The sequence below is a fragment of the Enoplosus armatus genome, chromosome 2, assembly GCF_043641665.1.
Source record: "Enoplosus armatus isolate fEnoArm2 chromosome 2, fEnoArm2.hap1, whole genome shotgun sequence".
Classification (NCBI taxonomy): domain Eukaryota; kingdom Metazoa; phylum Chordata; class Actinopteri; order Centrarchiformes; family Enoplosidae; genus Enoplosus; species Enoplosus armatus.
In genome coordinates, this window is record NC_092181.1 from 598,101 (window position 1) to 717,388 (window position 119,288).

Here is a 119,288-nt window from a genome sequence, read left to right on the forward strand (position 1 = left end):
CATCATCCATTGATTAAAGTGAAAGTAATTGTTAAATTGAAGCACTCTCAGCAATTTACTTACTTACTCATTGGTTTTATGACAAAATAAGAAATAAATTTAATTGATTTCAAAAGATGTTCTGCCAGTTCAAAAATGTAGTCAATATCCACAGGGGGAAATTAGCCATTAAATCAATCAGCCAATCAATAGCAGGACACATGAAACATGAGTATTACAACTACAGAAATGAGTCACAGCAGCAGCAAGAACAAGGTGCAACAGGAAGCGACGAGGGTTAAAAATAACAGTGCTTGCTTTAACCACATATCTCAGTTTAACAGTACAACATGACATCATCAACAAAAATCAGATCAATCAATCTTATGGAATCCTGGGACAAAACCTTTAGGGGGTCTATTAACTTAATCTGAAAAATGTTGTGGACTGTGAGGAGATGGACCAACAAACCTGGAAGTACAAGCCTGTTTTGACAGCACTGATTGGAGGGATTTTGAGGCTGAAGCCACATACCTGGATGAACTCTCTGACACTGTGACATCTTACATCAGTTTTTGTGAGGACTTATGTGTGCCGACTAAAACCTCCTGCACATACAACATCAATGCAAATGCAAAGCAAAACTCAGGCAGCTTCATGAGGCCAAGGAGGAGGCCTGCAAGAGTGGGGACAGATTCCGGCACAACCAGGCCAGAAACACAGCAGCAAAGAGGAGCTACACTGAAAAGTTGAAAAACAGCTTTTCAGCCAACGACCCGTCATCAGTGTGGACGTGACATCACAAACTACAGGAGAACCCCCCCCCGTGAAGAATCACCAACTGGCTAATGACCTGAATGTGTTACTGTAGGTTTGATGAGCCTACATTCACACCTCTCACCCGCTCCGACATCAAACAACCACCTACACCCCCTGCCACCCTGTCACCACTCCCCACTGACTCCCCAGATCTGCGAAGAGGATGTGTGTCAGCTCTCTCACAGACAGAAGATCAGGAAGGCACCAAGACTAGACTATCTGAAGGTCTGTGCTGACCAGCTGGCCCCCTTCTTTACACAGCTCTCCAATAGTTCACTGGAGCTGTGTGAAGTCCCCCCCCTGCTTCAAACGCTCCACAATCATCCTGGTCCCCCAAAAACCCTCCATCACAGGATTAAATGACTACAGGCCCCTCTCGCCCTGACCTCTGTAGTCATTCGAAAAGACTGGTGTTGGCCCACCTGAAGGACATCACAGGCCCCCTGCTGGACCGTCTCCAGTTGTGATTTTATGTATGGTGTTATAATGATAAGGATGATTAATGTTATATCAGTAGCAGTAGTTATAGCCAACCTTCTTGAGCTTGACAGGAAGTGAAAAGCAGCACAGCGCTGAGGTGTTGAGATGTCGCGGGCCCTTTAAGACATGTTTTGACTCCGCACGTGCTTGCCTTATATGGAGCAGCATCAAACGGTGACCGTTAGTTACCTCTGCTGTCGCCGCTGCCGCTCCGCTCCGCATCGAGCAGCGCTATAAAAGCCTGCTGGAGGGGGGGCAAACACTGTGTTGTCAGACAGTGAGACGCAGGACAGCTGAGGACAGTAACTGTAGAGGAGTACAGTTTGTTTACTATTCATAAGTTGGTCTGGACGACGGATTTCACTTTATGAAAAGACAAAGAGTGGATATTCACACCGTTCAGGATCAAGGTCGGTGAGTTTGGAGATTTGTGGGGGAGTTTTGGGGGATTTGTGAGTTTCTTTGTTGGATCAACAAAGGGATGTATGCCACCGTGTCACACAAACTATATTTTCATACCACCATTTATCCATATACTGTCAGCTTAATGTTCTCTTTTTGGCTTTCGCTAATTAAACGTCAAAAACAAACATTGTGTTGGCCTTGAATGCTAATTGATGCTCGATAATTGGTATCGGAGTTTTTTTTCAATTTAACGTCGCAAAGTTAAACAAGAATTGCAATGGACTGAAAGGACGTTGTATGTTTGAGGCAATACATTTGTTTAGGTAAAATGACAAGTGTTGTCCTTGCTGTTGTTTCGCTCTTTTATCGTGTATGTCAGTATCCTCTTCCACTGTCTGTGAACAGGACCAGTGTCAAGTCAGCCACAGTGAAACACAGGGCTTCTGGTGAGCTGTTCCAAAATTAAAGCCTCTTTGTGGCAACTTCTTTATTTGATGCTAAATCTAAACGTTAATGTTATACAATATTATTATATATTAATACATTTATGATATATATCTTTTGAGGTTACAGAAGGGGAGAGCAGTACCTAAAGGCAAGTATTTTCGAGTCACATTTGTTGCAGTTTAATGCTGAAAGCCCATTCATCTCACCTGTAGTCTCACTGTGGCTGGCTTGCCGATGCTTAGGGTCAGCATCGCGAAGCCGAATGACCGACAGTAACCTCATTTTAACAATGAGACTCAAGTACAGAAGTCAGTCAGTCACATTATGAATTTTGACAGTCATAATGTCACAATGATGACATTGAGTCGGAGTGAAAAAGATGCCCCTTTATGTTTTTTTATTCCTTTCATTTATCAATGTTTTTTTTTCACACACTGTTTGCGGGGTCAGCACAGTAATGTATTGTTTTTAGAGTTTTTATTTATTTTCGTGGCTGCAGTGATGGTGCAACGTCGACGAAAAGCATTTGCTTTCTGTGGTTTGAAGAAGCAAATATGTCTCTTTCATGCATCGACGGTCTTACATCGTCTTCTTTGTCATGGCAAAAATGAATTGTCTTTTTTAAATTAGTTTTCCATTTTTAATAATCTGTCAGGTGTGCTCGGAAAACAACGAAGACAATGGAGTTGAGGGGGAGGGAAAAAACCCTGTATGAATGTGTTATAACACGTGAGTGAGGATTGATGGTAAACAAGTATAAAAATGGAGATTTTTGTGTGTGCCACTAGAGGCGCCCTGGCTCTGCACCATTTGGGCTGATCAACACTGAGCAGAGAGCCCCTCTTATCTCTCTGCATACGATGTGTTTTCACCACAGTGTTTTCAAAATCAGACTAATCATGGAGGGTAAACTCGTCGAAAACGACTGAAGATACTCAGTTAGTATAATTACAGAAAACGTCAGTAGAATCAAGCTGATGCAAGTTAGATGAAAATCATGTATTTTAAGGGGTAATAAACATGTAAACATGGTGTTCTGTTAAGGTATCAATCCCCAAATGAAGGTGGGGGAGTTGTACAGACACAATCTCTTTCAGTAATCAAAATTGATAGCCAAAAATCAGGATATAATTAGGAGGAAAGAAGAAAAAGAAATCCATTCAATGTGTGCCAAATGTGGCGATGGTGGAAATTGTGTACATTGTTGTCCACCCACACATACAACAACATTGCAGACCACAATATGGGAATGTAGGTGGTGTTTTTTCTCCTGATTCATTTGATAGGATTTGTGCAGTAGAGGAGTGCAAAAGCAATGGAAATGTTAATTTGTGATTAAAAAGGAGCCTCTGCTGATGATGTTTTTGTTTGTAAGCCCACAGCAATATAGGCATTAGTGTTGTTTCTATGGTCGTTCAACGGTTTCATAATGTGTTAAAACACCTGATCTGTTGATCTGCTTTTGCAATTATTTATTTAATCAAATGGTCAGTTGTGTTGCCGGTGAATATCTTTTTGTTGTAATTATGTCCTTCAGTAAGTCTGTAGGAGGTATTTGACATTGCTTCTCAATGAAACGGTTAAATATGTGCCTTGTCTCATCGAGGAAACAGATGTATCAGTGCAGCAGATTTTGTACACGGGTCACTGTGTTATTTGTTGATCCCAAAGTTCCTGTTTGTTTTTATTGCGACATTTCATACATTCCAGTGGATGTACGTAATACGGCCAATTGAATGTAACTGTGGAAATGTTTTCGATACGGCAGAGTTACTGCTATAAAAAGTTAAATGTTGTTAACACCTGTATTGTCTTGCATAAATAAAGACAGCGATGTTATAAACAAGTTTCACCCTGCAAGTGAGTGGAGGCTGCTCGGCAAGTGGTTAGATGTGACTACAGTGTCAATGTGGTGTAAAACCATAGAAAACTGAATAAATGATTTGATTAGAGCAAGGCTTTTTCTGCCCGTGAGCGAATGATCAATGAAGGCATCATGTTTGAACATCACCGTGTCCTTGACAATGTTGTGCTGTCGTTCTGCTTCCTATGAAATCCAATCAGCTTTATTCTGTATAAGGGGCATTCAACAAAATACACATAGCCTTGATCCTTTATCAAAACTTCAACTCCAAGTTAACCATCAAACTTGAAGTAACAGCCACAGAAATGAGGCAACAGCATTATTGATAGTAATACTAATATTGTATGTATTGTATCTTAATTAGCTCTTTTTGAATATTAAATTGACTTCTCTTCTTTAGATTACATAAATGCTGCACATATAAGGCCTGACCTATATGTTCCTCATGAGCTGTAAACCATGATGGCCTTAATAAAGGAGTTAAGGGTCTCAGTCTTGAGTGGCTGATCTGATTTTAGCTCTTGATGTCTAGGTGTCAGTCTCAGAAAACATGATTACAAAATAAGTTGGATAACTTCTGATAACTCAGTTTCTGATTTGTGGGGCTTCAGGATTTTAATTAGTTAAAAAAAGAAACACAAAATCACCAAACTACAATCATTGTTTTGTGTCATTTTTGGGAGTTCTGACCTGGTGTCTGAACAGGGCCTAAATGACTTGGTGGTCTGATCCAAGCGCGTTGCATAAAGCCAGTCTTATCACAAATCCAAGGACTTTTGAATCCGCAAATAGAGCAAACAAATAGGAATGAAGAAGTGTGCGTCCCACGCATGTTTACATACGGGATGAATCACACGCGATTTCGTAAATCTGACAAAGCCCAGTGTTTTGCAAAAAATAAGTGTAAAAGTGTATCAGTTTATTGAATTACTTTGAGTAAACCCGCTAATGATGTTTAATTAGTGGGTTGTTTGGTTTAGATTGATCAAAGGGGACGACGTGGGGCAGAAGTGATTACCAACAACTTTCACCACATGAAAACTGACCACCACCCACTCATCCTCCCAGTTTAACTGTAGCTTGACCTTTGGACAGACGAATCTACATCAAGTGGGTCTGAATCTGCAGTGGTGAGCAGCCTTCTTCAGTCATCAGTCGACTTCATTTGCTGAGTGTTGCTGGACTTTAGGCCGGTCTGCGTGTCAGTTTTGTTCAATAGGTGAATCCCTTGTCAGTAATGATTCTTTGTTTCTTATGGCAATTTACTGTGTTTTAGTTTTAACAGTTATTTAGAAAATGATGATAATAAGCAGCCAGCTTTGTTGTGTTCCTGTTCGCCTGTTTTCCTTGATGATTTCTGTTATGTTTTTTTAACGAAAAGTTCTCTTTCTGACTCTACATTGCTTTTCATGCCCTATTGTGGCACGATCAATTGGGCATTACAGCCATATTTGGTACAGTTGCATGCCCTTGGTTATGGTTTGTTGATGTAACGACTTTCTGTTCTGTTTTCACATCAGTGTTGTGCGTCAATGTCTGCGGGATTTACAATTATTTTTCCACAGGAACAAATTTGGACTGTTGAGGGTTAGGTAGCTGACTGTGTTTAATCTGTGGCCTTCTCACAGTGAGGAAGGTGTTTCCTGTTGTACATGTACAAGTTTGCTGTAGTTGACCCTCTCCCGTTGTCTTTTTTGGGTTCACAGTGAGGAGCTGGAGCGTGCTCGGTGAGGTTGGGAAGACGTCAACATGGCAGTCTCCACTCAACTGGGTTTACTGCTTTGGAAGAACTTCACCTACCGACGGAGACAGACTGTAAGTAGGAGTGCTTCAAATTACTGACTCATAATAATAATGGATTGGATGAGTATGCAGTAAATTATTTATATGGTTATTTGTTTTGTTTATTTATTGTTTTTTTATTCCTTTAAAAAAATAAGTTTTCCATTCCTTAAAAACATATAGTCACACACAGTATTCAGTTATGTGTGTTTCTAGGCACAATCATGAGCTTATTTTGCATTGTCTTCTTGTTGGAAGGTAGCTTTGCTAATAATGCAATCAAGTCCACAAAATAAAGTCTAAAGATGTAAAAGATAAAATGGAGGGGTATCTTTTCTTTTGTGTAATTTTCCCTGAATGATTTGTCTCAGTCACATTTTTGGATCAACTTTGAATCAGAGTTGATTTTCCCAGTTCCACACAACTAGTTACAAAGGCTTTCTAGCTTCTAGCTTTGTATCTGGTTCCAATGCGTCTGCAGCCGACAACAATGGACATGATGTAATTCTCCTCCGAGCCACTTGGACTGAAAAGCATTACAGTTTACAGATTACTGTGAGTCAGTCAAAGATGTGATGATGACACATTTACATGTCAGGTCCATTGTCCAGTTTACTGTCTTGTGCTGGTTGATGCCCACACACTCAAAGTTATGTAAATGAAATTCAGTTCCAAGCTGCAGCACAGTGCTTCTTTACATGTGAAGAGGCTCATCTGCATACAATCAAGCCGTTTGACCATCAAGCAGAAACCTCTCCTCAAAGTGACGGCTGTGGCTGCTTGACATTCAGTCCAATTATTTCCAACAAAGGGATACAGTGCAGTGTCTTTTTTCTTCATCCACGCGCTGCTTGTCTGCCATGCTGGTTAAGGCTGAAACGCAGGCAGCTGAAGTGGAGAGGCCATATGGACCAGATGGACAAACTCATGGTCCGCTAAACCCTGCAGACCTCTCTCTGTCTCGCTCTATCTCCCCTTATTAACCCATATACTTTACCCAGACTCATGGTGGGATTACTGTTTACAAAGGACAACAGCTGACAGCCCCCTCCACACACACACACACACACACACACACTCATGATGTTTTTCTTCTTGTGAAGCAGTAGAGATTACCTTAGTTGAACTGAAAATACACAAATACTGCAAAGCACAAAGGAAAACTTGGCACTGTTTTGGGATGATTAACTTGGCACTTTGTTTCTTGAGTTTTTATGTCCCAAGAGTGTGAAGCTTTTTTCATTTGCTTAATTAACTTCTGTCATCTTCCTTTTTGTCTTCCTTTCTTAGATCCAGCTTCTGATTGAGATCATCTGGCCCCTTTTCATCTTCTTCATCCTGATCTCAGTCCGAATGCATTATCCACCCTATGAGCAACATGAATGTAAGCAGACAGGGAGAGTGTGAGAGAGGGAGGGTAGATGGGTGGTACAAAAAACATGTTTCATCTTTTATCTGACACAAGAATCCAGTTTCATTGCTTTTTGAGACATTTCAACTAGCTGAGGCTTAAAAGAAATTACATTGGCAGAAAGCTGAGCATTGAATTCCTTAAAATAATAAAATTATGTACAAGAAAAGAGGAGTTACTTATTTTTCATGCTAAAAGTTGAGAATTGTTAATTTATTGCCATAATATAGTTATCTCTAACATAATGGAGTATTTATTTTTTAATTGCTACTGATTATTTTTACTCTGTGATTGTATTGTTCTTAGTAAGATCAAAATGTTAGTCATCCAAGGTTTCCATGTTATTGACACAGAAGGTTGGATTTGTCAATATTTGTTTGCACTGCGTGAACATGTGACCTTTAGCTCCTGGAAAAGGGAATTGCAATGTAATTTGTCAGCAGAGCTAGTTTCACAACTTTTTACCACGTTTCAAATCAATAAGATTATCCCTGCAAGAAAGCACTTTTAGGAAGGAAAACAGTTCCTTGCAACATTTTTGTGTTTGTGTATTGAGTATTTGGTGAAATCCTACAGGTATCTTCACGTGTAGTTAATTTATTCAGATGGTTTTTACGTGTGATTTCAGGGTTCACCAAACCAGTTCCCCTATAAAACATTGATACCAAATGACAGTGTATCACAATTCAGTCTGAACCCAGTTAACCCAGTGAACTGTGGGGCAACCTCCTGACCCCCCTCTCGCCCTCTATACTTATCTTTACAGTATAATTGCTAGTTAACCGCAGCAGTAGCCGTTTAGTTAGCTGATAAGAGTACAAACATGGTAATGTAAGTAAAGATAATGTCAGTGCTTTTCAAAGCTGGTTCCAAAGGCAGTAGTCGCAGTGGACTATATGTTATAGTTTGCGTGGGTTATAATTAGTTTAATAAATCCTGTTCTCTAACGACTATTTTGGATGGTTCCCAGTTCCGCAAAAATGTTTTACACATTTAATTTCAGTTTTAAAACCAACACTGGATTAAGAGATACTAACGATAGGCCTTTGGGCCTCTTGACCTGGGTAATTATTTACACACAGTGGAATACTTTTAGGGGTGTAGGTTTGTTTGGTGGAGAGTAAAGTGGAGTAACTAGTTACTGAGACACACTGGAAGGATTCACCTGATTTGTGAGAATGACAAATATCCCACTGATTATCAATATTCTCAACTGAGGCCTAAAGATGCCTCTAAATGTTTCTGTTTTACTCATATTTAAGCCCAAATTTAAAACTAATTATAAAAATTGTATGATTCCCCTTCCTTTCCAGGCCATTTCCCTAACAAGGCCATGCCCTCAGCGGGAACCCTCCCCTGGGTACAAGGCATCATCTGTAACGCCAACAACCCCTGCTTCCGTAATCCCACCCCTGGCGAGAGTCCCGGGGTGGTGGGAAACTTCAACGATTCCATGTGAGTAACACAGCCTTCTTGCTGATTCATAGTAATATCAACGCTCTGCTTCAGCTGATTCAAAGTATTCACTTAGCGCAAAGAAAATCAGTTTTGAGAAAATTTGCATCAATATTATTCAGTCTTTCATCAACATAACAATTTTGATTCAGTCACAAAATGTATTCTTTTACAAAATTGACAAGAGAAACAGTGTGCCTAATTTTGTCTCTTTCTTATCTGTCTGCGAACATCACCAGAATCTCCCGTCTGTTCACTGACGCCAAGAAGATCCTGCTGTACACTCAGAACGATAAAAGCTACGAGGGCTACAAGGGACTGTTGAGGGCCCTCAGGAAGCTGCAGAAGAACACTGCTCGTAAGGACATACCTTTGATTTATTCTGTGTTGTATTAAGCTTTTGAATGACCAACTGATCGATCAGTTCAACCGCCCATTCACATTGATCACCCATTCATCCGAAGCCACACTCCTACACATGCAGATATGATTCAACTGCCAGTGACTCACACCTACAACTTATTCACACATTGCTGTAAATGCTTCTGAGCTTCAACTCGGGGAAATATTAAGGTTCATGAAAACATGTTTCCCGAAAAAGCAAGAAGTAGTTTTTGTCAAGATGTTTATTATGACTATCTGTTAATCCTCTATTGAAAACAAAGTAGATTATAGTTTGTTCAGTCTACAAACAATTCAGCTCCCTGAAATGGTGGTCTCACAAAATGAAGGTCCTCTCTCTGTTGTCATGTGAAAGATTCACGTTTCCAATGTAGTTGTAATCTTTTTGGATTTAGATGAAAATTAAACTCAATTAGTATGTGAATTAAGCTTGAATCATTGCAGATCAATAAATTAAGAAAAAACAGATTAGCAACATGTTAAAACTAGATAAAGTGACTTCTCAAGGTCACTTTGGCAGTGTAGCAGCTCAAAGTCCTCAGAGTCTTCCTTATCACTATTTGCCCACCTCCCAGAGGCCAGTGGGTGTTGCACTTCTCTGTTATTGCGTGCCATCGGGGTGGCACAAGACAGGAAACACAGAAAATTGCCCACCACCCTGACAATCATTGTACAATCACTGTACTGATCTGGTAGAAAAGGCGGCGCTGATCCGGCTGGAATGTTGCCTGTCTGTGAGGACCAGGCCACAGACCTGATAAAGTCAAGCTGTGATGCCGTCTGTGCTGTCAGTGTCACCAACGCATTGAATCATTGTCTTAAATTTTAGTGGTTTGCAGAGCAACATTTTGAAAAAGAAAAAGGGAGAGATCATTATGACCTTGGCTGTTCTCTCAATCTCTCTAAAATAACATCTTGTTGATGACTCCACTGTCAAAACACCCTGAAAAAAGGCAAGGGGGGCTGTGTTGAACTCTGCACTTACTTTATTTCACTTGAATAGAAGTCACACAAACACATTAACTTTTGCACAGTGAAAAATATATATTTTTTCCACTTCAATTCAATACCCATTACTCTGAAAAACATGTGGGGACAGTATGGAAAAAACATTAATATTGTATAAAATGGGGGATAATAACAGAAGGAATGGCATTACAGGACAGAGTGCAGGAACAGTAAGCAGCAGTGATGTAACTACTGACCTGAAAATGAAATGAAACTGAAATAAAGGGGTCTAATTAGTGGGTGTCATTTTCGTTTGTTCCATTAGTGTTGCCTTGCTACAGCAATATTTCTCTGATACACATGTGGTAATCAGTCCATCTAGTTTCTATAAATAAAGGGGTTTTAGCTCGGTTTCAAGTCAGACCATAATGTAAGAGTAAAGTGAGCAGAGTGTACCATCAGAAATTATGCAACAAAGCGGGAACAATCACAGTTCTTGTTGTTTTGGCTACCGTCCGTTCTGCGAGCCCAGAGGTACAGTACGTTATGCAATGGCCCTACAAAGCATAGCATGGCCTGAAAAAGGAGAGAGATTACAAGTCAGAGCAAATGAAAAGAAGATATGTTCTGTTCATTGTTAATTGTAAAAATTCCCAAGTTTGCACGTCTCTCAGTTTAATTTTGTGTGTACAGGATGTCCTCTTCTCTGTTTGTGTCTTTCCTGTCCATCTTGTTAGCAGTATACATTAGAGCCCAGTAATAGATCTCCATCTTATCTACTTTCTGTGACTTCATTACATTTTAACTGGAAGGAACAGAGCCAGGGGTCTGCATTGGTTGTTTTTTTTGTTTTCAGTGCATCTGTGCACTTCATCACAATTGATTTCTAAATGCGCACTGGTCTGATAGTGCTTGATCCCATATCTCGCTCTGTATTCGCGTTTAATCCACGTGAGGGAATGCGCAGATGTAGCATGCGGACAGTCATGGATGATTCAGGAGAAAGCAAACAGAGCACTGCTGCTGCAGAGCGATGCTATAGGAATAACAGCATGGATCAAAGAGCTGAGAGTGGAGCCCCTCACGTGTCGGTTAATAATTCAGCAACGGCTGGGGTCAGCGAATGGGATTTACACTGACAGGGAAGGGGGACCATGAAGGGATGAGCTCCCCCACCCCGTAGGATAACAAAATAAATCACTCAGGACATACTTTTGATCAGGTCTAATGCGTTTCTGCTGTATGAGACAGTTCAGAATGGCATGGCAGATAGATGAAAGGAAGAAAGTCAACAGATCCTTTGAACATAGAGTCAAGCAGCATTTTTGAGATGAAGGTTTTCTTAATATCAAGTAGATAAATGGATGAGAGATGGATATGGTCTGATCGTCAGTGTTGAGCTTTTCATTGCCCACGGCTCTTTTTCTTATCTGCCCACCTGTCTTCACAAAAGTGGAGCGGAAAGTGGATTTGCATAATAGAAGAGAGCATCTTACTCTCTTAGCCTTTCACCTCCTTCTCCATTTGATTAAAATGCTTGATGTGTCTGAGCCTGATCTTTTAAAATGGAGACTTCTGAATTTAACTGTGCTTCATTTTGTCTTGAATGTACACATTACTCAAGTTTGCATACACACACGCACAGATCCTTGTACGCCTGTCTTTATAAGTAGCCTCAAGGACTACATTCATTCCTTATCACCTTAACCATAAACATCAGCCCAACATGTTTACCCCAAGCCTTACTTTAACCTTAACCTTATTTGTTGAACCTGAGTGGTAAAACCTTGTCCTACATTTAAAATAGCTCCTTGGGGAAGTGAGAACCAATCAAAATAGCTTCTCAGAGAAATGTCCTGATTTAGATGGTCTAAAACTCTGATAGGCTCTCACAGACAGCTCACACACAGTCAGACGTGCTCAGATACAAGCCAACAAGTTATTTTTTTCTCCAGCTCTCTACATCAAAACAGTACTTAACAGTCCACCCATTACACGGCCATTTTGTGGTTTGATTTCACTGCTGTCAGAATCCGTGCAGCGGCCATCTTTTGTTGATCAGACAAAGACACGGGGCACTCAGGGATGCTACTTTATGCTTGTTAGCCAAGTTGTGGAAGATTAGAGAATATGTGGTTCCACAGAGATCACAGCCTGTTCATGGACTAGTTTGGCCAGTGAGGACACTGGTTGTTTAGGATGTGATGTCAGTATTGTCTAATTTAAAACAGGGTAGGCGCCACCAGGACCATGTGCAGACTTGTAAGTGTTAATGTAGGACTCGCCCTTGTATGCAGCTGGCTCCAACATAGGAAAAGCACACACAAACAAACACAAATAAGGTTTGTCACTTCTTACGTTGTATTTACTTCACAGAACCTCTCTGTTACTGATAACTCAGGGGATTTAGACCACTTAGGCAGTGTAAATAAAGACAAACACACACAGATAAGATAAAGCAAGGAATGAAATACACACATACAAAGACACCTTTGCAGTACCTTTGCTGACTACACAAAGCACTGCTAGACTTTCCATTTTAACAAGGTTGCACCATCCAGTCTGGTTTGTCCTCTAGGGCCTTTGGATGCAATGCACCATGGGAGCTGCAACTTCCTACTGGGACACTGATTAGACCTTATTAGCACTCCCTGGTTGTTCACCCCTGAGAGTGTCGGTCACACACATGCATACACAGGCACAGGTGCACGATTACACACACACACACACACACAAGCACAGAATCCCATGGAGAGCAGGAATGGCAACACACCTCAAACTCAAATCGCACAAACTCTGGTACACAGCCATGGAGGCAGTAAGGGAGAGTGACACCACATATGTGCCCCCTCAACGCACAGAAACACACTGTTCTCTTTTACTTCCTCCCAAGGGATGTTCAGTTCAGTTTAAGCAAAGTGTTTCCTGTTTGTGATAATTGTAAAAGACAGTGAGTAGAAAAAGATTTGCTGGAGATGAAGGGAAGGCATGACGTTATTTTAAAATAAGCCATCAAAATTCACTTATTGTGTTATTAAGTTGAGAACAGACTAGAGGAGAGCAGAGCAGTAATCATTCATTCTTTGTAAAATGTAGTCATCTTAATATTCCAGGGCAGGAGAAGAAATAATCAGTTAAGTTTGATGCATCAAGCCTAACATGAAAGTAAGCAACCGATATAGACAGTGCGGTTAATAACCAAAATAACAGTCTGCTGTGCAGCGGCAGCTATTCCTGCTTTCTCTGCATGATTTCTCTTAACTAGTTTAGCACAAAGTCTAGAACAGCTTCTAGTACAACTCGTGAGTGGATGGAGAGAAAATTGACAAAAAGGGGTGAGGGTACAAAAAAATAGGTGAAAGGTCGAGACGGTGAAATCTAGGTAGGAAGAGAGAGTGAGAGAGAGGAACTGAACAGGCAGTAACTGGAACACCCTGTAGTAACCTCGGCTGAGTACAAAACTCAGAGCTGAGGACGAGAGCAGTGTGTGTGTGTGTGTGTGTGTGTGTGTGTGTGAGGGTGCATGTGACCACACAGCTGACTCAGGCCAGTTTCAGAAATGGTTTGACTTCTTTGGAATGCAGTAAAAGTACAAAAAGCTCTCCGAGTACAGAGAGGACAGTGTGTGTCGGTGTCAAGTTATCAGTATTCAAATACATCATTTGATATGGATTTGATATGGACTCCATCATTTATTCAGTGATGTATTTTTGTGTTCTCTCTTTGACTCCTCTAGTTATTGATGTATTACATATTGTGGTTATCAGTGAGCATTAAATCATGGATCATACAATTTCTGGAAGATAAGGGAGTTTTAAGAGGTATACTGTGGACAAGGAAAGTCTGGGAATTTGATAGGCTTATTTGGATAAGAATATTGAGGAATTTTATAAGCAATCACTTTGGATATATTCTATTACTTGTTTCACATGGTCACTGCTTTTTCTTTTATCAAAGAGGGCTTTGTGTCTCACGGTTGGTTGACTCAATGCTTCTGTTTTTTTTTCTAGGTTTCAAGCTGAAGGATTTTCTGCGAGACAATGAGACCCTTTCCCACTTCCTGCACCACAATGCCTCACTTCCTCGTCACGCACTGAAGCAGATAGTGGAGGCTGACGTCAATCTGGAGAAGGTAGAATATTACAATCTTTAAGGACATTTCCCTTTTTTCTTTACTGAAATGCCCTTCTTAAAAGCACATGCTCCAAACTTCAACATTTTCCCTTCAGTGAATAATAATAACTCAATGATTGGTTTGAGATTTTTCTAACTTGTGAATTGCTGTAAATTATCAAAGTACATGTTACAGGCCTCCATCAGTCTCAGCTGCCAAAGCATGAAGCACTACAGTATCATTTTGTGTACAGTCTTTTTGTTTGGTCCTTTTCACATACGAGATTATCACACTCCCCTGGCCACAATGCTCGTGCATAAATCCATGACCTTGGCTTGACAGTATCTGGTGGGCCACAGGATTCTGCTGTGGCACAGCTAAGCCCTTAATACCCGGCAGAAAAATCACTGTGGGTGAGGGGTAGGTGGGTAGAGGCTGTCAGGCACCAAAAGCCACCCTCACGTCCGTCTCTCTCCCTTATATTCTTTTCTCAGACAAAAAGAAAATCAAATTTTCTTTGGGATATAATTTTCCTATTTTCCTTTCAACTCTACAACTTGATTCATTTTTCTCGTCTCTTCCCATCTTTTCTTCATTTTTCTGGTTCCCATATTTCTCATTTCGCTTTCTGAGTTGATAGTATCTCCTTCGCTCTTAATTTCATTCCTCTCTTCCTGTGCGTCATTTTTTTTTCAAGCTGATGATCGATTTCAAAGCAACCCCCTAACATTTGTTAAAGCGTATACACACATAAACACACACATCCTCCTCCTCTCCCATTCAAATCCAGTTTATTTGTATAATCCAGTATCACTTACATACATACAGTACATTGACTGATTCAGCTACCGAGTTCCACCTCAACAACAGCTCCCTAACCAACCCACTACATCATCCCTGCTTTGCAATTGGAGGGCTGGTGTCACATGACCACTACTCTTCCCTCTACCCCCCCACACACACACACACATTTCCCCTCACGTGCAGAGACAGAGGTTCAAAGACAAATTCACGTTACACCACCTGATTCAACCTTCCCGTTCTCCCAGACATCTATTGATCAGAGAGGATGACTATTCACTTGTCAAGGAAGGTCATTAGGAAGAGGAGTGAAAATGAAGGGAAGCTTATTGGTGAGCTCCTGTGCTCTCCATTATTATTTTGTTGTTGTTCGACAATTACTTTGCAGTAATGAGATGCAGGAGAGCAAACACACAAATGAATGAATATAAAAAATCTCTCAAGGGAAAAATTTGTGTGGAGTTCTCTATCGGACGATTGGTGTGATTCCCAATCCTCCAAACTCTCTGCTGTAAGCCCTGATGTTTTTCCACTGAAAAGATTACCAGCTGTGACTGTGTGTGTGTGTGCAGTTTGAAGCCTGATAGACATGAGGGCATAACACAGACAAGGACATTTAGATGATAAGTCAGTGTGCTCCGCTCTGCCTCTCTCTATCTCGCTCACACACACACACACACACACACACACACACACACACACACACTCCTATACGTCTTTCAATGCTCTGATGTCCCAGAAAAGGACATCTTGTTACTCCGTCTGTGCACAGACGCAGCTGTGCTTCCTCTTCCAAATAATGTGTTTAACCATTTTTGAAAAATGAGGGGAGAAAAGTGTTTTTTTAAATGACAAAAGTTATTTTACATCTAAAAAATTATCACCAGATGAGTCTCTCCAAGTAGAGTTTTATTTGGTGAACATTTCGTGTCAAAAACCTCTACTGAAGATATCCTTGGCATTGACGTTCTTGACATTTCTTTCCCTCTCGGTTGCTCAGAATCAGAAATACTTAATTGATCCCCGAGGGGAAATTGTACAAAACTAACAGGAGCAACTGTAACAGGCTGCATGCACGGTCGGCGCTTGCGCACATATTGAAGAAGCCCCATTTGCAGATCTCAGCGATATCTTTCTGCGAGCAGCATCATTGTTTTGTTCTCATGGTCAGATTTTAGGAATGTAACTTTTTTAGACTGATACATACTGATTTTTAAAGAGTCAAGAAAAACTACCAAGGGAACTCTGTGATGTAACACAAACAGTCTTACTCATCACACATTAATGCAACGTTACTGCGCATCCAGAAGGGAAATAGAGATTAATGACTGGTCTATACTAATAATATTTATTGGCAGGACACTCTTTTGTTGTTTGTTGTATGTTTCAGTTATTGTGTAGTATTTATTTAAACTGAATATAATAAACTGCATATAATGAATCCAACATGACGGGGTGGATGTTGTCACATAGTGTGTAGCGAACATGTGCTCATGTCATAATAGTCTACTCTTCTCTGCCCAGGTGCTGACTAAAGGTTTCGGCTTCCATCTCCGAGACCTCTGTAACACCACGCCCCTGGAGGAGTTTGTTCACATTGCCGACCGCAACGTGTCGCATCTGACTCAAGAAATTATCTGCAAGTCCTCCAGTGATTGGCTAAACAAGGCGCAGAGCCACTTCTTGTCCAACTTGGACTTCTTCAAACCCATTCGGGTGAGTTTATCCGTTGAGTCAAACACATCAACCAACCAAAACCCAGCTACTAACTTAAAAGATAATGAAATATTCTTAATAACGTGGATCTTATTTTCATAGTTTGCCGTGTCGCTTCACCGCTAGATAGTTGGTTGTCCTCCAGCATAAGCAAGATTAGGTTGTATGAGTAAAGATATTCCCAGAAAATGCAATATTCTTCAGTCAACTGGGAGTCATATATTGTTTGGAAACAACAGATTGTCTCTTCCGTTTTACAAGCAGAAATAATTGGAAGCTATTGCTGTTGTTTTTGACTGTTTACAGAATATGAGCTGGGACATCATGAACAGCTCTATACACACACAAATAGATTCACAAGAAAAAATGCAAACATGGATGGTTGCCTCTACACTTCAGAGACTTATTCTAATTGCCTTTTAAGGTCATTTTACTGTGACTGCTAAATGGGAGCCATTGACTGTGACGCTAATATTATGTGACAAGAGGAATCACTGTTTGTACAGGTCTGGCATGAAATCACCAATCAAAGCCAGGCCCTTGTATTCACCCATTTAAAGTAAATCCCTGATCCCTTGTCTTTTCTGCTTATTATGAAACTTTGTGTTTTTTGTGTTCCCTTGTTTTCCTCTCATCCTATGATCTTCCCTGAACAGCCTGCCCCCTTCCCATAAAACCCGTGACTTAAATGTGAGTCACAGTGGTGAAAGATGGCAAGAGGTGAAACAAACATTTTGTTCTGTAGTACTAATCTCTACTGGGAGAAACAGACAAAGGATGACAGAGGAAAAGTCATCTCTGCTTTAGAAATAAATCAAGTCAGCAATAATCAATGCTATCCTAGAGCCTTGCTGTGCTGTCAAAGAGACTAGAAAAGTTTTTCTCTTGTCTCTTGATCTGAGAATGAAATCTGGTTTACTGTGGACCTGCTTCATCCAAAAACACATGTTGTGTCCAAACGTTGACAAACTTTGATGCAAGAATGGAAAATCCTTAACCAAAAGCAACAACATTGTGTAAAAAGTGAGGCCAAGAAGTCTTATCTCATAACTCAACTTTCTCCCATTAGTTACTTTGTGTGTGGGCATATGTGTGTAAGAGAGAGAGAGATCGTTAGGTAAAGAGAGCATGAGATAGAGGTCTTCAGCGACACCTGTGCTTTATCGAGTGTCAGGCGTTCCAGCAGCTGACAGCTTAATGTGATAGACGAGAACACACACACACACACACACAGCAGTTTGACTGACAGGAACATAGGAGGTCAAAGCCACGCTGACCTGTTGTTCTTTCTCGGCTCCCCTCTTCCCTCACCTTTGACCCCAGTGTTTTTCCTCTTCTCTCTCGGCCACCTCTCCTTTACCACAGTTTGTTTCCCTTTGTCACCTTCCTCTGCCTCTGTGATGTGAGCCTCCATTATACTGTATCATGCCATATGAGAGAAAACATGAAGGAAAACTGTGATGATACCTGATAATAACCAAAAATAATAATATATCAGTTGAAGGCAATAGGCACATAACAAGTAACTGTTGCAAATTAAACATTGTTTAGTTACATTTATATATTTCTATATGTGATTGAATTTACCTTCCCTGCACCTCAGTTTAGTTTTATTGTATGTTTTGTTGTAAAATCTCTGCAACACAGTAGCGATGCCATTTCTCTCCAACAGAAGGACGTGAAGTCGGACCCCAAAGTCGTTCAGGAAGTCTCAGCTGCAACCGACAATCTTCTGGAGAGCCTGGGAGCGCTGGCCGTGGAGGTAGATACACCTCATGCACACACACACACACACACGTTACAACAGTTACAAACAGGACTACTGAAGTATTTGTTTCCAAAGTTCAGTCTTCAGTAGTAATGTTCAATCAATTATTTCCAAGAATCAGCTCTCGGTTCAGTTATTGTACACACAGGTCACATGCAGTAGTTGGGGGAGTTGGGTCAGGGCCATATTGACAATATTAACACATATAAGTGTACACACACACACACACACACACACACACACACACACACACACACACTGATCTTTCGAAGCACATTCTGATAAAAGCTTGACTTGGGGAGCTATGTGGGTTTAACAGTTGCATGTACAAATGAATAGTGTCAATTAAAAGGAAAAAGAGGTTATTGAGTTGGTTGCATTATTAAAAACATGACTGTACACGTACGTACCAATGTGGGTCTTGTTTTTCAACATTCAACCATGTTAAAAAAGGCCTTTTCACTTTGTTCCACCACAGTGGGCTTTGATTTCCCCCACTTTTGTAAAAGCTTTCTCAAGCTCAGATGAGAACAAAATGGGCTGTGTGAAATCTTCCTGTGGGTGGTGGCACAAGAGCTGTACTCAGCCAACCACCAGGTGCACTGAGACTGTTCACTGTCTCGCATTCACACACACACACACACACACACACACACACAGTGTAGGATCACATGCCCGCACCCTAACACACACTCACATGCCTGGCCTAAGCTAATGTAACCCATTGTGAGCTGTTGGAATGTAGCGAGAAAGAAGAGACGCAGCAGTCGGTGATGAACACACACACACACACACACACACACCCACCCACATACACACACACACACACACACCCACACCCACACACAACACAACCCCCTTTCTCTCAGGCTCCTGCTCTGCTGAGTTGGCAAAACATAAAGACCCAGCTGTGTGTGTACGAGTGCGTGTGTGTACATTTGTGATAGCACTTCCTGTCTGAGCAGCTGTAAGAACATCAGTGTCCTCAACCACTAATGTAGCGGCCTTCATCAATCCTTTTTTATCCCCTTTCCACCGTATCAACTTCTTTTTGGCTTGGCTCCGTGTGAGAACGTACTGAACAAACACGAACTCGTGAAGAATGTAAAAGACGAAAGCAGAAGAATGTTAAACAAAATCATTTTGCACAACTTCCTCACCGGTTGCACCATGTTTTTGATTGTTTCTGAACCACCTCTTGTTGATCTTTTTTATACCCCTGTGGGGACCGTGTGCTTGTTTTAGACTGCCGGTCAACACACAGTGGCACATTCACTGAAAGAGCATCTATTTAATCACTGATAATTTTGTTGCTAACAGAAATCATTCCACTTCACGGTGTATTATTTAGCTTGAAGCAGATTATATGGGTTTGCTTCGCTGGTTGGTAGATGAGAGAGCTATGAGGCTGGCAGAGTGGAGAAATGCACTCACGTAACCTCTCCTCTCTGTAACCAGTAATCATCTGCAGCCTGTGTTTCAATCCAGGGCTTACCACTGTCGGAAGGCAGAAAGAACTACCGTGATAATGGATTTTCAAAACGTCTTTTCAGTAGTCATGAAAAAGCTCATTTTCACATTTTGACAAGCCACATGAAAATTTTATGTATGCAAAAATACAATTTATTTTGAATATTTTGAAAGGGGGCAGAATGAACCAGGATTCATCTACAGTACTAGAACCAAGGAGCTGGTGGTCCAAGAAAGTCTGTAACACGTTCAGTTGCACTTGTGGCAAAAAAGTGGCAGATTTCCCTCCTGGCTGTCGCAAAGATCCTCTCAAACTTATATAATCTTCATTATCAGAATGAGGTAAATTGTGATCAATAATCAGAATCAGAATCAGAAATACTTTATTGATCCCCAGGGGGAAATTGTACAGTACCGGTGCTCCCATTCAAGAGTAGAAAGTAGCATAATTTAGAACTAAAAGTACAAAATATAAAAATAAGAGATACAAAATAAAAAAATATACACATTTACAGTATTTAAGTGAGGTAAAAAATATATACAATAACAATGAATATGTATGTATGTGTTGCACTGAAGTGTATGACTATATATGTATTGCACTTAAACATTTAAGAATAAATAGTGAGGTAGTATATGAACAGGTGAAGTAGATACAGATTTCCAGTGATGGCCACAGGCAGGAATGATTTCCTGTGGCGCTCTGTTGTGCATTTGGGAGGAAATAGAACATCAACAATAGAACATCCTTTGCTCATTTCGCAATTTAAGTCAATAGTATTCAACAGCCTTCCATGTTCTTGATGTATTTTAGTTAAATCCTAAATAGCTGCAGTATTCTCCTTAACTCTTTTCTCTGTTTGTAAGTAGATTATTTTGTTTAGCTCAGGAGGATGGCAGCGCTGAGATTTGAACTCTAATAATCTGGACTCCCACTCATTCCCAGGCTGTTACAACAACTAAAACCTTCATTATGAGTGGGGATAATTAAGGAAAAACAGGTAATTCCTTCCCTCCCCTGACAAGCCTGGCAAATGCATACTTTAAAAAAAATGTAAGTTTAATCAACATGCTTCTCTGAGACATTACTGACATTTATCTTCTTTGTATTGTTTGTCCTAAGTAGCTTAAGCGGTTGCTTAGGGAAGCGGTAGGGAGTGTGTGAATAAACTCGAGTAACCTCTCTGTTCCCAAACCTGATCACTGTCACCATGGAGAAATCTACAACCTGATATCTGGTTCAATCAGAGTCTCTTACAGATATAAAGATATCATTTTAGCCTAATCAGAACCAATCAATTTTTATTTCAATCAATTATTAGGGTTCGTTTTATGTAGGGTTTTACACTGATGCTAATCATCAATATGCTTACATCTACTTGTGTTTTACTGCTTTACATTTAGCAGTGTATTGTTATTCTTTGTTTTGAGGAGGTTTACATTGTTGGAGAGAGCAGGAGTGGACTCTACTAACCTCAAGACAACTAATTCCTCTCTAAGTCTTATAATATTCAGATCACAGCCCGGTTTAGATGTAGTTAAAATGTATGTTCTCATGTTACCAGTTCATTTATGACAGGCCCCTGAGCTGCTCTGGTCGAAATACCTGTGTGCTGGAGTGGAAATTTGAACTTCAGTAACCTCGTACAGGCTCTTCTGCGAGGTTACTCTGGGACAATCCTCTTCTGCTGTCTGCCCGTCTGTGTGTGTGTGTTTCTCACCTAGTCACCCAAGTTAACATGGACATCATCCCTCGGGGGAAATGACACATATACTCAGTCACAAAAAAACGTTTTCAGCACAGGCAAATTAATACTTACTTGCACAGACTCACACACGCTCATACAAATGTTTGGCCGGCAGAGTCAGTTGCACACACACACAAAAAAAACGACATTAGAAGATACTGGTCTGTGTGTGTGTGTGTGTGTGTGTGTGCGAGCATTTGACACCAAAACAGGAGCAAAAAAAACAGTGGTGTAGGTTTCTGTCAGTCATTGCTCTGTTTTTGCAGCCACTGTAGCCTCTGGCAATACAGAGATGATGACACGTATTTACAAGTACATATGTAACCTACTAAAAGGCAAAAATATGCAACACGCACACATTAACACAACCGGTTCTGTACTCAAGCAGGAAAGCATGTGGCAGTTTGATGTGGCTGCAGGCTCAGCTGCAAAGCAACCGCATACAGAACGTCTGTGATCTGAGACGCAGCAGTTCTCTCAGTGTCACTTTCTCTTTGTTGGAAAACAGTGTTGAATATCTTGTTGAGGGGCAGAATAAGAATCACATGCTATAGACAGAGAAAACACTTTTTGTTCTGAAATAGCCATGTATGGCGTGTGAGGATCTTCTGTGTGTTTGTGCCTCGTCTGTCTATGTTCTTCTGCTTGCATTTGTGTTTGTGTGTCAGTGAGTGTGTACTCTGTGTGACAATTGTCAGTATAATAGCGCTCTGCTTGTGGAGCCTGCGGAGGTTTGCCTATTAGGAGAACGACCGATAGTAACCTCTCTTTGTTCTGGCGCCTTCCGCACTCATTTCCACCTCCTACTCTGCTGCAACCAGGCTTTCTTTCTTTGTTTTTTTCTTTCTTTCTTTCTTTCTTTCTTTCTTTCTTTCTCTCAGTTTCTGTCATGTATGTGAGGAGTCACATATTCACCTCAGTAAAAGGTCTGATTTCCTCAGCCTCCATCCATCGCACACAGAGCTCGAGCTTAGCCTAAGCCCAAGTAACCTCCTGTGGCTCACGCTTAGGAAACAAAAGCTTCCCTCTTCTTCCACCCTTTCTTTGTTTTACTTGCACAGAAAGCACAAAACCCCTCCTGTCATTCCTTCCCGATCACGAGTTGGTGACATAATTGCATGTGCCGTCAACCAGTTTGGAGACATTAATGGGGAACTTGTGGCGACTTGTTTCTTGACCTGTAGTTACCCCTATGTGAACCACAGTGAACTCCCTGCTCCCTTCTGCGTGACATAACACAGACTTGGTAGTTAATGTCAATAGAAAATCAAGAACAGTTTCTCTGGAGACAAAGAGCCATATTGTTTTGTAGTTGTGATGAACATAGCCACAGAACTTCATGTTTTATTTTCATTGAGAATGTTTTGACAAAGAAATCCCATGAACATGCATCGTCATAGTTGCTTTTGATGCAAGAAACAGTGTGATAACATGTAATTTATATGTTATCTGACTCTCCTCTAGAGAGAAATGCAAAACAACGCGCACACAGAGGGGGAAGATAGGACTGGCAACAGCAGTTAAATTTATCTTAGTCAGGCAGACGGCTAAGTGCTAAGTGTCTCCACCCCTCAGTGCAACACTTGACTTCCGTGTCTAGAATACCACTCATGGTTCAGATGATAACCTTTAATATCATCAAACCTACAGTGTCACACACACAGGATTCGTATAAGCTGCCTGTGTTGTGACAGATGATAGCCTTTAAAATGTAAACATATTATTTTCTCTTCTCACACTGTGAGCTACAGCATATGAGACATGTGAGATCCCCTGAAGGAAGAAGCATGTGCAGAGCACATTTGAACACAGATGTTGTGACACATGGAGCTGATATGACATGCAGTACAAACCCCTGAACATCACAGAGTGCTTGTTCTGTTCTGTGGCTGGAAGCTGAAGTCATTTAGGACTAATTTCACAGATATCTATCTATATAATTCACAGACTGAAATCATTTTCTGCAGAATTTTCCTTTGTTAAAAAGTACTTTTCATAATCCATATACTTTAAATCACCTTAAAGCATGAGCTCCAGACTCCAGCCGCATATCCCAGAATGAAAGCATTAGTGATCTAAATGTTAGATTGTATAAAGTTTAAAGGCAATATTAATCATTTGAAATGTGCTTTGTAAAGAGACATCAACACCCACACCTGTATGTGTGTGTGTAGCCAACTGATGATGATGACTGTTTGATATTTAGTGTGGCTAACGAACCCATCAAATGCATAAAGAACATTAGTTGTTGATGTAGTTCTTAATCCTATTTTTTTTCTTTTGGTGTGCATGCACATGGAAGATGTCTCTGTGTCTATGTGTCTCCCCTAGCTTATCAAGCTTGGACTTGGAATGACATACTGATGGCCAGCCATTATCATGTTAACATTTCTGTGTGTGTGTGTCTCTCTCTCCCTTCAGCTTTCCAGCATGAATAGTTGGAAGGATATGCGTAAGGAGATCCTGTATCTAACTGCAAATGCCACAGGCTCTCCAAATCAGATGTACCAGGCTGTGTCACGTATCGTCTGCGGACACCCCGAGGGAGGCGGCCTCAAAATCAAGTCTCTCAATTGGTATGAAGACAACAACTACAAAGCCCTGTTTGGAAACCATGGCAACGACAGCGACAGCGAACCTCTCTCCGCTTACGACAACTCTTCCAGTAAGCGTCCAAAGCTACCCTGAAACTACCAGATTTATTCATCCTCATATACCATAGGAGACAGACAAGGTTCAAGACTTAAAATGTCTCTGTGTTTATTTTCCAGCTCCCTATTGTAACAACATGATGCGGAGCCTGGAGTCCAGCCCCATTTCCAGGATGATCTGGAGAGCTCTGAAGCCTCTGCTCATGGGGAAGATCCTGTACACCCCAGATACTCCAGCAACACAGAGAATCATCCACGAGGTACAGCAGGCCCCTCTCATTCCTAAGACCTCCATCAGAATCTTGAGGCCTCATAAAATGAAACTGAGTGTGTTTGTGTGTGTCGCAGGTTAATAAGACCTTCCAGGAGCTCGGCGTGCTGAGGGACCTTGGAGGGATGTGGGAGGAGATGAAGCCCAAACTTTGGAACTTCATGGAGAATGGCGAGGAAATGGACTTGGTCAGGGTACGTGGGATGCACTGACAACACACACACATATGCAGTGTTTAAAGACAGTAATCTTTGCATCTCTGTGACTGAAGTATAATTATGTGTCTGATGTGACTTGCAAAAGGAGGACCACACAGCTTCTGAAGCTTCTGTAGGGGTCACCACCCAGACTACTTCAGTATGGGTATTAACAAAGTCTTACTGACCATTAAAGTCACAGATTTCGTTTATCCTCTTGTGGGTTCTTCCCTGGATGATGAAACTACTTGTAACTGTGGAGAAAGATGACAGGGGCAAAGTGAAGTCAATTTTTCACACTGGCTGGTGTCTTTTGGACAAACATAAGAGATATATAGACAGATAATCCAGCTGAAAGGGACACAGAGTTTAGGTCAACCATAAAACTTGACCAATACCAAAAGTATTAAAATGGCAGCAATCTGAAAACACAAAGCAAAACAATCATTTGAACCATTTGTTCTCAGTGATCACATCAAACAGGGACAAGCAGACAAAGTGATTATTTTCTTGCCCACAGGACTACTTGTTCTGTCTAGATTAATTAATTGGTAATAATTTACAGCCACTCTACAAGAATGAGTAATTTACCATCATGTTCTTAAGAAAAAAGTCTCTATCAGATGGCATATCGTTCATAACAGGGAACTCTTCCTGGCTAGAAATGTGTTGGTTTTCCTTCCTTCTTTTCCTATGTAAATAGCCTAAGCACCACTTCCACCTAGTGGTAAAAGGTGATACTGTGAAATAACTTCACGTTGAAGATATTTGACCATTAGCCATATGTATATGTGTGTGTGTGTATATATATGTATATATACATGTATATATATATAGAGAGAGAGGGAGAGAGAGTCCTGAATCTCTGAATAACAATTAAATGCATTTTGAAAACATGAAAAGAGAAAAAAGCTGAATTATCTGTTTCTGTCAGAGATGAACCACCCTTTAAGACAGTTAAAATTATTTTTTGCAGGGTTCATATGAACTCCATTGTTTGAATTAGTTTTAAATATTGCATTTTAAGCTCTGTTCAGCCACAAGCTACACAAAGAGATGCACAAACACACACAGAGCGCAGCAGTAATAAAGGTCACAAAACCAAACAAGCTTAAAGCCATGTTGCCATCGATGTTGTTTGATATACATTTTACAGCGCCAGTAGAAGAAGGTTAATAAGTCTTGTGGGAGCAAGACTCTGAGACACTAACCGTTGGGTTTTTTACTTTTTCTGTATCCTCTTTGATATTAGGTATTAGGTAACGGTAGATTGACTCTCTATAATAAACAATATAAACCTTCCTTTTTGCAGACCCTGCTCCAGAATAACGCCAGTGCCGCGTTCTTTAATGCCCAGCTCGGTGGGACTGAGTGGCGTGTCTCAGATATGTCGAACTTCCTGTCCAAGGCCTCAGAGGACCAGAGACCTGCAGGATCCGCCTATACCTGGAGAGACGTCTTCAACGAAACCGACCAGGCCATACAGACCATCTCCCGCTTCATGGAGGTGAGTGTGTTAGTGCAGGATGCATCACCAAAAACAGGGTTACAGCACAGCACACACTTATTACATTATTCTCAAACTGTGAGCAATGAAATGTGTACGATGATGATGACTGTTTGTCCAGGAAAACTTATCCAGTACCCTTAATACCAAACCAATTTTGACTTCAAAGGAAAAGAATGTAGAGCGTGTTATTATGTTTTCACATTAGTCTGCATATGCAGACGTGTGAAATTCTATTACTGTGTAGCCATTTTTGTTTTCAGGCACACTGCCAATAAACTCATATTTGTATGGGTCTTAAGTTGTGTCTGCACAATAGCGGCAATCCAATATCTTCCATTTAGGTCAAGATGCAAAGAAAACCCAGTGGGGAAATAGGTTAAATGCTAATTGCCCAAATAGGCCATCGCCTTATAAAATCTTCCTGCATCTTCTATTGTTTTTTAATGCACTTTGAACTGCATTTAGATCCCGGCCCGGCTATTTAAAGTCTTGAAATCAAATGTTCTTTCCCTTTCCTTCCTTTGTCAAATCAAATCGCTGCCATGCTGAGTGTGTCACTGCTCCCTGTCTCTGCGCAGTGGGTCAGTGTGCCAGAGCCAAGCCTTACCAATAAACAAGCACCCCTGCTGCCAAATGTTAATCAATGTTCATGCCCTAGTGAATGGGTGATTGTTGTCTTATGTATCTGTGTCAGGGAATTTCTTGGTTGAGATACATAGTAAGTAAACATCAAGGTTCAGGGGTAACTAACAGCCTTGTGATGTACTTCTGATATATAATGATCGGATTAGCTAAATAAGTAATGGTGTTTTCCATTCCACAGACTGATGACGCAGATTACTAATGATAAACTGATGATTTTGATGTGGGTTTGAATCCACCTCATGACCTTAGACTCTATTTAGTCTCCTCACCCTTCTGACCGCTGTTGATAATGCAGTAAAATGCAATACTAATACTAAGACAATACTAATCATTTAGAAAAAGTGGGGATTTCAAACCCTGATTTGGGGTCAGTTAGTTATCCATGTCAAATAAATATTGAACACATTATTTGACTGATGCAACACTGCAAACAACCCACTGACCTACTGACTGTGTCTCGCCCTTTAAGGAGCTCATATAATGTGTGTGAACTGACATTCCTTACACCAAAAACTATGTCAAGGACTTACACGACCATAAAAGGTCTGTCATGCTCGTAGCATTAGGAGTGCTCATGCTGTATTTTCATTATGCTTTCTGAACTCATTGGCTTCTCACACAGTCTGAGGGGATGAGGTATAAATCAGATTATGTCAACTTTGTACAGTATGTGAGAGGCTAATCTGTAGGAGGTCTCAACAAATCAGCAAAACAACTCTGATGTGGTTACTCAGTGTCCACACACACAAGGCTCACGTTTGTGTAATAGGGTATAGAGTTCATTGTTGTTATCAGCTTCTGAACAATACAGAAGCTTATCATTACGACCACCTCACATTTTAAGTGCTAAGGGAAACTCTTATTCAGAACAACTGAATAAATAGAAAAAACACAAATAAAACAGTAGAGGCATCAATGACAATCAACTGTTGCAGAGTTTGAGAGTCTTTTATTTCTGTCTCTCTTAGGAAAGATGTTATTACATCTATGTTTTCATTTTTCATCCTTCTTTAACTTGGTGACGCAGACATTCACACAACATTTAGACCTCGCAGCACCTCATGCAAATGCGGCTTTGTTCCCAGTCAGACAGTAAAATATGCCATAACCCCACTCTCTTTTCCTCTCAGTGTGTGAACCTGGACAAGCTGGAGCCGGTAGCTAATGAGGAGAGACTGGTCAACAAGTCCATGGGTCTTCTGAACAACCAGAAGTTCTGGGCTGGAATCGTGTTTCCTGACATCGCCCATAGCAACAGCACCGACTTGCCTCCCAACGTCAACTATAAGATCCGCATGGACATTGATAATGTGGAGAGGACGAACAAAATTAAAGATGGGTAAGAGGCCGTGTCCAACTCTTAGTTAGATGCAGATTTTTATGTTCTCATGAGCTTACTGATTTTTATCTTGCTTTGCAGCTATTGGGACCCCGGCCCCAGGGCAGACCCCTTCGAGGACCTTCGGTACATCTGGGGCGGATTTTCTTACCTGCAGGACGTCATCGAGCATGGAATCATCAGAGCCATCACTGGCACTAAGGAGAAGACGGGCATCTACATTCAGCAGATGCCGTACCCCTGCTATGTCGATGACATGTAAGTGACCACTGTGCAAAGTAAGAGACTAATTACACCTTTCCCTGTACAGTTACAGTCAACAATTGTTCTCTCTTTTTTCACAGTTTCCTGCGGGTGATGAGTCGGTCGATGCCTCTCTTCATGACCTTGGCATGGATGTACTCAGTAGCCATCATCATCAAGGGTGTGGTATATGAGAAGGAAGCACGGCTCAAGGAGACCATGAGGATCATGGGACTGAACAACGGCACCCTGTGGCTCAGCTGGTTCATCAGCAGTTTAATCCCGCTCCTGATCAGCGCTGGCTTGTTGGTGATGTTATTGAAGGTTGGTGTTGCCACAGACACGCACACACACACAATGTGTATGTACTTTGTCATCAAGCAGGAATGTCAGCAAATTGCTGATGTTCACACTCAACTTTTAACTTGATAGTCACTGTGTTTGTCCACAACCACAATCACGTCATTGTCAAGAAATGTCATCAAATTGTGGAAAACAAGTGATATCATACTGCTGTAACCAGGAAACTTTCATTTTCTTTCTGTTTTTCTCTTTTTTCCCTGTCACCCTTCTCAGATGGGCAACCTGCTGCCTTACAGTGACCCAGGAGTGGTGTTTCTTTTCCTGGGATCGTTTGGCGTAGTAACCATCATGCAGTGTTTCCTCATCAGCACCCTCTTCTCTCGAGCCAACTTGGCAGCTGCATGCGGTGGCATTATATATTTCACTCTCTACCTTCCCTACGTGCTTTGTGTCGCCTGGCAAGACTATGTGGGCTTTGGAGCAAAAGTTATAGTGGTGAGTGGAAGAAATGGAATAACACACACATGAATACAAGTATTTTGTGGTGCTGAGTTGTTGAAATTTCACCTTCACATCTATGTTTAGAAATCTAATCCCTTCATTGTCAAATAGTGATACAAAATGGTCTCTAGTAATTTTTAAAATCGACCTCATCTCTCTGTTCTTCTCCCAGAGTCTGTTGTCTCCTGTGGCTTTTGGTTTTGGCTGTGAGTACTTTGCCCTGTTTGAGGAGCAAGGAGTGGGCATCCAGTGGTCAAACCTGCTGGCCAGCCCTCTGGAGGAGGACAGCTACAACCTGACCACCTCTATCTGCCTCATGCTGTTTGACGCTGTGCTCTATGGAATAATGACCTGGTACATCGAAGCTGTTTTCCCTGGTGAGTTATGGATAAAGTTTCCGGTATTTTTCCCTTAAATTGTTAAACCAATGATGTACAGTTAAATAGCACAGAATATTATGAGTTCTTTTTGGTTGTTTTGGTGGATAGTAATGAAAACAAAACAATTTACTCTATTCCAGGTCAGTATGGGATCCCCAGGCCTTGGTATTTCCCTTTCACTAAGACGTACTGGTGTGGAGAGAAAGAGAACAAGAACCTCTCCACCCCTCTGTCAAAGAAGGGCAACGCTGAAGGTACAAATCCTAATCATTATTTTAGCTGTTTATTTGTCTTCCTGTCTTTCCAGAACAACTTTCAGATATAAAACCATTAGTGAAATATTATCACAAGTTCAAAATGCAGATAGAAATGTGTCTTTTCAAACCTTAGCTTATGTCATCGCTAAAATTCTGCTGTCTTTGTCTTTATTTCATCCACAGCTGTGTGTATTGAGGAGGAGCCGAGCCACATCGAGCCGGGTGTTTACATCGAGAATCTGGTGAAGGTCTACAGCCATGGAAACAAGCTGGCTGTAGACGGACTGTCCCTGAGGTTCTATAACGGACAGATAACCTCCTTCCTCGGCCACAATGGAGCTGGCAAGACCACAACTATGTAAGATAATACACAGTATTATTATTAGTTATCCACAGTACACCTGGAATACCCCTAGTTTAACTGAGCAGAGAGTCTGAAGCTAGTTTAAACATTTTGAAATCTGCTCAGTTGAGGTGGCGATTGATGGTGACTGTTGCGTTCCTGCCTGCTTTACGATAGGTCAATCCTGACGGGGCTGTTTCCACCCACCTCTGGTACAGCCTACATCCACGGCAAGGACATCCGCTCTGAACTCAGCACCATCCGGCAGAATCTGGGCGTCTGTCCCCAGCACAACGTACTTTTCAGCATGTGCGTATACAGAAACAATAGCTTAGTTAAAAAACTTGTTGCCTCTTGTGTTTTGGTAAATGTGTGATTTGTTGTTTTGCTGTAATTCAGGCTGACAGTGGAGGAACACATCTGGTTCTACGCCCGTCTGAAGGGGCTGACGGAGGAGAAGGTGAAGGCTGAGATGGAACAAATTGTGAACGATGTCGGTCTGCCTCACAAACGACAGGCCCGCGCCAGCACGCTGTCCGGTCAGTTTGACGATTTAAAAGTGTTTTACCTTCTAGTCGTTTCACAACTAATATTGGACATGTTTTTGCGGGGGATTTATGTATACATTAACATATACATATAGATCGTCGTTCTGATTTTTTTCTTCCGTTGTCTTTGTAGGAGGGATGCAGAGGAAGCTTTCAGTGGCCCTGGCTTTTGTTGGTGGCTCAAAGGTTGTGATCCTGGACGAACCCACTGCTGGGGTTGATCCCTACGCTCGCAGGGGCATCTGGGACCTGTTGCTGAAATACAGACAAGGTAAATGCCACTGATAGTTGGTTCTTAGTCATACAGTAGTTATTAATCCTTTTCAATATTTGATGTGTTTAATTCTGTAGTTTGTAAGTTGAATGTGTTTGTTCCTCTGTCAGGCCGCACCATCATCCTGTCCACTCATCACATGGATGAGGCTGACATCCTGGGCGACCGCATCGCCATCATTTCCCACGGCAAGCTGTGCTGCGTAGGCTCCTCGCTCTTCCTGAAGACCCATCTGGGCACGGGCTACTACCTCACTCTGGTCAAGAGAGACTACGACCTGACGCTTCAATCCTGCAGGAATTCTGCCAGCACTGTCTCCTACAGCAAGAAGGCTGAGAAGGTAAGAGAGAAGTAACGGAGATCATGTTTTTAAAAATGTTTTTATTTCAACACTGAAAAAGAGATTTTTATAAATTTGTATAAGCCAGTTAAAGCAGGATAGAAAGGGACTTTGTCTCAGCTAACGAGAGTTCATTATCAGGAAGGAAGGAGATGTTTTGTTTAATCTTGCTTTACTTAACTTTTAACCCACTTTGTCTTTGGTTCAGGAGGACAGCGTATCAGAGAGCAGTTCAGATGCTGGTCTTGGCAGCGAACCAGAGAGTGAAACCACCACTATTGGTAAGAACTGACACTCAATTGGCAACTTTAAAGGTGGACACGTTTATTCCTGTAACATGAACGTTTATCATTCTCTCTTACCAACCTCTATCTCTTTCTGCCGATTTCTTCCCTACAGATGTGTCCCTCATCTCCAACGTGATATTCAAGCATGTCCCAGAGGCTCGCATGGTTGAGGACCTTGGCCACGAACTCACCTACATCTTGCCCTACCAGTCAGCTAAAGACGGAGCCTTTGTAGAGCTCTTCCACGAACTGGATGACCGACTCACCGACCTGGGAATATCCAGCTATGGAATATCTGATACCACCCTGGAGGAGGTAAGGAGCAGCAAAGAGCTTTCAATGAAACTGATAATACACACTAGGTGGATGGATTTTTAAAAATGTTTCTGCCAATGTTTTAATCACGCGTCTTCCAACTCTGCAGATCTTCCTGAAAGTGGCTGAGGACAGTGGAGTGGATTCTGTTGAGCTTTCAGGTGAGATTTATGATGTATTTTTTGGTGCAACAATGATTAAAGTTTCAGAGCATTTACACACCTAACATCTGCATTAAAAATACATGTGTTTTAGACATATATTAGCAGAATCAGTAATTACTTTTAGTTTATTGTGGAGGCCAGTCAAAACAGAAGACTGTAAACTCAGATAGTTTAAACCCTCCTGACCCTCCTGTGGCTGCAGATGGAGTCGTGCCGACCAGGACTCGGCGCCATCATGCGTTTGGAGACCACCAGAGCTGCCTGAAGCCCTTCACTGAGGACGACTTTGATTTCAACGACTCTGAAGGTGACCCAGGTAGAACTGCACTACCCAGCATGCAGTGCAATAATAGGAACAAGACTGTTGCTATCATTGCTTTTACTCTTTGTTTGAACCCAAAGGTGTTTCTCACCATAAGTATACGTAACAAAACAAATGTCACATCTCAGGTTTTAAATGGAGAAAAAGTGCAGCATGTCCATGTTTGAAGAAAACCAGATTTATGTTGCAAAGCAGAGAAGTCAGTCGCTTTATGTCAGTAAAATTGCGATTGCAGACTTTCAGTTCTTACTCACAAGTTCTGGCAATATTACAAAATCAGGACACAGACGTCTGTTGCAAGCTCGCTCATGTGTATCTTGGTGTCTGTGTCCAGAATCCCGTGAGACCGACTGGCTCAGTGGAACAGATGGCAAAGGTTCATATCAGGTCAAAGGCTGGAGTCTGAAGAGACAGCAGTTTGTTGCACTGCTCTGGAAACGATTCCTCTACGCTCGGCGCTCCAGGAAAGGCTTCTTTGCTCAGGTATACTGATGCTGTAGATAACAGGGTATTCATGCCTCTAAGAATGAAGCAATAGCTCTGAGGTGTCATAAATCGTCATGATGTTGTTTTTCAGATTGTTCTTCCGGCAGTGTTTGTGTGTATTGCCCTGGTGTTCAGTCTTATTGTTCCTCCATTTGGAAAGTACCCCAGTTTGGCTCTGGATCCCGGCATGTATGGAGAACAGTTTACCTTTATCAGGTGAGACATCATTCTTTCTGTCTGGAATTGTATCTTGTCAAGAAAAAGCCATTTTGAATGTCAATCTGTTAGTAGAAGTGTCCAGATGACCTTCAGTCTTTCAGTCTTAACATAATGATAGCAGCTGTACATCTTATTGTTCATTTTTTTTATCTTTAAAGACCATTTGTTGGTGATGATTTCCACTTCAAGACAGTTAATAAATCCTATGTATTAAAAAAGTGTATTATATGTAATAATGTATATATTGTTAAAGACAATGGGTTCTCTGTGTCTTTGTAGCAATGACTTACCTGAGGACCCTCACATCAACAAACTACTGGGAGCTCTGACAGAGAAACCGGGATTTGGAACACGCTGCATGGAAGGAGAACCCATACCGTGAGTTTTGAGAAGAAAAGTTAACATACATCCAGGAAACTAAAAATATATAGATCTACAGGAGATCTACATGTGGTTTTAGTCAAAACACAAATATGGTAGTTACACATAAGTGTAAAATGGAGATTTGGAGTTGAGTATAAACTGGTCTATCTCTGTGCTCCAGGGACACTCCCTGTACAGCGCTTGAGGATGAGTGGTCGGTCCCCCAAGTCTCGCAAAGTGTGAAGGACATGTTCGACACAGGCAACTGGTCCATGGAGAATCCCTCTCCCCTGTGTGAGTGCAGCTGTGGAGGACGCAAGAGGATGCTCCCAGAGTGTCCAGCTGGTGCTGGGGGACTTCCACCACCACAGGTTGGTGACACCAAACAATTACCACAAAATAACAAAAGTTAAGATCAAATAACCTCACAACAAGGACACTCTCTTCATTTTTCTCTCATACAGACGTAAATACAAGTCAACTGACAATGAAAAAGACAAATGTTAATTAACTGTTTTGCCTGTGTGTGTATCCAGATGAAGATCAGTGACAAAGACACTCTTCAGAATTTGACTGGCAGAAACGTCTCAGACTATCTGGTTAAAACCTACGCTCAGATTATTGGCAAGAGGTAACCCTCATCTTACACCTTAGTTTGACACACACATATGTTTGTGCTAATTCTTGCTTCATTGTATTATTTCTCAATCAAGGATGCGTTAAGCATTTTTTTGTTCTCCTCTTACAGCCTGAAGAACAAGATTTGGGTCAACGAGTTCAGGTACATTATCAGACACAATCCATCTTGACCTTATTAGTCAATAATATGGGCCCGAGTGCCTCTCTGCTGTGTCCTTTGCCGATATTAAAACGTCTGTGCTCCATACAGATACGGTGGATTCTCGTTGGGCGCCAGGAGCTCTCAGTTACTGTCCCACACAGATGAAATTGACGATGCGATCGCTCAGCTGAGGAGACGCTTCCGTCTGGAGAGAGTAAGAGATTTAATTACATTATTATTTCACATACTGCACTAAACTAATGCACAGGAAAAATGAACTACAGTGGTTTCAATTTATACATTTTCATGTTTTTATAATCACAGCTGTAGTGGAACTAGACTGGACAGACTTGTATTATTGCAGGTCTGAACAGTGTCAGTTTATCAGTGTGCTAAAGAAGACTCACTCCTTCTCTCTCTCTGACCTCTCTCGCCCACCCTCCAGGGAACTGCAGCGGACCGTTTCTTTCACAGTCTCTCCAGTTTTATCCAAGGATTGGACACCAAGAATAATGTCAAGGTTAGCACCCACACACCCACACATACACACACACACACCCACACACACACACACCCACACACACACACACACACACACACTGGTTATACAACAGCATGTGGCTCTGTAGGTTACCGTCAAGCTTTCCTCACCAAATTCCTCCGCAACACCACTGTTACAACGATATGCTTCACTCGCTCTATTCTTATTGTGTAATTTGATTGCATAATGATTGATTTATGATTTGTTGCAGACTAGTGCTTTTGAACTATTCCTGTGAATTCAGGACATAAATAAAAAGAAGGGCTAAAGAGGGAAACATACATTTACTCTATAAGGTCATACTGGAATCTGCACTCTCTTGCAGACTTATGGCCCTCAGCCCTCACAGAGCTGCTAATTTACTTCCAGGCTGCTTTGTATGTCCTCTGAGGTGACAGAAGCTAAAATGCCTCTCTATCTCCAGATCTGGTTCAACAACAAGGGCTGGCACAGCATCGGTTCTTTCCTCAATGTGATGAACAATGGCATCCTCCGGGCAAACCTGCAAGCTGGCAAAGACCCTGCAAAGTTTGGCATCACTGCCCACAATCACCCGCTCAACCTCACCAAGGAGCAGCTGTCACAGGTGGCATTGTGAGTATTACTGTCAGTACGAGGGTACAAGAAGTATAACATCTCTCTGACCTTTTCTAAGAGTCATCACTTCTCATTCTCACTGCTCCCTTGTCTCTCTAGGATGACGACATCAGTAGATGTGCTGGTTTCCATCTGCGTGATCTTCGCCATGTCCTTCGTCCCAGCCAGCTTTGTGGTCTTCCTCATCCAGGAGAGAGTGAACAAGGCCAAACACATGCAGTTCATCAGCGGAGTGCAGCCATTACTCTATTGGCTGGCCAACTTTGTCTGGGATATGGTAAGACATTTCAGTCGAGCTGGGCCCTTGGCCTCAGTGGCTCCTCTCCAAACTATATAAAAAATGATCCAAATGGTCCAAATATATCAGGACATAATGCAGTTATTGGCTTTGTATAATCTTCATAGAAATGCAGCGTGACAAAACTTACTGAAGCCTCTTTTTCACCCTCCTTCTCGTCCTCTCTTGCAGTGTAACTACATCGTCCCAGCCACACTGGTCATCATTATCTTTGTGTGTTTCCAACAAGACGCCTACGTCTCCTCCACCAATCTGCCTGTGCTGGCCCTGCTGCTGCTGCTCTACGGGTACGTTTGACACACGCTCAATTTGCTTGGCTCTTCCTTTCTTTATTTTCTCAATTTCTCTTTAACCTCCTCTCATCTAAAACTGTCTTTGTATCTCTTTGCAGATGGTCGATCACCCCTCTGATGTACCCAGCCTCGTTCTTCTTTAAGATCCCCAGCACTGCCTACGTGGTTCTGACCAGTGTTAACATACTGATAGGAATCAACGGCAGCGTCTCCACATTTGTACTGGAGCTGTTTGGAAGCAATGTAAATAATGTCTCCAAATAATTTTGATTCAGAGAGTTAGAGTAGCAGCAGATTGATGAAATGATTGAGATTGAACGCTCTGCCCCTCACGACTGAATATTGACTCTGAATATCGACTTCATTTCTATTAGGAAATCGGTGGTATCAACGACATCCTGAAGAATGTGTTCCTCATCTTCCCTCACTTTTGTCTGGGCCGAGGACTGATTGACATGGTGAAGAATCAGGCAATGGCCGACGCTTTGGAGAGATTTGGTAATTACAGCGGACCTCTTTTACCAACTACCGCGCATGTATCCTAATTTGTTTTGACAAGGGAAGTAAAGACACATTTCCTTAATCTGTCTGCTCTCTGGTTGTGGTTGTGTCCCTGCAGGTGAAAACCGGTTCCGCTCCCCTCTGGCCTGGGATATGGTGGGAAAGAACCTGTTTGCAATGGCCATAGAGGGCGTGATCTTTTTCTGCATCACTGTCCTCATCCAGTATCACTTCTGCTTCAAGTCCAGGTGGGTGAAACCTTCGATGCATGTGTGATCCGTCAGAATGTGACTCACTGATTGTAACTTAAATGAGACAAAAAAAAACATCTCCATGGTTTTCCTCACAACAGTATCTATTACTAAGACATCAACTAAAGCCTGTCCTATAAGTCTGTTTTGAGTGTGACCTCTTCTACCTGTGATCCTCCAGGTCATCCACCAGTCATCTGAAGCCTATTGGAGAAGAAGATGAGGATGTGGCCAGAGAGCGACAGAGGATCCTGAGCGGAGGAGGACAGTCGGACATCCTGGAGCTCAGACAGCTCACCAAGATTTACAAGCGGAAACAGAAGCCGGCAGTGGACCGGCTGTGTGTCGGCATCCCTCCTGGAGAGGTAAGATATGGGCAGCATACATCTTTTACTGTACACGCACCAGACCACCAGTAAAATACAGGTTTCCTTAGTACAGATAAACAGTTTTTATATCGTTAAAATTATTTTTAAAAGTGATTTAAAGTTTAAAATTATCAGCTGAGACAATGAATGAAGATATAGTTAAGAATCTCTACGTTCCTGTGAAATGAAACATAAGGAGTCCTGAAGCTGACATTGTTTCTCTGTTCCCGCAGTGCTTTGGTTTGCTGGGGGTGAACGGGGCAGGAAAAACCAGCACCTTTAAAATGCTGACGGGAGACTCGGTGGTCACCAGTGGAGAGGCCTACCTGGCTGGCAAGAGGTAAGACACATCATACCTGAAAATATACAATACATCCTGTCACACGATATAATTAAAGGTCCCACTCCTGTTGAGATAATGATTTGAAGCTAATTCTTCAAACCAGCTGATTTGCACTGGAAATTAAATGAGCTTTCATTCATTTGTGATAAAACATTCAATACAAGGCTATTTTGTTTAAAATATAAATAAAAATGTATATTTTGTTTTCTGTGAAACATAATCGTGTTTATCTCACTCCAGTGTAACTACAGAGATAGATGAGGTGCATCAGAACATGGGCTACTGCCCTCAGTTTGATGCCATCAACGACCTGCTGACCGGCAGAGAGCACCTCGAGTTTTACGCCATCCTGAGAGGAGTGCCAGAGAAGGAAGTCTGTGAGGTGAGCGACAAACACATGGACCTACTGTATCTACTATGACATATTGTATTGGACTTACTGCAGTGGTCTTTTATATGTGAATATAATTTTTGGAGTCTTTAGAGACATTACATGGGATATTGACGTATGTGAATAAACAAACATACTATCATTTATCAGTCAAGATGGTTGACACTCATGAAAACTTTATCCTGCCCACTAGGTGGCAGAGTGGGGCATCCGGAAGCTGGGCTTGGTCAAATATGTGGACAAGTCAGCGGGCAGCTACAGTGGAGGAAACATGAGGAAACTGTCTACTGCCATCGCTCTCATAGGAGGACCACCTGTAGTCTTTCTGGTCAGTGGAAAATGTTCAAACATACACAAAAATTTCTGAATTATTTTACGTAAAGCAGCACAGCAGGGTGACCCAAACGTTACTGAAGATGGCAGATTGTGTGTTCAACAGCTGAGTATCTGTTGTTTCCTGTTCACAGGATGAGCCAACAACAGGCATGGACCCTAAAGCACGTCGTGCTCTGTGGAACGCAATCCTGAGCATCATCAAGGAGGGACGATCTGTAGTCCTGACCTCTCACAGGTTAGTCTGGGCATCTGAATTACATCTATTCAGTTAGCTGAACTATATAGTTATATATCAGTGTGCCATGAACATTTTTTCGTTATTAAGTTATGTAGTTACCCCAACATGACTAACCTCATCCTGGTGTGTTTGTTGCAGCATGGAGGAGTGTGAAGCACTGTGCACCAGAATGGCCATCATGGTCAACGGCAGGTTCCGCTGTCTGGGCAGTGTGCAACATCTCAAAAACAGGTGGGAACCAACGCCAGAGCAGCATCTCACAAAAGCTCACACACATGAGAAATGAAAAAATAAGAGTTTTCTTCCGATTATCACTTCAATATTCCGTTGAATGAAATGTGCTTTGTGGTGTTTTTGTCAGGTTTGGTGATGGCTACACCATCATCCTGCGGGTGGCTGGCCCAGACCCAGACCTTCGGCCGGTGATGGAGTTCATCGAGCTCGAGCTGCCTGGCAGCACACTGAAGGAGAAGCACCGTAACATGCTGCAGTACCAGCTGCCCTCCTCCCTCACCTCCCTCGCCCGCATCTTTTCCCTGCTCGCTACAAACAAGGAGGCACTCAGCATAGAGGACTACTCCGTCTCCCAGACAACTCTAGACCAAGTAAGCAAGAACACCCAAGGCTTTGACTTTAACTAGATTGTGACTTTAGTTTAGGCGAAGTCTTAACTCCTCCTTCCTCATCTTTTCCCTCCTGCAGGTGTTTGTAAATTTCGCCAAGGACCAAAGTGATGAGGACCATTTGAAAGACATCCATCTGAACAAGCGGGACGCTGTGGTAGTGGACATTTCCCAGCTAAACTCTTTCCTCACGGACAACAAGACGAGGGAGAGCTGTGTCTGATTCCACAACATACCATCAGTGGGAGTTGCTATGCTTCACCCACCCTCCCCCCAACCCAGGAAATATGGACCACTAACCTGTAGGGGAGACAGACTATGTTCGTTTTTTTATTTCTACTTTTTAGTCTTTTTTAATTGTTATCATTTCTCAGTGGACCTGCACTTCAATGCACAGCCTCTCAAAAAGGCAGAGACTGCAGGTATCGTGACAGACACTGAAACAATGAAAACTCAATGCAAATCAATGCAAGAAATATATATATAAATATATTTAAGATAGGGGCGATATTCCTGTGAGGGTTGGAGACCGGCGCTCCTCCTTCACAGAAAGAAAGAAAAGACTCAGAACGCTTGAAGCGACAGCAGGATTATAATGCTGTGCCCGACTGGAAAGCTTGTAGCCCTGCTACTCACTCAAAGGACGCTGCATCGGGGAAGAAGGAAATATCTCTAGTTTTTAATCCGGTTCCTAAAAGTAGTTAGCAGTAGTCAGTGCGTCTGTGTGTGTGCTACTCTGTATCTTGAAATCACGACAGCGTGAAAACAAAAAAACTAAGTTCTGATCATTCACTGCCAACTGCTAAAAGACAGACTGACTACTTTTTTTATTCAGATTCAAAACCTCTCTCGATCTCTCTTCGTTACCAAGCGTGTTTTATAATGCAAATGTTGGTGAAAAAGCATTTACAGTCCAATTGAGTTCAGTCATGCAACATATTAATTTCAACTAATTCGATTTTTTTAAATTATTTAATTCTAATAGACAAACATAACCTATGGAGTTTTTCTTTTTTTGTTTGCATAACAATTAGTATTGATAACCAAGTTGTCTTTTTTTATTTTTTGTTGTTGTTGGTGTCCTTGACATTGTCCAGCACAGTGCCTATACTGAATCACGGTGGAGAGAGAAATCGGAGCACTCCATTTAAAAACAACAACGTATGAAGGCTGCCAAGGAATGTACAAGACAGATGCCATCACGCATCAAAGCACAAAAAAAATGTGATTTTTTTTGTGAAGATGATGAATGAAACTTTTTTTTTTTTAAATTGTGTCCATTGTCAAAAACAAACAAAAAAAATCTTGTGTTTGCTTGATGTCTGTACATGAGGATGCAGTCTGCTATACTGGCTTGTTTTAACTCGCCCTGCCCTCTTTAAATGGAACTCAAGGCTAATCAGAATGGAAAGATATAACCATCGCAAACTGGCAGTTGTGACTTCTAGAGAAAGCTGAAGAAGAAGAATTCAGACTGGTTGTTGAAACTTCATTGGAAATATATACTGCATGCTTTCCACTGGGCCACACACCTGGACTATCAGCACTTCTGTGTGAGTGTGTGTGTGTGTGCCAGAGCATGCCACCAGATCAGCGTGTAAAGGACTGGAGATGACTGAATTGTGCTTCATTGTTGTTGGATTACTGCCACATATGTATATGTGGAGTCTAAATCTAAATTCTGTTGTAAAAAAAAAAGATGTGATTTTAGCTATAAGATGAATCAGATGGAAATGTTCCTGCAGGTAAACCTGCAGCTTTCATACATGAGAAGACAGTTTCACAGCTACTCTGGTTGTGTGGGATCTAAAGACGGTAACGTTTCCAGGCACATGCTTTTATCACATGCCTGTGTGAGGGCACAATTGGAGCGTTTTAGACCTGAGCCAGTGATGTTGTGGATATTATGTATAGTGGCAATTTTGTGATGTCGAGTCAAAAAAACAAAAAACGATACCAGTGAAGTGAACAAACATTGTCTGTGCCAAACGGACCTGAATATGTATCTTTGATCAACCAGCATAATCTCAAGGAGGCAACTGGTCTGTAAAGTTTAACTTGTGCTTTCATTTGAGTTATTTATCCATCAGCTCACTGACAGAAACCCTCCTCTCTCATTGTCAGCAGCTCCAAACAAAAAGCATTCAGTCTCCATCAGACTGTTTTTTTTCTATCTTGTGGTGATGTTGCCAAATTCTAATCCTTCTGTTTGTCCACATGAATAAGCTGCCGCTTTTCTGTCAGCAATTCAATCTTTAGACATGAGGTGGAGATACTTCACACAAAATGGCATTTCCAGAGCTAGTCAAAAGGCCAGACTACACTTAAACAGGGACCACGAATCGTGCTTGTAATGCTTTATAGTCCAAAAATCCAGGGTTTAAATTGATGACAGACCCGTCATCACTGGTGCTCTGTGTCATATAAAATCTTATCTCGGAAATCTAATCTGCGCTGAGGGGCTTCAGACCCTCAGCTAAATGTGAGCACTTTATAGACTTCATAGCCTGTCGTGTCAAAGACGTAGAGGTAGGGATTTGGGTATGGCAAATTAGACGTTTCAAAACAAAATCTCTGCACTGGAACACAGATATAATTCAGACAAAACAAAGCTACACCACCGCATTAAAACATTTGTCTGACACTTGAAATAGAGAACGAAGGCTTACATGTGATCGAGAGAAATTAGTGAAACGGTGAAAAGACAGTAGTGACATGAAAAGAGAAACACAGGACAGAAGTGAGTTTTCTTTTCTCGTGCTCAATATTATTATTTGTTTACATTTTTAAGTATTAAACAGCTATTTGAGTCTGTTACTCATTGTGTATAGTTACTCTTTGCATTAAGAAATAAAAAATTCATACATTTTGAGAATAAAAGCCTCCTGATTTGATTATTTTGTATTCTTTTGCCATAGCAGTTGTGTATAGTTGTGTGGTAGATACAAAAAAAGCTAATGTGGGCTTGTCACATGGAAGTTTGTAGCTTATGACTGAACAAAAGATGTGTTTACAGTATGTTTGGGCGTGTGTGTGTCGATGTGTGCTGATGACTATAAGTTTCTAGAGTGTGCATGTGTTTGTGTGTGTCTATGTTCACCTGCTGCGTTCCCACGCCCCCCACCCGCCCCACACACACACACACACAATTATATTGCTAGTAAAAACAGACACACACTCAGAGGTTTCTGTCATTCTGAGTTATTCATCCACCAACATCATGACTGGAAGAGTTGTTTTTTTGGGACTCCTGCTCATCTGTGTGGCTGCAGGTAACAAAGAAATAAACTTAATTTGAAGCATTTTTACATTCTAGTTTGAGGGATGTTGCACTTTGTTTTCTGACGATATTATGTCGAAGGAGATTTAATGTGGCTCTTTTGACATTGAACAGAAAAAGACACATTGATCACACAGATCTCTTCAAAGTAATGTTGAGAGAAATATCTAAATATAAAATACTTGTTGAAGGCACTGTACACTACAATCATATGTATGTTAACATAGTAGGAACTCATATACTCTACCTGTATCTATAGTGTAGTAACATTATCAATAACAGGGACTATAATATTGACGTTTCCAATCCCAGCATAAGTTCATGGAATTCCAAGTCACTGGGTTTACAGTCAGTTTTGCATGCTAATGATATTTTTTATGCGGTATGGAGTCAATTCTTTTTTCCTTTATGGTTTTAGAAGTCATCTGATTTCTTTACAGAAGCTGAGGAGAACTCTGGACTCCTGAGAAAGGTGCCACTTCTTTTTAATGGAAACATTTGACTGTGTGTATGTGTGTGTAAGAAGAGTGAATGATTTAAAAAGAAATGTATACATTTTATATACATATGAATATAGAAATTTTAAACATGTATAATGGTGAGTGAGCTTTCGTGTGAGGTAATGAAAGAAAATAAGTCACACCAGATCGTATGTGTTTTGTTGGGGTCTTTTTTCTAGCAGCCTTCCTGTCCTGACATGGAGGAGATCGTGGCATGCCCTCTGAACCTGGCTCCCGTGTGTGGCAGCGATGGAAACACCTACGCCAACGAGTGCACCCTGTGTGCCCACAGACAGTCAGTACACACAGCTGCTCCTCTCCCAGGGCGTTCACACCTTGATTCAACATCACCCAAGTTGACTTCATGGAGGATTAAAAAGTGCCAAAGTCACCCTCTGGTGGTGACTGAATGTAAAAACTGCAGTCACAGTATTGAACTCTGATTGGCTTACAAACAGCAGCTGATTCAAATGACTGGAAGCTCTCCAGTGTATTCTATTATCCATCTATTGGTCTTTACAGGAAATGAGTTAGCGGCTATTAGTCATGAATAGAAAATGATCAGATGAGTGGTTACCAAAAAAGCGAGAGATTCTTTTGCATTAGTGCTTTATTCCAGAGTGACAAAAATACTGGCAAAACAATATTATAGATGTTTCAATTAGATATACCTGGATGGCTTGAAGAGAGCCCAGTCAACTGAACATCTTGCTGCTCCTAACTTCTCCAAATCAAGAAGCTTAACGACAAAATATGTCGTCCTTTTTTGTGGGTGAAGGGACTCTTTTTAGAAAGTGTCTCTGTTTCTATTTCTCTGTTTCTCTTGATACTCTGTCTTCTAACCCTATAACACAGTTTGCTGTATTACAAACCCTCATTGATGGCTTTTAACCCTTTATCTCCAACTATACCTCCACTGTTCAGACACAGTGAGTTTATATGAGGTGGTGATTTCCCAGAAAGATCTCTTGACTGGCCTCATTTTCACTCTGATCACTGACATTGATACAAATGAATCACAGCTGTGTCATGTTGTGATCCTCTCTGCAGAACCACCAAGGCGGACATTATGATTGTCAAAGAAGAGAGCTGCTGACCTGACCTGATCATCAACTCAACATGGAGCTTTGAAATGACAGACGTCGGACTACAACTGTCCTAAATGTTTGTGTCATTGCAATGAGTAATAAATGTCAATCAGCAGTAAACAGCTTTCTGATATTTTCTTTTTTTTATCAATTAAATCCAAATCTCACTAAGTCTAACATTAATAATAAGGATTGTGCATAGAAAAGGTAAAACAGATTCTAGGAATAAAAACAATAAAGAGAGGAAGCTACTAAATGTATTTTTTTGCAATGAAGGTGATACAAAAGAAAGCAAATGGATTTAGGTAACGTAATCTGAAATCATTCCTTTGTAGACGGGAGGTGAATGAACGGTTGGTTATCTCTGTGGCCAAATATTTACACTCCTTATACTGAGTAACACAGTGGTCAATAATGGACAGGTGTGTGTGTGTGTGTGTTAAAGACAAACTGAGAGAGTGTGAGCAAATGAAGAAAGAAAAGAAGTTGACAGAAACACAGAGCAACACACCGCGGGAGAGAGGACCTGAAAAACAGAGAAATAAAGTTGTTGAATCCTGAGGTCAAAGGTCAAATGTGTGAGTCACATGGTTGAAACCAGGAAACGGAGAAGTGGTATCAATCCAGTCGTTTCCTCAAACTTTACTGCTGAGCAGAAACAAAGCTTTTAAGACTTCAGTCGACTGAATTATCAATGATGATAAGAAACCAAGTGGAACATGTGTAAGTACAGACTGCAAATCCTCTGCTCACTGCTGCTAACATCACGATGCTTTGTTACTATCAGCTGCTAGTCAGCTGCTGTTGCGCAGAGTTTAGGGTCAGTTACCTGATTCTAGCCATTTTGAATCAAAGACAGAGCAACAATAAATCTGAACCTGAGCTCATTGATGCATTATGAACTCATATTGAGAAGTTTTAATGATTTTTAACCTTTTCTTAGTTTAGTTTAGTCCATCAGATTCATTTCTGTTCAGTTTAATTTGTTATTCCATCCTGCGTTGTGTCCCCACAGTTCACACCAGGTAAGTGACACTGTGTTACATCCTGTTTTTGTTGTGACTGTTTCTCCAGGGTCTCCACAGTTCAGGACTGTCAAAGCGGGATCTCTGTAGACCTCTTCTTGCACCTCTCACTCCTACCAGCAGTGAGTTGTCCATCTATTTAACCTGGAATTTGAATATATGGCTGGAGTTGACAAACGAATCCGCTTTCTGTAATTTTTGTTTTTATGGTCGCTGTCCTGTGAAAACCATGTATCTCTAAAACATCAACCTTTCACGAGCCAAAATGAACAGCCCTTTTTTCAACTTCGGGACAATGTATTTTTCAGATAAGGCATTTGGCTTTTCAATTAAATGGTTTACTTAATTTAAGGAGAAGGAGAATCTTCTCAACCAGAAACACTTAATTAAAAAAATTCAAAATCACAGAATATGGAGATACATGATTTTTACATGGAAAACAGACATTTAGTAGTACATGCTAATGCAATATGCATCTGTCTTTACAACTCTGGGAAATTGCTTTTTAAGTGTTAACCATATACACAAATGATAGAGGGTGTCATACAGTATACACAATGACACTATACAATCAAGAATTGCAACACAACGCAGCTTGTAGCAGTGTGCATACCTGTAGTACTACATCTACACTGAATGGGCAGGTAGGTACAGCAGGTACATCACAGTTACTTTGATTGGACTCTTGAAAGGCTGGTGATGCAAGTGTATGAGATCTGAATATGAGTGTAAATCAACTCATTTTCTGCTTTCACACAGTTGCAGTGATGCAAACAAAGCATTGTCCCAGTGAGTATTTATGTGTTATGTGTTGATTTCTTGTCTTCCAGGTGCTGATCGCAGGGGTGCTCTCATTCCTCCAGAAAAGAGCCCGGAGACTGGCCATCGACCACAGACTGCCCTTCCTGGGGGGACGTTTTGCCATTGTGGTGTAAGTCAACAGCAGCAACAATAACTATGACTGTCAAGAGAAAAAGTAACTGTAATGTCTGTTTCAATATCACAACTAAACCAAAGCCCTTCAGTATTTGCAGTCCAATCTGAATTCTGTAACATCTATCCATACTCTTTTTTTAATATATATCAGGCTACTTTAAGCAGCCACATTGGCAATATGGCTTTGTTTGTGTTTGTGATATTTTCTCATTACTGTGTCCCAGGCCTTTGGATACTATAGGCAGCCTCAGTAATCGCTGGTCCTATGGGTTCGCATTCGGCGCCGTGTCTGCCAGCGTCCTGCTGCTCTTCTCTGAACGTTATATCCCCTTCACTGTCCCGCCCTGGGCCAAAGGTACCCCCATTGTTTACTATTGTTATCCAGGCTCTGTATTCAACCCTGTTTACCTTGCAGATACAAAAAATAAGCATGTTTACTGATATGACACTTCCTGATTAATCTCCTCAGCTATAATGTATCTGGTTGGAGCTTTAGAGGTGGGCCTGGCCTACTTCCCTTTCTTCGCCTGTCTGTCCACACCTTTCAGAGGGGCTGGGGCGGTGTTGGGAATACTCTACTCTCTGTCCTGGTAAACATTCATTCATGTCATATGTTCAGACATCCAGTATATGTCTCAAAATTATGTGGAATAGTTCAACAAAATGTGCCTTTCACTAGTTTGAGTCTTTTAGACAACATCACACAAAGTTAAAACATTTCCAAAATACATATGGACAGATGAGTGTGTTGATATGTGGATGATCAAATTGTAATAGCCTTAGAAGATGCTTCACATGTATCTGTGCTTGTTTGCAGGATCATCGTTACAGTCTGGGATACATTCACCTGTCCCAATGGTAAGGTAGGTGAGTACTAAACCCATCATGAGGGCTTGTGTAAATGTAATGTGCCTGTCACAGTGTGGCATCCACCCATCTGGGGGTTTTTGCCCACACCTAAATAAATTAGGTTTCACAAAACATTCACTAATAAAGAGTTGCCTGTTGGTATGTAGTTGAAAACTGATGATGAATGAATTACTTTGTGTATATGAAAGATTCTGGGTGAATACCAGAAGATGATTGTCCAGTGGCCCTGCATCCTCTCCCTCATCTTCCTCTTGGGACGATTTGTCTACATGCTGGTTAAGGCTGTTCGAATACATCTGCAACTGGAACAGGAGGTCAGCATGCCTTTTCCTATGGTTAATAAAATATATATATTTTTTGTATTTTATTCTCCCTTTTTGCTTTTCTCTGTTCTCATTTTAAATGATAGATTTAAAACATTTAAGTAATCACTGTAGACTCTGCTGTACAGCAAGATTGGCAGCTTGCTATACAGTAGAGTCTACAGTGATTACTCAAATGTTTTAATCTGAATTCTCTGAAAAATAAACTGTATGACCATGAACCTGCTGAATCTGCTGCCAGGACCCTGAAGAGCTGATTGAGCAGCACCAGGTGCAGCATGTTAAGAGCCTGCTGAGGAAAACACCTGCACACAGGTAGAATACACACTCATGCACGTCTGCGCTAATGCTGCTTTCAAGTGTTCCTTGTACAACTGGGGATTTCCAGATCTATTGCTCGTTAAGGGATCCACTATTTCTGCATGTCTTAACCAGTTTACCAAACACAGTGAGCACTTTAATGTCAACAGATTTGGAAAAAGTAAAACATACACAATACCCATACATATATACACACACAGTGGTTTTGGCCGTCCTCTCTGTGTTGCAGTAAGCCCCTCAGCTGGTTCCAGAGCAGAGTGTATGAGTGGGACCCCTACTTCAAGTTCCCCAACAGGATCATCGGCACTGCCACTATATCCCTTATAGGCCTTTATACAGTACAGCAAGACATCTCTTACCTTTAATTATGTAAAACCAAATGTCTCATCCATACACTTTGTTTTGGAAAAGTGTTACACTTTATCTGCACATCTGCTGTAGGTATTCATTTGTCTTTTTGACATTTCTCCAGATTACCCTGGCAGACTACAGTCTCAGTAATGTGGCTTTTGACCAAGTCGACAGGTGGAAGAATACGTTAAAACAGCTGGTTACTTCTTGTAACCAGACTGAACATATTGGAGCCATGGTACCACAGCTGGAAGAGTTCATCGATGTGGCTAGGAGTGAGTTGGTCTGCACCCCCTAATACTCATTTATTAGCATTTATGGTCTGTGTGATTAATGTGTATGGTGGACATTAGACAAGTTCTGGAAACATTTACACCAAATTTGTCCTTTAACGTTCTTGATTTGAACATTTCCAATCAGAAGCTTAAAGATAACTGTACACTGATACACTGAGGCCTGATAAATCAAACAAATCAAGTTTTTATATATATATATATATATATATATATATATATATATATATATACACACTTTCAACAGAAAGATAATCTCTATGTCAACCTTTACACAAAGTAAAGGACCAGCGATAGACTACACAGCAAAAACATTTGTAGGTGGTTATTTAAAGTTAAGTCAAGTCAAGTGTCGTTATTTCTTTTTTTTTATTCCAGAGTCTTGGCTAGCTACCACCTTCTTCGCTAGTCTCAACTCTGTAGCCTACACCTTCCATGTCTTGGCATGTTACAGGTAAGACAAATATACAAAATGAATTGAAATTTGAACTGAAGAATGTAGATTTAAAATGTTTGGTCGAATGATAAATGTCAAAAAGTCAGTTATGACAAATAAAATAAAACCCATAGATGAGTAACATGGTGTACTGTCGCCATAGAAAACACTTGAAGAGACTGTGGAAAGGGCAGAAGGGTTTTCTTCCTGAGAAGTTTCACAACCCTAGATCTGCTGGCAGCGTCGTAAGTAACACACATCGTGTGTGTGTGTGTGTGTGTGTGTGTGTGTGTGTGTGTGTGTGTGTGTCACAGTGTACGATCTACATATTTTTTGAAAATGTGACCCTCATACTGTGAATCATGAGGACACTGCACCCCACCAACTCTGCACAGACACGTTATAATTATCACAATTTGGTTCTGGCTCTCAGCCGTCCTAACGAGGCTCTCGCAGTGGGGAACAGGTTGTGGCTAATTGTATGTGCAAAAGCAAGAACAGACTCTATCAAACACACATGTTTGCAAGTGAAATATTTCATTGTGCTGGCATGCATATGAGTGTTTCAAATATATGTAGAGCATACTGGTATTTGTTTTATTTGGCCTCTTATTTTATTGCATGCATTTAGTTCACACAGATTTTTTGTCATTGAATTTTCACAGGCTTCCATTGCAAGATACTCTGGTTGGCAAATAGCGTTTACACTGTGGGGTAAGCTGACATGTACTGCATGCTTTCAAAACAAAAACAGCAGCTGAGCAGATGCACTTCAGGATGTCCTGTATGGGACTGAACCCCAAATTAGTTTGTCCTGCTGTTTCTCAAATGACACCATTAAGTAAGTTCAACCCATTTGAGGTAAAACATGTCCCATTATGGTCTAAGTGGTGTTTCTTTTGCTTTTCCACCCTGACAAGAAAACAGTGGTGAAAAAAATCGCAAAATACTTCCTAATTGTTTTGGTTACTCATCATAACATGTGAAATATATCTTAATAATATTATTATTAATATAATAATATAATATTATTAAACGTGTTTGTTGATAGTGTTTAAATCTGTTTCTGCATATTTGTTATTCTTGGATCAGACAGAAAAGAATAGTTGTGAGAATGAAACAGAAAAATAGCAGCAGACAATAACATCAGCATAGTCCCACTACATGAGTAAAATATTAAGATAAGCAACATGAATATAGAGAGAATACACAAGATAACTGGATGTCTCTTCTATTTCCTCTTTAGGCTACCTGATCGTCCATTTTGTCCACTTCCTGTTTGCTCTGCTGTTTGTCTATTTGCTGGTTCTTCCTATACAGCATGGAAAGGCACTGAGCATGCTCACCAACCTGGGAATCATACTGTAAGGCTGCTTTCCCATGTGGTTGTGTGTATATGAATGGATGGTTAGATTGACAGATAGACACATTGGCTGATTTTTTTTACCTTTCTCCTGCGTCTCTCAGTCTGACCATTAGTCTGGTCATCGCCCTGGTGGTTCTTCAGGTATTTGTGGTTCAGATCTTCTTCCTTCAAGACAAATTGTCTCCGACTGATAAAGAAAAACCTCTGGCTCTCAACAACAGGTGGGTATATTTCAATATAGGTATTAAGTGTCACACTAAAACCCAGGTCCTCTATTTGCCAGAAAACGCCGACTGTTGAAAAGGGAAGTGCTGGTGATGAAGGACAAAACTGTCAATTATTAGCTGTGGAACGAGGACAGTTTGAGGACATTATGTGATGTGTGAAGCCATAAAACATGCACTTTATCACTTACCCAATAGTGTAATTTAGCTTCAATGACTTGCTGAAACAAGCAGATACAGACTATATACTGTATGTGATGGTGTTTTAAAGTGTGGAAAATCCCCTTTAATACCCATATGTCAAATGTTAATAGAGCAAATGACTATAAATCAAAGCTTAAAAGATTGAAATCACACTTTCCCCTCCTCCTCTTCAGGAAGGCGTTCCACTGCTTCAACTACTTCTTCTTTTTCTACAACGTGGTGATGGGGATCAGCACCTGCATATTGAGGTTGCTGTGCAGCATTGTGGTGGGAACATGGCTGGTGTCTCGCATAGACCGGACCATTATGCAGAGAGGATATGAAACCATGGATGCCGGTAAGCTTAACTTCAACAGAGACGCATACGTGAGAGAAAAGTGAGATATTGTTTTAAGGAGTTAAGAAGTACTAATTTCCAGATTGACCACCATAAAATATCACAGCCAAACCTAACCTGGTTCATTAGGGTCTTATTATAGATCAAGACTTTCCTTCATCATTGAGGATTCTGGGTCATATCGGTGTTAGCCTGCTTGTGTCCACATCTTCCAGGAGATGGCAGCATTTCACAGAGCATCAGGGGAGTTACTGCGTGTCTTAAGAAAGTGTTATTGCTGAAAAGAATTACCTGCAGATATGGATTTATTTGTGTATTTTAACTGGAATCATATATTTAGAAATATGTTTCTGTTGTGCATATTAATTATTGCCAGTAATACATTTTCAGAAGATATTTTATGAGAGAAAGAAGGAAAAAAGGAAAAGACAGAAATAGAGAAAGCTAGCAAGATGCGTGACAGTTGGGAACAGCTTTATCATCATCCCTCCTGGGCAATAAACTTAGAACTTAAGTAACATATTCTGTCAGAGACCTGTCAGAGAAACGGAAACAGCTTTTATAGCTGTATTGTCATATCATGTTCGTACCAGGACTAGCAACCTTAGTTGCATTTGTTGATCTTGAAGTGTAAGCGTGTGAAGAGCTTTAAGTTGCAGCATCTTATAATTCATACGAACGTGTCAGTTAGCTAACACTTACTGTTAAAAACACTGTAAATGCAGTGTCGTTTCTCATACATGGTGTTTGGATCTAACAGTATTTCTTGCATGTTCCAGGCTACAGTACTTGGGTTGGGATGATCTTTGCCGACCACTATCATAACAATCCAGTCATTGTGTGTTTCTGCCAGCTGATGGTCTCCAACTCGCTGGAGAGACACACTGTGTCTGCATACTCCACATTCAGCAGCACGCCATCTGGTCAGTGTGTGTGTGTGTGTGTTTGTAGCTCTTATATGAACATCCACTAAGTAACTATTGCTTCCACCTGTCTGCTATCGAAGAAGCACCAAGCTTGTGACAAAACTAGTTTCTTCTTTTACCTCTTTTTTTAATAAATTGTTTGTATGTTTGTTTCATCATTCATTATTTTTGTCCTTCATTTCCAGTTTATTAACATTAACGTTTAACATTTTTTCCAGAATCCCCTTTGAAGAGCCGGGCCAGGAGGCGTTGGATGTTGTTTCATACCTTACTGAGGAACCCTCATCTGATCCTGCTCAGAAAGCACCACCTCTCCTCATCTTCATCATTACAGACATCATCGTCTCCCCAGTCAGACACGACGGTGCAGGCTTGGGTCATGGCATCTCAAACACAGAGCCGCCAAGCAGCGTCACCAGAAATCATAATCACACTAGCCGAAGGCTGTTAAAGAAACATTTCCATAGATTCTAATCTTGTTACAAAACATAGGGTTGTGTCCTTTTAGTGGTAGATTGTTTTTGGATGTTGGAGTACAGTGGAGTCTTTTTCAAAGGCTGTCATTTCAAAAAGCGAAAGTCCAGCACTAACATCTGACTGACTAGATATAATCTGGTTAATGTAATCAATTATTAGGTCACCATTCTAACAGCTCAGAGGGAGAGTCCATCCTTAGTAATTAGTAAGTGACTTAAAGAAACTGTGAGAATCTGTTCCACAGATCGATTGTATGCAATTTAAGGTGTTTAGGTATGTTGTTGTCTGGAAAACGTAAGATTTTATTCTTGAGAGTTCAGACGTCAGTTCATCCACTGCCTGTTACTGAATGGTCAGAACCAATAATTTAAGTCAATTTTGAACTGCTGTACAGTATACAGAGACAGTTCAGGTTAACTGTGAACCTTTGTACATTGTCACAATAACCTCTGTAGCATCTATTCTACAAAGAATCATGTAGGCTACACTACACAGCTAATCTGCTTGTCATTCTTGGTTTGTGTTATAAAATCTAACTGGTTATAAATGTTTATGCATAGCTGTTGTACATTCTCAATGATTTAAAGTTCACTGTGATCATGCAACGAATAGAGCTCTGCATACATTAAGTAAAAAAACAACAACAATTGTGTAAGCTTCTACTTTGTATTTGAAAGTTGTAAATATGGCTTTGTTGCACAAGCAAGTGCTTTGGCTGGAAATAAAAACGAATTCACTTTATACTGCAAGGTATTTATGGTGCGCTTCACTTAAAAATAAAAAATTCCGACAGCACTTAAAAGCAGCATATTTTGGTCATATAGAAAAAAACATCCAGGGACAGTTCTCTAAATTAGTGATGCATTTAGTTAGTTAAATGTTTATTAGATAGATTTGAGGAACATATGAGTTCGACATAATACAACCAGCTAAATTCAGACTAAAATAACGAACCAGCAGTGACCTTTTGAACTTGTGGACGTGAACGTGCACGTAATTTTGAAAGCGGCGACAGAAGACTCTACTGTAGTTTGGCTAACCGAGCTAGTTAAATTTACAGGTAATGTAAAAATGGAAACATGTTCATTTGTCATTAAATTTGAGCTAATACAACTACACCTTGCATACACATATTTGTTGTTGGTTTGTAAAAGGAAAATTGTGGGCCGAAATAACAAACTTTGTTTTACAGCTAACGGCTAACGGCTAACTGATCGTTAGCCGTTAGCCGTTCCCAGGCAATTTGAAGCTAGACGTTCTTTGACGTTCGTCTCCGTGGAGACTGAATAGTGTCCGATAATGGATCTCCAAGGTTTCACGCTGCAGTGATAAGGCCAACTTGATACAAAATGGGAAATAGACGCTCAAAACTTTTAGACAGACTAATCTCCGGTGTCTTGCCTTATACTGCCGGAAACCATACATTTGTTGCTTGAGAATCTTTAATTAAGCTTGAGACATAACTAACTGTAGAGGACGTCGTGGCGGTTCGGGTTAACGTTAGCTAGCTAACGTTAGTTTTCCCCCACAGTTTGTTTTGTTAACTTGAAGACGAACTCTGTAATTGATAACGTTAACTACCAAAAGCAAAACAAATAGATGCTACACTCCGTGTATTATGTGCTTTCGCAAATAAAGAAAACATGAACACATTATGTTTCGTTATTTATCATTGTGAAATTCACCAATCGGGATTAGATTAAAATATAATTAGAGACCGTTTTTGAAGAGAGAATAAGGTGAAGCGTGGTTAAGTAGTTTTTCAATAACTAGTATTGAAAACACACGTTTTTGGCCATCACGGCTTGCATTGTGTAATAAATGCTGCCAGATTGCTCCTTTCTATATGCTTTTAAATTGACTAAACAATGTCAAGCTCTCATTTGTATTTACTGAACTCAAAACTGTAAAGTACCCCCACAAACACCCAAAGAATGTGGAAGCACTACACTAGATGTCCTGTTTCTTTTGTCTCTTGGTGTCTTCAAAAGTCAGGAGAATCGTAGCTCTGAAAGGCTGGGCTTAATCAATAACAATAAAACAATGACACTGAGCTTTGGAGACATACTTTTCGGGGGCTAAAAATTATGACACACATCCCCTTGTGATTGATTAAGTCAGTTATTCCCTCAGATGTTTCTAATGTATTTGTGCATTTCTAATCCCACTGATTTACATTTCTGTGTTGTTTCTGTTGCAGTATTTACCAGGATGTCGGATACCGAGTCCATCAAAAAAATGTTGAGATCTGTGCTTCAGTCCAGTAAAGCCGGTGTGTCTATTACCAGCCTCCAATCAGAGTACCGGTCACTGTGCGGAGAGAGCGTCCCGCTGAAGAAGCTGGGCTACTCAAAACTGGAAGACTTCCTCCGGAGCATCCCTTCTGTGGTCCGTCTGGAGTACCGCATGGGTGAGGTAAGGGTTGTTTTAGTTTATTTTGAATTAACTTGGTGTCTGACTTGGTGTGGTCTGTTTTTGCATACCTATACTACTGCCTTAGGCCAGCTAGCATTAGCACATAACTGAGTTTTTGTAGTTCATCAAATTTAGCTAAATCTGTGTGTGCAGACTTACATAGCACTTTGTGAATTTATAAATGAATAAATGATACAATAAATCTGCTCTGCAGTTGAAATGCTTTGCTGCAGTGTGTGAAGAGACAGCCCACATTGCTGAGCTGGTGGCCAAGCAAAAGAGCTCAAAGAAATCTGGTCACTCCCAAGTCGTCAACTGCAGGATGAGATTCAAACCTTCCAACCCATACATGCTCAATGGTAGGAGACACAACATCTTTGTTTCTTACATCAGGGCTCCATCTCTGCAAATCTCTTCATATTAAGAGAGCAGCAACACATTTTAAAGAGTCCCCATCCTAGGATCAAAGTTTGTTTGTTTCCCACTTTATGAAGTCTTTAAAAACTAATTCAAGGTAGTGAAGAGGCATCAGGTTAATTGTGTTATATGAGTGTATGTGTATGGATGAGAGGTGGGGACATAAACCCTCAAAATCCTCATTGATGATTCCTCATCTTTCATTATCTCCCTTTCCATGCTTTTAGTGAGGCCAAGGTCCTCTCTCCGTCAGCCCTCAGCTGGTGGTGCTTCTAACTGGCCAGCAAACCGTGCTCGGACCCACGGGGGCTGCAGAGGCTTCAGCGCCTCAGGAGACTACAGGTAAACAATATCTGCATTACTGTTTCATCAAGAAACGATGACCAGTAGCTGCACATTTAACTGACAACACTATAGAAATACTATCCCAGCCACCACAGTTGTTGTCAGGTTTTTTTTTTTATGTTTTGGTTTTGGTTTGTGTTTGGCTTCTGTAATTTACATTGTCTGTCACTCTTGCTATGAAGAATGTTATGGAATATATTCTTCGGTATGTGCTTCACCTTAAGTAACTTCCAAAACTAATAGACTTGCTTGTGTCCTCCCCAAACATCAGGCAGTCGGACCAAAGGTTGAGCTCCATCACCCCTGTCCAACACAGACAACCGGCTTCTCAACGTGCTGCAAAACAATGTGATGTGCCTGACAGGTGAACATACACATGTGGACCAACCTTATGCAGCTAAACCTGGTTCTTCTATAATTTCTGGCAATCAGACATTTTGAGTGTGTGAATCATAACTCTATAAATATAAAGTTAGCATACTAACACCACTTTGTAATAGTACTTAATTCTGAAATATTGCTCATGGGCAATTATTTTAATGCATTAGCAGTGGTATAGAACTTTCAGTCCTCCTGCCCACTGCTCTCAGTTCGTAGTTTATGTCATGTATGACATAAAACCAGCAGAAAATGTTTTGACATTTTAGCATGGCCCACTAGGACCACTTATTATTGTATTAAGAACTACCGCAGGTTGTTTGTGTTGAATACACATCATGCTTAAACATCTGCCATGTTTCCAACAGGAAAAACAAGTGCTTAGAAAACTGCCAGAAGCCCAGAGGTATGTGGGACCTTCATGGTGTCTATCCTCATCAATTTCACAATATTTAATGGATTCCCTTTCAGTGTTTCACTAAAATCAGGGTTCCAATATTTGGATTATTTATTACTGACCCTCTTCTTGTTTCAGATGTCCATCTTTTTCATCCTTTGAGAATCTTTTTTGTTGGTTGGATGGCAGCAACCAGCACTGAATTCATAACCAACAACTGCATATTAATAAACCACTCAGGCTGCTCTTTGAAATGCATTTCCACACAAAGAAATCTGCCAGTGTTGTGAATCTGGCGACACAGAGTCCCCGTCCAATATTTATTGTGTTATATATTCTTACATAATACAACAGCACAATTCACACATGGGCTAAAGTGGATCTATTTTTAAATTATATTTAAATTAATCCAGAACCATTTAGATAATGTACGTTGAGTACCCCATATGACAATATAGCCAGCGCAGTGGGGTTTTTCAACAGCTGGCGGACCCAGAATCACAATAAACGAAGGATCAGAAATGAATTGTGCTTTATAGAGCTGATAGTGATCAATTTGAAAAATATATATATTGGCTCCAATAATAATCCAGCAGATCAGCTTAGTTGTCATGTCAGGTTTTCCGAAGGGGAGTAAAAGACACAGCTGGGGAAGTAATCGCAGACCAGTGTATAATATCAACATTGCCACAACACTGCCAAAACAAAAATCTGTTAATCCAAACCACATTAACTAACAACATGCCGAATCAGCCTGGTGCAGACTGTTTGCTGATATCAGCACTTGCTAACCTTTCTTTGTTCCTTGGTACAATTTATCACAGAGGAGCCTCGTGAACAGGTCTCCAGACCCAACCGATCCCAGGTACAGAAAAACCTTTCTACTGTCTCTGATTTCTACTCAAATGACTTGACAGCCTGCTTTTGAATTGCATTGCATACTGCTCTGTGTTTATGTATAACAAAGGGAGGAACAGGCTCTACTTGTCACCATTTATATTTAGTCTCTTAAAACACGCTGGTCATTGACGTCACAGCAGTCGTTTTCCGTCAGCTCTTTTAATTTGTTAGTTGATTAGTTTATTTTGCGCTAAGTTTATCTTTGTGTTTTGATTTTATTTATTTGAATTGTGATTTAAAAAAAATTAAACTCGATCAAAAAAGCACAGAGACGTACTTGTGGTGATCAGTCATGTTAAATCTCCCCATGCAGTCTCCTCTCTATGACGTGGAGCTGGTGCAGAGGAGAGTAACTCAGCTCCTGGAGAGATACTGCAGTGGATTGTGGATGTCAAAACTATCAGGGGTCTACAGTCAAATGTTCAGTCAGACGCTCCACCCTCAGGCGCTCATAGATCTGGAAAAGTGGACTCACGTGTGTATGGTGAGTCAGTAACTTTTATAATTTATTATTTGTACGTGTACATACACATACAAATTATACCCCAGATCAAACAATGTAGCTATTGTGAAACCTTACATGTCTAATGTTAAAGGGGGGGAATTATCTGATATTATTTAAATACACAAGTTGATAAAGTTACTTTTAGTTGCAAAAATGTTTTCCAACTACAGTTTTAGGTTCCATCAGAGGTTTTTTTCAATACCTGATATCACCTCAGCCACCAGGTTTATGGTGTTTGTCTCTTTTAAAGAACTTAAATATTTTTACTCTTTTGGTTTTTTATCAGACATTGTACGATGCTTGGAAGTGCGTCTTGCTGCAACTTCCCATGCTACAAGTGAAGCGAATAATACGAAGTCTTTGACTAATAAACTACTACGAAAAGATAAACACTGTAACCTTTTTCCCCCAACAACATTCAGAAATGCAATACTTGAACTAAACAATAATTTTTTTCTTAATGTCTATATATTTATTTATTACAAAAGACAAATCGATTAAATCCATAATTCCTTTTCTGCCTTAACAGATATGGATAGGAGTTCAAATGTCTCTATCTTTTTCATTCTCTCTCTTGTCTTTGGCTCGTCTGGCCTTCACAGGTGGAGAAACCTTCTAGCACCCACCGAGCTGACCGCCTGATCTACCCTCCTCTGCCTCCTAAGTCTTCTATTGTCTTCAGAAGTAGCACCACAAACACCCCTCCAACATCACCCACTTCAAGCCCTATCACCACACCCATTTCTTCATGTCCCTCAACACCTGAACAACCTTCCAGCCCCCTCCCCTCTCCTCCTCCTCCTAAACCTAGAGTTTCCCCCCATAACCCCTTGGCTAAGCCCACCTTCGTTTTCCCTCCACAACCAGTTGCTGCCTATTCAGGCAAGCTGTTGTCTACAGTCACATTGCGCAGCCCTGTCCGCAACCCAACTCCTGCTCCTCAGCTGCCCCCCTGTGTCAATCTTGCAGTTAATGCCAATGGTAGATGTAAGTATAGTCACAACTTGCCTACAACTACCCTCATCCACAACCGAAACACTCAGCCCTCCGTCCCTACGTGGACTTGCCTTGCATCAACCAAAGCTTCTCCATTGGCTCCTGGCATTTTATCCCTTCTCAATGTCACTCCCTCCCCTACCTCCGATTCTGCCCCTTCAAAATCTTCTGCTGCCGTTGTGTCAGCTCAGGTGCGTGAAAGAATAAAGGAGCTTCTGTCCAAGTACAGTCATGGGCTGTGGGCCCATGCCTTGCCCAAACTCTTTATGGACACGTACAAGACGCCATTCCCCGAACATATTCTGGACAACTTGTCTCTTTTGCTGGATATATGTTCTGTGGAGTACCCCATACCACATGACAAAACGAAGGTAAGTGAATGAGATGGCACAGCGTGTACCAGAGTTAATACAATGTACTAGTTAAGTAAGTCGTAGTAGTAGTGTAAAGTTACCATATCCTCACAGTTAATGCTAACTCGCCAGTAACATGCCAGTGACAAGTGAACCTTGTGATAAGAAGTGATGAGTTGGAATGATGAGTGTTGTGCAGAAAACTGGGATTGTTTCCAACAGTTGTAATAATAATTTCTTCTCTCCTGTCACCTTTAATTCTTCAGGGAGCTCAGGGACATCCTTCCTGTTTACCTGTTCGTCTTTAGATATTTATATCCATGTGTTTGTCATTAATGTACTTTCCTTTGGTCAGGCCATCTTGTATAACTCCAGCAGAGCAGGCACAGAAGACACAGTCAGTCAAGAAAGCCAGCAGTGCCGAAGCCTTCCCCTTCCCTCTGGTCTGGAGGTCCTGGGTCCTGTGGTACCTCCCTGTCTGGTTCTTCCCTCGGAGCAGTACCCGTCTGTGCTGATTACTGATGCCAAGAGCAGCAATGCTCTTACTATAAGGTGAGACACACATTGTTCTTGCAGACTTTTACGTAATTAATGGTCTCTGAAGCTAAAAGCAGTATTGTTTTTAACATAGGTACTCACAACAGAGTGGTTCACCTGCCAATGAATAAAAACTTTTAAGAATAATTTAAAGTTTTGTCTGGAAATTTTATGAGTGATGTAAGTGACATGTACATCATGTATTAAACCAATGAGCTTCCTTGAGTGTAGGACCTTTGCTTACGGTTCAGTCACACCATCCTGTGTGAGCGCCGCGTAATGGCTACCTCGCTGAACTGCTGCGTCTCGCAGGCGTGTGGTGTCCACACAGACAGCGTTGCTGCTGCCAGCCCTATGTTTCTGCATTGACTTTGATAATGGCCATCAATAATAGCGTTAAACGTTTCACATCATTTCATTATGAATTGAATCTTTATTTAGTTTAGACAGAAAAAGGTTAAGAGGTGTGTGCGCAGTTGTAAGTGTTGAGTTAAAAAAAAAGTTGTATTGATATGATAATATAATATGATTTGCGTTGTTATTGCAACATTCAGGTTACAGTTTTTGACAACTACCATGCACAGATTGAGAAAAGCTGAAAAAAAGTGTGTCTCTCAGGTATGTAGGTGAGAACTACTCCAATGCCCAGGAGGCCATGGAGGAGGCCATGCGCTCCTTCTACAGCCAAAGCTCCACCCACCGTCCTCTGTCTAACCCTGTAGTTGGTCAGCTGGTTTCAGTCAGAGGGGAGGACGGAGACGAGCTGGCCAGAGCTCAGGTCATGGAGGTTATGGCCCCTAACAAGGTCAAGGTAACTCGTATAGTTAGTTACTTGTAGTTGTCGAGTTGTTTTCACTTTAAAATATTTTATTTTAATTTTAATTTCATTCACTGTAACTCCTGAATTGTAAAACAAAAGTCTTTCAAGGAGTGTGAATACTTGTTTAGCACTTTAGCACTTATGGAGATTTTTAGTTTGTTGGAGGGAGACATTTGGTAGCTACAGAATAGGTCAGTGTTTCTGCAGCAAAAGAGCTTTTGTCTGTTTGTCTGTCTGTTTGCCAGGTATACTATGTGGACTATGGCTTCTCTGTGGAAACCAGTGGGAGTAATCTGCTGGAGCTGCACCAGGACTTCCTCTCTCTGCCGTTCCAGGCTACGAATGTTAGACTTGCAGGTGCATGGAAGATTAGGAAATTACTTTAGGACTTGTTTTTACGTAACTGATGTAGGTGAAAGCACAAAGATAGATGTACAACATAAGTCAGGGGTCACTAAAAGAGTTCTGCAGGCATGATATATTTATGTAGGCCAACCCAGAAGTTAGCATTGCCCTGGTTCCCTCAACAAAAAGCCATTCCTTTGGATTACTGCAGAAAATAAGCTCTGTGGCAAACAAAAGTTTTTGATACTTACATGTTTGGTTCAGCAAGATAATCTTCACAAATGAAAAACACTTGATGTAGTAACAAGTTAACTACATCACGGTCGTATTACTTCATAGTCGCCTAAGCTTCCAACTTGTCAGAGAAAATAGATAGATATAGATATGTACCTAGATATAGAGTATAAAGACAACAAGGCAGTAAAGGCGGACTAGTGAGTAGATGAGTTTCTGTGTTCAACATGAAGACGTTTAATGTCCCAAACAACCTCTGTATTCTCATTTAGCCACTTGTTAGCAAGTGCCTTTTTTAAGACATGTAAAAAGTCTCGGGTGGGCTGTTTACTGACGTATTTTATATCGTAAAACAATGCGTGAAACTATCTTGAGCTTTTTTTAAACACAGACCTTATTTCAGGCATCTAACCAAAACCCCATTGACTTCCTCTCCTTCTTTATCTTCCTTCTCCCAGGTCTAGAAGCATTCAGCTCCCATCCACTGGTGCTGTCCTCCTTGGACAAGTTGGCAGTCGGAAAGATCCTGCTAATGGAGACACTAGAGCCATGTCAACTGAATGAGATGCCTGTGGCAGTGCTGTATGACACTTCGCAGGATGATGACGTCAACATCAACTCCATCTGCGTGAAGGCTCTGCAGGACAAGACCATGAACAACCCTCTGACTGTAAGGATGGTGGTGCTAACTACATGTATAGTGTGACGCATGAGATCAAGGAGAGCCTTCTGTTAGAATAGCAGTTTGTGTGTGTGTATTTAACACACAGCCAATTACAGAGCAGCAGGGCAGTTTCTCATATTTTTCATTTCTCTTGACATCGCAGCTCAGCTCTATTCGTCTGTGTTGTCCAACAGTAGCCAGTTATGTGTTACAGTAAATCAAGAATTTGCAGGGTTTCATTCAGTTTGAATTAAAAGCAGAAGCTTGTCAGCCATGATTGTGAGGTCCTCAGTGTTATCAACCCCCCCTGTGTTATCTAACATGAATATTTCTGTTGCCTGTAGGTAAATGCTACCTATCAGAACGTGTGTGTCACAAATGTGTATGCAGATGGTATCCTCTACTGCCAGCTGCCCTCCAGAGGAACTGCAAGACTCAGCAAGTTACTTGAAGAAACGGAAGGCATCTTCACCTCCCAGGTAGACTTCATGAATACCTCAATTTTCCTTAGCACTTAAAAGTGATAGTATATAGAATACTAGTGTAGTTGTCAGGTGTCTGTTCTGTGTACTGCTTGATGCAGAGAGAAGTTGTTTTAAAGTTTCAATTTACCGCTTGAATTATCATAGCTACAGTAAGTTCACTTAATTATATAGCACTTTTTAAAGCAATAGCTCAAAGAGCTTTATAAAAACAGACCTGTAAGTTGGGATCTACACCAAGCTAGTGCCGATGGAGGCAGGCAAACAAGGTTTTATAGTCATTGAAAGGTGATGTGATAAAAGCAGGGATGACTTTATCCAAATATTTAGAGCAAGAATAAACCCACACTCTCAAACACAATACTGTTTCGAGCTTTCAAGCATGTTGCAATTGATGACACATCCCAATCTGTGATGTCAGAATAGGTGTTTTGCTGTTGATAGCTGATGAAAAGCAGCTGACATCCCTGAGTGTGGCTACATAAGAGTTAAGTAAAGTAAAAATCCCTCTGATTTCTAACGTGTACATGCAAACCTGAATATATTATTTCATTGGCTCCTGGTGTGATACAGAATAGGTTTTAAAATTCTTCTTGTTTATTACTGGTATTCCCTTGTTTAGGGTTTTCTCCGTTTCACAAATGCAGTGTTTCCCACAGCTGCTGGGTTTGATTTCATACATAACTCTGGAAAGGTAGAAGGTCTTTATAGTTGTGTCTTTTGTAATTGTTCCTCCCAGAGGACGTCTGAGTCCCTGGTGTCCAGACCGTTCAGCGGCAAGTTCTGTCTAGCCCGCTACAAAGGAAAGTGGTCCAGAGTGGAGGTAAGAACAGAATCATTCAAATGTATTTTCTTCAAATTAATTAGGATATTGAAAATATTGGGATATCTCATTGTTGATCAGGCAGTTTCAGGTTATATTTCTTTGGCACCCGCTCACGTGTTGCTGCTCATGTTTTCAGGTCACCAACATGTACGCCAACAGAGTGATGGAGATCTTCTTCATTGACTTGGGTGTCCCAGCAACTGTAGAGATCACTGATCTCCGAGAGATGCCCGCTCTTTTCCTCAAAGACTTCACCATCATCCCACCACAGGTCAGTTGTTTGTGTTTGTGCGCCTTTTGTGGAAGTAGATACATACACCATAATTTTCAACTACTCCAATGGCTAGAGAAACACCCTTTCCTCCTGTAGTGCCTGGCAGATTGTCAATGTGCATGTTTATTCAACCTGAATAATTTTGTGAAATTCGGCAGTGATACAATTACACTGATTGACATCAGGTGACACTGTATAAAACCAAGACTAAGGAAGCTAAGGATCGTTGATACACTGTAAATGTGAATTGCTGTTTTGTCAAACAAGTTTATCATTGGCTAGCACATCAACAAACATTGTTTCTAAAAATGTTAATATTGTGAATATATATAAAAGTGGTTGTCTAATAATAATATGTTTGTAGCACATGTAAAGGTGCATAGTTTTTTCTCTCTTCAGGCTATCAAATGTCGCCTGGCTGATGTCACAGTTCCAGAGGGGGACTGGAGCCCAGACGCTGTTCTGTGGGTGAAGGAGGCCGTCCTGGGCTCTGAAGACTGTAAAATGAAGGTAACATACTGTAGCATAACGTTTAACACATATCTAAATTATACAATGATTGCTGCTGCAGGACAAACATGCAATAACTATGGCAGGAAACTACATGACAATGAGTTCAGTGTACTCCAGTGGCCTCCACAGTCACCGGACTCAACCCAGTAGAGCACGGTTGGGATGTGGTGGAACAGGAGTATTAAGTGTCTCATACTATCATGTCAATATGGAGCAGAATTTCAAAGGAATGTTTCCAGCACCTTGTTGAATCCATGCCATGAAGAATTCAGGCTGTGCTGGGGGGCAAAGGGGGTCCTACCCTGTATTAGAAAGGTGTACCTAATAAAATAGCCACTGAGTGTATGTTTATTGTAAAGGCTTGACTGCTTAAAGCTGAGTGTTAGAGGAGTTGTTTTGAACTAGCTCCAAATATTCCAAATATAAACACTGCAAATCAAGCTTACAAGTAAGGCCTAGTTAGAGACAGTGTGAAACAATCACACTGACCTCAAGGTCTTTCTGACTTTGTATATGTGTGTCTTGGTTTTTCTCCCTTTCTTCCCTCATTTTAGATCTTGAAATTAGACCAGCACAAAGGGGACTGGTTGGTCTATATGTACCTCTTCATCGGTGCTGACAGTCAGGAGCTAGACAAGAGCGTCAACCATCAGCTGGCCCAGTCCGAGTTGTGGCAGAAACTCACAACACAGAACAACAACAACAACAACACCATAACCAGCAGTAACAGCATTGTGGATGCAGGTAATATTGCACAAGACAAGACATCAAACACAAAGTCCGTTCTGTGTCTGGGACGGTTCCCACCAACAGCATTTGTATACACCTGGTCAAACTTTGCTCCTTTTGTGAAAGAGTTTCTGTTTGTTCTACGATGTGAAGTCAAGGTATTCGGACAGTAAGACATTTTTAGTTTGTCTTGCATGGACCTGTGTTTTCCACATTTCTAGGTCTCAGTGCTCTAGTGGAGAAGTTGACTTTGAGCAGCCCGGTCCCAAACCCCATTGTCAAGGCCTCAACCCGACCTCTCCACAGAGCAGAGGACTCATCTTTTCCAGATAGGACCACCAAAACTGGGATGCAGCCACTTCCAATGCCTCCCCGACTGGAGCTCCCCCAGGTGTGTGGAGAAGTACAAACCTTCTCTAACGGCTCATCTTATGATTCATCATTTGTTTGTTTTGTTTGTAGATTTCTATTCAAAAAAGGGATCGGTAGATCAATTCTAAATCAGAATCAGAAATACTTAATTGATCCCCGGGGGGATATTTGACATAAGGAAGTTGTTGTATTTCATATATATTTGCATGTCTCCACTATCAAAAGTCCAAACTGGCAATTCATTCAGGCTGTAAGGTATTACAGTTGCTGCTGTATAATGTATAAGCAATATGAAGAACAATTTACTGTTTAAGGGCAAATAAGCCTTGACACAGTTCAATCTGACAGAAAATTGATCACAACCATGACAGTGTCTACTCACTTTTTGACATGTAGTTTGATGGTAGAATAACTGTACCTGCAGAAATAGAAAAAAAAACGAAACTCAGAACTTTATCAGCCAAATAGAAACATATTCAACAAAATCTTGTGGTAATATACACTTCATTCCCCTCCTATTCTTTCAGCCTGGTCAGAATATGGATGTGTTTGTGCCAGTGGCCTGTCACCCTGGTTACTTTGTGCTGCAGCCATGGCAGGACCTGCATAAGCTGGTGGTGTTGATGGGGGAGATGATCCTCTATTATAACCAGACGGGGAAGACCGACACAGCCACACACATCCAGACAGGAGAGGTCTACGCTGCCAAAATAGACAAGAAGTAGGTGGTTAATGTGTTTGCACCTGATGCAAACCTGACAAATATCAAACCATGTTCCTTCATCATGGACAATATTTCATTATATTGTCATCTTTCTGTAAACTCATTATGATGACCATAAGAAGTTAAGAACAACAAATGATCGAAATCTCATAGTGAGCCCACAAAGGCTCCTTAGACAGTAGATTATCTCATTGGATCTTGGCGCACTGCTGTATGAATTTAAATACATGGGAAAATGTTTCTTGAAACAGTATTAATTTCCTAATACTTTAGGATCTGGAGTTGATGTTATTATTATATAGCAGTCCTGTGTTATATGAGGATTAATGAATTATCTTGATTACAGCCCTAGAACTGGTCGTCTATATCTCTGATTATGGGAGATCAGCTGTCATTTTGTTCTGCTGTGAGGATGTGATGAACAAAATGTAAAAACAAGAGGTTACTATTGTCTGATGGTTGATGACTTAACTGATTCCTGCCTCAACCTAGTTGGCACCGCGTGCAGGTGAAGGGGATTCTGGCCAACGGTTTGGTGTCCGTCTATGAGTTGGACCACGGCAAACATGAGCTGGTCCGCACTGCTCTCCTCCGGCCTCTGAAAGAGGAATTCCGACAGCTGCCCTTCCAGGCTATCACTGCACAACTGGCAGGTGAGTTAGAGCATAATTCTCTTTCAGTGGCTTTATTGATTTATATGCATTAAAGCAATGTCATTTCATATGTGACGGGTAGTGTAATGAATTGCTATTTTAAGATTAGCTCAGTTCAGTTTCAGAATTAAGTAATTACTTTTTAGCCCTCAGATTAAAACTTTGGTTACTCCACAATCATTATCCGCCTCACTCAAAGCGTATTGTGTCATTAAATTCTTATTGATTCGTCAGTATTAAACAAGCACTCGCTGGACCCTCCTGTGTTGGTTCCATACTAATTCCAAGCTAGTTGTAATGATACATTGCTACAATGTTGACTAGGGCTGCAATGAACGATTATTGTCATTCTCAATTAATCTGCCGGTTGTTTTCATTAATCGATGGTCCACCTTGATAACACAAGCAGCTTGGGTTATCAGTCTGATTACTGTCGCCTCCTCCCGTTCGTCCTGCAGGCATGACACAGCACCAGTGGTCAGAGGAGGCCTCCATGTTATTCAGGAACCACGTGGAGAATAGAGCGCTGGTAGCCCTGGTGGAGAGCGTGCAGGAGATTAAAGGTGAGCAGTGGGAACACAGGTTGACGGTTTACCTGGTGGACACTGTGTTGGAGGACCGGGACCTTTGGATTCACAGCATCATGGCCGACATCGGCGGTGAGCTGTCTTCGGCTGCCTAGGATGTCTTCTCATGCATGTTGGGAAATTAACCAGCAAGCTGACTGTCACTGCAAGTCTAACTCCTAAAATGTATTTTTGAACCAACAACTGCTCTTTTCCTGGTTCTTTTCATTTTCTAAAGAAAGTGCCAGAAGTCACTTTCTATGCCCTTGGTTCATTTTAAGCATTCTGGATCTTTCTCACAATAAAGGACTTTAAAGAAGCCCTTTTAATTTGTGGGTCATAGTTAAGGGCCATGTCAACTTGAGACTGAAGATGTTTTGTTGAGGTTTATTTTTTTTATTTACAAACTGGAAACTTTTACATTTGTCTCGGAGGCCATCAAATGTTCCTTCAAGTAAAGTCACCTGTGTGTTGCATGGTTTGTTGTGTTATCTATGACTTTATTCCCCCATATAATTAGTTTTTTGTTTGCTGTGTCTTATGCATGCAATGCTGTGGCTCATTTTGCACGTCGTTTTGTGTATATATGTTGTTACATTAATCCAACTTAAAAGACTTAACTGCATTAATCTGTGTAGTTGTTATAACCTCACTGATGAGAGCACCTTGTTTAATATTATTCTTTTGTTACTTGGCTGAAAAGAATAAGTTGTAATATTTCTAGTGTTGATTCAAAATGAAAGGCTGTTCACAAGGATTTGTTCTATTAAAACATGTAGCCAAAGGAGGGTGTACTTTGACTGAAAGCTTTTAAAAAGTTTTATTTGGCAGTGTTCTGGCAATGTGAGCTGCTTTCTCAGGATGAACTGCCAGTAAAATAAAAGAGCTTTTAAGTGTCTTCTACAACCGATTGGTGTGTTCTGTCTGGTGGGTAAAAAAGCATCAAATGGCTGTAGCGTAGTGCTTCTGTCGAGTAGAAGTCGATTCAGTATGACCTACCAGGAGTAAATGTTTTACAACAGTGTAAATGTCCTTAAAATGAAGGTAGATCATTTTACGTTTTCCATACCGGGCACCTGGCAGAATGAGCTACCTCATTTGACAGTGCGACCTTCCTTCTTTTAAGCACTTTTTTCTTTCATTTTGATATTTCCCGCCAGGCAGGATAACAAAGGCTATGTCACCTCAAACGCTTAATTTCACTGGTCGCTTATCTTGAGAGAGCAGCTCAAATTGTCAGAAAGACTAAATGGGAAATCCAACTGGAGTATATCCATTCTTGAACACACAGACATCACACGTCATATTTGCTGCATAAATTAGTTTTCCAATTTGTAGAGATGGGGAACATGGTTCAGGGCAGACATGACTGGGTGTCATACAGCTGTGGCACATTTGACCTGTGGACCTGCACTGTACTTAAGTATTCTCCACTACATTTCAGAGGGAAATATTGTACTTTTTATTCCACCACATTTATTTGACAGCTGTAGCTACTGATTATTTTTCATATTAAGAATTAACATTTAAAAAAAACATGCTTCTAAAATACAATAACATTGTTGAAGACTAAACCAGTGATTTCCAACATTTTTGGGTTGTGACCCCTTACATAAAAGTAGCTTCTACTTGTTCTTTTTTAAGACCTACTTTTTACTTTTTCAGTACTCAGAGTTGTTAGCAGTTCTATCAAAGAGACATTTCCTGTCAAGGCCTCAGATGGCTTCATTTAATAAAATAAAAATAAAAATATTAAATTTGTGTAACAGAACTTTGTTTTTTCTTCTGTCCTCCCATTAATCATCTCACGACCCCCCAGATTTATCTTGTGACCCTTTGAGGGGGCCCAACCCATAGGCTGGGAACCAATGGACTAAACTACCTAACTTTACAGGAGTAACAACAGCAAAATGCTGTGTACACATTGATGCGTCAGTATTAACAACCTAATAAAGAAATTTGTCATAATCAGTCATTTTTCTGCCGAAGGAGTACATTAACGTTTTGGGCCTACTTTAAAGGAATAATTTGATGTTTTGGGAAATATGCTATGATATAAAACTATATATAACTTATATATACTTTTCTGTAACGTAATGGCGTCTATGTGCATGTAAAGAATGAATACGCCTGTTGCAGCAAAAAAATCGCACCCTCATCTTTCCTTAAATGTAAGGCCGCAATTAGCAGCCGGTTAGCTTCGCTTAGCACAAAGACTGGAAACGGGGAAACAGCTAGCCTGCCTCTGGCCAACAGTAAGAAAACACAGCTAAAGCTTACATATTATGTTTTTTCTAATGTATATGTGTTCAGAAACTGTTAAGTGTGAATAGTTTGCCTTTTAGTGGAGGTTATGGACTATTTCTTGGCTGGAGTGTCCCATGGTTGCCTGGCAACTGATGTTAGCCAGGCTAGCTCTCCGTTTCAGCCTTTGTGCTAAGCTAAGCTGGCTGTAACTTCATATCTAATGGACAGATATGAGAGTGTGGATCTTCTGATCTAATGGGGTGCTAATAAGGATATTTCCCAAACATTTTTAAATTTACATTATCTGAGTACCTTCCACTGTATTTAACACCGTGTGTCACGACACGAACTATAACAAGCAACCTCGAGTGGGTCTAACGTACACTTGGGTGTAGGCTTGTACGCATTAACGTTGTTATTTATTGGGCTAAATGATGGAGAGTCAGTGTGTCCGATAATGGATATAGTTTCAGTTCATGACATCACTGGAGTGACAGGGCAGCCGTGTTGGGGGGGAGGAGGAGGAGGAGGAGGAGGATCTCTCTCCAAAAGTTTACTTTGCCCTTTGCGGGAGATGAGACTCTGCAAACCCGCCGCGAGTCGACCAGGGACGGGGGAGGAAACTTTGTGAGCACGCTGAAATCTGCTGAATTCAGGATTATCTGCGGGTCATGGACGGTTTCGTCTAGTGGAGTTTGTCTGCGGATTCCCGGGTTGTGCGCCTGCAGCAGAGCGGACCGCGCAGTGCGACTCCAGGCGGCTCTGAAGGAAACCATATCTGGTCAAAGTATTCGTTGCTGTCACCCAGCGGGACCGTCCGGCTATAAATAGCGCTGGAGGAGGTACGGAAATAAATGCAAAAAGTATACTGCAGGCTGTAAAACAGTCAAATTAGTGAAGATCACATATCAAGGTTTTAATATTGTAGCCTACAACACATTTTACTGGGAGAAAATAGGTTTCCATGAGGTCATTCAGACTAAAAGAGGCTTTTCTAGGAAAACTGAGGAATATTTTTTTATTTCACTGTTACACTTTTCCTTCATGTTGGACAATGTTTTACTGGCTGTTGTAGGCTTCCCTCTTAAAGTAATGGCACGCTGCTAGTCCTAACACAAGTCCTGCACACAGACAGGGACTCTAATACTCTAATAATCAAATACAGCAGCTATTGTGGGGGTGGGGGTGGGGGGAACTTGATTCAAAACATTTTTTACACTTTCTATTGGTAAGTTGGTGGTCTATGATATGATACAAATTTGTATCATAATCAAATCAATAAATAATGCATAATCAGGACAAGTGCTGTGAGATCACATCCAGGTTGTCAGTTCCTCTGTGACCTACATACATCACTGTGGAGTAAATGGGGCCTTGTAACCTTTACTACTTGGTAAGTTATGGTTTTCCTCTTGGTTTTGTTTAGCATAGCTGTGCATACTCTGAGGTAAACCTGAGACAACACAGCACCTTTGGTCATCTCTCTACAGCAGCTGCTCATCCCTCTTTGTCATCAACTTATTGTTGCTCAGTGTTTCACCATCTGAAACCTGCATACATGCATTCATAAGTCTGTTCTTCATCTCTTGTATTAGAAATGTGTCTTATCAGCAGCTACCTTGAGATAGCAACTTTGATTAGTGAAGTGGCACATATGTGGTAACACATATGACTTGTTGACCTCTGCAGAATGCACAAATGGCCTGACCTCAGGTCCAAGGCAGCAGGCGAGCTGCTAGGCCCCTTATTATACAGATCATGATAGACGACTCCATACGGGTCCCCAAAGTGGAGGCTAACAACACAGCAGCCGTCACTGATGGGTTGAGTTTCCTCCGCACTACAAGTTGTTAGAATGAGAGGATGTCTAAAAAATGACTGGTTGATCATCTCGACTGTTATCTCAACTCCACGTATAACTGTAGAATAAATGGTAACTTTATATGTAAATGAAACATAACGTAGAGTGCGAATCTATTTTGGTAAGCATATATGCGGTGTATCAGTGCTCAACTCAAAGCCACTACATAAGTGGACACCCTTGTTACTGTCACAGGAGAAAACAAACACATACACACACACACACACACACACTGTCCTGTAGCTTATCTCCCCCACATGCACTACATGCACAGTTGCCTCTCAGCTGTTTTATACGGAGCCATTTCAGAGACCTGTGCAATTCTAACAACTGAAATCTTGCAAAATAGTTTAGACAAACACCATACAAATGCCACAGTAAAGCTTTAATTCCTATACAACAGAAGAAAAATTGCATAAAGAGTGATGGAGTCTGTAAATACACTTATCCTTATAGGAATATTGTGGTTATTTTGTTACCAGGAGATATAAAATCTTATTTGAGCCATTGTTCACCTACAGATCCACCATCAAACCTGCAGTCAGCATCTGGGTAGAATTCTTAAATTTACCAGATTAGGACATTTAAGATATTTTTGAGTTAAATCTGAACAACTTTGAGGGATCTGGAGTTTGTAGCATTGATTATGTTCTTATTCATATCTGAGTCTATAAGCTACTTGTTAAAGTACAATTGTGTGGAGGGTAGTGTCAGGCCACCAAGTTCAAGCTCCTACGTATGGTAACTGGGTTTGACATAGATTAGAGGTGACAGCAATATATCTTGGACTTACCAAACTGAAGAAATTGTAAGTGAAATGTTCACACGCCACTTACTGTACATGTCATGACAGTGTGAGCTGTTCGAAGACATTAAGCAGGAACTCGTCTGCTGCAGCATCTAAAAGTCCACCGCCGTGCTCTCGCTGCATTTTACGTGCTGATTTATTGGTTGTAAGAGTTTTTTGGCCACTCCTGAGAGCATGTGTGAGTTTTGCAGAGATTTATGTGGCTGAAAAACTCACAGCCTCAACCAGGGTTTATGTTTAAAATCTAACTGTAAGATTTACAAAGACATTGCTGTTGAAGCAGGCCATTATAGCACTTTGTTCCACAGCAGTAGCTGATTGTGTAATTCAGGCGTAAAACAGATATTTCAATTGTGATATCTTATTTTGAATTTTACTGTGAGAAAGGCTGGGCTCATGCCATGCATGTAACATCAGTGTGAAGGTTTTACACACATCTGACTTGATTAATGATCCTGTATCAGTGCTGCTATTCTGAGAGACTTGAGGACTGGACAGGCCTGGTTTAGAGGGCAAGGGTCAAGTCAAGTGTTTATGACTTTGCAGGGAACATTCTGGCTCAGGTCATCTTCACTCGTCTTTCCTCTCTGCCCTGTGAATGTCCTCCAATGAAGCAGAAGCTTGTAGAAACGTTATAAATACAGGCGCGGGTCTGTTTGATATCATCCGAGCTGGTCGGGCCTCTTCCAGCAGACGTGCTGCGTTATTTGTTCAGCCCAGTTCTTCATCTTTGGTTTTGGAAACTTGTCTTGTCATGGAGCTTAGAGAAAGCAGAACAAAAGAATGGCAGGCTTGACTCCACCTTTTAGGAGGCCAGCCAAAACACACTTGCTGACATACTTAAGATCAAAAAGAAATGTTTGCACTCTCATTTCTTCTTCTTGAATGCAGCATTTTCTGCACTTCGGTTGAGTTTTGAAGCTACGTTTCAACCCTTTCTGCCTAATTTGAGAACATCCTCATCCTTTGATGCAGGCTCAGTAAAGTTATTATTAGTGTTGTCATGTGGACGTCTATCAGCAGCAGCTCGCAACACATTTCAAACCTTGACCTGTAGTTTTAAGGAGCCAGGGCTTAGAGACGCCGAGCGTTTGGTGCTGTGACCCGCAAATGTTCCGCTGCAGCTCGTCCATCATCAGTCATCTGGTCCCACAGCCAAGACTCTGTCTTCAAATGCAGAGAGTTGGAAACAATCTGTCCACACTTCTGGCGGAGAAGGAAAGCACGAGAAAAAACACATTTCCGGACAAGATATTTGGTTTATCCTGGGTTGACTTTTATACTTTTCTGCAGAGTGCCCTGAGACAGAAAGCAGAGCAGCACTTCTGACAGTGATTCATGGCAGACGGGTCAGCAGCAGGATATAATTCTGGGGGGAAATAGAGCGCTAGTTTGGACAGGCAAAATGACAAGTAGACAGGTGAAAACATGTAGTGCTACCTAAAGTCTTGTCTGCTGCTTATATGATTTAGCTACTGCAGCAACCACACTTTAGCAGCCTGTAGTTGAATGTTTTTTGTTTTCTGTTTCAGGTAGGCCTATCTATCTGTTGTTGAAAACAGCTGATTTGTATAACATCAGCAGATGACTTGGGATGTTTTAAGCCTATTTTTTTCTTCCTCTTTTTTATTAACTAACAACAACAATTAACTAACCAACCAATCACACAGTCAGAAAAGCCTCGATTAGGTTTTCCACCGTCTCTCTCCTGATATCCCTATTAATGAGGCAAACACCAGCAAACCAACAAAACTCTTTTCATCACAATCAGTAAAAGTAAATGTTGTTGTGGCATGTAAACCAGTGTTTATCCCTTCAAGCTAAGGCCACATGTCTCGTCTCCAACAAAGAATTATTGCTTGACATTTGGGAATACGTTCATTTAGATGAGAAGATCAACACCACTCTCATATTGCTGTTAATGACGCTACAACTAGCAGCCAGTTAGATTAGCTTAGCTTAGCACAAAGACTGGAAACAGCTAAGCCTGGCTCTGTCTAAGTGTAACAAAATCCACCAACCAGCACCTCTAAACTTACTCACTGATTTACATGTTACATCACGTTTGTAACGTACAAATTGATCTTCAGTGCATCTGCAGTGAAAACAGCATCAGCTGGTCTGTAAAGGTTACGTTCTTACACCAGTATTTCAGATATGGTAGTTCAATGGGGAACTACTAAACAGTTTTTACGACAAAAACATAAGATATGAAAAACACAGTTTAAAACAACACTTTCTTTGCCAGCCTTCCTCTGAAAACCTGTCAGTTTAGGAAGAAATGGAGACGGGAAAATGAGCAGAAAAAGGAAGCAGTGGAATATGGTGGTTCATTTCTTTCTCCATAGATGATTTAGTGTGTCTATTGCTTTCTCATTTTGAGAGCTATTCATCTCTTCTCACTCTGTGCTTCATTTTCCTCCAGGCCTCTCTCTTTCCCAGGAGCACTACGGGCACTTGGCTGCCTTTGCTGTTTTACCCCTGAGCTGGGGGTCACTGAGGTGGGTACATGACATTGACATTGACCATCAAAGTCAGCTTTGCTTTGCTCTGGGTTTTCACACACAATGTTATTTCAACAATAATTTTATTAGTGCTTTTTCCATCTACAGATACATATTTCTTTCTCAAACCGCAGGGTCTTACAGGCTCCTGATCTCCTGCATTTAGTCTTTTTCTCGTTTGGAGGGGGTTATTGAGGTGAGGGAACCATTTGAATACCTCTCAGATCCCTTTATGTATTTATACAGTATACATTTACCTTACAGCACTGAATCACACATCTCAGACACATCTCAGAAATCTAAAACAAAGAGAATACAAGACAAGAGACAACGATGATTGAAGTAAATGTTTGGTTTAATTGCTAATTATATCACCTCGAGCAATTTTGAAGATATTGAAAGATGCTGTGAAAGCCAGAAATCATAAGAAAGTTGGCCAAAGTATATGGTTTCTATCTAAATGTTAAGGGTAAAATCCTTCCAATCCAGTCAATATTGCAGATATTTAATGTCATGTTAGCCATCCTCAAACATCCATGTTTTCATTTTTATCACCTCATTTTGTATGTTTTTTTAACTGTTGTCATGTTGACATTATCCATGTTTCCAGGTGTGCTGTCCATCATGTCGGTGATGAGGAAGGAGATGGAGAAGTACAGGGACATAGACGAGGACGAGCTGCTGAAGAAACTGTCAGAGGAAGAGCTGCAGCGATTAGAGGATGAGTTAGAGGAGCTGGATCCTGATGTAAGTTTATAATATAAATTCCATATGGAGAAGTTTCTATGTCACTACGTTGGTGTCAGTGGAGAGTTATGTGGTCATACGGGCTTAATGAAACCGCCCGATGTAATATACTGCAGTATACTGTACATTGCTATTACTACGAGTCCTTGTGTTTTCATCTGAGTTGCTCATGAGTAAATGGCTGTAATGTAAATAATGGTTTCCACAGTATTAGTACAGTGGCAGCTGATGGACTGTGCTTTGAATGCTGTGTAGACAAAGTATACTAACAGGCAGTTAGTGTTACTCCACAATGTGACCATTAGCGTTGATATTCTCTGACTGACTGTAATCAAACTAAAGAGGATGTGTGAAATTTGTATGACGACCCGCAATCTTTGGTTTACACAAAATAGTTTTTACAGCATGTGTATATGATCTATGATAAAAAATAGGTAAGAGAAAATAAAACTGTCAATTCAATAATGGGTTAACTTGACCTGATATCAATGGGTAGAAAACAACCCAAGACAAGGAGTTGTTTTGATCTAGTAACCCAACAATAATAAAAAAAAGTAGCACTAACTAACACTGGGTCAAAGCTACTGGGTCAAATGCGTTGTTGCTATATTGACCCACACAGGATCAATTTTAAACAGAATCAGAATCAGAATCAGAATTACTTTATTGATCCCCGGGGGGAAGTTGTACAGTACTGGTGCTCCCATTCAAGAGTAGAAAGTAGCAAAAATTTAGAACTAAAAGTATGTACAAAATATAAAAATAAAAAATAGAAAATAAAAAATATACACATTTACAATATTTAAGTGAAAAATAAAAGTACAAAAATATATGCAATAACAATGTATATGTATGTATATATATGTATTGCACTGGTGAATTATTGTACAGATTACTGTAATTTTAAGTCAGTAACAGTCAGTAGTGCACAGTTCAAGTATAAATATAAATGTAAATAATGAGGTAGTAGTTGTTGACCGAGGGGAGATTAGTCCAGAATCTTTCTGTTCTGTTTCGTAGTGTCAGTGACACTCAGAGGGAGGAGTTGAACAGTCTGATGGCCACAGGCAGGAATGATTTCCTGTGGCATACATTTGGGAGGAGTGAGTCTCCCACTGAAGGTGCTCTTGTGTCCGACCAGTACGTCATGGAGAGGATGTGAGACATTGTCCAAGATGCCCCGCAGCTTGGACAGCATCCTCCTTTCTGACACCACCGTCAGAGAGTCCAGCTCCACCCCCACAATGTCACTGGCCTTGCGGATCAGTTTATTGAGTCTGTTATATATATATATATATATATATATGTATATATATATATATAGTATATAAACAATTAGGGATGAATACAGTGCATACAGGTGTATATAGTTTAGTGATTAGTTGATTAATCAATTAGTCGATTGACAGAAAATGTGTTGAAAAAATCTATTGGTTGTTTAATTCATTAATCAAGCAAAAAATTCCAAACATTGGTTGTTCCAGCGTCTCGGGTATGAGGCTTTGCTATTTTCTCTGTTTTAGATCATTAGTTACAGTTTGATGACGTTATCTTTGGATTTGCAAAATCGTGATTAGCTTCTTTTTATTTTTAGCATTTTATAGACAACTTATCAAAACAATAATCAATGAATGCTAATAAATCCATAATGAAAATAACCACTAGTGAAATACATGAGTGAGGAAGTAAAGGAAGCAGTGTTGGTTATTAAGGCTAAAGTGACACTGAGCCAACAGAGATAAATTCTACAAAACACTGTTTAGTCGCCACCTTCCCTATCGTTTACAGTATTTCTCTGTTTGTATGAAGTGCAGTGGGATCATGTTGTTAGTCATTGTGCTACAGTAGGTACAGTTCAGCGGATATACTTGTGTTTAGTTTTTGTTGCTTTTTTATGAAGTGTTTATTTCTACATACACCGCCAGCTTCGTACCCTCAGTGATGTATCACGGGTCGAGGTGGTGACAGAAGCCGTGATGAAGCTTTCTGATGAATGTCTAACTGCTCACACAGAGACTGGATTGCCCCTCAATGCCAAGAGGATGACTGGAAGGGCATAATGTGCAGGACTTAGTGTATGTGTGTGTGTGTGAGACTGATGCCAGCAGTGAGTGACCGGAGGGACTGATGACGTAAACAGACAGTGAGAGGCAGTGCGTGCGTGCTTACCTTGTTTGTGCCTGTTTATGAGGGTAACCCGTTGCACAACAGTTAAGTGCCCATTTGCTTTGAAACGCACTGAGACTTTCCCAGCAAGGCTTCCCACATCAGTTCCAGTAAGCCACTGGAAAAGCCCCATAATGTTGGACAAAAACATGTCTGCTAGCTGTACTGTGATTGTGGAGAGATAAATTTATTGTCAATCATCAAGAGAGAGAACATTTTGAGTTTTCAGTACATACAGTACCGCCTCACAGTCATACAGTGACACACTACAACTTGGACTGCTTCATACTGTTTACCTGTGGTCTCATGCTGGTGGCTGTAACTTGAACTCTGTTACATCTTTGGATTTGAGCTCAAACAGCCTTTTTAAAACTGGAATAGGTTAATACAAAGCTCATGTACCTGGATTACTGGTAACATTTCTCATTTTAGAATGGAAAGTTCACCCAGAAATGAAAATGTTTTTCACTCAAGTACATCACTTAAAGCTGCATGAATTCATATTTTTACTGAGTATTTTAGTGTATGTCAGCTCATTGTTATGGTTTTTGTTTTGACTCAACTTTTTTTTACTGCAGCAACAGGCAGCTATTTTTAGCAAAAAAGCTCTGATAAACCTACTGTGCGCTTCATGCCCCGCACCAAATGGCTAACAGACAAAGCTAGCATTTAGCAGCTAAAGAGCCAGATATTTTTGAGAGTTGGTGGAGACCAAACCGTAGCTAAAAGAAGAGTGAATATGGGTCTTACATTCATCAGGTGGCCAGAAAACATGACTCCAAATAAATGCTAATGTTCCTCTGTATCTGCTGGATGTGTAAACAGTATTGATATGTTTACCATATCTACTGTTTATGGTGATAATATGTCAATATTATGCCAACATATCATTTTGTTGCCACTTTTGCTACTCACACATCTTAAAAGTTCATGTGCTATAGATTACTTCTGTGGCTGCTGAGAGGATAAGAGAGTGACATAGAGACCAAATGAGGAAGGGGGTGGAATGACAGGGGAAGAGACCAGAGGACAGTACAGTTAGACGGGACAGGAGAGAAAGACTTGAGTCTCATGCTGGTAAAAATAACATGCTGGGACTGGGAGTGTGCCCGTTATCTACAGCTGAAAGAACGTGTGACATAAAAAGCTCGGCAGTGATGGTGCGATATACTCCCGGCTATACTATAAATACCACTGTAAGTCACGTGAATGTTCATGGACCATTACTGGAAAGACTGAATGAGAGAGATTACTTCCAAAGAGTGTATTTCAAACCAAACAATCATGTAAATGTGTAAATAGTTTGGTATGTTTTTGAAAATGTGTTTCTGCTTTGGCAGTATTTTTCATTTGAAGCTTTGCGAGACTGAAGGCAGAGGAATAAGTGTGAGAGGCAAAGAGAGAGAGACAGAGAGTCATGAGGAGAGCGAGGCCTCTGAGTGCTGAGAGGACTGATAAGATGTGAAGCTATAAGTAGCACTTGTAAGAGCTTGGTTTTTAATGTTGCTTTAGGTTGAAAATAACACGATGAAGCTCTGGGAAATGTCGTGGTCCTGTGTCGGCTAGAGTAGAGATAGTGACTAATGTGGGAGTTACATTGACCAGAGGAAAGATACTGTACCACCGTCTCTATATCTATCTCACTTTGCTTTAACACTGTAATACCTTTTTTGTATATTTGTTGTCTCCCTCCTAAAATATATCAGTGTTGGACATAATTTGATAGTTTTTTTGTTCATTTTATTTATTTGTGGAGCTTTCATCTCATTTATTGTTATTTCCATAGATAACTGGCAACATGTAGAGGACATATCGCATCATATCACGTCATGCCATTTTTAATGTATAGCTACAATGAGTTAAAGGTGTCCCAATTTTCAGGCATCTTTAATTATTAATTCCTCAGAACAAAACGTGCAGGATTTGTTCCTCACCCCTGACTCTCAAAAAGAGTGATCTCAGTGGCACCACTGGTGCCTGGAAGATATATAATGGAGATTAGTATTTTATTTATTCAGCAGTATTACTGTAGTAAGGAAGAGAGCCTTGAGTAGGTCATTCTTCATTGTTCTGCACTGATGTTGCAAGGTATTACAGGACTTAACTACTATAATAGGAAGAGAGAAGCCAGACAAATTCAATTAAATTGTGTAAATTCTCATCCTTGTCCAGAATGCGTTGTTGCCAGCTGGGATGCGGCAGAAAGACCAGACAAAGAAATCTCCGACGGGAGAGTTTCAGAGAGACAACCTGCTGGCCCATCTGGAGAAACAGGCCAAAGAGCATCCTGACAAAGAAGACCTGGTGCCCTTCACAGGGGAGAAGAGAGGTAAGAACTTGCTTTCTCATAGTAAAGGTGAAAAGGTGGCTTTGTGCATGCATGCGTTGAGGAGGGGAGGGACTCTCCGATCTTGGAGATGTAGCGGGAAAAGAAATGTTAATGGATGAATAATGTATCTAAGCCACAAATCTTGCAATGCCTCTGACCCCTAAAGTCAGAGGTCTGTCATGGGAATCTCCACTGATTGGTTCCACAAGACCACCCCTCATCAGGCCTTGTTAGGCCTGACAGCAAGCACAGCACCAGTGTAGTGTGGACACAGAGGTGTGTGATGGATGGTGAGAGATACCAGACGTCTCGATGTGAAACTCTAGAAGGTGTCCCTGCTGTCACTTTCGTCATGGTCTTCTTCTGCTGGTGTTGTTGCTGTAGAGCTCTTGTGCACTTAAAAAGACACATTTCAATGTCGTTTCACAGATCAGCTGTGAAACTGCAGGTGGGGAAAGGAAATGAGAAACAATCTCCCCTCCCTCAACAACTACAGCCAGGGTACCATTGAGCAACCCAGTTAGCTGTGAAACAGAGCATGTGAGTGACAGCAGCTTCTGCAGCCTGTTCAAAGCCTTCTGTCATCACCCTCCTTCTACACTGAGACAAAGCCCACTACGGTTTTGTCGCATTGCAGAGCTTGAAACAGGTTGATTTGTACTAGTCATGACTTTTAACAGCGTGCTAAAAAATGTGGAATGATGCAGCGGTTTTCAAAAACCTGCTCAGTGCTCTGTGCAAAATCTCGCCTCTCTGCTGCCAGCAGCCTGAGTTTATGTGGGGGTCAAAGAAATGTCTGGCTGAAACTTGAGGCGCTGACCACACACACACAGACATAGCAGACCTATCAGTAAAGACACAAATCTCTGGGTCTTTACAGTCAGACATAGCGACGACAGCCTGTGGTCAGGTGTGACGTGATGACGGCATGCTCAGCTCAGACGGCCCACCTGTTATGTAAGGGAGCTGGTTAGCGGCCTTCATTGTTTCTCTAAAAAGGATTTATTGAGGAAATATTACCTATATAAAGGTGAAAGGTCATGACCAGGATTTATCTGTCATGGTTAGACATTTTCTCTGTATCTGTGTAGCACCGGTGCCGCCTTCATGTCGTATCGGAGTTACTGTAATTATGAGTTTCCGTCTCGTTAAAAGCATTCACATCAAAATCCAAGACGTAAGTTGAGCCTCACTTTCGGGGTCCTCTGCATGCTGGCTCGCTGTCACACTGTCATGGCTCACTGGGACACTTGAATAGAGCGGCACCATCGTTAATGTCATTAGTAACACTTTGCTTTTCCCTCTACAACGATGAAAAATGCCATTTGGGGGTTTGTCATGTTTCGTTACATGAAAAACATTTGTAGAAAATAATCAGAAAACTATCACAACATATTGTTAAGTATAACACAGGTATCATTGTGTCACTGGTACCGAAACCTTTATATAGCCCACTCCGAATATCTCAAGGAATAAAGTGTAAAATGTAGAGCTGTGGAGGGGGACCTTAAATTCACAAAATGTCTTCAGCCAAGGGTTATTGTGCATATGTCTTTGTATTACATCTCTCCACTCATGTTGTAGGGAAAGCCTGGGTGCCTAAAAAGAGGGTGGACCCCATCATAGAGAGTGTGACTCTGGAGCCGGAGCTCGAAGAAGCCCTGGCTAGTGCTTCAGATGCTGAACTCTGTGATATCGCAGGTAACATAATCACACCTCCTCACGCCTCCTCATACTCATATGTACTACTTGCATTCAGGCTTATTGGTTTCAGTTTTCTTTCATTTGTCACCAAATATACACAGTATTTTATTTCCTATTTTAAGAAGACACTTTTGGATTTTTTTATTAACAAAAAAACAAAACAAAAACCAGGCACACTCCCACACATACACACCGACGTCCTCACATAAAATCCTCTGAATGAATGCTGTTCATAGACTGGATCTGATCTGTTGAATGTGCTAAAGTGCAGGTGTCTGATTCTTCTTCATCTTCTCTCACTAATTATTGTAAACACCATCGCAGCCTCAACTTCCCCTCATTCATTCATTTACTTTTCCTTAATCCAGATCTTTTCCATTTCCTCCAGCGCTCCTTCCACCTTCCCTCCACCCTTCCCCTTCATCCCTCCATCAGTCCCTCCACCTCCTCCATCCCTGCTGGATGTTTCTGTTCGCTAGCTGAACACCACCCAGGGTATCTGTAGTCTGCACGCAGTGTTTGCATGGAACCATTCTGGTCCTTCTGTCATGTTCATGCTGTCAGCTTGTGTTAAGGAGACATTTAGCAAAACCGTGCAGCTCGACTCAGTGACATATTCAGACTGTCAGACATGTACATACATTACACTGGGATTCCCCTCCAGTCTGTGTAATATATGGCAAAAAGTTATTACTGTGGCAAATATTTTGCTGTGTGTACAAACCTTTAACACATCTGATGTAACAAAACATTCATTTTAGAGAGTAATCAGGATGGATCACTCCATGTCATTAACCTTTGAAATTTGCTGAACTGAAATCTCTGAAGTCATTTCTGATGTAAAATATGTATTTTAACAAAATCAAGAATTACCTATATTTTGTAATTGTCATGTTTCTAAAACATGTCGCATGAATAGTTTTAAGGCATTATACTAAAACGTTTTTATGGACATTTTATACCTTTTAGAAAAGCATTTTGATCCAGAAAATGACTGTATGCCTTGAAAGTCAATTAGCAGTAGAAAAAGATAAGGTCACAACTCTGAATACTACATTACATCTAGTCACTACTACTCGCATTACTGTAGCATGGCAGAAATGTATCATAAAACAATACTGCTGCGTAAAGCTTAGAGTTGAAAATGAGAAATATTTTTGGAGCACAAGAAGTCCCTAGAGTTGTTGTGGGGGGTGGGGGGGGGCATGTCCCACTTCTACTAAGGTCAGCTTGGTAGCTTGTGTTCCCTCATTGTTAACACCTTTGAAAACTGTTCTGTTCTCATGCTCTCGATCTCTCTGAAATGATAATCGTCTCTAAATCGTTTATTTTATAAAGTGCCCACAGAGTAGCAGCTCAGTTAAAAAAAAAATCATATTTCAGATCCACTGCTGCCAGGACACAAGTAGGATTCCTCTTCATAGGCCGATACCTTGACGTCCTCTATAGTCATGATCTGTAATCAGCCAACAGAGGGCAGGAAACCAAAGCTAGTACATGTTATTGATTTAAACTATTGTACCTGAAACCTTACAGCACACAGCTGCTTGAGTGTTGTCAGGTTTGACTTGCTTGTGATGCTGCAAGCGCTGATGTGCTGTCTGTATTAGCATGGTTGTCCACTGTATGGCTGTAACTAGACAATCATTAAATCTATTGACTCTTTTTCAGCATCCCTCTCTCTCTCTCTGTGTTTTTCCTCTGACCAGCTGTTCATTCCCTTCATTTTTTTCCATCCTCATTCAGTCTTCTTGCTGTCTTCCAGCTATCCTGGGTATGCACACCCTGATGAGTAACCAGCAGTACTATGAGGCCCTGGCCAGCAGCACCATAGTCAACAAGCAAGGCCTCAACAGTACGCACACGCTTGCACACATGCACTATAACTTATGTAATCTTTTTTTTTTTTTTCAGAAATCTGCCAGTTGCATGACCTGTCTTCACGTGGTTCAATCACAGATACATGTGGTGCAAGACACAACTAAAAAGTGTCCTAAAATAAAGCAGATCACTCAACTAGTTTGATAAAATATCACCTCATTCAAGAAACATGTAGAAGAGAGTTGACTTGGACTGGAGTCAAGTGAAATGATCTCATGTTGGCAGAATGTTGGTTTATTTTACCAAAGATAAAGATTTGCTCTCCAAGCATGCACAAATATAGTTACGCAGACTAAAACTAAGCACTAAGTCAAAAAAAACTATCTATAAACTATGGTATTTAAATTTTACTTTTGTCTCCCCATCTCACACACACACACACACACACACACACACACACACACACACACACACACGTTGATAAGCCATTGTTTATCTTGCATGGTGGCTCATCCTATAGACTCTCCTCCAGCTCTAAACAGAGACAGAGGCCGAGCACCTCACTTCCAAATATGACTCTCATAAAGAGAACCAGCTCTAAACTGGTGATTCGCCTGCTCAGATTGTCAGTTGCTTTGTTTTCAGAACTGATACACAGGACGGTAGTTAAAAATGAGTTTGAACATTGAGTCTTTTATCATCATTTCGTTGTTGTTTCACATGGAGACAATGGAGATCTGTATTTCAAAAGTAAACAGTCAGGCACTCGACTTTATGTTTAAAGGGAAATCATAATATGCTCTGAATTAGATGTTAATGTAAATTAGTGTCCCAATATTACTATAGTCTTACAAAAATTATGTATACCAACCAAAACGTTCAAGAGACCTGAAACTTGAGTTATGTAATCTATCACATGCTGTGGTAGTAAAACTTACAATATACCTGTGTGGCAAAATAGCTACATGTGCTGATTAATTGACAAGTCTGTTCTGCATTATATGCATGTTACATGTTCACTGGTTAACCCTAATCCTGAACATTTAAAAAAAAAAACAGTTTTTGGAACATTATTGGAAACCGACTGTCTGGAAAATGGGATAAAATAAGAAATAAAACGATTATATGCAGTGGTATCCTTTAAAAAATGGTCAGCATATACGTGAAATATACATAACTAAATGGGTTAAAAATGCAAATATAAAAAAAGAGAAACTTTAGTGATTTTGTAAATGTGGTGTTTTCTCTGCAGTTGAAGGATGACCTTCTCTGTACAAAGTTAATTTCAGAACCAGCAGAGAGTCCCATAATCAAGAGTAACATTTAATGTGATCACTAACTGTGGGAAAATGTTGTTGTTTGGCAGGGACTGCTAGCAACCAACTGTCCAGATAATACTGCAGACTTGTTGTCAGTCTTAATGTCGGCTCTTAATGAACACATGTGGGGACAAGGCTACAGTCATGTTTAAATGAGTGTCATTCCCACAGTAAGACTGGTTTAATCAACTGTCCCAACTGTCTCCTGCTGTACATGAGTGTGTTCTGTAAATGTGTTGCAGGTGTGATCCAGTGCACCCAGTATAAACCAGTCCCTGATGAAGAGCCCAACTCCACTGACGTAGAAGACACCCTGTTGAGAGTGAAGAGGAACGACCCTGACCTGGTCGAGGTCAACCTCAACAACATCAGGGTAAGAGTGTGTGTGTGTGTGTGTGTGTGCCTATTCTGGAAATTAGTTTAATGCGTTTTCAAACTCAAAAGCAACATGTTTGATTTTGATTTATTTTGGATGTGGACAGCCCGCTTGGCTGAAACTCTATTAATTATAGTCGTCTGTCCCTGCAGATGAAATTTTATAAGCTACTTTTCAAGAAATAAACTCATATTTTAATTGAATAACATATTTTGTAAATATGCGATAAAAAAATCCTTTTAGGGCATAAAATGCACAAAAATGTATTAGTAAAACATGTTTTAGGCACAAATTTAATGCCATAAAATCATTTTCTAATGATAGACACACTTGAACCTCAGAGATGTAGTGCAGATAAAACCATATTTTTTTATTAAGTGTAAACAATAGTTTGAGTGACTAAAATGACTAAAATGGAACCTTTTTGAAATAAAAACACAAAAACATAAATGAATCTTTTTGCTTCTTGGATCTGAAGATAAATAATGAGTGAAACATATATAGCATTTACTGAGCTGTAATGTTTCTGTGTTTTTCTGAACCCAGAACATCCCCATCAAGACCCTGAAGGCGTACGCTGAGGCTCTGATGAAGAACACTGTGGTGGAGAGGTTTAGTATTGTAGGAACCAGGAGCAACGACCCTGTAGCGTTTGTAAGTCTCAACTGTAACGTTTAACACAAAATGCTGCACACAGAATCTGTTTCAGATTGACTGATCTGTGGGTTGCACTGTTCATAAAAATGCCATGTTTGCCTTTTTCATAATGCCATTCTATTATTATATATTATTATCTATGAACACTTTCTTTATGTGTTTTTCATGTCTGTAAAATGTCTTTCTTAAAAATCTTTAAAAACTATATTGTATAGCTGATCATATTTTTATGAAGACACAGTGGGGTTTAGATCTTCCCAATAACTGGTGTTGCATATCATGCCTCTGTCACTTCCCATTGTTTTACGATCTCATAAGACATGCATAAAGCAGTTTTACAAAGACACTTCATGATGATGTATTCTTCAATTTGGCAACCAGTCACTGAAATAAAGAGCATGCACAGCAATGAGTGGATTAAGATGCAGCATGTGCTGTGTGTTTCCTCAGGCCCTGGCTGAGATGTTGAAAGTGAACACGACGCTGAAGAGCCTGAACGTTGAGTCCAACTTCATTACAGGGACTGGAATCCTGGCCCTCATAGAGTCACTGCAGAATAACACCACACTACAGGAGCTGAAGATAGACAACCAGGTACCAACTGGCACACACACTTCCATAGAGTACATGCAGACCCGTTCACACGTACCATCCATAAAAAATGTGTGTGTGCGGGTGTATGTGTCAGGTAGTACACACAGGCCATCTTTGCCACGTCAGTGTAATGCTCCCTGATTACATTGTGGTGTGTCATAGTGCACAGCTGTACATGTGTGACTCATTAGTTCAACTTGTTGAATGAGTCAGACTTCTTTCTCTCGGCTTCCTTTTGCCAATTGACTGATTGATTGAAAATGAAAAAGCATGTTACCCCCCTGCCAGTTTACCCTCTGCTGCAACGGAGATCACCACCTCCTCTGTATCCCCCTCCCCTCTCTCTCTCCAAACTCCAGAGCCAGCCGTTAGGCAACAAGGTGGAGATGGAGATAGCCAGCATGCTGGAGAAAAACACCACGCTGTTGAAGTTTGGATATCATTTCACCCAGCAGGGCCCGCGCCTCCGAGGCTCCAATGCCATGATGAACAACAACGACCTGGGTGGGTTACACACACACACACACACACACACACACACACACACACACACACACACACACAGACATGCAGAGACGTCTGCAGCATTGAGCCCTGGAAACAGATATAAACAAACAGTCATTTTATTCCTGCTCTGAGAAACTGATTTGGGAACATGACAAAAGTGAAACTGATAACATGTATTTATTCGATGACTGATTCACCCTGCAGGGGGATCGTCAGTTATGTAACTTGTACACAGTCTTTCAGTAGTATTGCATTTGGCAGTGTTGGTTGTTACGTGCGTCAGTGCTGACACTTTATCTTCACTATATCTCCTTGGGTTCTACTTTTAATCAGACTGCACTAGAAGAATCAGAGTGATATCATCAGCCGGTAACTCAGTAGTACGGCCAGAAAGCCCCGGCCAATCAAAACAGCGGCTTCTTGAGTTATGACATCAGCACTAAGAAAAGAGTCTCTGCATGAGAGAGAGAACAAATGAAACTGGTGGAAAAAATGGTTTTTGCTATGCAAATGCACTAATTGTTCTGGTAATTTTTGTGTTTGTTGTTTTCATTTAAATTTTTCTACATCCCAGAGTTCAGTCAACTTTTCTCTGACAGTCTGAACAAAAAAAACAAATTTATAAGCTTCACAAAATGAGTCCTTGTTACTTTTTGGAGTTAGTGTGTTTGTTCTTGAACGTTATCTTAGAAGCAGTTTTAGGTTAAAAGGGTGTGGGTAAGTGTAAATCGAAGCCATTTGGCTGTCTTTACCTCCACCAAAGGTTACTGCAGGAGTTAAGATTTATGATTGCATTTGGATACGGTTTATGAGCTAATTAGTCTGCTTGTATTGTGTCACAAACCACCTGAAGTTAAGTGCATGTGTCATAATCTTGTCCTAATGTTTTCCTCCCCCCGTCCTCGTTAAGCCCGGGTCGTCAGGTCAGAGTCGGACGGCTCCTTCACCCTCACTCTGTCTGTCCCTGAGCTGGAGAGGGCCTTTGGGAAAAAGTTCAAGTCCAAGACAAAGTAAAAAAAACCCAAAACAAACTGCACTGTTTGACCGCTCGGCCTTGCCTTTCTTCTGCCAACATCACCTGGTTCTTTTCCAGACCACCTGAGAAGTGCTGCCACCGCCTGTCGTACTCCTCTGAGAGTTTCTGTTGCTTCTCCACAGCACTGATCATCGCTGTCCTTCCCTTCATCTTCCAGTCATCTCTGGTTTGCAAAGACCACTGACAGTGTCTCCCACATTTAGCTGTTGTTGCTCTCCAGTCCCCACCACAATCAGAGTAGATTTTTGTAGCCACAATTTCTTTACATTTGCCAAAAAAGTCTATAAACCTGGAAAATAATTAAGTCTGGAAGACTCAGAAACAGGGAAAGAGAACTTATAGGGTATCTAAAAAATCTGAGAGCACTCAACTTTTGCTCAACAGAAGTAAAAGAAAGAAAAGTTGACAATGAAATATTACTGAAGTTATTGCAAGGCTAAAATAACCCATACTTTTACAGAAGAATTAACAGCAGATAAGATTAATTTGCACAGGCTGCTTCTGTCGTATGTCCTAGCAAGAGCAAGACACTGATCCCGTCACTCACTGGACAACAGAATCCACTATTTACCTCTTCTGTCTTTGAAATCTGATTGGACAAGATGAAACTGTCCTCTTCTTTGGCTTGCTATAGTAGTTTTTGGGAGTTCCATCTTCTTCTGGCTGTACTGTGAAGCTGCAGAAACCTTCATGGTCTCCCATCTGTGTTTTCTGCATCACTTTCCCAGTAATAAATTGGTGCTGTAGTCCATTCTTTGGCCACTTTATTTATGTTTCTCTTTGGCCTTTTTACTCATTTGACCATTCTTTTCTCCTGATCTGCTGTTTCTACTGTTCCTGCATTGTCTGGAGGCATCAGGCCTCCTCTGCTCAACCTCTGTCCTCTCTTTTCCAAAGCTGGATTGCTTTTTCAAACCCATTACCTTTTTTCAGTTGCCTCCCTTTGCCAACTCTGCTCTGCTTTAAGTTGTTGATGATGATAATGATGAATCACCTTCTTGCATTCTGTTTTTCTAATGTTTCTCTTTCTCCTTGTTTCCCTTCCTTCCTCATACTTTCACCTCTTTTTTCTCCATCTTTCCTTCTTTCTCTTCTTCCTGTGTCCCTCCATCTACAGTAAGAAAGAGAAGGCTTGAGGGAGGACCCATCTTCCCCAAGTGTCGGACGAATGTGTAGAAACCAGGGCTGCCCTCAACCCTCTGTTCCCCCTCGACCCCTACCATCTTTCTAAGCCCCGTCTTGTCCCTCTTAAGCCTCACACCCTCCGATGGCCTACCCAGAAGATTCAAGATTCAAATCTCTGAACTCCTTCTACTTTCCAGACTCTTTTTTTCAGCAGATATTAAAGGATCCAATGGGATTAATCAGCAGTGTCCCTCTGAGCTTTCAGTGCATGCAAAAGGTGAGATTGTGTAGCCTACTTATTTTTTTGTGCTCTGAAGTTTGAATTTTGAGTTGGGCTCCAGGTTTGAACATTTGCTGCTGCTCTTGTCATGAATCCTTTAATATCTCAAGTGTCTAGATTCCTTTAACAAAGGGGGCTGGAGGTCTGGTTTTGAATGAGGGCGCATTGAAAGGCGGCGGGACACTTTTAGCAATCCCTATTGATGAGTTGAATGAATTCTAATTATTATGATGATGCTGTAAATGAGTTATGTTGTTATTACTGTCGTTCCCAAAAGTTTCTGATGTTGCTCTAAGGTCGACACACAAAGTATTTTCTACCAATCATGCACCAAAGCTAATGTGCCATTTGAATTTGATAGAAAAAAAAAACTCTAAGAAATACTATAATATTGGATTTTTACCTAAAATCTGATGTTGTGGCTTTTTTCCTATTCGGTCTAAACATACAGATTCTTCAGTAATGGACAGATAGATTTATAAACCTGGCTACTGTGAGATTTGTCGCTACATACAGAGTATATTTATTTGTGACAGACCTGGGACAGAGTCAGAAGCCATTCAAATACTTGACATAGCTTGGATTGATTGTGCTGGATGGTGTAATGTTTCTGTAAATGAAAATGTACACTCTAATTACACTCTACATCGTTACATTATCCAGCGACAATTATTACCAGTCCCTGTAGAGCATTCCTGCTAGCTGGGAATGGCAACTGCTAATTCAAAAGCCCACTGTAAAATATCCTACCAACACTATCTTGTTATATAGACTTTACTGTCTACAACCCATTATGTAAGTCAGACACTAATAACCCAAAGTAACTGCGAGTATTTGAATGGACTTCTGTTACACTTTGAAACCAGGTCTGGTTTGTTGATTGTTTGTGTTTGTTTATTTTTATTTACTGGAGCTAAAATGTGTGGTTAAATATGAGATGGGTGGTACTGTTGACTTACTGTTTATTTACAGGTTTCACGTTAACGCCTCAATCCAGGTTTGGAGTAATTCAGTAATGAATGGTAGACACAGATTTAAAAACACAGGAAACCTCTAATGTCTTCATGGCTGTCAGATTACAGATTTATTTTATTTTAATTCAACAAATGTTAACAGACTATTTGCACTTTCAAAATGCTTGTTAGCTGTGACGGGTCTTAAATCACCCACTGAACATTTGAAATACACCATCGCTCTCTGATCCTGGATTGGTCCCTTTTATGAGTTCTTGATGGAAATGTTCTTCTCATCAAGATCTGACTGTGAACATGTACATGTTTATGTCCTTGTTGCCAATTCTAACTACACAACTATGTCTTGGTAATGATAAACTGCTGTTTATTTTGCAGCACTTAATGGGATTTCTTCTAACTTAAAAGTTAACAGCACAATAAGAAAAAGAAGGGTTAGCCGCTATCTAACCAGGAAGTAGAGCTAATATGTTGCTGTCTGAAAATAAAACAGCTCCAGTAAAAATCACCAAAAATATTCTGCACTCTTGTTACTTTTTAATGGCTCCAGATGAAATGGGTCTGTATTTCCTGCATAAAGAAAATGGGTAAACTACCAGTTGCAGACTTGAAGTTTCCTTGAGGTCAACAACTGTACCCGATACTGACACTCAGAGATGACAGCATGTTTAAGGGTTAGGTAACCCAATTAATGTTATTTAATATCACTGCTTTGTTACTTTCTCGTCAGTGCTGTGGGCGTTGTTCAGCAAATGGTAATTATGGATGTAAACATTTGTAAAACAATAAGTAATTGAATGCTAAAGATAAAAGAGGACTCCTGCAGTCATTGTGTGTCCTGTTCTTTACTTCTGTCTAGTGTTTTATGATATTTTAGTGCTTGACTCTGTGTTTTGTGAGGTAGTTCACCTTTTTTTGGTTGAATTTTTGTTTATGAAATAAATAGAGCTTGAAAATAATGTATTTGTTCTTAAACTTTCATTGCATTTGGTTGGATATCTTCCTCGGATATGAACACGGCAGCGTTCTCCCACATAAAGTGAGACAGTGACACTCTGTGGCAAAATGGAAGAAATACACCAAGTCTGTTCAGTTGGACTGTGCAATTCTCTCAATATTGCCCTCTTCAGACCAACAACAGTGCTGCACTTCTGCTAGTTGTGTAGTAAAGCTGCAAATGCAGTGATCAAAACTTAAATTGCATTTACTTTTGATGACTTCTGGTTCTCCTCGGAGGTTAATTTGCTTTTCAGTATGCAGAGAGCTGTGCTAAATCAAACAATTTATTATTCACACCTGTGCTTTTTCTACTGTGATGTGCAGAAATATCTTCTGAAAAAAGCCTATAACAGACTCAAGGAATTGGACGTATGGATAAACTCCCTTTCACATAGGCCTGAATTTACATATATAATAACGGAGGAAGTATGCTGGCTATCTTTCACCTGCCTTTTCCACTTCTGTTTTGAAGCCGTCACATCACCGAGGACAGAAGATGACACGTTTGTTTAATGTCTGTGAACAAGGTTTTAAGTTTTTATTGAATCTCAGGCAGAAACATACATGATAATCCTTTATTGCTCATGGCATATACCACGTCGCCCTCAGCGGTTCATTCTCACATCGAAACCAACAATAAGTAGAACTGAATCAAGCATCACATGTTCTTTCAAAACACTTCTGGTTTTGCTGTGTAACTAAATCGGTAGCCAAACTGCTGTATTCACTTCACTGTGTGTGTGTGTGTGTGTGTGTGTGTGTGCATACATGTGTGTATTGAGGGAGGTTGGTCTCTTTCTCGCAAATCTTCACATGATGCAAACTCCAGACGTGTATCCCACTGATACTGCTTATTATAGCTTAGAAATCATGAACACATTAGTCTAACTTATTCACACAGATTCATTCAGTATTCTCTCCCTAGTAGTAGATCCTGATAGTAATAGTATATATACTGTAAGTTCTGGTTTTATGGCTGAAAGCTTAAGGTTTTGGCTGTTGTATGAAGGGCTACACGGTCATTCTTCATCAAAACAATGACAACAAAAAACAAAAACCCTGCAAACCTGTAAATTAAATTTCCTGAATGCATACCTATCTTTTTTTTATTATTATTACTGATATTATTAACGGTTATATCGACATGGTATTGAAAACACACTCAAACTTAGGAGTTATTGCCTTAATATTTTTTGCATGATAAAGAGGAGGATAAAAGGGGGGGGGGTGGCTTTACACAACAAACTTGTCCAGACAAATGGCATGCAAGACATAAGAAGGAGACGCACGGAACAGGGGAACAGAAACATTTTTAAACACTACACTACATGGATGTTATTACACTGTGATAGTGTGTAGGGGACACAGACAACAGGTCTGACAGAGGATGTGCAACACTGTGTGCAAAAAGTTTGACATAAATTTCAGACATGGTCTAACACAAAACGGTAGCTTTAGGAGCACACAACAGTAGTCTTTACGTTTCCTTTTTAAAATATGGCTTATCAAGTTATCACATTTTTTTTATTTTAGAGACAGACACACAGTTAGTATAATATAATATTTTATGATTGTTTGCCCACATTGAGGCTTGTAATGTATTAATTTATTTATGTACAAATTGAGTGAACAGGGATATTATTATTTTTTTAGTGCTGCGAGGGAGCTCAGCAGCCATCGCAGAGGAGAGAAAAAGGAGTTTAAAATGTCTCAGACCAGGTTCAGACCATATAACTTTGTGTTTTTAGCCCCTCTGCTCGCTGTTAGCTTCATCAGTGTAACACAGCTAACGTTCACCTAGCTTAGTCTAATGGCTACAATTCACACAGCTGGTTCACATCTGACTCATTTCCCCGCCATAAAACTTTGATTTGTCCGAACACCAAAAAGACCTCACCGGATTCAACTTCATCTCCTGTACCTACAGAGCAAAGTTCACGCCTGTCATGGGGACATATAAGCCAACCTTGTGAATGTAGCCAATGAACTAAGCTAAGATCACGTTAGCATTAGCTAGCGAGCTAGCCTACTTCTTCAGCATGTCTTGCAGCGGGCCTGGCAGGTATTTCATCACTGTGTCCATGATGCTCTCCTCTTCCTCCTCGTCGCCGCAGCCGGCCGGCACGGCCTTCTTGGGTCGGGTCAAGCTGCCTTCAGCAGGCTCCTCCGCAGCAGCTGCTGCCTCGGCCTCGGCCTCCTCACGCTTTTTCAAGCCATACTGGGAGTTAGAAAGACGCACAGGAAATGCAGGTAAAGAAAAACACCATAATTACATGACTTTACATCGCAGTAACACAGCTTCTTTAGAGTCAGTTGTTATTTGATACGTTATCATCTGTAAACTCTGTAGATCGATTCTGAAGGCCACCTTAATGCCATCTGCTGGACGAGCAAACAGATGCTCAGGCGTTAGTTATATCAACCTTTAAGGCAATAATATGTCAGAGCTGTGTGTTTTCCAACACTGCTTCCAATGAAAGTTATTCAGGGGGCAACATTTTTGAGCCCGGAGCACATTTTAGTCCTCCTATTGGTAAACCAGTTTCAGGAGAGTCACAGTTTTCCAGTGAACGCTAATTACAAGTTGGAAACTTGTAATTATGATCTCCAATATAGCATGAATAAGACACAATGCACATACACCGCTACTCATCCATCCTATTGAACAATGAACTACACCCATCCCACGGAGCCTTTCCCTGTTTTGAACAGCTGCTAAACCTTCATCTTTCTATTTTTCTTCATCTTGTTCCTGTCTGTGTCTTTCAGCTCTGAACATGAAACACAGAAACAGAGCCGATGTCTTGGGCTCTGCTTTTCAGTGCTCACTCTGTGACAGTGCATGTCAAACATTTGCGGTATGACAAAGGCACACAAGAGAAATCACACCAGCTTTGAAAACTACTGCCACCAAACCTGCATTGAAAAAAATTATCATTCCTTATTAGCACATGCAGAGTCTGAGAGAGAAAACAACCTGCATGAGGGAGTTTAGGAAATACAAAATGCTCTTCATGCTTAGTTATTGAGAAACTGTTTTCACTTTGTCAGGTGGCATTTCTGGTAACAATGTCAAATGTCATAGCATTTGTTCTGTCACCTGTCATAGTCTAGTCTGAGCATGTGTACAGTTACAGACTTCAGCTATAATATGGACATTTCCTGCAGTATCTGGCACAACGGGATAAAGCTGTGGAGGAAGCTGACAGAAACCTTTTGGTAACGAGTACTTTGGGAGATGTTCCTCGCTCTTTGTTCTCCTCTGGGAGAACTTAAGAAGAATGGGGGAGGTGAGGAGCCATGGGAGGAGTGCCACTTTTCATCCCACTGATTCACAGTATTCCCCTCAGACCTGCCCCACCCACAGACTGCCTGTCTTTCTCTGCAGTGAAGAGGCTACACTGCAGCCTTTCCCATCACCGCAGCCCCACAGCCTGACATTTGTGGAGAATTAAACATTAAACTAATGCTGATTCAGAATGCAAAGGTCATTACTGAATGTTGCATTTTAGATAGAGATACAATGCATAAACATGCGGAAAAGTACAAATCTGGTCAATGGCTTCATAATTCATGAATATCATATTGTACATTTAATATCCAACAACGTTGTTACAGTTGTACCTAAAGTTTACTGAACAAGAATTTCGGCAAAGAGGTCGTCTTGGATAGCAGTTTGCATTTCTTTGCCCCACTCATTTCTGTCTAAAACTTCAAATGTATTCTTCATGGCTCCTCATTTTGTTCATCTACTGCTTCCTGCTTAAAAATAACATAAAAGCAAACAAAAATAGTGCGATGACAGACAATGTCAAACACAGGTGTGTTATAAAAAGAGCTTTGCTGTCATGCAGCCAAGATGTGAAGCCTTTATAAGCTACTTAAACATCAAAAGGCAGGACGGCATCCAAAATCATCCAAAATTATCACTTCAATGTGACACAATTCTGCACTGATTTTTACTTTTACTTTTCTTTCTCTCCATTTCTGTCAGCATCCACTGTTAAATGAATCTTAAATGTATTCCCTGTGTTGGTTTAAACACAAGTTATTTCACTTCCATCAGTCGGTTATTAGACAGCATACTGTCTGCCGTTGTCATTATACCTTGTCCCTGATGCCTTGTCTCATGCTTTCCCTCTCAGCCTCCATCTTGGCATATTTGGCCTTCCTCTCCTCCTCCTGCTGCCTCAGCGCCTCCTGTCTCTCCTCCTCTTTCTTCGCTGCGTCGGGGTCCTCCTCCTTCTCCTCCCCACCCAGCATCTTGCCCACATCAGGAGGACCTCCTGAGAAAGGGAGACAAAAAAAAGAAATACATGAGACACAATGACAGCTCTAGCAGGCATCTAGGACTGAGATGTCAACATATCAAATTAGTCTGTGAGACGCAGAGAGAGAACCAGAAAGACTGAAGTCAGACACAAGACAGGCTGCTGAAATCACTCTTATACATTGTTATTTTACTTAATATGTCCACTTAGTGAACTTCTCAGTTTTGTATATTTATAAAACCCTCATTGCGTCCCTCATTGTGTTGTAATACAATCATCATCGTATCTTTTTTATTCATTTGGATTTGGATGCATTGGCAGGATTCCCGATTTGACATTCATCCCGTGCTGTTTTTCTGATGTATCTACACGAGTCAAATAAGTACTGACCTCTGTCACTGACGACAGGTTGCACTACACAATAACTGTAATACTGGGATACCGTTATATATGCCATTGTATATATTGCATACACTCAGTATTTTATATATTAATTACTCTCAAAATTGTCTATTTTGATTTGGAAATAATTATACTTACACTTTTATAATGTTCTCTTACCTTACATCTATAATGACCTCATACTTCTTGTTAGACTCATTGTAAATGTTTTTTTTTTTACATCTGCTCCCTTTTAACTACTTCATTTTGCACAATCTACTGGAGACGGTAACAAAGCATTTCACTGCACACTCACTTGAAGTGTGTGCCAAATACAATTTGAATTTGATGTTAAATACAAATATCTGACTTAACATTTGTTGATGCCTCCGCTCTGTTGACGGGCTGATTGGAGACACTCCACACTGGATACATGCCCAGTGTCTCCTCCGCTACCTGCCTAACACCAGAATGGTTTGGAAAAATTGTGGCCAATTGCTGCTTTTTTCATTCATGCATGCAAAACAAATGGTTTCCAGTGCGATAGCCAGGACTTTCTCACTCTGAGGAATACTGACATGTCATGAGTCCACATTCCCCCATGAATTCCTTTAACTTGAAACATTTTTCTGTCAACTATACATGAAGGCCTAACTACTGTTTTAAAGACCTCTCCACAATGCCAGGAATATGATTCTGCTGACTCAGCAATCCACTTGCATCCATGTGTAGTTTGTGTGTTATTGTAGAATAGAAACTCATTCATAGGTCACGACATTGAAACAAACCGTGATGGTTCCCTAACTGGCTGATCCGGGCACATCAAACTGTTGGTGTATCATTTTAAATGATCAGATGAGGCAATATGTATTGTTTTCGCGACGCTCCTCTCACACTGAGACAGAAAAGCAGACTGACTGGGGCTGTATAATCAGTACGATCCAAGACGAAGGGATAAAGGAGAGTGAGAGAGATGTGTATATAGTATGAGTATGACTTTTGCCTATTACACAACAAGGCAAGAGCCCTGGAATATGTCTTACGCAAGCCTTCTTACTGTCCCTGTAGGAGTTATACATCCCATGAAATAATGCCTCGTGATGCCAAGGCAGAGAAATGCTGAGTGTTGCAAACAGGAATAAGAGAAAAAGAGGGAAACCTGTCACCAAGCATCAAAGATGAAGAGAAAAGCCAGTGGTCTGAAGGGTTTGGGCAAAGGCAGGAGGAGATAAGTAGTGGGGGGGGGGCTTGAGAGTCACAATATTCTGCAGAGTATACTGCAGAATATTGTGGCAACACAAGACATATTTATGAAAACAAAGACAGCACAAGGAGAGGGAGAGAATCTGACAGAAACTATTGAGTCCAATTAACTGAGCTGTTCCAGTTAGTGGGATTACCCAGCAGTTTCTGTGGGACCAGAGAGACGGAGAGAGTGTGTCAGCTGAAAAGATGGAGGGAGCGACGAGGAAATTTAGGTGTAAAGGAAAGGATGAAAGGATGAAAGTGATGTCGGGGTGGGGGCAGACAAGGGGCATCTGAGGAGAGTAAGCAAGAAAGAAAGGACAGACCTGTTCCCGGTATCGTTAGTATTTTGACTCATCAGCATGAAAACAAAAAAAAACAACTGCAGCAAAAAGAGGAGAGATAAAAGACAGGAGAGACAGAGGAGAGGAAAGGATGGAGTGGGAAGGGATGAGAGCAAGAGCAATGAAGGAACGTCTGGAAAACTGCAGTCTATAAAACGAGAATGAGATTTATATAATTACAAGTTCTCAATTTCTGAGCTCTTTTTCGGTACATATATATGTATTTTTATATACACTGGTGATTATGCAGCACTGTATGAAACATCTTTTCAAATCAAACAATAAATCGTATCAATGTAGTTAAATGGGCAAAGTAGGTGTTTAAAGCTGAATTTAATTGTATTGAGATCTGAAGAAGAGCAGATCACAAAATCACATCTTTTGTGAAATATCAGAAATACTCTTTTTTGTCTCAGCCGGCTGAGGGGGCGGGTCGGTGTCTGTGTTTGACAGCAGCTGACAGGCTGAGCTCCAGCAGGAGGACGAGAGACAAAGTAAACAAACTTTGTTGTGTGTTCAAGACTTTAGCAGGAAAACTAATGCGGTTTCTTGTTCAAAGTCTGTGGCTCTTGTGTGGCCATCTGGTTATATTGTAACATCGTTTTTATCCCAGTCTGAGGTAGAAAAGTTGTCTGTTCAATAAAAGCAAAATTCCACAGAAACAGACTCCGCAAATTAATCATGATGTCCATGAAGCATGTGACTTAGATGTCCATTGAAGCTTCCGCTCCACTGGAGGGACTAAAAATAGCAGCAGACTAACACATCAGATCTGTGTGGAGCCATGAGGAGACTGCAACGTTCCTCAAATGAATACATGACACAAACATAAATGCGGTATTTCCAATACGTTTTCTTAATTGTTTTTTGAGGTTTGACTGATGCTCTTTTAATCATGTCGCCCCGTTGCACCCTCCTCTTCTGCAATGGTTTAATGGAACCCGACTGGAGAATTAGCTGTTTGTCTCGATGCACCAACTCCTAATATTCGCATAATGGTAGTAGATGGAAACATGCATTCATTCGCATTTTATGTTGCCGACTGTTAAAATTTGAGCTACATTTGGATGGAAACTTGGCTTATTATAGAAGGGTGATGTTACTTCTTTATGTAAATATGGTTTAAAATGATGCAATTTGATCAAAGTTATCTATCTACGCAGACAGATAACTAACAGTATTATTGTACCATATGTACTGGGTAAGCAGCTTTCATCTGAATGAGGTTGGTTGTTTGATCCATTGTTAAAAACTGTACATCCATAGTTTGTAATACACAGCCAAAGAATGGAAACAGCATGATATTCAAAATGGCTGAAGAGACGAAGAAGATGGCCACCCACAGAGACTTAAAATGTATCAGCAATCAGTGCTGTTTTACGCCACTGTGCACTCTGCGTCTCTGGGAACTGCAGCACACCACAGCAAAGAGGGCTCAGCGCCAAAGATGGAAACTCAATAAGAAATAAATCAATCAGTCGCATCGATGAGCCACTTGGATGTAAGTGAAAGAGACAAAGAGATTAGAAAGAAATTCAGAGAGAAAAAGAGGAATCCAAAGTAAACTGAGGTATTGCTGTATCAGCACAGAGAAGCTGACATAGCAATATCAGCCCGGCCATGACACACTATGTATAGAGCTAAAGCGTGTATACCGACAGTGTCCCTATATGCACATGTTAATAATTGCTGAAGTTCCATTTTAGGCTCTCATGCATGAGTTATTGTGCGGTTGAGTAATTACTTTTCATGTGTGTTTGAATACATATGCAGATTACAGTATGTGTACAGTATGCACATTATGCATGCAAAGTATCTGGTGTGATAACATTGACATGTAAACAATATTTGAGATAGCGGCTCATATCCCAGTTAAAGTGTTACTCTGGACTATTTATTTGCAACTTTAATCACCACTCGCCCTGCATCCATACATACTGTACAGAGTCCATTTTATCATAATTGCGTTGCTGGGAAACAGCTTACATCCAAATGTATTTCCTGTCAGCTGCTGATATAAGCCAACAATGGAACAGGAATTATAATTGGACCAATTAAAAATTTGTGTTTGCAGATGAGAAATGCTATATTGTTCACTAGTACACCCTTTTTCTTTGATCTATGATTTTGCAAGCAAAACAATGAGCTTGCACATACTAGGAAAATGAAATGTACTATTCACATGCATCAGTATCCCCAGTAATGTCAGAATATCCCAGATGTATCCAGATTTCTCACAGCCAAGGTAAGAGCTTATCTGACATACTGCAAACAGGATTCGGGATCAGCTTATGATCTGGGTACCTGACTATCTTCAACAGAGTCCATGTAAACACTGCTGTTGAATCCTGTGAGTGACTCACAACCAGCTAAGCCTCATTGTCAAAAGATTCCCTCACCATGCACGGCCCAGAAAAACCCCTCCCGTACCTCTTTAAACTACACTGTGGCGAACCAAAACAAACTTGGTCCGGTTTAACAAAATCTTATTAGCACGTCTTTGTTCAAATGTATAAAAAAAAAGAGGATCCCGGGATACAAAGCCCTGAGTTATATTGAGCTACGTACGATCCCCGGCTCCTGCTTTGTGAGCCCTTTTAGAGATACAGCGATGTCCTTTCAAACCAGAATAATTCTATTAAGCTCTCAGGCATCACATAAGCTGTGTCAAGCTATGTTTTTGATTAAAGTGTCTCTACACTTTATCCCAGCATACTGCATAAGGTTGTAGTAGCTGTCGGAATGACACTCAGTATATAAGCTGATAAAAGCCTGTAATGGAAGGCTGACAGGTTGGCCTTTAGTCTCCTTTCATTATTTTTTGTAAAATTCGCATTATAACAGATGAGTCAACATCAGCAAAGACAAAGAGCCACTTTGTAGAGAAATATGCCAATCCAAAGCCGGTTTACACGTATATCTGTATGGAATTTGCCCTGTAGACAATAAAAAATGCCAATGCTGTTTAGGAATTGACTGTAACACTGAATACGCCATCATAAGGGCTCTGAATAAACATACAGATCATCTCCAAAATAAAATCAGCTGATCCCTGGGTTAAGGCTTTTTTGTCCACCAGCCAGAGACTTTTTGCTGTGACAAAAATCTCCTTCCAAAGTTATACAATGATTTTTTTCTCGATACTTGGACGTTGCTTCACTGCTTAGATAAAAGGTGTCATCTCTCTAATCCTTTCCTTTCCGAAAGTTCTTTGCAAAATCTTTGTTAAATCCAAAGTCTTGAGGGGAAAGAAGGAAATAAGACTAACCTTAGCCAACTCTCCCAGTGCTTGAACTTTTGACAGCATCAGATAAACAGTACTTAACCACTCTTTTCCCCACTCAAGGTTCTCAGGCAAATCCCTGTCTAAATCCAGAGTGTGCTGGGAAAGCGGATGAGTATAGAGATCTAGGTTTGGCCTTCAGGACAGAAACCATTGTCTCAACACGGCTTACTTAACAGCAGGGAAAAAAATGTGGCAGGGGAGAAATTGGCAGAAAAGGAGGAGAAAGTGTGCTCACTGTTGTTCCGCTGCATAATTGGTGGCGGTTGTGCTCTGAGTCCGCTTAAATTTCCCTCAGGTGGAAGCAGCTTTGCTCAATGTATTAAGCAGGACTCGAAGTGAGACAGCTTCATTTTGCACTGGGACTTAGAGTTCACAAATGAAAGCTCGCCCTCTTGACCCACAGTTTGAGAAATATAAGTTGTTTTTTAAAGTCAAAGTGAAAGAAAAGTTAAGGCTGTGGGTGCATGTAATTGTTCGCGCCACCTGGAATCACAAACAAAAGTCAGTATTTTTTTATTGAGGTAACATTATATTAACATTTGACTGTTAATAGCTAATTTCATGTCAATAGATGTTTTAGTGGCAATTTTAAGTCATTTTACTTCAAAAGATGCTCAAAAGACTTAACTTATACACAATACACAAGACCGTGAATTTGTTGCTTGAATGTGTCACTTTGCAATTTGCAACAAAATTTAATGTTTGAGTTTTATAGTGTGTTATATTTATGTTTTTAATCTAGAAACTAATTCAATTTGATGAGGGATTTAAAAGGATTCAAATTCAATAAGCAGATTCAAAACTGGATTTAGACTGAATAAAATCAACCCTACTACAGTTCTTGTTCTGACTGGACAAACGTCATTATCATCAGCGTACTGCAGCTCCATCGTGGAAAGTTTGGTCCTGGATTTGAGTCTGTTGAGACTGAATCTGCCTGCCGTTCGTTCTGCACGTTGAGCAATGTTGCATCCCTGTTTCACCGCAGTTTCCACCATAAAAGGTTGGGATCCACCACTATAGTTATAGCTCCTGATGTGTGGTCTCGAAGAGGTCTCAACATTCTGACTCATGGGACCTGTCAGGACGGAGCTTCCTGCTTTTTTGTCGTTGTTTTTTGGAAACAAGTTGTTCACTGTTCTGCCTCACTGTCATCAAACCAATACCGGTTTCTGCTTGTATCCCAGGACTCGCTGACACCTCAGCAGTAATTTACGGTGCATCAGTCAGACGAGAGAGCTTCTGCTGTTGTGTCTCAGGCTCTCCAGTCAGTCGAATATTCATTATGGGGCGAATAAGACAGTTGTCAGTCCAGCAGCTGTTAACGTTTGTCATTGCTCTGGTGAGGTAAACAACACTGCTTCCTGGCTGCCAGTTTTTTGTGTGGGCTGCTTGTGTTAAGCTTATTTTTTTTCTACTGAAGAGGGTGATAGACATGATGATGATGACATGTTTGTGTTCGACACAGACAGTCGGGAGGAGCGGTAGCTTTAGCCTGCGGATCAGTTTGCCACTTGTTTCTTTCTTTGCAGTATTCAAACTCTATCTAGAGACTCCTGACTGGCTGGGTGGGTCCCCATTTTGTTCAGATCGCGCATGCTGACGAGGACGCACACGCGAGCGATGCAATGCACATTGCTGCCGCTAAATTCACGCTATTCCCCTGATCAACAGTCGGTGGTGGGAACATGCAAAGAAACAGCAATGCACCAACAACAGCAGAAAAGAAAAAGGCCGCAAGCAAGTAAACATGGATGTTAACAATGCAGGTTGGTCCATCTGTACAGCAACTTGATCCTGAATCCATACGGGATGAACTGAAATTATTTTTGCTTTGTGAAGCACCACCTTCAGGTCCATTTAATAAAAATGTTGGTGTATAACAAGGTGAAGTATTTCAACCAACCTGAAATTAGACGTGGACATTGATGTTTTTTGGTGAACTCGGTTGATGTCAACAATTCCCATTCTGTTTTCCTCTTGCACCACGGATTGCAATGATGTTAGCTAAGCATATTCATGCTTCCACCCACAGGGTTTTCTGTAGCATCCTCAGGATAAACTTTACACATTTCAGCTGCATTACTTATGAAGGTCGTTGACTAGCAAATTTGTCAATATGTTGCTCATCCCATCCAACCCTTTAATACTGTGGGGTTTTGTAACCTCTAGGGGGCACTGGTGGGCCTCAATATAGACTACTGACTGTTTTTTCTTAAAACTTATCCATCTAAAAAATGGGAACTGATGTCATGGCATTGGGATTCTTTTTTCCCTCACTTGAAGAAAATGAAGTGATTACCTTAAGATGTCTTGTAATTGCAGTATGTGTTTAGCAGATACAAAAGCAGCTGGAACAGATGTGTTTAAAATAAAACCTTCATATAAAGGTCATAGAGACCTGGTTTCTAATACAAACAGCCTTTCCTCTCTCTGTCTGTCTCTCTCTCACCGTTCATGACTTACAGTAGATGGTTGAGTCCATTATTTATAGAATCTGGACATACTGTCAAACACTCGTGTAGACACACACACTTTGTACTCTAGGAGGAGCTCAAGGTCAATTTGATGAATTGGATTTGATTTGCTGGAGTAACACACAAGATGGGGAAGTGTGTGTGTGTGTGTGTGTGTGTGTGTCAGTTGTAACCCGTAGACCAATCAAGCGATGAAGACCTGATTCCCTCAGCCAATCATATTAGAGTGCTGCTGAATGTAATTATCTGTACGTTGAGGAGACGAGTTGAGGGAAGAACATCTCAAGGTGTCTTCTGTTTTCATTTCACCTCAAATCACACAGCTTTGTCCCACTTAACCACTGGAAATGTCCTCCATTAGTGGGAATTGATGTACTTGCTAAAACATTGTTAAGCCTGCATGCCGACATATGATCAAATGCATGTGAAGTTAAATGGTTAAAGAATTCATAAATAATGATTGAAATTTTAGGTTAAATGTTTTGACAGCACAAGTCTGTTAAAACACATGAAAAAATGCAAAACAAAATGCAAAACTGTTAATATTAAAGAAAAAAATACAATGTATAGTTCTATTAAAAGTAAAAAAAAAATCTATATAAAGGCCACATAATTTCCTAAATGCTGGGCATTGTAGTTTTTTAGCAAATGTTTCTCAGGAGTCCATGTTCATTGTAATGAAGGAGTATGTCACCCAATGCTGTTGTGTGGCTCACTGATGTGTTTTTGATTATATAATAATAGTTTTTGGACAACAATGGAGGTCTGTGGCACAGATCAGGGGTAAGACATATCAGGCTTTGGATAAACAGGTTTTAGTCTTTTCATGGGTTTTTACATCAATAAGTTAATATATAGAATACCATCAGCTTTATTGTTTAATGTCCAGTCAAGAAGAGCAGATCCACAACACTCAAAGATTACAATTTGGTGGGCCAGCTTCCTTTCAATTTCATGACAAAGTAGCGTTAGCTTGTTTGCTAATTCTGTATGTAATCCATGTAGAGCAGTTATTGAAAAATAATGCAAAACATTGAGCATGGTGGGGTCTACTCTAGTTCACTTGTCTCTTCTGTCTTTTATCCTTTGTAAGATGCAGCAGTGACAAGCTTTTCATATACGCTTTTTACAAGCACATCATTTTGCAAAACAAAAAAACGTTGGCAAGGGTTTGTATTGGGAGGTTCAATTGCCAGTGCAGCCTCCAAAAGGATTAAAAATGAAATATGTTTTGTTTTTCCTTTGAGTCTGCCTCAAAGCTTTAGCCAGGACTAGGCCACTCACTGTCATGAGCTATTTTAAGTATCCGCAGTACTAACAAGCCATTAAGGGTTTTATCCAGAGAGCACATACATTTTAGCAGCCTACGGAGAGAAAATAAGTCAGCGATCCTATTCATATCTGCATCTGCATTTAGCTGTTCAAAATAAGAACTCAAAGGGCTTTCAGAGTCTATACAACACCCTCTGTCCTTACTCCCATGACATGGATAAGGAACTTCACAAAGAAGGAAAATAATTCAATCAAAGGAACTACTTTTAAACATCATCATACTATTGTCTAATTCAGTGTTACATATTAGTATAATTACCAAGAGCAAAAACCACAAAATGTAAAAATGAGTGATAACCATCATCTCACACCAAAGCAATTGTTAATGCTAAAAAAAATTGTAATTGCACCATCTTCCTGTTTGGTGCTGTAAATCAATCCTACCGATATATCCTCCCAAACCGGACGTAGTGCTACGTAAATATAAAATTCTGTGTTAATTCCTGTGATTAAACTTACTGGTATGTCTCCAAAATGTACCTGCTAATGATGTATTTATGTTTAAATGTACATTTAAGTATAGTTAATGTTTGCCAGACATTGTAGCAGATTGTTTTCCACTTTGGCAAACCACATGCTTATTAATGAGACACAACACGAAAGTTAAACGTTAATTTTGTGATTAAATCTTACCATTCACTTATTGGCTGCAAAGGGCTGACGTTTCTGCTGATACAGTGAGTCCAGGTTTGACTGCTGCCCGAGGGCCTTCGGGGGTTTATTGAGCTCCACACCTTGGGACTAATGTTTAGCTCACTTAACAGCCCCCTATTCTGTCAAACTTCAGCTTTCAGGAAGTGCTGAGTCAGCACTGACGCACTCAGGAGCAGAAGCAATCAATGCACGAGGAAACTACAATGGTTCCTGAACTTTAGGTTAGGTGCAAAAGCTGTGTAAGAGATTGTTTCATTCTCCCAAATAACAACAGTGTTTGATTGATTAATAATAATCCCAATTGGAGAACGAAGCACACCTTCATCATCTTTGTTTCCAGGCTGAGTAGTTTTAGGAGTCTGTGCGCTACAGTGCCGGCTCACAAAATGTAATGTAGGGAGCCAAAGGTGCAGTATATTTTAATTTGAAAAAACCTTTCATCTACAAGTTAAAGGTATAATGTGTGACATTTTTCTGCATTAAAAGGTATAAAAATGACTACACCTATCCCAGATGTTTCCAACAATGTTCAAACCCAGAGAAGTACGTACTTTTATTCAAGTAATGGCTGTTTAACAGTGAAGACAACAACTCTGATGATCCCACGCGTCACGTCATCTAACTACATCTTTTATTATTGGTTTAATTGGGAGACACCGAGCAGCAGAAATGACATACTGTGCGTTTGTCATTATTATTTAGTGGTTACAGTGGTTTAGTTGCATCAGCAGTAATAAGTCTAGATCCCTCTGTTTTTGTGGGCTGGAGAGGACCAATTACAAAAGTCCCATTAGTGAGATATTGCTTACTATGTCTGTTCGTCGAACAGTTAGACTGTCAATGAAGAGAGCAAGGTGCACTATTGTGTATTATGTTGACAAGCTACACACACAATGACAGAAATCAAACCACAGGGAGAAAATCTGGAGAAAGAAATGAAGAATTCTAGGCCTTGATGGAGCTGAAAAGTTCTTAGCTTAGTTTTTCTCTCGTCTCCTGTAGGTCTAAACCAGGGGCCAGTTAACACAAGATACGTAATAGCTGAACTGACTTAAAATACATCCATGTCCACTGACCTGCAATAAGATAAAAGAAATGGCTTAGCAAGAAGACAATCCATGAAAGCTCATCCTATCTCTAATGTTTGATATGTGAGGATTAAGAATGTAAAATAGGTGCGACTGTCTTTCTATCCTCCACACTACTGCCCTGAGCTCAGCCAGCCTAAGGTCACCAGTACAAGTTTAAACCAACTTTGTTTGTGCTTACCATTCAGTCCAGTATGATGTTTATTTGTTCACATAAGTTTGTTGTCTTTAATGCAACTGACACATTTGCAGTGGACGTTACATTTTGTAATGTGTTAACTGTTCTCATTCTACCTAACAAACTTTATTATAAGAGGTTCCCTGTAACAAGTTTTGATAAGCTTTTTCCAATAGTTTAAATACTAATTAATATGAAGTGCTACAGCTGTTTTATTTACCTGCAAGTTACCATGACAACACAACAGTAAGTGGTTCCCATGTACTGTAACTTTGCAAAAGACAATGCAGCAGAGCTATGGAGCAAACACGGCTACTGCAGAAAAGAACAACCAACATCTGAACTCTGCAGATGTTTGGCTCTGGATTTGAGTCCTGCTGAGTCATCTCTCTGTTTTCTTCCAAGTATCTGTAACCAAAGAAGCCTTGGAGGATTAGTTAATGCACTGGCAGCATCCTCTCTTTCACAGACATCATCCACACATCCATCACCGAACATACTCAGCAAAACACTCAGTGACTGTACAGAAAATTCACATCCAAACAGAAGCAAAACAGTCGCAGGGTGGAATAGAGCAAGGTGACAACAGGCCACAGGATCTGATCCCTAGTATTTACATTATAAATGGTTTGATTTATTCAGTTTCTAATCTCTCAAGAATTTACAAATCTCTACAGGTTGTATAAAGAGGTTAAATTTCAAAAACAGTTCTTCAACAAGACTAAAGGTGCGGAAAAGACAGGCACGAACACACACACGCAGTTCTATTTATAGTACATAGGCTATATATATATATATATATATATATATATGCATGGTAGTGCTTTGGGCTAAAGGCTAACATCAGCATACACACTAACACACTCACAATCACAAAGGTAAGACGTACCATGTTCACCATCTTAGTTTAGCACTGAGCACTGACACTGTTGAGGCTGATGGGAATGTCAGTAGTTTTGTAGAAATGTTGCCCTGATAATGCCTCTAAATTAAATATCAAGTTATTACAGTTTTCATCCTGAGGGGGACAGGAATGTGTGCATATGCGTATATTTTACTCAAAAACCACAAATGTCAACCTCACGGTGGAGCTACAGGAAAGGTCACAATCAAAGTCAGTAGGATTCATGCTCTGGTGAACATGAATGTCTGTGCAAAATTTCGTGACAATTCATCGAAGGGTTTTTGAGATATTTCAGTCTGGACCAAAGTGGTGAACCGACCCACCAACATTGCCATCCCTCGAGCTACGCTGCCAGCGTGGCTAACAAACGTTGACAGTGAAGCCAGACAGAAAATGTAATGCAGCTTAATTGATTAAACAATATTTCACTAATATTGATGTATTGACTGACAGGCACTGGGCATCAGATTGAGAGCTTTGTTGATTGATTACCTGGCTAATTGATTTGATTCAGTATCTGATTTCTTTCCCCCCACAGGGATCTTTAAAGATCCAGCGCGCTGTCAGCATTTTTGCAGACATTTCTGTGGAAAGAGGTCACTGTGCCCCAGTCAGTAAACATAAACCAGAGCCAAAGACAGCTAGGACTCCTACAACGATGTATGAAATACACTGACAGCAGAATAATCACCCTGATAGGCATACATATTGATTATTAGACACACATAGCTGCACTTTCTCTTTCTTGTATCCTTTCTCGCTCTCTCATCTTTCTCTCACACACAAAAATCTATACTCTAAAGTAGGCCTGTGCAGCCTCCATAATTCATCTTGTCTGGAGATGCAGTATATACACACTCTGTCGTATACAATATCTATAAAACATCTCTCCAGCGCAGGCAGAGTACACACACACACACACACACACACACACACACACACAGGCAAACACCCACACTCTCTATTCCCAATGTCCAGAGGCAGAGTGCAGCCCGACTTATGCGGCGTAAAACCATCATCCAATGCAATGCAGTTGATTTCAGAATTCATAGCGCAGACACGAGGCACGGCAGCTATGCAGAACGAGGCAGCGCCGGCGTCCTCTGCATCCCAATGAGGAGCAGGGGCTCAGCTTCAAGTCCACATCCCAACTGTAACTGTCTAAAACCTCTGCAACCTGACAAACAACGGCTCAGCATCATGCATGACTGACCAGTATGTGTGCGACTGCTGGATTCTAACTACTGGTGCCACTTTCCTGCCTTTCCCCGTGAAGCTATAGCTGACGAGGAGGATGAATTACAGGGCTACAATGAGGACTAATTAGGGGGCAAATAATAGCTAAGATAATATTCTAAAGGATAATACCTGAAGGCTTTAAAGGACAAAAGTCTCATGAAAAAAATCATAGTCATAGTTCTCAGCAAAATAGCCCTTCTCTATTTCTCTTGCCTGAAAAGACGCCAACAGTTGTCTTGAAAAGCACAGACTGCCTGGTTATTTAAGTCATGTGAAAACATCATAACTCAAATTTTTGGGTTATTTTCATGTTATCACAACGTTCTGAGGATTAGCAGAAAATTAATCCTTCCTTGTGCTTATAAACTCCTTTTCAAATTCCACTGCGTAAACTCAGAAATGCATGAAGATCAAGCTAAAAATAAGGCTGCTGCTGTCCTGAGACGGTGACGCTTTGGACATACAAGGTTTTCACTTGACAGGTAGCTTGCTGCTGCTGTGCTACTTTATCTGCAGCAGTACAAACACTTGATACACTTTTATGGAATCACTGGTCACTTTTTCTACAAAAGCAGAAATGTAGAACAACAAAGGATGAACAGGTTTCCATAATCCTGATCATGTCAGGTTATAACAGTGTCAAGGACTTGACCTACAGGAATGAAAAGTTATGAGAGGGTTTTAAAAGACGGCTGCAGAAAGAAAGAAAGAAAGAAAGAAAGAAAGAGAAGGGGATATCTCAGCCCAGTAGCCCCATAACTACCAGACCAGTACTAGTACAGTACTGCTGCTACTGCTGCTGAACAGCCCTTTAAATCCTTTACACTGCAGTGCTGTTAAATCAACCTCTAGCCCGGCAGACTACTCACCTCCCAGCGCAGCTTTCATTACAAAATTCATGATGAAGCAGTTCTGTGTTCTCTTCCTTCAGTGGTCACGTTATCGGGGACAGACCTGCAGCCAGGGGACAGAATACACAAGCTGTGACTGCATGAATGCCACTGTTAGGACATGCAGTTTCACTCCAGTGGTTTTCACATACAAGAATTTGATGGGATGGGGGAGGATGATGTTGATGATGAGGCGCGATGCGGACAAGAAATGACCTCCAGACGGAGGTTTGGCAGAAGGTCTGCCCAAAACCTCCAAAAAAAACCTCTTCCACTTTACAATAATCACAATATCTTCAGGTATGTTAGATCACTTTAATTCCACTTACTGGGAAGTATGAATTCACACCTTAACCAGCCTCAAAATGTGATCACCTCTTTCCCAAGGAACAAAAAAGGGAGATTAAACTGGGTTAAGATGGCTTCACCCTCCAGGAAAACACCGTGTCCTGAGTTTTGTCGAAGCACCTGCGCCCTCGATTTACAACCAACACTCCATCTTGTGTGGATTTATGCTGACGCCGCCTGGCTGCCTGTGATGTATCCTCATGGAAATAACTCCCAGAACAAAAAAAGGGCGTACAAAGACAGGGTCAAAGATGAGCAAGTGGGGGCACGATTTGTGTCAGTACATGGGCCTTAGAGAGCGTCACCTCACGCAGTCTGCAAGAGCATAAAAAAGGGCTCTGCTTTGTTATAGATCTGTTTTGTGAGTTTATACTGAGCATTGTCGCATTTGATTCCCTATGATATGACTATAATAATCCAGTTGTATTTACTTTGGGATTTAAAGTGTCAGTCTATAATAACCTCACATAAATTATGTTTCTATAATATTGCTGCTGGGACTTTGTGTCTGAGGTACTCAATGGTGAGTTTACAGACCTCAAGGTGATTTTAAAAATCTCCTGTTATTATTATAATATTCCAATGATATTTCTACAGGAGTTGCAGAGCTCAAGACGGAGCGTAATGCGACCTTGTTGTACTTAATGATGACCCCTATTTTATAATCCCTTTGCGACAGAACAACCCCACGTAGTTTTGCTGCATTTTACAGCATCCCCCTGCCATTGCAGTGCAAGCAGAAAAAAAGAAATCCTCCTGAAAACTTGCTGCACTCATTATTATGTCGCTGCTTTGTCCCCGAGTCATTTTCAGTCGCCCAAAGTCGAATCTGCACCAGCTGAGCGTCTTAAAATCATTTCCTGGTTTCCCTTCCTCTTCATCGTCATCTGCAGCAGCATCAGCATCAGCATCAGTTTCTCCCCGCATGAACCCTTACAGTACTAACTCACAGCTCCTGGCGCGGTGCAGCATTTCGGCACAATTACACTGCCGTACAGTGTGTACCCCCCCCCCCCCCCCCACCCCCCCCTGTTAAATTACTGCACCCGCAAGCTTGCATACACACATACAGGTCCGTAAAAGCCAATACGTTATAAACACGGTAGGCTGCGTTTGGAGGTGTGTGGAAGCATCAGCATCTTTTACCGAGAGCACGAACCTATCACCATCCGGTCCCGTACAGTAAAGCCACACACAAACACCCCCCTGTCTTTGGTTGTTCGGACGTCGTTTACCTTGTTTTGATGCTCCTCCAAGTCTTGGTCCCTCCAAAAACAAAAGCCTCGTCGCAGTGTTATAACCACCCTCCTTCGGCGGGGGAGAAAGCGATCACAAGTTGTGCGTCTTGAAGGGGGGATTGCGCCTCTCTGGGTGTCTCACTGTGCGGCTCTCAGTTGGCAGACATGCCGGTTGTGTCAGAGTCAAGCTGCAGCGGCGGAGGAAGCGAGTCTACTCCTGCAGGACGAGATGAGAGAGCATGCAGAGGGAGAGAGGGGGAGGGAAGGAGGGAGCACATGAATGTAATGTCACCCGAGTGAGGCTTCTGGTTCATTTTCACAATTTCAACAGGGAAGAAACATTTAAAAGTGCTTTAAATGATCCAAGTTAATACTAAACTCATGGAACGGCCTCATGTCACAACAGCATGTAAGATAAACATCCAATCAGCGTGTTCATAAGCTTTACCGTCATGTCCCCACAGTTTCTAATTCACTCATTCTTGGTTCATTTAAGGTTCAAGGTCGCTTTTATTATCTCTTGAAAGAGAAAATGTATCTTGGTGTAAAGGAAGTGTGGCATAGAGAACATACACATCACAAAAATGCACTTATTAAATAAAAACACACACTTGCAAACAAAACTTAAACAAAGCACACACTATTCTCAAAAAATACGTCGTGTTGAAATGACATGTTATGGAGGTTTAAAGCAGCAGTGTTCGTTTTTTTGCCACTTGAGGGCAGCAGAACAAGTTGTAAACATAACATTTTTAGCTCTGCTTTTGGTCTCTACCAAACTCCTGACTCTTTTTTTGCTAAATGCTCCACTGTGTTCACCGGCTAGTCGCTAACTGTGTCTGCTGTTTGGTGCTGGGCAGGACGCCCACAGTGGGTTTATCAGGGCTGCTGAGCCGCCTGCTGCTGCTACTGGAAACAAGTTGTCGGCTGTGTTGAGAGTTGGGTGGTAAATCTCTGTGGGTTCGTCGTTACGAGTACCTTTCACATTACATTTGATCCATTGTTTAAATTATTAATTAGAACGGCTTCAACAACTGATTGGAAAAAAACACCTGAGAGCAGCTGTCATGTTGTGCTTTCATTGTTTGCCACTAAAATCTCCATTCGCCATTTATACCTTTATTTTGTTCCACTTTTCCGTTTTGTTTTATGCATTGATAAAACAAGGATACATGGATAATTATGTCAATCAGGTAATGAGTAAATGAGTAAAAATGTCACTGATAGATCTTTTTGTGACAATGACAAGGTTCTAAAATAGTTGTAATAATGATAAGAGGCTTGGGATGTTTCTGGAAGGTAAAATCAGGTCCTTATTTGAAACCTTTTCATTTCATTTTCCGCTGGCAGACCAAAGATCTACTGTGGTGTAATGTCACTTGTCTCAACAGTCCCTTGAAAATATTTTCTTGGCAGGCTGGAAAAGACTCAGCTCATCCAGCTCATAATGTGATGCTGCAGCTCACCACAGAAGTCAGAGATAGATTTTCCTCATCATCTCCTCTTCCCCCTAAATGGATCAATCACCTGTTGTCAATATTTGTATTTTTATTGTTTTCACTTTTTTTTTATTTTACAACTGGGGTTTTATTTTCTTTCATTCCTATCAACCATATTAACATATTACTGGTGAATTACTGGGATCTACGTGGGATGTGGTGGCATTGCTAGAAATCCAGTAGGGCAGGTAACAGCAATCCGAAGATCACAGAGAAAACAAATGCAATAATAATTTAGAAGAAACTATCCATGTAATTTTGGTTCCCTGTACCTGTTGCCTTATAGCAGACAGTTTAGGTGCACTACCTTTTGTTTCACGTGCAAATAAGTGGTTTAGATGATCTTGTTAATCTGGGGATTGTTTGCAATTTGTGTGATCTTTTGATTGTTTGTGTCGCTTACCATACTACTATCTCCAGATGCAATTCACTTGGAAAGTAACATGTTTTCATAACCAATTATAATGATGGAAAAAGACAACCAAAACATTTGAAATTAATCGTTAAAGCTTGATTAACTGGCAGAAATATTCCAAAATAAGCTCACACCAAGAAAATCCTGAGAAGTTATGGAGGTGTTCTAGCTAACAATATGGTGTTGGGGTAGCAGGCAATTTCCTAGTTATACATCCAGCAGAAACAGAGCAGCACAAGCAGAGAGAGGGCAAATATAAGGGACACAGAATGTGATATTTATCACTTTAACCTAACCTTATTTCAGAGGCCCGACTAAACCGTCAGCTCTAAAATAAGCCTCTACAGCCCCTGCAAGTGCTTGTAATGTCCTTGCTTTTTCCCCCCTTACTGTAACGTCGCCATGGTGGTGAGGCAGACAAGCAGAGAGCGCAGTGAGGACAGAGGGGAGCTTAAACTGCTGTATCTCCCATCAATTAATCAAGACACAGGAGGCTGTGTCCAGTCAACGCACTCTGGCACAAGCATCCATCACCTTGTTTATAGCCCAGAAACGCTTCAAAACAACAGCAGCGCGCATGCTCTCACACACACACACACACACACACACACACACACACACACACACACACACACACACACATTGTTGTCCTCTGACTTTCCACCATCATTACTATTAGGTTTTTTTTATATGCCTATGATTTATAGTCTCTTGTTTTTAAGGTCAGAAGTTGGCCATTTTTGCTCTTGACCCACATCCACTGTACTATTGTCTCAAGGCTGAGTATGACAAAAATATATTCTCCTCTAACTGTGTACCTTCACACCTTTCTCTGTCAGACTTGGCATGTTGTCTTAAAGTTATCCCATGCAGACAGCAGACGCATGGAACAAGATACTACAACTACATGCACAATGCACTTAGATGCGTGAGCACCCCACAAAGCTTTTAAATAAGATTGTTGTTTTCCAAATCTGCATTATTGTAAACTATTACAGTTTTAAGTAGCATTTCACTCTGTGGACACATTGCACTTTTAGTAGCACAATAATCAAACAGCCAGGTGGTAATCTGACACCCCATACTGTTTTGTCTCTTTGTGCAATGTGACATGTGTGTTCTATTGTTGTTTGTTGAGGCTCTGTTAGTCTCACAACAGGAGTTCAAGTCGTTGTATTCTCCTTAATTGTCCCATGTCAGCATGTGGCCTCTGTCCAGGTAATGAGTCGCCATGAACATGTGCCAAAACAGAGAAAGTTACCAATCTGTGCCTGAGCTACTGGAATGAACACAATGTGAATACACTGAATACACTGATGCTGTGGCAACCTATGAAACGCACAAACAATTACAATGAATGCCATTTGAAAACTGCATTAGCATTTTATACCAAAATGCGTATGGCAGAGCTCCACAGGGACTGCATGCCATTCAAAAAAGGGCAAATTAACATAGCACTGCTGTCACATGAAAACACAGCTGTAGTGCTATAGTTTTTTTAGCTCTCTTCAAAAACACATTTGGTTATTTTGAATATGTTGATGTAAATACATATTCTCTTGCTAGAAAAGTGGTGGGCAGTAGTGCAGATTTCACACATGGTAAATTGTACCATTGAATTTTGTGAACATGAATAAACAAGTATATTTGACAACATGGATAAAGCAGCACGGTATTTCTAGTCAACCTCCCTCTCTATGTGCATATGGTGGAAATACTTACATGCATCTGATCTGCTGAGGCTGCTGTCCCGGGACAAAGAGGAGCTGATATTGAAATACAGCACAGAATTGGATGCTGAACTTCAGCCTGTCGGGCACCGCAGTCAAATGAAAGGGGGATTATGTCACAGGACAGAACCTTAGTGCCGCTGTGCCATTTCTTGAGGCAGGATGTTGCAAAAAGGCAGCGGTTTAGGTGCCTGCATCAGTCGATCCTCAGTGAATGGCCTGTTGAAATCATTTCAACATCCCTTTGAATGCATTCATTCAAAGTTACCTTCTATTAGTAGCGCATCAGACCTATTTCCTGTGTGCTTATATTGTATGGCTAATACTGTCAGCTAATATCAGTCTTTTTAATCTTATTTTCCCATAAACAGAGGTCTTAAAATGTGTGGTTCATTCTCTCATTCAGCGGTCACCTCTGTACATAAAGGACAGTTTTGCTGACAGAGAGCCAGCTGTCTCACCTCATGGCCCCTATACCACCTCTGATTCATGAAGTATCCACTACGGAGGCATGTGGGAGGATATATAAGAAACATGTATCAAATCCCATTCATCGTTCTATAATATGCAAGCCAGCAGAATGTCAGCTGAACACCATGGGGACACAGTCACTTTGAAGCTTTGAATTGTCTGAAGTACACTCATATAAAAAGATTGCGGTGGCAGCCAAAAGCGTCTTTTGAGGTCTGATGCCTGGAAAAACCTTTAATCATACATGCATGAACACCCAGCTGACACACACTTGTGACCAGAAACAGACAAAAACTTGACTAAATGTTTTGGGATGATGTCAGTGGGCATGGCAGTAAATGTATGTCATTGTCATTTGAAAGGTGCATTTCAAATATTTCATAATACAAACAAACAGACAAATATTGTCCCGTAAATGCTCCGTCCATTTACCTTCTGTAGTCTTTTAATGCATGCTCGCTCACATGACATTTAGTGCTTGTAAACTTATGTACATATGTATGTCTAATAACTGCTGGAGTAAGAAGATACATTCTCCAGTAGAAAGCAGTAAAACCATTAATATTGCCAATCACAGGAAGTGGCTCGATCTTTTCCAAAAAGTGCTGAATTTGGTCTTGCGAATAAGAGAACCCTACCTTAAAGAGTTTGTGTAAAGAGAATCATCTTTCAATCTATTTTATTGATGGAAGGAAAGAAAACTGCTGATTTAACTGCAACAGACATCATTGAGTTTACTTTAACATGTCCATGTCTTGACCATCTGGCTCGCAGAGTAGTACACACAAATGCAATCCAGGTGGGACTCAAACCCTCGATCGCCAGCTCCAGAAGCTGATGCCTTATACATGAGGCCACTGGGTCTGAACTGCCTTCAAACCTCTGCTATTTTCCGCTGTGCTATTCACTGTCACCCTGCTGTCTGCAATGCATGTCACGTGTCTTTCACATAATTCTCTCCACATGTATTTTGAGACACTATTTTAATAGTAGATTATTGAGAAGCTCTACGGCTGACTGCATGAACACACTGGGCTGTCACTGATCTTTGCTTCTTTGCTTGTGAAGATAATTTCCTAAATGTCCTTGAAACCAAGCTGACAGGGTTAAACTAACCATGCACGAAGCTTGATCAACCTTATTACGTCCCTGCTCTCACCCTATGCCCTTGCAGGCCCAGGCAAGTGTTACAGTTAGATTCAGTCCCAAAATAACACAAAGGATTCATACCTCTAGTGTGTTGCTAAAGGTACCAATAATGATCTGCCCGATGACAAAGAACGAGTGTGATCCACTTCACTTCTTGGAAAAATCATAAGCAACTTTTGAGGTTCTTGGTCAGAAAATGCAAATTAACGAGATACATTTTGAAATGTAAGAGCTTTATTAATCCCTCCCTGCTTGACAATCACTGTTTGCACCTCTCTGTATTAGTCAAACTGAAACTCCTCATTGAATCAGTGAGGTGAACAAATGAGAAGTCTTTAGTGACTGCATGACTATAAAATGTAAAACCACTCTGTCTCTCATGCAGAGGCACATGATTCAAGAATAGATGACAATATTAATGATTTCATTTTCCCTCCTTATTTTCGCACATGCATCTAAGCCGTATCATCGCCAGCGTTTGCTCTATACTATAGTGGGTCATATTCCTCCATCTGAAGGGCACAGTGGCCTCTGTCAGGCTATTCTGTGAAGTCAGAGGGGAGGAGTCGTTAGCTTTGGATATTGGTCTGCTGTCCATCATCCCTGCCGCACTCGGAGGTCCCCAGAGACACTGAAAGAGGGAAGAGGAGGAGGCAAAGGAAGGGAAAGAAGGAGGGAAAGGAGGCGGAGGGAATGCATGTGTGTTTGTGTGTGTGTGTGTGTGTGTGTGTGTGTGTGTGTGTGTGTGTGTGTGTGTGTGTCCATCAACCCGTAGAGGACCTCTGAAGTCCCAGACAGAGGGAGGTGTGTACTGCTGCAATGCGTAAAGGCATCACAGCTTCACGGCTACGTGCAGTGAGCAGACTGACTGACTGAAAGGCTGAATGACTGACTGACTGACTGGTTGACTGACTGCTTCAGGGATTTACAGTATGCTATATAATGGCCTTATGAACCGAATAGCTCGCAGAATAGCTGATTACCGAGCTGACTTTATGGCTTTTCAGGTAAGTCACACATCTCCCAGCCACCACAGGTGACGCCATCGTGCAGGTCCACAAGAGAATTAACTGTGCACGAATAAAACTATACAACAAACAGGCTCGGAGAGGAGACACGGAGAGACAGTGGTGTTGTTAACCTCCGTAGCATTCTGTTTAAAAGTGAATCATCTGATGAGAATAATTTACCTCCACATTTATGTTGCTGGAACACCTTTCACTTTACAGCATCTTTACTGGGCCTGATTCTTCCATCTCAAAGAAATCCAAGTAAGTGCTGTAGTAATTGTGCTCAATGTCACAAAATGTTTGTCTGATTGAGAAATGTGATGCCCATTCATCCTTTGCTCTCACCCTCACACCTCTCACCCCTGCAAATTCCCATGAAACACTGTGGTGTCCCGATACAAAACTGCACTCAGTGAAGTGAAAGATTGGTCTTTTCCTTCTCTATCTACTCCTTGACTCCTACAAACAACTCTGAGACCATGTGTGCAGCAACCAGAAGGCAAAACAAAACCATAATAAATCTGTCTTGAAGGAGCAACCTAAATCTACAGGACACAAAAATTGGTCAGTTTGAATCATTTATTCATCATCTTCATCATTGATCTCTTTAGTGTCATCTTTGTGCAACAACTGATTAGGTTTTCTTGTGTGTTTTTCTTCACCATTAAAAGAAATAGCCAAAGCTGGTGGAGGGAAAACACTGACAACATGTTCTCTGCAGCCATTTATTTTCATTTAGATCCATTTAAACTGATAAGACTTTGAAATAATGTTGGATATGTATTCACATCTGAGACAGCTGTATTACATCACCATGCCTTAAGTTTTCTTTTGAACATATCTTTCATGATACAAGTGAAAAGTGTTCTGTGTGTGGACACTTTTGCACAGCATTCCTTTATTTATATGGATTTTGTTCTATGTGCGTTTGTGTTTCCAGATGGAAAGTATACAACCTAAAGTGTCTTATGACCAAAAGCTAACAGAGCTAATTATTCTGCGCTACATTCCGCCACTAACTCATGGATTTTGGGTGAAAACTGAGAACTGTCATCACTCCCCAAATAGCCACTGTCCGTACGCTTGAGTCTGAACATATTTCGCGTGTCCCAGTTGTCACATGGAAACTCTGTATCTCCAAATTGTAACTCAGGAATGACATTTTTGTATTTGAAAAGGTTTAATCAATCCAAGGTCTATAGATATTTGGCATATAGACTTTTTGTTCAATCCTTGTTGGATTTGCAAGGTTTTCATTTAAGGGCAACATTAGAGCTTGCCATATTGTGGTGTCTAGAGATCAGTCGCTCCCTGAGGTCCAACAGCAGGCCGAAGGAGTAGTGAAGGAAGCAGCTCAGTGTGACAACTGGAAACACTCCAGTGTGACGATGATCACTTGCATTTAAAGAATGACATAAACAAGTGTAAAACTGTGAGGTTGCTGTATATGCTTATGTGCTTCATGTGATTTCCTCACTTGGCCTTGACAAGTGGGACAAAAGGAAAGGAAGGGGGGAGCTTAGAGACTGAGTCACAGTGCAGCAGGTATCAGTGTGCCGTCTGTCGATGGAAAAACATGACCAGGACTCGACCTCTAAATGCAGGTACTCCAGACTCCAGAAGTTTGTGTCCTCACTGTGCCCTGGTGGCCCAGTCACCGGACTGTATTGTCCACACACTTTGCCTGCAGGGTGTGAGCACTGCAAAATTCTCTCGCTGCCTTCACTCTCCTCTGTATCTTCCCCTGTACCTGTCTGAAATAGGAATAAAATGCTGCAGGAGGCTGCCACTGGGCCCCCCACTCTCCTCTACAAAAACACTTGGAAAGCATCCAGAGAGGAGCGCATCGTGCCCTAGAAAGCTAGTGCAGTAGAACTGTCACGGAGCAATGCAGGGGAGAGAGGAACGTGACAGGACGGTGGGAGCTGGATTCCCGCCCACCACACAACCAAATATGAGCATGAAGGTAGTGCAGTGGACAGCAAGAGCAGAGATTTGGATTTCTCTGAGTAGATTTAAGATACAGTTTTTGTGTAAAACCTGAAATAACCTCTTTTGCTTTGATATAGTGTTATGCAGATGGGACAGCCCTGTCCTAGTAACCCTCAGGGGGAGCCACTGTAACCGAAACAGATTAAACTTGTCCTTTATACCCATCTGAAGGAGAACTAAAGAATCATATTTTAAGAACTGGATCATGGCCGAGTGTGGCCAGTCCCTAGATGCACTTATATATCCCTAAATATAACTCTAATCATTCTTTATGACAATTTTTATTGGACACCAAAAAATGAAGAGTCCGAGTGAAAAATAGATGAGAACATGGTTCACATCATCATGGTTGGCCAGTTTACCTTGTCAGCTTCAAGCAATGCAGCTCGAATGACAAAGTCTGAGGATGTATCACAAATTTAAAATGGCATTGTGGTTAAAGTGCAGTGAGTCTAAGCTGGCTCACAGACTGCTGTGAATGCTTATATTAGCTTATTGTCATAAAGGGATACTGCCTCCTCAGCCCCCCCAAAAGAGAAACAAAGGAAGCATAGAGAGTTGGATCG

The 119,288-nt window shown here is 40.9% G+C and overlaps 6 protein-coding genes across 7 annotated transcripts; 5 read left to right on the forward strand and 1 right to left on the reverse strand.

Annotated features, from left to right (window-relative positions):
• The first annotated feature begins 1,594 nt into the window (after positions 1-1,594).
• On the forward strand, positions 1,595-41,197 carry LOC139296226 (phospholipid-transporting ATPase ABCA1-like). Its single transcript, XM_070918585.1, has 49 exons — positions 1,595-1,688; positions 5,701-5,809; positions 7,067-7,160; positions 8,501-8,642; positions 8,882-9,000; positions 14,003-14,124; positions 16,432-16,623; positions 18,296-18,385; positions 24,031-24,274; positions 24,381-24,520; positions 24,609-24,725; positions 26,041-26,235; positions 28,014-28,222; positions 28,304-28,480; positions 28,567-28,789; positions 29,042-29,263; positions 29,442-29,646; positions 29,790-29,903; positions 30,090-30,264; positions 30,427-30,558; positions 30,649-30,788; positions 30,931-31,068; positions 31,182-31,402; positions 31,620-31,692; positions 31,811-32,013; positions 32,123-32,174; positions 32,380-32,493; positions 32,834-32,982; positions 33,077-33,201; positions 33,484-33,582; positions 33,749-33,938; positions 34,104-34,198; positions 34,316-34,348; positions 34,457-34,562; positions 34,794-34,868; positions 35,314-35,483; positions 35,586-35,763; positions 35,956-36,071; positions 36,176-36,320; positions 36,452-36,575; positions 36,697-36,826; positions 37,011-37,194; positions 37,431-37,537; positions 37,781-37,922; positions 38,125-38,259; positions 38,399-38,502; positions 38,644-38,736; positions 38,867-39,110; positions 39,208-41,197. Exons 2-49 carry the CDS (start codon positions 5,744-5,746, stop codon positions 39,349-39,351), a joined length of 6,807 nt encoding a protein of 2,268 aa, XP_070774686.1. The 5' UTR covers positions 1,595-1,688; positions 5,701-5,743; the 3' UTR covers positions 39,352-41,197.
• Positions 41,198-42,348: 1,151 nt separating this feature from the next.
• Positions 42,349-44,060, forward strand: spink4 (serine peptidase inhibitor, Kazal type 4). 2 transcript variants are annotated; one of them, XM_070925656.1, is made up of 4 exons: positions 42,349-42,400; positions 42,849-42,880; positions 43,088-43,203; positions 43,959-44,060. In XM_070925656.1, exons 1-4 carry the CDS (start codon positions 42,349-42,351, stop codon positions 44,002-44,004), a joined length of 246 nt encoding a protein of 81 aa, XP_070781757.1. In that variant the 3' UTR covers positions 44,005-44,060. The 2 variants fall into 2 exon arrangements, with proteins under 2 accessions (XP_070781757.1, XP_070781765.1); XM_070925664.1 differs by having other exon boundaries at positions 43,091-43,203.
• A 630-nt stretch (positions 44,061-44,690) lies between these two features.
• stra6l (STRA6-like) lies at positions 44,691-52,059 on the forward strand. The gene is made up of 18 exons (XM_070925342.1): positions 44,691-44,719; positions 45,071-45,143; positions 45,852-45,952; positions 46,182-46,312; positions 46,427-46,547; positions 46,775-46,820; positions 47,016-47,141; positions 47,392-47,465; positions 47,701-47,809; positions 47,944-48,097; positions 48,494-48,569; positions 48,715-48,796; positions 49,217-49,265; positions 49,798-49,915; positions 50,019-50,138; positions 50,519-50,682; positions 51,462-51,605; positions 51,827-52,059. Exons 1-18 carry the CDS (start codon positions 44,691-44,693, stop codon positions 52,057-52,059), a joined length of 1,950 nt encoding a protein of 649 aa, XP_070781443.1.
• Positions 52,060-53,434: 1,375 nt separating this feature from the next.
• tdrd7a (tudor domain containing 7 a) lies at positions 53,435-66,646 on the forward strand. The gene is made up of 22 exons (XM_070919825.1): positions 53,435-53,477; positions 54,286-54,500; positions 54,715-54,859; positions 55,145-55,259; positions 55,534-55,626; positions 56,009-56,046; positions 56,862-56,902; positions 57,251-57,421; positions 58,045-58,809; positions 59,147-59,343; positions 59,947-60,139; positions 60,394-60,505; positions 61,186-61,397; positions 61,736-61,870; positions 62,613-62,696; positions 62,836-62,970; positions 63,373-63,483; positions 64,041-64,230; positions 64,437-64,660; positions 65,115-65,308; positions 65,804-65,964; positions 66,423-66,646. Exons 1-22 carry the CDS (start codon positions 53,435-53,437, stop codon positions 66,644-66,646), a joined length of 3,798 nt encoding a protein of 1,265 aa, XP_070775926.1.
• Positions 66,647-73,870: 7,224 nt separating this feature from the next.
• On the forward strand, positions 73,871-88,342 carry tmod1 (tropomodulin 1). The gene is made up of 12 exons (XM_070918441.1): positions 73,871-73,947; positions 74,085-74,146; positions 74,561-74,697; positions 79,036-79,192; positions 80,777-80,893; positions 82,662-82,751; positions 84,279-84,409; positions 84,959-85,066; positions 85,520-85,663; positions 86,023-86,167; positions 87,081-87,180; positions 88,324-88,342. The coding sequence occupies exons 3-12, from the start codon at positions 74,575-74,577 to the stop codon at positions 88,340-88,342; spliced, it is 1,134 nt and encodes a 377-aa protein (XP_070774542.1). The 5' UTR covers positions 73,871-73,947; positions 74,085-74,146; positions 74,561-74,574.
• A 4,265-nt stretch (positions 88,343-92,607) lies between these two features.
• On the reverse strand, positions 92,608-96,312 carry cplx2a (complexin 2a). The gene is made up of 3 exons (XM_070926227.1): positions 96,291-96,312; positions 94,689-94,867; positions 92,608-92,799 (listed from the first exon to the last, which is right to left on the reverse strand). Exons 1-3 carry the CDS (start codon positions 96,310-96,312, stop codon positions 92,608-92,610), a joined length of 393 nt encoding a protein of 130 aa, XP_070782328.1.
• Positions 96,313-119,288: the final 22,976 nt, after the last annotated feature.

Coding starts and splice junctions, on each gene's coding strand:
- spink4 (XM_070925656.1), top strand. CDS start 42,349: ATGACTGGAAGAGTTGTTTTTTTGGGACTCCTGCTCATCTGTGTGGCT. Junction 42,401..42,848: donor GCTCATCTGTGTGGCTGCAG/GTAACAAAGAAA, acceptor ATTTCTTTACAG/AAGCTGAGGAGAACTCTGGA. Junction 43,204..43,958: donor ACCCTGTGTGCCCACAGACA/GTCAGTACACAC, acceptor TCCTCTCTGCAG/AACCACCAAGGCGGACATTA.
- stra6l (XM_070925342.1), top strand. CDS start 44,691: ATGATGATAAGAAACCAAGTGGAACATGT. Junction 46,821..47,015: donor TCACCTGTCCCAATGGTAAG/GTAGGTGAGTAC, acceptor TGTATATGAAAG/ATTCTGGGTGAATACCAGAA. Junction 47,142..47,391: donor ATCTGCAACTGGAACAGGAG/GTCAGCATGCCT, acceptor ATCTGCTGCCAG/GACCCTGAAGAGCTGATTGA.
- tdrd7a (XM_070919825.1), top strand. CDS start 53,435: ATGGGAAATAGACGCTCAAAACTTTTAGACAGACTAATCTCCG. Junction 58,810..59,146: donor TACCACATGACAAAACGAAG/GTAAGTGAATGA, acceptor TCCTTTGGTCAG/GCCATCTTGTATAACTCCAG. Junction 65,965..66,422: donor TATCACTGCACAACTGGCAG/GTGAGTTAGAGC, acceptor TTCGTCCTGCAG/GCATGACACAGCACCAGTGG.
- LOC139296226 (XM_070918585.1), top strand. CDS start 5,744: ATGGCAGTCTCCACTCAACTGGGTTTACTGCTTTGGAAGAACTTCACC. Junction 33,939..34,103: donor GGGGACTTCCACCACCACAG/GTTGGTGACACC, acceptor GTGTGTATCCAG/ATGAAGATCAGTGACAAAGA. Junction 37,538..37,780: donor GCCTACCTGGCTGGCAAGAG/GTAAGACACATC, acceptor ATCTCACTCCAG/TGTAACTACAGAGATAGATG.
- cplx2a (XM_070926227.1), bottom strand. CDS start 96,312: ATGTATAACTCCTACAGGGACA. Junction 94,868..96,290: donor GTATAACTCCTACAGGGACA/GTAAGAAGGCTT, acceptor TCCCTTTCTCAG/GAGGTCCTCCTGATGTGGGC. Junction 92,800..94,688: donor GACAAGGCATCAGGGACAAG/GTATAATGACAA, acceptor TCTAACTCCCAG/TATGGCTTGAAAAAGCGTGA.
- tmod1 (XM_070918441.1), top strand. CDS start 74,575: ATGTCGGTGATGAGGAAGGAGATGGAGAAGTACAGGGACATAGACGAG. Junction 80,894..82,661: donor TGAACTCTGTGATATCGCAG/GTAACATAATCA, acceptor GCTGTCTTCCAG/CTATCCTGGGTATGCACACC. Junction 86,168..87,080: donor GATGAACAACAACGACCTGG/GTGGGTTACACA, acceptor GTCCTCGTTAAG/CCCGGGTCGTCAGGTCAGAG.